At 39.8% G+C, this 112333-nt stretch overlaps 11 protein-coding genes and 2 long non-coding RNA genes across 16 annotated transcripts; 8 read left to right on the top strand and 5 right to left on the bottom strand.

Annotated features, from left to right (window-relative positions):
* The first annotated feature begins 7449 nt into the window (after positions 1–7449).
* LOC145548713 (uncharacterized) lies at positions 7450–10695 on the top strand. The gene is made up of 6 exons (XM_081599635.1): positions 7450–7637; positions 8114–8192; positions 8267–8347; positions 8482–8577; positions 8662–8698; positions 9094–10695. The coding sequence occupies exons 1-6, from the start codon at positions 7623–7625 to the stop codon at positions 9242–9244; spliced, it is 459 nt and encodes a 152-aa protein (XP_081455761.1). The 5' UTR covers positions 7450–7622; the 3' UTR covers positions 9245–10695.
* A 4041-nt stretch (positions 10696–14736) lies between these two features.
* Positions 14737–20645, bottom strand: LOC103480859 (myelin-oligodendrocyte glycoprotein-like). 3 transcript variants are annotated; one of them, XM_017310502.2, is made up of 5 exons: positions 20455–20643; positions 16694–17056; positions 16523–16612; positions 16326–16429; positions 14745–15463 (listed from the first exon to the last, which is right to left on the bottom strand). In XM_017310502.2, the coding sequence occupies exons 1-5, from the start codon at positions 20504–20506 to the stop codon at positions 15461–15463; spliced, it is 612 nt and encodes a 203-aa protein (XP_017165991.1). In that variant the 5' UTR covers positions 20507–20643; the 3' UTR covers positions 14745–15460. The 3 variants fall into 3 exon arrangements, with proteins under 3 accessions (XP_008434285.1, XP_017165991.1, XP_017165990.1); XM_017310501.2 differs by having other exon boundaries at positions 14746–15432; positions 20455–20644; XM_008436063.3 differs by having other exon boundaries at positions 14737–16429; positions 20455–20645.
* A 1903-nt stretch (positions 20646–22548) lies between these two features.
* Positions 22549–24883, bottom strand: LOC145548735 (tripartite motif-containing protein 16-like). Its single transcript, XM_081599665.1, has one exon. It carries the CDS (start codon positions 24845–24847, stop codon positions 23180–23182), a length of 1668 nt encoding a protein of 555 aa, XP_081455791.1. The 5' UTR covers positions 24848–24883; the 3' UTR covers positions 22549–23179.
* Positions 24884–30232: 5349 nt separating this feature from the next.
* On the top strand, positions 30233–31290 carry LOC145548734 (ATP-binding cassette sub-family E member 1-like). Its single transcript, XM_081599664.1, has 3 exons — positions 30233–30373; positions 30459–30569; positions 31093–31290. The coding sequence occupies exons 1-3, from the start codon at positions 30248–30250 to the stop codon at positions 31237–31239; spliced, it is 384 nt and encodes a 127-aa protein (XP_081455790.1). The 5' UTR covers positions 30233–30247; the 3' UTR covers positions 31240–31290.
* A 6338-nt stretch (positions 31291–37628) lies between these two features.
* On the bottom strand, positions 37629–53427 carry LOC103480860 (myelin-oligodendrocyte glycoprotein-like). Its single transcript, XM_081599662.1, has 6 exons — positions 53236–53427; positions 50484–50846; positions 50313–50402; positions 50103–50214; positions 49837–50020; positions 37629–38101 (listed from the first exon to the last, which is right to left on the bottom strand). Exons 1-5 carry the CDS (start codon positions 53339–53341, stop codon positions 49879–49881), a joined length of 813 nt encoding a protein of 270 aa, XP_081455788.1. The 5' UTR covers positions 53342–53427; the 3' UTR covers positions 37629–38101; positions 49837–49878.
* On the bottom strand, positions 38108–40441 carry LOC108165633 (myelin-oligodendrocyte glycoprotein-like). The gene is made up of 5 exons (XM_017310338.2): positions 40290–40441; positions 38875–39237; positions 38704–38793; positions 38502–38613; positions 38108–38419 (listed from the first exon to the last, which is right to left on the bottom strand). The coding sequence occupies exons 1-5, from the start codon at positions 40378–40380 to the stop codon at positions 38251–38253; spliced, it is 825 nt and encodes a 274-aa protein (XP_017165827.2). The 5' UTR covers positions 40381–40441; the 3' UTR covers positions 38108–38250.
* Positions 41835–43807, bottom strand: LOC145548733 (tripartite motif-containing protein 16-like). Its single transcript, XM_081599661.1, has one exon. It carries the CDS (start codon positions 43687–43689, stop codon positions 42190–42192), a length of 1500 nt encoding a protein of 499 aa, XP_081455787.1. The 5' UTR covers positions 43690–43807; the 3' UTR covers positions 41835–42189.
* Positions 53428–54849: 1422 nt separating the features above from the next.
* LOC103480863 (Fc receptor-like protein 5) lies at positions 54850–67458 on the top strand. 2 transcript variants are annotated; one of them, XR_014084739.1, is made up of 8 exons: positions 54850–54948; positions 57650–57821; positions 58248–58505; positions 59704–59949; positions 60453–60566; positions 63043–63114; positions 64976–65300; positions 66952–67458. XR_014084739.1 is itself a non-coding variant. In XM_081599660.1 (7 exons), exons 2-7 carry the CDS (start codon positions 57791–57793, stop codon positions 67008–67010), a joined length of 780 nt encoding a protein of 259 aa, XP_081455786.1. In that variant the 5' UTR covers positions 54850–54948; positions 57650–57790; the 3' UTR covers positions 67011–67458. The 2 variants fall into 2 exon arrangements, 1 of the variants encoding a protein (XP_081455786.1); XM_081599660.1 differs by lacking the exon at positions 64976–65300.
* LOC108165624 (E3 ubiquitin/ISG15 ligase TRIM25-like) lies at positions 67028–78245 on the top strand. The gene is made up of 2 exons (XM_017310557.2): positions 67028–67115; positions 76018–78245. Exon 2 carries the CDS (start codon positions 76276–76278, stop codon positions 77887–77889), a length of 1614 nt encoding a protein of 537 aa, XP_017166046.2. The 5' UTR covers positions 67028–67115; positions 76018–76275; the 3' UTR covers positions 77890–78245.
* A 4608-nt stretch (positions 78246–82853) lies between these two features.
* LOC103480862 (uncharacterized) lies at positions 82854–91481 on the top strand. The gene is made up of 6 exons (XM_008436064.3): positions 82854–83085; positions 89854–90216; positions 90547–90624; positions 90731–90833; positions 90916–91099; positions 91201–91481. The coding sequence occupies exons 1-4, from the start codon at positions 82869–82871 to the stop codon at positions 90808–90810; spliced, it is 738 nt and encodes a 245-aa protein (XP_008434286.2). The 5' UTR covers positions 82854–82868; the 3' UTR covers positions 90811–90833; positions 90916–91099; positions 91201–91481.
* LOC103480861 (uncharacterized) lies at positions 84889–86765 on the top strand. Its single transcript, XR_014084734.1, has 2 exons — positions 84889–84936; positions 85416–86765. It is a non-coding gene; the product is annotated as an uncharacterized LOC103480861 (long non-coding RNA).
* A 1138-nt stretch (positions 91482–92619) lies between the features above and the next one.
* On the top strand, positions 92620–93335 carry LOC145548730 (uncharacterized). Its single transcript, XR_014084735.1, has 2 exons — positions 92620–92686; positions 92772–93335. It is a non-coding gene; the product is annotated as an uncharacterized LOC145548730 (long non-coding RNA).
* Positions 93336–105079: 11744 nt separating this feature from the next.
* LOC103480865 (tripartite motif-containing protein 16-like) lies at positions 105080–107359 on the top strand. The gene has a single exon (XM_008436066.3). The coding sequence runs from the start codon at positions 105361–105363 to the stop codon at positions 107011–107013; it is 1653 nt and encodes a 550-aa protein (XP_008434288.2). The 5' UTR covers positions 105080–105360; the 3' UTR covers positions 107014–107359.
* The last annotated feature ends 4974 nt before the right edge of the window (positions 107360–112333 follow it).

Below are 112333 nucleotides of genomic sequence, written 5' to 3'. Positions count from 1 at the left end.
GTAATGCAGATGTTGTTGATTTAAAATAAAAAGTCATTTATTTATATTCTTCTTTTTCCAGTGGCTATTATCGTCTTCGTTATGTGTAAATAAGTAGCCATGTTTGGATTTGCTATGTAATTAACTAATTATACTTCGCATAATATTGCTATTTTTTTCATGTTTCTTTCCTTCTGTATTTATTCTAAGCATTACCTCAAATAAATTCATCGTTTTAGAATAGCAAATAAAATCTCGGACTACTTCTAAGATATTGTTTAAGTGTTTTTTTTTTTTTCATCACGGACCTACTGATATTGTTTATGTTTATTTTGTTTCATTTTAAACCGACCTCTGGTCTTTAATTTTTTTTTTTTTTTTTTTTTACAAAAAAACATTTTAAAATTCTTTAAAAAAAAAAAAAAAAAAAAAAAATAATATATATATATATTTCTGTAAACATACAGGAGTGCTTTCTTTCGAACATAGACGATCTTTGGCAGGGAGTGAGCCGAACCGTTCTCTGTCACGTGAACACGCCGCCCTCAAGCATCCACGCGCCGCCCTGCAGAGCGCGAGACGTTTACCTTTGATGTGGGGATCTTAGACTTTTGGCTGTGACGTCACCATAACGATCAAAGCAGCCGTTTGTGGAAAACAAACGGTTAAAATAAGGAGAGAAGAAGAAGAAGAAGAGGAGCTGAGTTTAGTGTTTCAGCACCATGGACAGCTCAACAGGGGGTCTCATGGTGCGTTTAAATACGGCTGGGAAATTAGAGCATCGATAAGAGAAACATGAATAAATCAATAGAATTCGTGGAAAAAAAAACTCACAGTGAATAAATCATTAAATATAATAAAAATAACACCAACAACTCATTCAAAATGAATTAATTGTAGATATCTTTGAATAAACTGCCGTAAAGTCGATAATTTATTGATTTATTTGCTGATAAAAATATATTTCTGTCTTTAATTTAAACATGAACTCAAGATTTTGAGTTCATGTGATGCTTTCTAAAAATTTCTTTATTTTACCTATTAATCCTTTTGTTTTCGATCCGGGTCTGTCAAAGAGAATAATCTGAACTCCCATTTCCTCTGAATAATCCGACCTGGAAGCAGGCAGAGGGCCTCTGCTGCCACCTTGCGGTGGGTTTTAATATCGCACCTCCAGCCGTGCTTCATTAGCATATTTTATAAATAAAAAAAAGTGTTTAAAAACACGATTCTGTTTAATTCAACGCAATTATTTGATCTACTTAGATAAAAAACTATAGAATAGCAAAGTAATAAAACATAAATAAAACAAACATCCATCCATTTTATATATATATATATATATATATATATATATATATTAATTATTATTATTATTAATTACATAGCCAATCCAAACATGGCTACTTATTTACACAAAACGAAGAGGATAGCCCCTGGAAAAAGAAGAATATAAATAAATGACTTTTTATTTTAAATCAACAACATCTGCATTATTATTATTATTATTATTATTATTATTATTATTATTATTATTATTATTATTATTATTATTATTATTACATGATAAAATATTCTATTTTTAAACAATGTTTACTTTTTTTGTTTAAAAATAGAAGATTACAAGATTAATTATATATATATATATATATATATATATATATATATATATATATATATATATATATATATATATATATATATATATATATATATCAGTTCAAAAGAGTAAGATTACAATGTTAATCTTTAATCTTTATCAAAATAATTTAGTAATTGCCAAGTTATTTTGCTCTTAAACTTATCTATAGATGTAACTTATACAAAATAGAAATAAAACTCCTTTATAACGGAATTCATTTCAAATTAAATGTTAAACGTTTTGACGTTTTAGGTAGTTTTGGTGTTTTAAATATTTACCCGAATTTCATTTGTTTCTCTTCGTTGCTGTTTTAAATGTACAAAATATGTTTATACTGACAATGAATAGAATAGAAACATCTTTCATTGACCTTCAGAGGGGAAATTCAGGCGAGACTTTTCTACTGGTGTTATGTTTATTATTGTTAAATTGTGGTTTACTAATACATTCGGGAAAATCTTTACATTTTTCTTCCACCACCAGAGGGCGGAACTTCCCATCATTCTCAGCGAGGAGTTCCTCTAAGCACTTCCTCTCTTCTCCTGTGTAACAAAAACTATTTCCTAAAGGTGAAAACTTATTACAGATTTCAAAAGAAAATAAAAATGGGAGTTCGGGGATAATACAGGAAATAGCGCCCCCTTCATCTCCGGAGTGCAATTGTCCTATTTCCAAATAGGGTCTGAGAAAGACATGAGGTCTGTCTGCTTGCTGCAGCGAGGTCCTTCTCATCAGTTCTGGTTTCCAGCTTCTTGTCCTTTATTCTGCCGCCGTTTTGTTTCCTGCTAGTTCATCATGTTTCCATAAAGCAGCCAGAGCAGACTGGAGCTGAAAGGTTCTGGTTCTGGTTCAGTAACTGGGCCTGGTGTCTGCATTAACAGATTAACTTAATCCTTTCTCTGCTGCTGCTTTTGCTGAATGATTACCCTCTACTTTGTGTTGGTGGTTTCTCGGGGATCAGTGAAGCCAAACAGAACCGGACTGGACCTTGGTTCTGGTCTGGGAGCATCTCGGGATTCCCCAGAGGAGCTGGGGTTATGGTTGGATGGTTGGATGATGAATGGATGACGGATGGATGATGGGTGATCTTGTGTCACTCCGTTAGCTGTTAACCTCGCTCGGTGTTTTATGAGCAGCAGTCAGACCTGAAGCTGCATCAGGCAGCCATGTTGCTGTCACCTGGCCAGGTGAGCTGTGACGGTGGACTGACCTGAACCTTGTCATCCAGTCAGACATTACCTGGACTTCTAGTCCTGCTCCACCCAGGTGCTGATGTTCCTCCTCAGTTCCTCCTTTAAGGTGGAGGAGCCTTAAAGGCATAAAACAACAGAACGACTCTGTGTGCTTCCTTGTAGTGCCGTTACCATGGCAACAGCATCTTCCAGGTTCACCTGCACAGCTCCTGTATGCTCAGACTCACCTCTGGAGTATTTTCAGCTGCAGGCAAACCTGCTTGATCCGATGGCCTTACGGATGAGAGGCAGCCAATCACTTTGCAAAGACTCAATTCAGAGACTCACTATAGAGAATCAGTTCAGTAACTTGGTACAGTGACACAGTTCAGTGAGTCAGTTCAGTGAGTCAGTTCAGTAAGTCAGTTCAGTGAGTCAGTTCAGTGACACAGTTCAGTGACTCAGTTCAGAGGTTTAACTCTTTAGCTGCCATGGTTCTAGTGAACCCTGTGACTCACTAAGAACTTCCTGGACTGGGAGACCTCCAGTCCAGGAAGTCCTCTCAGGTCTGCCCTTCCAGTCCTCCACCAACAGGAAGTCCTCTCAGGTCTGCCCCTCCAGTCCTCCACCAACAGGAAGTCCTCTCAGGTCTGCCCCTCCAGTCCTCCACCAACAGGAAGTCCTCTCAGGTCTGCCCTTCCAGTCCTCCACCAACAGGAAGTCCTCTCATGTCTGCCCCTCCAGTCCTCCACCAACAGGAAGTCCTCTCAGGTCTGCCCCTCCAGTCCTCCACCAACAGGAAGTCCTCTCAGGTCTGCCCCTCCAGTCCTCCACCAACAGGAAGTCCTCTCAGGTCTGCCCTTCCAGTCCTCCACCAACAGGAAGTCCTCTCATGTCTGCTCCTCCAGTCCTCCACGAACAGGAAGTCCTCTCATCTCTGTCCCTCCAGTCCTCCACCAACAGGAAGTCCTCTCAGGTCTGCCCCTCCAGTCCTCCACCAACAGGAAGTCCTCTCAGGTCTGCCCTTCCAGTCCTCCACCAACAGGAAGTCCTCTCATGTCTGCCCCTCCAGTCCTCCACCAACAGGAAGTCCTCTCATGTCTGCCCCCTCCAGTCCTCCACCAACAGGAAGTCCTCTCATGTCTGCTCCTCCAGTCCTCCACGAACAGGAAGTCCTCTCATCTCTGTCCCTCCAGTCCTTCATCAACAGGAAGTCCTCTCATGTCTGCCCCTCCAGTCCTGCACCAACAGGAAGTCCTCTCATGTCTGCTCCTCCAGTCCTCCACGAACAGGAAGTCCTCTCATCTCTGTCCCTCCAGTCCTTCATCAACAGGAAGTCCTCTCATGTCTGCCCCTCCAGTCCTGCACCAACAGGAAGTCCTCTCAGGTCTGCCCCTCCGGTCCTCCACCAACAGGAAGTCCTCTCATGTCTGCCCCTCCGGTCCTCCACCAACAGGAAGTCCTCTCAGGTCTGCCCCCTCCAGTCCTCCACCAACAGGAAGTCCTCTCATGTCTGCCCCTCCAGTCCTCCACCAACAGGAAGTCCTCTCAGGTCTGCCCCTCCAGTCCTCCACCAACAGGAAGTCCTCTCAGGTCTGCCCCTCCAGTCCTCCACCAACAGGAAGTCCTCTCATGTCTGCCCCCTCCAGTCCTCCACCAACAGGAAGTCCTCTCAGGTCTGCCCCTCCAGTCCTCCACCAACAGGAAGTCCTCTCAGGTCTGCCCTTCCAGTCCTCCACCAACAGGAAGTCCTCTCATGTCTGCTCCTCCAGTCCTCCACGAACAGGAAGTCCTCTCATCTCTGTCCCTCCAGTCCTCCACCAACAGGAAGTCCTCTCATGTCTGCCCCCTCCAGTCCTCCACCAACAGGAAGTCCTCTCAGGTCTGCCCTTCCAGTCCTCCACCAACAGGAAGTCCTCTCATGTCTGCCCCTCCAGTCCTCCACCAACAGGAAGTCCTCTCATGTCTGCCCCCTCCAGTCCTCCACCAACAGGAAGTCCTCTCATGTCTGCTCCTCCAGTCCTCCACGAACAGGAAGTCCTCTCATCTCTGTCCCTCCAGTCCTTCATCAACAGGAAGTCCTCTCATGTCTGCCCCTCCAGTCCTGCACCAACAGGAAGTCCTCTCATGTCTGCTCCTCCAGTCCTCCACGAACAGGAAGTCCTCTCATCTCTGTCCCTCCAGTCCTTCATCAACAGGAAGTCCTCTCATGTCTGCCCCTCCAGTCCTGCACCAACAGGAAGTCCTCTCAGGTCTGCCCCTCCGGTCCTCCACCAACAGGAAGTCCTCTCATGTCTGCCCTTCCAGTCCTCCACCAACAAGAAGTCCTCTCATGTCTGCCCCTCCAGTCCTGCACCAACAGGAAGTCCTCTCAGGTCTGCCCCTCCAGTCCTCCACCAACAGGAAGTCCTCTCAGGTCTGCCCCTCCAGTCCTCCACCAACAGGAAGTCCTCTCAGGTCTGCCCCCTCCAGTCCTCCACCAACAGGAAGTCCTCTCATGTCTGCCCCTCCAGTCCTCCACCAACAGGAAGTCCTCTCATGTCTGCCCCTCCAGTCCTCCACCAACAGGAAGTCCTCTCAGGTCTGCCCCTCCCATGCTGTTTCCCGGCCCCCCAAGGAGTCGTCTGTCTGGTCTGCTTTCTGTTGCTTTGATTGGGCGCCTTGGTGCTGAACTCGTTGACCTCCAGCTCGGCCTCCTGACCTTTAGACTCTTTCAGCCGACCTCAGGCAGGTTGGGTCCGATTCTAACTTGGAAACTCTGGATTCTGGAAACATTTTGGAGGTTGATGCGGTCAGAGGACTGCAGTCCTCCAGATTCTGCTCCAGCGCAGCTGAATGAACGGACCGTTACCCGACCTGACTGCTGAAGAGACGATTCAGTCACCTGAACTGGTCAGAACGGGACGATACGGGACAGAATCGGACTACCCCGTCCACCTGTCCGGTCAGGAAGTCGTCACGATGGTGTCCAGAGGAACAGGAAGTCCTGAGGTCGATCCTGGAGTCACTCTCAGAGCAGCTCTGGACCCGCCTGGTTCCGGAGGGACCCGGTTCTGACCCAGAGCAGGAGGAAGGTACTGATGACCCAGCCTGGTTCTGATGGTGCTGCCCAACAAGTTCAGCTGAGGTCCGGTTCTGCCCCGGTTCTGATTGGTCCAACTGTGGTCTGGTTCTGCGGCAGGAAGTTCTGTCTGTTGATCCATAATAGACGTTTTATTGGTTTATTATGGATCAGATGTTCTGAAGGTTCTTTTCGCTCCGTCTCTGAGTGCTGCCGGGTCGGTTCCGGATTAATCTTTAGCTAAATGGATCTCTAAATCTCTTCTCTAACAAAAAGAAAAGGTTCTGGAGGAACCGCGGACCGGGTTGATCAGAGAACTAGACTTCCTGTCAACGATTAACGTTACGGATCAGAACCCGACCAGGGCCTGCATGGAGACAGATGATTGGACGTCTCAGAGGTTGGACCATGGTAGTCCAGAGGGACAGAGAGGACATGTCCAGAAAACCAGTGTTGTATAAAGCACTGAAATCTCAGAGTCAAGTAAACCTACAGGTACCTCTCAAAAATATGACTTTGGTAAAAGTCCAAGTCACCGACTGAAATGTTACTTGAGTTAAAGTCTTAAAGTATCTGAAGCTTCTTGTGCTTAAGTAGGAAAATTACTGTAAAAATGGACGAACTCAAGTAATGTAATGAAAAGTAAAAGATAAAACAAGGCAGATGCAGTTTGAATTACATTTTTTATATTTTGGTGAACTTGTCAAATACACGGGGCTGCACAGTGGTGCAGTTGGTAGAGCTGTTGCCTTGCAGCAAGAAGGTTCTGGGTTCGATTCCCGGCCTCGGTCTTTCTGCATGGAGTTTGAATGTTCTCCCTGTGCATGGTGGGTTTTCTCCAGGTACTCCGGTTTCCTCCCACAGTCCAAAAACATGACTGTCAGGTTAATTGGTCTCTCTAAATTGCCCCTAGGTGTGAGTGTGAGTGTGTGTGTGCATGGTTGTGTGTCCTGTGTGTCTCTGTGTTGCCCTGCGACAGACTGGCGACCTGTCCAGGTGACCCCGCCTCTCGCCCGGTACGCTAGCTGGAGAGGCACCAGCAACCCTCCCGACCCCACTGAGGGACAAGGATGTAAGAGGATGGATGGATGGATGTCAAATACACTTAAAATAATGTACACAACCAAGTGCAGGCAAAATTAAACCTGCTAATAGATACACCTGGTGCTTTACCTTTACCACAAGGTTAACTTAACCTGCTTTACAACTGAACCAGCTTCTGGCTGCATATGTGGTTCATGTTGTATGGGGCTCCATTTGTGTCCGACTTTGTTGCAGTCAATCAGTAGGTGGGGTCAAAACACGAGCATTTCTCTCTCGCTCGCTTTTTTGTAACGAGTAACTAAACCACACATTGAAAATGTATCGGAGTAAAAGTATGCAATTAAGTTCGGAAATATAGTGAAGTAAAAGTGAAAGTTATCAAAAATTTTCATACTCGAGGAAACTATGAAGTACTCCAAAATATACTTAAGTAAAGCAGTGAAGTGTTTTTTACTATACAACACTGCAGAAAACAAACACAACCTGGACAGGTGAGTTTCAGCAGAAACGGCCGATACAAGACACGACACACCTTACCGCCCTTATACGGCTTTTCCGGGGGCGTGGTCACGTCAGCAGGGGGCGTGGTCACGTGGCCATGGTTTATCTATGGAGCCTGGAGGCTGCCTCCTTCACTGCTGTTTCCTGGAGTCTCTCTGTCCTCCGTCTCTGATCCTCTGTCTCTCGGTTCTCTAAGCTCCGGTTCTGATTCTGAACCAACAGGATGGGCAAACTGCAGGTAAGACACAAAGCAGTACCAGCAGCTCGGAACCGGTCCAGAACCAGAACCGCTCAGTTATTAGGCTCAGTGAAGAGAGCTGCAGGTCTGCAGCCTTTAGCTGCCTGTGAGGTCCAGACTCTGGTCCAGGACCAGAGGACAGGAGGACAGGTGGACAGGTGGAGATTAGGACAGGTGGACATTAGGACAGGAGGACAGGTGAACAGGTGGAGGTCTGGACCTTAGGTTCGTTCTTTTTCTGGTCCAGTTCTGCTGATCTTACTCTTCTCCGGTGTTTATGGGTTCATGCCGAGTCAGAGAGGGCGGGGCTTCCCCAGGTATGCAGGTAGCTGCCTCCGGTTGCTAGGCAACGGAAAACTGCAGAGGCTCTAAAGGTTACAGATAAAAACACAGAGAGAGTCCGACTTTCAGGCTGGTTCTGGTTCTCACTGGTTCTAGTTCTGATCGGTTCTGATTGGTTCTGGTTCTGCTTCCAGGTTGGTGTGGTTCTGCTAATGATGTTGGACCCGAGTTCTGCTCAGTTACTGAGAATGACCTGTCAGCCATGTCAAGAAGGTAAAGCACAGATGATGATGATGATGATGATGATGATGATGATGACGACGCAGTGTTCTGGTTCTGACCCATAGGTTACTATGTGACCAGGAACTGCACGACCCGGGACGGAATCGGATACGCTACCAAATGTTCTCCCTGCACTGACTGTTCAGGTGAGACGAGCTGCTGCTGACCCATTGGTCCTGGTTCTGGTCCTGGTTCTGGTCCTGGTCCTGGTTCTGCTGCTGAACCTGCTAATGGTTCTGGTCCTGGTTCTGACTTGGTTCTGTCTCCCTGTGTCCTCCAGAGTCTCTCCAGGAGACCATGGTTCCGTGTTCTGCCTACACCGACTCTGTTTGCATGAACAGAACCACACCGGAACCAGCACTGGCCCAGACGGCGGGTAAGATCAGTGTTGTCAGGAAGGTGCTGACTGATCACCTCTGACCTCCTGTGACCTCTGACCTCCTGCTTGTCATGTCCTCAGGTTCTCCTGTCTCCCTCTGGATCGGGCTCGGTGCTGCGTAAGTATCGCTCATGTTAGCGGTTCTGAAACCGTCCGGTTCTGGTCCATTAGCAGCTCACACCCAACAGCTATCTGATCATCAAGCCTCAATCTCACAACCTGGATCAGTGGATCAGAACCAGAACTTTAGAGAAGAACTTGACACTGACCCTGGTTCTGGTTCTGCTTTGGTTCAGGATTGTTTCCACCAATCAGGTGGTTGATGGTTCAGCTCTGTTCTCTGATTGACCGGCTTGTTGCGGTGCTGATCCATCCAGATGTTCTGGATCAGAACACACCAGCTTGGTTCTGATTGGCAGCATCGATCTGGCTTCTCATTTTTGATAACTTTTGATTACTGTGGGGGTTGCCATGATGGGGTTGCCATGTTGCTAACGACTCCTCTGCCTGCAGGTGTTCAACGTTGCTTGCGGTCGTTCTCCTCCTGGTTCTGCTCGTCACCTGGACGACCTGCAGGACCAAGGGCTTCGTGAAGCTCCTCCCCCTGAACACCAGCTCACCTGAGCAGAAGGCCCCGCCCCCTCACCAGGCCGACCCAGTCTGACCAGAACGGCAAACAGCAAAGTTCCTCTCAGCTCAGACGCTGCTGCAGCTACCTGCTGTGGCCCCGCCCCCTCAGAGCCCAGGTGTGGCTGTAGATAGGGTCAGGTAGAGTTAGGACACGGTTAGGTTAGGGTTAGCCAGGTACGTGTCAGGTTAGCCAATCAGAAGTCACAACAGCTGTGACATCACTTCCTGGCGGTCAGGTGTGATTTGAGAAAAGATCAGATGTTACTCTTCTGGCTCTGACCCGGTTGGGCCCGGTCCACAACTCGGAGAGAGTTCTAGGGTCCAGACCAAACAGGAAGTGGCGACTGAAACAGGAAGTGGTCACAAACAGGAAGTGAACCTTCAGAGGACATCATCACAAGATGACATCATCACAGGATGACATCATCACTGGATAGATAGATAGATAGATAGATAGATAGATAGATAGATAGATAGATAGATAGATAGATAGATAGATAGATAGATAGATAGATAGATAGATAGATAGATAGATAGATAGATAGATAGATAGATAGATCAGGCTTGGTAGAACGTCTCCTACAGACAGACCCTGACCCATTTCCTGCCTGAACCTGGCTGGTTCTGGTTCTGGTTCCTCAGCAGCCTGAAGAACCCGAGCGAACCTCTTCCTCTCCAGGCTGGTGGTCTCTGTAGGAGGTCAAAGGTCAAACTGGGATTACCTGTTTTACATGCTGAGTCTCTATCATCAGTGTAGATGACCTTTGACCCTGTTAGCCTCAGGCTGGAGGTTCAGTTCATGTTAATCAGTAACAGCAGTTGTTCCTGATGGGGTCAAAGGTCAACATCCAGCTGTAAACACAGTTAGTTGAGCATTTAATCCTCGTAAACTTTCAACCAAACTACAGTAAAAGTAATCTGATTACTTTAGCTTGACGTTAAAGTATTCGAGAGAAAGTGAAAGACCAGGATGTGAAGCGTTTATAAACGTAAAAATAATAAGTTCATAGAGCAGCAGACGCTGTGGAGCCTACATTTCCCATGATGCACCTGCAGCATCAGGCTGAGGAGGAACTAGAGAAAGACAGACCCTGACCCATTTCCTGCTGGTGAGCTGTAACCATGGTAACGCCAGTCAGCTGTCACAGGCTGGACGTTTGGATGGCGATGGCGCTGATGGTCAGGGTTTGCTGGGTTTACTGGGTTTACTGGTTCTGTTCTGGAACCCACTTATATTTATTATGTGTTTCTGCTTGTATTTTACTGTTTTATTTAATATTTAATTATTTTTATTTATTGTGAAAAAACATTTGAATGAACTGAAGAACTGAGAAACTGAAGCCACGCCCACTCTGTCCTGGATCTGCTCTCTGATTGGCTCAACGTGTCACATGACCAGAACCATCCAGCAGAACCGATTTCATTTCTAAGACTGTAGTAATTATTTTTATTGTTGATAAAACTGAAACTACCTGAATGTTTCTGATCAATAAAAACATTAAAAGTTTAATTTTTCCTTGTTTTCTTTATCAAATCAAGTAAATTAAAGTTTCATCAAAATAGTCTGAAGTATTCAGACAGAAATTTATCCTGGTTTTCTGTTTTAAACTATTATAAATCTAAAATAATCTAACCAAATCAAGGTGTCGGAGTGGCCTAGTCAAAGTCTAATGCTGCAGCCTGAAAGAGTCACAAAAACTCTGATGGAGTTGACAAAAAGCCAAACTACCTCAATTTAGATGATGTTATTCTGAAGGAGGCCATATTGTAGCTCATCAGGTCCATGAAATCTTTACATTTTACCAAAATGAAGCTTTTATTTCACAAAACTTCATCAAAGTTTTGTAAATTATCAGTTATGGTGTTGACACATCATGGTTGTGACAAACAACTTAGGAATAAAAAGAGGAAAAAACTAAAGAATAACATAAGCTAACCAGAGCTAACTAGCCCTGTTAGCAAAGGAAGAGACAGGAAGTGGTCATGGGGTCCTCAGAAGTTCTGGTCCCCCCCAATAATGCCTGATTTTTTTAACCTTCTTGCCTTTACCTTTTTTAATTACCTTTAATTGTTTTAAACTATTTTTAAACTTTTATAATATGTTGAGTTCTGCTCCGGGACAAGAGATTTTACAGACACCATCCACCTGCTACAAGGTTTAAAATAAAAATATATTCAGCAAATACCAGAAAACCATACATTGTTGTGCTCACATGACCCAGGTTAGCTTAGTCAGATATTTGAAAAAATTATATTTTGTGTATATTTTATTCAAATGTTGTGTTTTATCCTTAGGACCCGTTTTGTCCCTTTTCTCAAGAATCGCTGATAAACTAATTTATTTATCATAACTCAAATTGTTGGGATGTGAAAACTTTTCCACAGGCCTGAACAGAAAAAAACTGCAAAAACATTTTCAGTCAGAAATTATAGGAACCAAAATAAATCTTAAATGTTAGAGAGAGAGGAGCTCCACGCCCAGAACCAGCTGGAGTTCCTCAAGGCTCCATCCTGGGACTCCTCCAGCTAACAGCATGTAGCTAACAGCAGCATGTAGCTAACAGGATGTAGCTAACAACATGTAGCTAACAGCAGCATGCAGCTAACAGGATGTAGCTAACAACATGTAGCTAGCAGCAGCATGCAGCTAACAGCATGTAGCTAACAACATGTAGCTAACAGCAGCATGCAGCTAACAGGATGTAGCTAACAACATGTAGCTAACAGCATGTAGCTAGCAGAATGTAACTAGCAGCATGTAGCTAGCAGCATGTAGCTAACAACATGTAGCTAACAGCAGCATGCAGCTAACAGCATGTAGCTAACAACATGTAGCTAACAGCAGCATGCAGCTAACAGGATGTAGCTAACAACATGTAGCTCACAACATGTAGCTAGCAGAATGTAGCTAGCAGCATGTAGCTAACAGCATGTAACTAACAACATGTAGCTAGCAGAATGTAGCTAGCAGCATGTAGCTAACAGCATTTAGCTAGCAGAATGTAGCTAGGAGAATGTGTCTAGCAGCATGTAGCTAACAGCATGTAGCTAACAGCTTGTAGCAGGTTCTGGTTCCAGAACCAGAAGCGTGCTGGATGCAGAACCGGAACCAAACATGTAGAAGCAGCATTCAGCTTCTATTCACCACGGATCTGGAACAAACACCGAGCTCCTTTAATCCAGACAAACCCACCTGGTTTTGACCCAGAATAACCGGATCATCATAAAATCTGGTCTGGATTTCAACCCGTCTCTGCTTCTGTCTGCAGCGAAACATTTTGTTGGTGGTTTGAACTTTGCCTCTCCTGGTTTTCATGTGAGGCTCTTTGAGCAGCTGATAAACTGCCTCACTGAGGGACAATCAGCCCAGAACAACGATACACAGTGTTAATCTGAGTTAATCTGAGTTAATCTGAGTTAACTTGCTGATTTATTGTCCCTCATTCCGGTTGTCCAGTCGGTCTCCAGACTCACAACAGATCCAGAAACAACAGCAACCTGCAGCAGAAGGGGGCGGGGCCAGGCACACCTTACCAGGTTACCATGGAGACAAACAGGAAGCAACACAAGCCGTTGCCGTGGTGACAGTGTTGTTTTCACTGACTGATCAATGTCTAAACAAAAACCGGAGACCCGGTTCTGTTCTGACCCGATACCAGCTCTGGTTTCAGCGGGCAGCGCCTCACCTGCTGCTCCAGTCCTGGTCTGGTTCCTGGACTCTGGACCAGAACCGACTGAATGGACAGGAGGACGGCCTCTGGTGGACTCTGCTGCAGGGGGACATGTCTGGGTCTGGTTCTGATCAGGTTCTACAGTCCACTGCAGGAGGTCCTTCCTGTCGTCTCTATCAAACTCTTTAATTTACAACATTTAATTTCAGTTTGGGTTCAATAAATTATTGTCCAAAAATGTTCTTTTTGATTGGCCCGAAACCTGGGAGTAGTGATGACCTCTGACCTGAACCTTCAGAGCCACATTAAGACAGTCACAAAGTCGGCCTTCTATCACCTGAAGAACATCTCTAGGATTAGAGGACTGATGTCTCAGCGAGATCTAGAGAAACTCATCCATGTGTTCATCTTTAGCCGCATTGATTACTGCAACAGCGTCTTCACAGGTCTGACTAACAAATCAATCAAACAGCTGCAGCTGATCCAGAAGCTGCTGCTGCTGTTCTCACTAAAACCAGGAAGATAGAGACATAACACCAGTTTTAAAGTCCCTACACTGGCTCCCTGTAGCTCAGAGAATAGACTTTAAAATACTGATGTTAGTTTATAAATCACTGAACGGTTTAGCACCACAATACCTTAAAGATCTGTTATTACTGTACCAACCGTCTAGACCCCTCAGATCTTCTGGTTCTGGTTCTGCTCTGCATCCCCAGAACCAGAACCAAACGAGGAGAAGCAGCATTCAGTTTCTATGCACCACAAATTTGAAACAAACTTCCAGAAAACTGTAAAACAGCTGAAACACTGAGAGCCTTTAAGTCTCAACTTAAAACCCACCTGGTTTGAGCTGCTTATTTTTTATGTTTTTATCTTTACTGTTAATTTCTTTTTCTCACTGTTTCCTTTTTAATACTTTCTTAAAATCTCTTTCTCTTCCTCATTGTTTATTCTATGTCACATGATGTTTTTATTTTTATTTTAATTATGTGAAGCACTTTGAAATGCCTTGCTGCTGAAAAGTGCCATACAAATAAAATTTGATTGATTGATTGATTGATTGGACCTGATCAGAACCGACGGGCTGATTCTGTCCTCACTCCGGTTCCTCGAAGAGAAACAAATGAAGCAAAACCAGCTTTGATGCTTCAAGAAAGGTAATAATAATAATAAATTATGGAATAAACAAAACTAATTATTTTATGTTTAATTGCTTTATTAATTCTGATAATTAACAGAAATGCGTGTAGATTAGTTTACTGCATCAATAACGGAAAAACACGATACTAATTTTTAAAACCTGCTTCAAGGTTCTTGATCTTAAAATGTGACGTTAATCTGCCAGATTACTGAATATTAACGTTACGTTATCTACGTGCTGTTAACCTTTGTTAAACAATGCCATCTAGCGGCCAAACCTGGTAGTTATCAAAAAGCAGCCGCCACACGGCGCTTCCTCAGCCCTGCTTGTTGTTTTCCTGCCCGCTAAAGCATCATCTGTGTTATAAAGTAGAATTAACCACATACAGGAATAGTTAGACACCTTGAATGTAGAGAAATTATGTGTTTTTATGTCGTAGTAAACTCGGCCTGTTGTCAGTAAATTCTGTTATCTACGAGTCTGTGGAGTTTCTGAATTTATTCTGTTCAGCTGTTTGGATAGTTGGTATCATCTGGCTGGCGAGGCCGAGATACAAATGTAGTTAAATCTGTAAAACAAGTCGAGTTAAATGCAGGCTGGATTACTGAGGATGAGCCGAGTCAGTTCTCCATCAGAACTGGGTCAGCTGAGGTTCTGCTGGGTCCAGTTTAACTCACAGAACCAAATAGTGAAGATCAAAGCTAAAAACAACAAAACATAAATCACTGAAATATTTTATTTTATTAACATCAGCATCAAATAGTTAAATAAATAAAAATCCTGGGATAATACAGATTTTTTCTGACTTAAAATCTCAGAAATTGAACATTTATTATCAAGTTGAAGCAGTAAAACATTCAAAGAGGTCGGAAATATAAAGTCGGCTGCTGACATTGAATAAAAACGGCGTTTGGTTTTTATTTTCAGTGTGAGGCGTGGCTCTGATGCCGGTCATATCTGAGGCGCTGCAGCTTCAGCCGCTGCTCCATTCACTTATTTTATCAGATTTAACACTGAAAATGTTTTCAAACCCTGAACTTTCACACAGAGAAACACAAACAGGTTCAGGTTTCTAAACAAAACCCGATGTTACATTAAAAAACGTATTTATTCCCTTTAATAACTTCAGTTATTCCTTTCATTAAAGATTTTATTCACAGTAATAATAAACGACTTAAACTCCCAGGTCTTTAAATCTACTTGCTGCTTTTTCTGTGTCTTTTAACAATACAATGAACATCAGATGATTGGAGAACCTGATCCTGTCCCGTCAAATGAGGCTCCAGATGAAGCCGCGGTGATGATGAGGTCGACCTGCTGACCTCTACAGGAAGGAAGTTCCTGCCATCAGCATCAACACATGGCCGACTTGTGACCGAGTGACCAACCTGGTGATCAGCAGGCTGTTGACTGTGCAAGACAGGAAGTACTGAGGCCTTTACTTGTGAAATAATAAAAGGAGTTAACATTAAAATAAAACATTTCTCATAAACTCTGCAGCTAAAATATGAGGCTCCATTAAAGGAAAACAGGATTTCTAAGAGTTGACATTTTATTGCCAAGAGGATCGTAAATAATCAACCAAAGGCAAAAGTTTTGTCTTTTACAGTTTCCTGATCTGATGTTTGGTGCTTAAAGCTGCAGAATGTAACTTTTAACATGAATATTTATATATTTTTTACATATTTGTTAAAAGTGTCACCATGTCATGAAAGTACGAGACAGATAATCTGTGAAAAGATCGGCCTCCTCCTCCCTGAGCTTCTATTGCTGTCTGAAGAAATGCACCAGAAACAACCAATCAGATCAGGAGGCGGGTCTTAACGCTGTCAGTCAATCTTATGTACTCGCTGCTAAATGTGCTAATGGCGGAGAAACGACTTCCTGTTACAGAAAAACCGTTTATCCACCGTCAGCGGTGGCCATGCTAACTAGCATTAGCATGCACTACGAGCTATGTATGTATTTCTACAGTGTGGCAGATAGCAAGAAGGGTGATTGACAGCGCTAAGACCCGCCTCCTAACAATGATTGGTTGTTTCTAGTTAGCACTGGGAGCTTTTTTCTTTTTCTTTTTTTACAGATTACGTCTCATAGCACATAGTGACAGTTTTAAAAATATGTAAAATATTTTAATAAAAGTTACAGACTGCAGATTTAATAGGAGGAAGTCTGTGTGGTAAAAAGATAAAGTGTCTACATTTGATACTTAAAGTGACGACGTGTCCACGGATCACATTACAAGTGATTATAAAAGGAGTTTGTAAGTTTCACTGAGAAAATAAACAAGAAATTTGACTCACTTTCTGTATTTGTTGCCATTTTCTAATGACGCAAACGGAAACTAGACCCAGACAAATGATGAAGAAGGAAAAAACAACTAGGCAAAGATGGAATCTGACCCAACCTGAAACAGGAACAGAAACAAGTCCAAATTAGTTAACAGTGAACATTCAGGTAAACAAGTGATTCTGAAAGGTTCTGGTTCCCACAGACTCACCGCTCCTGCTGGTTTCCTCCTGTGGCGTCGGAATGATGAAGTTTCTGCCAGGAACCGTTTCTGTCGTCGTCGTTGAAACAAAGTTTGGATCTGAAACAGCAACAATAAGGACTGATGAGAAAAAGTCCAACAGATCCGGATCAGAACCTGCAGTTTGGACCCGTTCCTCACCAACGACAAGCAGAAGTTCTGCTTCTATCCCGAGGCGAGGGATGAAGCATCGGAACCTGCCCTGGTCCTGCAGGCTGACGTTCCTGATGGTCAGAGACACGTCTCCTCGCCTCAGGCCGTCCTGGGACAGAGACGTCCTCTGGATGTACGTGTCCATCATCATGTCTCGGTCCGTCTTCCTGAAGCGGTACACGAACACGTACTCCACACGCTTCTGAGGGCCGGACGGCCTCAGGTCCGGTCGGGACCACTCCACCGTCTTCCCCACGGCGTTCCACTCAGGATCCATCCGACACGGCAGGATGACGTCATCTCCAGGAGCAGCTACGATTGGCTGAGAGGAACCAATCAGATGGAGGCCACCTGGAGACGCAGAGAAGATTTTAAAACATTTCTGATCACGAAACTAAAGTAAAACCTGAAACTTCTCAGTGTTTGGGTGACAAATTTCCCCAAGAGTGGAAATCCCCACAGACAGAAACACAATCCACCTGTGGAGGTTTGGGTTTCCACCAGGTTTCCTCCAGGAAGTTTGTATCATGAGCAGCTGTTTGGGAAACTTGCCAGAATGTCACATTTATCATTTCACCCAAACAAAAGTGGAGAAAATAAAACATTACTGTGTGGTTTCTGACGGCCATCAGGAATGTCAGGAATCATTAAGCTGTATTTGCTCTCACCTGAATCAACAACTGATGATTTTAATTATTTTATCATTTAAATCAGGAGGTTGATTTTAACTATTTTATCCATCCATTTCCCCACTTTGTCCCCCACTAAGGGGACAAAGTGGGGATCTTTGTCCCTTAGTGGGTCAGGAGGTGCTGCTGCCTCTCCAGCTAACGTTTCGGGCGAGAGGTGGGGTCACCCTGGACAGGTCGCCAGTCTGTCGCAGGGCAACACAGAGACACACAACCATGACCACACACTCACACCTAGGGACAATTTAGAGAGGCCAGTTAACCTGACGGTCATGTTTTTGGACTGTGGGAGGAAACCGGAGTACCCGGAGAAAACCCACCATGCACAGGGAGAACATGGAGACTCCATGCAGAAAGACAGAGGCTGGAAATCGAACCCAGAACCTTCTTGCTGCAAAGTAACAGCTCTACCAACTGCGCCACTGTGCATGTGCAGCCTAACTACTTTGTCATTTAAATCAGTGGTCCCCAACCCCCGCTCCGTGGACCGGTACCGGTCCGTGGACCAATATTTCTGGGCCGCACAAGAAATCATTTAATATTTCCGTTTTGTGTATTATTTGAATCTGGAGGATTTTTTCTTTTGAAAATCCTTTAACCGGATTCTCTCTGTTACTTGCGCACCAACACTGAGGCCACAAGCAGCAAAATGAGTAAGAAACAGATCAGATGTCTTTGGAAAGTTTCTTTGCGAAGGGGAAAAGGAGACAGGAGAATGGATTTATCCCGGACCGGTAGGTGAGTCCCACATTACAAGCCGCTCTGCGTAACATGAGGCGACCGGCTGCTAATGAGGCAATGAAGCTTCAAGCTGCTTCGCCACAGACCAAGCAGGCTGTGGATATAAGCAACACTTCGGGTGTTATTGTCTCCCATCACTCCCAGATCGGACCGTCTCATTGCAGAGAAACAAGCTCAGTGCTCCCGTTAGTCAGCATCGTGAGTTAAAATTTTCACAAAAGTAAAATGTTCGCTTTTGTGGCACATCTGTATCTTATTTTGAAGGGATATATAAACGTTCCCATAGCGACCAGAGTCGAAGCGTTTGGGCTGCGGTAGAGAGGAGATGAGTAGAGCTTGTGAGTCTTAAGTTTGGTTTAGACGGAAAGATTTAAGAATGTCGGCCAATTCTCCAAACCTCTGTGACCACAGAGCTGATAAAAGTCCAACAGGTTCGATCGGTTCGTGTGTCCAAGGCAGGAGCAACACGAACCGATTCCAGTCACGAACATCCCGATTCCAGAGGATAATCCAGTAAAACCCCCAACATAGCGGGAATTTGGAATAACCAAACACGGATGACGATGTAGAAGCAATAGTGATAGTTTGTGGAGTCATTTTAAGAGATAAAAGATGTAACAAAAAGAAAAGGCGGTGGATAAAAGGCAACGGGAGCAGCTGCTCTATTTGCTGCGCTATGATTTGGAGGTGAAAATGTTTTTTCATAGTTAACATTTTTAACTGAATAAACATAATAATGACATTTAGACTTAATAATAAACATTTCCACATATGATTCTAAGCTAGGTTGGTGGAATCAACATTCACACTGTTTGGTTACCTAGCAACCCACTCACTCTTTGGTTACCTAGCAACCTAACTCTGAACCTACTTAGTATTTCTTTTTATTTTTTGCATTTATTACCCATAACCCTTTTCTCAATTTAATAAAATATACAGTATCACTTACTGACCTGGTAGTTATCAGAAATTTGTAATTAAAACCATGTGTTAATGTTTATGTGCCTGTTAAATACACTGTGCTAAAGATCCAACAAATAAATTATATTATAAACAAAATAATTGCAAACTGACTCTAATAAAGCAAGAAAATCTATGGATAATAATAATAATAATAGTAATGATAACGGTAAAGATCAGGTAGTGTTTGGTGGACAGCTCTCTCTTCACCCGAGTGTCCAAGACCGTTAGCCGCAGATCAGATTGTCCAGGAGCCAAGAGGACATGCAGACACCCTGATGCCTGAACATGGTGTTCGTTATATGAGCATTTCATGATGCAAACACAAGTTCATTGCTTCCAAAGAATGAGGATGAATTTCCCGTCCAGATAATCAATGAGTCACTAGAGTTAAATTCCTCCTCAGTGAATCCACGGAGACCACAGTCCTGTCCAAACGGCTGAATAACTTCTCCATGACTCGGTCCAACAGCCCTGAATGTGATAATAGATCTTGTGTTGTTAGAACAGTGAGGTTAAAATATGACTGTTTCCTTTTGGTTTCTGTAAATAACACATCATCCTATCAGCTCCACTTAGGGGCTCAGGAGACGATTTCAGGAGGATTTGATTTGCTTCTGATTCCTGATTCAGTCTTTGATATGGTGAGATCAGATTGATCAGCAGCAAATTTGTCATCAGATTATCTGTAATTTATACGATACTGGTAATTTCCGAACATATATTTTTTATGTTGAGTCATAAATCACATGTCACTCAAACACAAAACGTGAGGACATCATGCAAGACATTTAAAAAACATGTTTTTGTGGTCAAACTCATCATCAGTCACAGTAAAAACATCAACAACTTCAACAAAGAAAGAAAGAAAAACAAACAAACACTAAATGTCTCAGCGGTTTTCCCCAAAGCTTTGTTGCTCTGTAAAGTACCTAACAGCATCATCATAGTACAAGTGAAACTGCTGAAATCAAATTAAAATGTTAAAATGTTGAACAATGAAACAAATATTAATATTTAACATGAGACAGGATTTTATTCTAATTTAAATCACCGTTTGGAACCAAACTTAAAGCTCTATAGAAATGTGAGACTTACACTAGTGAAATATGACATCAGCTTTTAATGGAAACTGCTGATTTACTGCTGGATAAAACTGTAAAATCCTATTAATGTGAAAAACACAAGAGTTATTAAACTATAAAAACATATAATTCAGCTACACTTAAAAACTATTTTCTAAACTCAGTCTTCTGAACTTGACGTTTATCACCGCAGAAACAGTTATTATTATTATTATTATTATTATTATTATTATTGTTGTTGTTGAGCTCAGACTGAGCAGCAGCAGAAACTCACCGTGAACCAGAGTCCAGCACAGACAGAAGGTAAAAATCCACGAAGAAAACATCAGCGAACAGGAAGATGTCCAGACGAGACTGGATCATCTCACAGCGTGAGTCAGGAAGAAAACTAAAGCTGGAGTTACTCATCCTCACACGTGCAGCACGGAAATTACGTCACCTTGTAAGCTTCTTCTTCTTCTTTTATTTTTTATTTTTATTTTTTTTGACACTCCGCCATGCAGGGGCACGCTTTGAGTTTTATTTATTTTATTTTTTTCTTCTTCTTCTTGTTCTTCTTCTTCTTCTGCTCCTCCTCCTCCTCCTCCTCTTCTTCTTCCTTTCATGAATAAAAGAACTGTTGATATTAAAAGCTATTTTGGTGAATCATTTCTCCATGATATCTGTTCATTTGGAATTCAGAGGCAAAAACCAACAATAATTGCAGATTTAAATGCGTTTTAAATTTACCTAAATCACCTGATTTACCTTTCAACATATCTTAACAATACCACCTTATTAATTTAAGTTGTAATCATAATAACTTCATATCTAATTTATGTAATTTGTTCAGTGAAAAATGGTTAAAGGAAGTGTAACAGGTGGCGCCACCACCTGGTCGGGGTCTGGGGGCCAAGTGTCAGTTTCCTGGGTGAGACCAGGTGTATTTTGGCCCCACGCCGCCTATTGTTTGCTGGATGTGGTAGATTTGGAGGAAAACTGTTTTAAACTGATCCCTTTTATAACACAGTGACTGTTAATACAGTGTTTTTATACAGGATCACTGTTAGTGACTGTTATCCAGGCTTGTGGCTGTGAATTTGTCTTTTTAATCAGATTGGATTGTATGTTTTTTATATTGTTTTTCATTTGGTAGGGCTGCACCAGATCCTCCAAGTTGACTGCAGGTTTGCAGTGGTTTTAATGTTTTAGCTTGATGTAATTAATAAGCATTTAGTAATTTTTTTATTTTTGTTTTTGCAGTTCTATCACTGCTTCCTGTACAGTTTGATTTTTCTTTCTTTTGTGTTAGTCTGCCCAGCTTTTGATTGATTGTCTCCCCTTATCTGAGGGCAGGCGAACGATTTTCCATTTATTTTGTGTTTGTTTGTCCCTTTTCTTATCTTTGGGTCACTTCCCTGAAATGTCACTGTTAATTTTAAATACCTGAGATAAATACCTTAAATACCTTTTAAATACCCGAGTTTGGAGTGCATGTAATGATTCTGCAGTGAACCGAGTTCAGTTTGCAGTGATCATTTGTAGTGGCTTACGCAGGTTTGTCCGCCTGAAGTGGTGGTTGAATGAAGTTAACGGGAAATCACCTTATATAACAAATTAACTTATCGCTCCTCGGCTTGACGGAGTACAGAAGGTAAATGTGAAATTCTTTAATCTTGATTTTTGGATCTAAATTATTTACTTCTACTTGAGATTAAAAATAGCTCATTTATCTGGCAACAGGGTTTTGTTTTTAGTACTTCACTAGATTGCTTGCTGGTAGTTAAAAAAGGAGGTTAATTATGTAATCCAGCTGTAAAGTTGGATTATTTTACTAATAAATTCTCAGTCATTCCTTGCCGTGTCTGAATTCGTTGATTCATGAGAGACTGAGTTTGGCCCACGACTCCAGAGATGCTAGAATTTCTGCCCCGATTCAACTAAAGAACTTTAAATAAATAAAATTATATAAGCTAAACATAGTTATGAATTCTGGTTCTCAACATTTTCGATGTCATATCAAAATGCAGTGTGAAATAGTTTCTTCCTCTGCAGTACCTCGAAGTGGACACTAGGTGTCACGCTTCATCTGTCACATGATTCAGAGATGTGCGTCATGGATCACGTGCTGTAAACTTGTCCAGACATGCGTCGATGAACTTGGACACATAAACACATCTCTGAATCATCTGTCGGACTTAAACCGTGTTGGAAGATTTTAGATTTGACTTTCAGAGCCAGAAATCAGATTTGAACAGTTTGATCTGTTCAAATCTGATTGTATTTCATTTGTATATTCTTGAATCTTGTAGATGTTTACATTGATATGTAAAGAGTAGCAATGCACTGATCCGTTGTATAGAAATAAAACTCACATTTTTCCCTCTGATCAGTTATTGACAGGTTTATGCTGAAATGAATGGACTGGTCACCGTAAAGAGATTATAGAAAAGCGGAAAATCTACCAGGAAATGCCTGATGCGATCTGAAATGACATGTAGAGGGTTAAAGTCGACATTAAAATAAATCAGAGCATTTTGTCTGCATTTACAAACGGAAAAAATAAGAAAAACAGTAAATCAATATCATGATTATGATGCTTTCAACTATCCACACTTAGCAGTTTGTTACATATTCAGACTAAAAGCTTAACAGTAAGAAGTGCAGGGAGATTCTGGAGGTACAAAAACAATTAACTGAAAGCAGAGGAAAAAAACTAATGCCGCAGATATAACATTACTAGTTAATTTGTTTTAAAAATAATCAGAAACTCGAGCAGATTCTGGTGACATCTTGTGAAACAGAAATGACAAATGTGATAATGATCAATTGTAAATTTTAAAAATGTATCAGGTTTTACAAGAAAATTAAGAAATTATATTCTCACCGTATCAAACATTAAAACAACAAAGATGACAGAGTAGCTCCACTAAGACAGCTGATCTCTCAGCAACAATGATGGAGACAAATGGGACTAAAATAAACACATTTTAACCAACTGGACCTCAGATCACTGCTGACTATTTCAGTTTAATGAACTCAGCAGAGGAGGCACCAGAACAGGAAAGTGAGAAGTAAAGACCAACTCCAGCATGTAGCAGCTGAGTGAATCTGGTCTGGACTCTGTGGATCAGAGTCATGGTTTCAGAGACGCTGTAGAAACACAGAATACCTGCTCTGTGGTCCAGATACACTCCTAGTCTGGAGGAAACTGGACCTGATACTGGAGTTTCAGTGTTGTTGTGATAAAATGTGTAACTGTCTGTGTAACCATATAAAGACCAAGATTTGTCATTGAATCCAAAAGCTTCTGTTCTGTTGATGTTCTGGTATGAAACGGCTACATAAACTCCTCCGCTCCAGTTCACCTCCCAGTAATAACGTCCAGTCAGTCTCTCTCTACTCAGGACCTGATAAACACCAGTGAATCTGTCTGGATGATCTGGATAATCTTGTTGCTGGTTCATTAATGCTACTTTTCTGTTCTGCTCAGATAACAACAGATTCATGTTTGCCGTGTTTGGATCCAGAGTGATGTCTTGTGAATATTTTAAGAATCCCTTTCTGGTCTTTGGTTCTGGTTTTGACAGTAAATAATCCACTTTAGTTATTGCCAGTTTGATGTTTCTCAATCTGTCTCTCAGGACTTTCTGTAGTTTGTCTCTGAGCTCTGACACAGCTGCTGTCACATCCACAAAGTATATCAGAGGACGGATCTTGACCCTGGATGAGTGTTTAGACTTACTCGGTGCTGGCAGTGAGGGGTAGTTGAGGAGAAACTGGGTGTGATCCTCTGTGTGTGAGAGCTGCTCCAGCTCAGCGTCTTTCCTCTTCAGCTCACTGATCTCCTGCTCCAGCTTCTCCTGAACATCTTTGACTCGACTCACTTCAGTTTCCTGCTGGGATCTGATCTGCTGCTTCACCTCAGAGCTTCTTTCCTGGAGGAGACGGATCAGCTCAGTGAAGATCTCCTCACTGTCCTCCACTGCTTTATCAGCAGAGACATTGATGGCCTCCACCTCCTGTTGAAGCAGCTTCACATCTTTCTCTTGGTCCTGGATTCTCTGATGGATTTGTTGTCGACTCTCCTGGAGCTTATTCTGTTTCTCAGTCCATTCTGTTGAAGCTGGGACTGTTTCATGGCCTTTATGTTCTTTCATTAAGCAGAGATTGCAAATACACTGCTGATCAGTACGACAGAAGATCTTCATCACCTCACCATGACGAGAGCAGATGTTCTCCTCAAGGTTCTTGGAGGGATTCACCAGTTTGTGTTTCTTCAGTCCAGGGACTACAAAGTGAGGTTGGAGGTGATTTTTGCAATAAGAAACCAAACAAACCAGACAGGACTTGACAGCTTTCATCTTCCTCCCAGTGCAGACATCACAGGCCACATCTTCAGGTCCAGCATAGCAGTGATCATCTGGAGCAGCTTGGAGTCCAGTCTTCTTCAGATCCTCCACTAAAGAAGCTAACATGACGTTTTTCTCCAGGACCGGCCTCGGTTTGAACTCTCTCCTGCACTGAGAGCAGCTGTGGATTCTCATCTGATTTTCTCCATCCCAGTAGCATTTAATGCAGTTCTTACAGTAGCTGTGTCCACAGGGAATCGTCACCGGATCCTTCAGTAGATCCAGACAAATTGAACAAGAAAAGTTACTTTGGTCTAGAACTATTCTCTGCTCCATTTCAGCTCTCAGTAACAATGACTCTGACCTAAACGTGTTGCTACAGTGAATGAGGCTTGAGGCTTGAACACATATCTCCGTTGGGAGTATTGGAGTATGGCAAGCCATTTTAACATACATTTGGTTTTGTCTGACTATCCGTGACTACGTTCTAGATATCTAAAAATGCTTTTTGACTCTCTTGAATACTAATTAGTTAGGGTTAGTTTTAACATAAATTATATTATTATAAATTATAAAGCCGTTTTATAAATTATAAAGCCGTTTTATCATACATTCGGTTTTACCGCCCTTACATTCCAGATATCTCAAATTGTTTTGTGACTAGACGTTTTAGCGATTTAAGATATCTCTAATTATATTTCGACTAGACAAAATAACTATTTGAGATATCTCTAATTACATTCTGACTAGTCGAGATGACGTCAGATTTACCATTGACTTGTATGGAGACTTCAATTCAAGATATCTAAAATGAATTACTGACTATCTGAAATACACATTTCAGATATCTACAATTAAATTATGACTAGTCATGAAGTAAATTCAAGATATCTCGATTTTAGTTTTGACTAGTCATGATTCTAATTAAAGATATTTCTAATGACTCCATAATTCAAGATATCTTAAATGTATTTTTGGATAGGAGAAATATAGTTTTGACTAGTGAAAACTAAATTACCTTAAAAGCAAATAATGACTAGACAAAACTAAGTTAAAGATATCTTGAATTGTAATTTTGACTAGTCAAAATGTGATTGAATATATCTTCAAGTGTTATTCTTACTAGTCAGAACATAAACACAGATATCTTTAATTATCATTCCGGTTAGTCCAAATGTAGTTTTGTCTAGTCAAAATTTATTCTTAGATATTTGGAATGTAATTACGGATAGTCAGACGAAACAGAATTTATGTTAAATCGGCTTGCCATAGCCCTAAGGAAAAGCTGTGAGGAATGTCTTCCACTCTCTTCCACTTTCTCAAGTTTCTATGTGAAGAATCACTGAGGGTTGCAACAGAAAACGGATTACTTATAACATTTTTAGAGCAGAGAAGAGATTTAAGCTTTTACCTGTTTATGGTTATTTTGGGAATTGTGACGGCTGAAGTAATGTTACTCTTTTAATTTTATCCAAATGCGTAAAAAATGAGGGTTGAACTTGATGAATTAAGACTGATGAATATGAGATTTAGTCAATAAAATGTCACATAATAAAATATTTCATGCTCACCTCATTGGCAGCAGTCGTTGGTTTTCTAAATATAGTATATATTTATGTATAATAGTAGGAGACTTGTTAGAAATCCATTGTAACAAAACATTCTTTCAAACACATAAAATGAGGACATTATACAACTTGCTCTTGTTTTGGATTTGTTTATTTGGTAGACCAAGGAGAAGAGACACTGGATTGAGATCAATATTAGTTTTGATAATTTTCCTCATCTCAGCCAGAATAGATTCCCAGTAGATCTGAAAGACAGTGTGTGAGGCTGCCTTCATGTGTTTTACATTTAGGACACAGTGAACAGGGCCCTGGTTTGGGGCCAAGGGGGCTCTATGCAGTCATTTATGTTGCAACGCCCAGGAACGATTACAAATGGAAATTTTTATGACAGAGTTCCAAATACTTCTCCACATTTCATCAGTGACCTCGGTATTCAGCTCTCCTCCCCAGGACCGGGCCAGAGTGGACAAGCTTATGACGTTTCAGTGTCTTGTAGCACAAACTAAGTGACACTTTATGAGTTCTGAAAAACAGTTTTTCAATGCCCGAAACCTCAGTGTCCCTGAGTAGAGCTGTTTCTTTTTTTAACAAAGAAGAAACAGAAGAGGGTATTTTTCCCTGCTCCAAAGGCTTCCACAGCTTGATTAAAAGACATGAAGACCCCTCCTTAAAAAGGCAACCCAGAGAGGAAATACCCTTAACCACCCATTCCCCAAAACATCCATCCATCCATCCATTTTCTTGCACCCTTTTTCCCTCAGTGGGGTCGGGAGGGTTGCTGGTGCCCATCTCCAGCCAACGTTTCGGGCGAGAGGCGGGGTCACCCTGGACAGGTCGCCAGTCTGTCACAGGGCAACACAGAGACACACAGGACACACAACCATGCACACACACACTCACACCTAGGGGCAATTTGGAGAGGCCAATTAACCTGACAGTCATGTTTTTGGACTGTGGGAGGAAACCGGAGTACCCGGAGAAAACCCACGCACGCACAGGGAGAACATGCAAACTCCATGCAGAAAGACCCCAGGCCGGGAATCGAACCCAGAACCTTCTTGCTGCAAGGCAACAGCTCTACCAACTGCGCCACTGTGCAGCCCTTCCCCAAAACATGCATCTAACATACCTGGAAGAAAGTTTGGGTTGTAAATGGGGATGTTTTCATGGTTCTTCCCTCCATGTGGTTGGAGTAGAAAGTATATTCCTTTCCAGCAGGATGGAGTTTTCTCCATACATCCGCCTCCTCAAAAAGATCAAAAAACCTGTTTTGATTTCCCTGAAATGGGAAGAGGGCTAATGGGGAGCAGTGGTGGGAAGTAACGAAGTACAACTACCTCGTTACTGTACTTAAGTGCAATTTTCGTGTATCTGTACTTTACTTAAGTAGATTTAATAATGGATACTTTCTACTTTTACTCCACTACATTTTACAGTAAGTATCTGTACTTTATACTTCACTACATTTCTATACAGCGTTTCGTTACTCGTTACATCCAAGACGCATTTCGGTTTTTTGATTTGCTCGTTAGTTTGAAAGTATCCAATGGCGAGAGCGGAATCAGTCCACTCAACCAATCCAAAGCAAGGAAATAACCATTAGGCCCTCCCTCAAGAAGAGCAACGCAGGACCTGCGGAATCATTAACTCCCAGAATGGAGTCCAAGGATAGTCATCCTCCAGAAGACCTGCCCCACCCATGGCCTTATTTAAAAGATTTCTTTGAAATAATCGGGTCGAAAAACGATTCCTGGAGATTTCAATGCCGCCTTTGTCTTCCCCGAAAGCATGAAATTCTAGCTTTCAAAAATTCACCATCAAATTTGAAAAAACATATCGAGGTAAGTTAAGTTGCTAAACGCTATCTGGTGTTAAATTAATTTATGTTAGTGAAGTTTTATGTAATCTCATCAAGCTTTTTGTTGAACTCGACTGCAGTAAATAAATAAATACGACATATTGTTATAAGCTAGCATGAACTTGCAAGTAACAGTGATTACTGCGGTCGTGATCACGTCTCCCGCCATGAATGTTACATATAAGTTAATGCTAAACTCCTTCACGTCCTGGTTATTGAATAAATGTTAGCGCCATTAAAATAATCTCCATGTAACAGTTACAGTCATATTCAATAAATTGGAATATGGGTTCCAATGAAACTCAATTGTCGCAAGTCCGGCGACATTGGCGGACATTCCCGCCCACAGAGTCAGCCGTAACCCCCTGACCTGGAAGGTGTTTTTACCTTAGACCAGTGGTTCTTAACCTTTTTTCAGGTACCGAACCCTCCAGTTTCATATGCGCATTCATTGAACCCTTCTGTAGTGATAAATAAAATATGATTCCCCCCCAAATTCAAGACATTGGGGTGACCCAACTAGAGTCCAGTTGGGTCACCCCAAAATCACTAAGTCTTCTTAAAGGTAGAGTCTCTGAGATCAGTTCTTCAAAATATAGTCAGTGTTTTCAGCAAAGTTGATCTGATTGTCCAGGAACGACCCAAGGTATTTAAAATTTGTCACAGTTTCAACAGGTTGGCCATCGAGGGAAACTGGAACCACTTTAAGGTCTTTAGGTCATTTAATTAGCTCTACATTCTTAAGAGAAAGAAAAACCAATAATAAATAATAAAGACCTTGTGGTATTCTGATTTAGTAATGTAATTTTATTAGCTGTGTTACCACCCCCACGCCACTAGAGGCAGTAGCAGGACCGAAAAGATGCGACTAAGGAGCAGATTTAGAAGTTCACTGAAAGCTACAGAATGTGGTAAAAACTGTGAGCTTTGCTGACGTAATTAAAGACACAAGTTCAAATCCCTGCTGAGTGGAGCTCCTTCAATCAGGGCTCCTCCGCAGCTCTGATTGGCTCAGCAATGTAACGTGATCCTCTGATTGGCTAAGCAATGTAACGTGATCTTCTGCAGCAAGTGATGGCAAAGCGGGGCGTCATCACGACTTTACACAAGTGTGTCTTTACCTCCGTGGTAGAGGCTCCGCCGAACCCCTGAGACCGACTCACCGAACCCCTGGGGTTCAATCGAACCCAGGTTAAGAACCACTGCCTTAGAATGGCCAACTCTCTGTTGTTGCTATATCAATTTGATACAGTTAGAGGCTTCCGCACTTCCCATATCTGTGCTTTCTGGCCGACCCACAGTCCGGTAACCTGGTGCTGTCTGTCTGTCTGCAGGCACAGGGAAGACGACCTTCATCAGGATGTTGGCTGGAGGACTCAAACCTGACGGAGGAGGTGAGTTTCCCTCCTCATCACTGAGAAATGACCTCTACCGACTCGTGTTTGACCTTCCGGCGTCTTTCAGGCGAAGTTCCCATCCTGAACGTCAGCTACAAGCCTCAGACCATCAGCCCCAAGTTCAAGGTGAAGCATTCTGCAGCTGAAAATGGAAACTGGGACGAGTTAATTGGCCTCTCCAAATTGGCCCTAGTTGTGTGTGTGTGTGTAGGCTGCACAGTGGCACAGTTGCCCTGCAGCAAGAAGGTTCTGGGTTCGATTCACGGCCATAGTCTTTCTGCATGTTCTCCCTGTGCATGGTGGGTTTTCTCCGGGTACTCCGGTTTCCTCCCAGTCCAAAAACATGACTATCAGGTTAATTGGCTTCTCCAAATTGTCCCTAGCTGTGAGTGTGTGTGCATGGTTGTTTGTCTCTGTGTTGCCAGACTGGCGACCTGTCCAGGGTGACTCTGCCTCTCGCCCAAACGTTAGCTGGAGATCGGCACCAGCAACCCTCCTGACCCACTAAGGGACGAAGGGTGTTAGAAAATGGATGGATGGATGGATAACCAAAATTTATTGATGGTTTTAAGTAGTTGAGGGATTGAGGACTTCAGATTAGACAACATTAAAATATTGTCATCTGCAAATATTCCAATTTTAGATTCAATACTTTTTATTCTGACACCCTGTATGTTTTGATTGTTCCTTATGGCAAAAGCCAATGGTTCAATTGCCAGAATAAAGAGGGGGGGTGAGAAGGGACACGCTTGTCGTGTTCCCCTAGCTAGATTAAATGAATCAGATATAATATTATTCGTTAAAACTGAGGCTCTGGGTTTATTATAACTTATTTTAATCCAGGTTATGAAATAACTACCCAAGCCAAATTGAGATAAAACATCGTATAGATAATTATGTTCCACTCTATCGAATGCTTTTTCTGCATCAAGTAAAAGTAAAGCTGTATCGGGATGTTCATATAGTAGTCCGACTTTCAGGCGAAGTTCCCATCCTGAACGTCAGCTACAAGCCTCAGACCATCAGCCCCAAGTTCAAGGTGAAGCATTCTGCAGCTGAAAATGGAAACTGGGACGAGTTTGTTGTCTTTAAACAGGCTAAATGTTGCACGTTTGTGGCTGCAGGGCAGCGTCAGAGCTCTGCTGCACGAGAAAATCAGAGACGCTTACACGCACCCGCAGTTCATCACCGACGTCATGAAGCCGCTGCAGATCGAGAGCATCATCGACCAGGACGTAAGAACCGCAGATGAAACGCCACACCGTCAGCGAACGTAACGAATGGTTCATCTTTCTCTAGTTGTTATGGAGAAATTCAGCTGCAAAGAGGAGGAGCCATTTTGAATAATTGTCATTTAAATATAGAAAACTGGGCTGAATAATGCAAACGTTTGAGTTTTTAAAATTCGGACCAGGCTACAATAGATTACAAGGTGAAATTATCAACAGGTCGTACAAAAACAGACATGCTAGCACTAGCTTAGCGCTAAAACAAACAGGAACAACAATCTGAGTCAAAAAGCTGCTTGTTAAGGCATTACTACTTTAGATCACGTCTTTTCAGAATAGTATAGATTTATTTCAATATGATCAACAAGTGATATAAAAACAGACATGCTAGCATCATTAGCTTAGCGCTAAAACAAACAGGAACAAGAAGCTGCTTGTCTCACTGCTCCGGTCCTCAGAACCTAAAATAAACGTTACATCTTAAAGTAACTCTTTACCCTTCCTCCTCCTCCTCCTCCTCGCTCTCCAGGTGCAAAACCTATCTGGTAGTGAGCTGCAGAGAGTCGCCCTCACGCTGTGTTTGGGCAAACCGGCCGACGTTTACCTGATCGACGAGCCGTCTGCCTACCTGGACTCTGAGCAGAGGCTGATGGCCGCCAGGGTCATCAAGAGGTGAAGCTCTAACTGGTTCACGTTTCTGTCAGAAACTGGGTTTAAACACACATTTAGTTTATTATATAATACAGTGGTTCTGAGGTACCAAACCCACCAGATTCATATGCGCTGAACCCTTCTTTAGTGATAAATAAAATATGATTTTTATCCCCCAAATTCAAGACATAGGGGTGACTAACTAGTCTCTAATTGGGTCACCCCAAGATCACTAAGTCTTCTTAAAAGGAAGAGTCTTTGAGAACGGTTCTTCAAAATATAGTCAGTGTTTTCAGCAAAGTTGATCTGACTGTCCAGGAACAACCCAAAGTATTTAACATTTGCCAGTTTCAACAGGCCATCGAGAGATGCTAACATGTAAAATTATTAAACCAAAAGTATGTCTTTGTAGCTCTTGTCCAAGCAGGCACAATTTCTTGTCGCAATTTACAACAACAGCAGCAGCAGCAAATGTTTGTAAGTTACATTTAATTTGACTTTTAAGATATTTTTAAGTCAAGTATGATTCAGAATTTTAAACCTGATAGAATGATGAAAAATCCTTCTTAATGGTTTAAATATATCATTGTCAATCCAAACTTAATATTTAAAGATTAAAATCCCTGTTTTAATCCCAAGCCTCCTGAAATATACCGTTCTGAAGTCCGTCATGGCGTCTCGAGTGATTCAGTGATGCAGTTGCAAAGGGTTAATAGTTTGAGTCATGCAGAACTGATTTGACCGTTTCCATAGCAACCATCAGAAGCAAGACATTCCCCCAGAACTACAGTGAGCTCATTGTCTATGACCTCATCATCTATGACATAGATCAAAGAACATCTGAGGTTATGAATGCTTGGGTCTCAGAACAGGAGCTTATATCCAAGCATCTCTTCGGCCCACAGCTTTGTGTTTATTAGTGATTTTAGGAATGGCACAGATTGTAGCCACTGTGTTTTTCCCAGTAACGTTTGGTGCTGGATATTTGATCACGACCGGAGTTAGGAAGATCTTTAATAAGATTCTTCCTAGCGTGACGTTTGATATTAGCAGTCACAGGGACGATTCCATCGAGTACGACGAGTTCGATGCGTACCTCTTCAACCCTTCCCCGACTGCCAAACAAACTTCCCCGGCTGGGGAAGTTTGCAGAGCAGAGGTTGTTGGACCTAAATCCTCAACCTCTGCTGTGACAGAAGCAACGTTGGAAGGCCGGTCCCAAGACAGGGCAGTCGTAGGGGAAACGTCCTCGGCTGAGGACGTTTGTCCTAGAAAGAGACCGGACTATGAGACGTTAACTTCTGTGTTGGCCAAAAGGGGGAAGGATGAAGATATTTATGGCGCTCGAACTCTAACCACATCGAAATACGCCGCATGCCCAACGTGTGAGGACAGAGCTAAGTACAACCCACACCTTTTAGATAGAGAAGATTGCTGTTCAGTTTCTTGACTCAGTAACTTGAGCAAGATTTAGTCCACCAGATTTAAATTTGACCTTAAATTTAGTCCCTTGTTAAATTTGAGGTGGACTGATTTAAAATAGGGTTTAGCTTCGGGGCTGCACAGTGGCACAGTTAGTAGAACTGTTGCCTTGCAGAAAGAAGGTTCTGGGTTCGATTCACGGCCACAGTCTTTCTGCATGTTCTCCCTGTGCATGGTGGGTTTTCTCCGGGTACTCCGGTTTCCTCCCAGTCTAAAAACATGACTATCAGGTTAATTGGCCTCTCCAAATTGTCCCTAGTTGTGTGTGTGTAGGCTGCACAGTGGCACAGTTGCCCTGCAGCAAGAAGGTTGTGGGTTTGATTCACGGCTCCGGTGTTTCTCCATGTTCTCCCTGTGCATGCGTGTGTTTCCTATGGGTACTCTGGTTTCCTCCCAGTCCAAAAACATGACTGTCCGGTTAATTGGCCTCTCCAAATTGTCCCTAGTTGTGTGTGTAGGCTGCACAGTGGCACAGTTGGTAGAGCTGTTGCCCTGCAGCAAGAAGGTTCTGGGTTCGATTCACGGCCATAGTTTTTCTGCATGTTCTCCCTGTGCATGGTGGGTTTTCTCCGGGTACTCCGGTTTCTCCCACAGTCCAAAAAAAATGACTGTCAGGTTAATTGGCCTCTCCAAATTGTCCCTAGTTGTGTGTGTGTGTGTGTAGGCTGCACAGTGGCACAGTTGGTAGAGCTGTTGCCCTGCAGCAAGAAGGTTGTGGGTTCAAGTCACGGCTCCGGTCTTTCCGCATGTTCTCCCTGTGCGTAGTGGGTTTTCTCCGGGTACTCCGGTTTCCTCCCAGTCCAAAAACATGACTATCAGGTTAATTGGCTTCTCCAAATTGTCCCTAGCTGTGAGTGTGTGTACATGGTTGTTTGTCTCTGTGTTGCCAGACTGGCGACCTGTCCAGGGTGACTCTGCCTCTCGCCCAAACGTTAGCTGGAGATCGGCACCAGCAACCCTCCTGACCCACTAAGGGACGAAGGGTGTTAGAAAATGGATGGATGGATGGATAACCAAAATTCATTGACGGTTTTAAGTAGTTGAGGGATTGAGGACTTCAGATTAGACAACATTAAAATATTGTCATCTGCAAATAGTTCAATTTTAGATTCAACACTTTTTATTCTGACACCCTGTATGTTTTGATTGTTCCTTATGGCAAAAGCCAATGGTTCAATTGCCAGAATAAAGAGGGGGGGATGAGAAGGGACACGCTTGTCGTGTTCCCCTAGCTAGATTAAATGAATCAGATATAATATTATTCGTTAAAACTGAGGCTCTGGGTTTATTATAACTTATTTTAATCCAGGTTATGAAATAACTACCCAAGCCAAATTGAGATAAAACATCGTATAGATAATTATGTTCCACTCTGTCGAAAGCTTTTTCTGCATCAAGTGAAAGTAAAGCTGTATCGGGATGTTCATATTTAGCTGGCCGCCCCTTTATGAATCCGTTCTGATCTGGTTCAGAAAGAGATGGTCAACATTTCTCAAGCCCAAGTGCTACTACTTTAGATATTATGTTAGAATTTATAAGAGAGATTGGTACTTTAGATATTATGTTAGAATTTATAAGAGAGATTGGTACTTTAGATATTATGTCAGAATTTATAAGAGAGATTGGTACTTTAGATATTATGTTAGAATTTATAAGAGAGATTGGTCGAAAAGATTGGCATCTGGTGGGAGGTTTTCCAGGTTTAGGTAGTACTGTTATGATTGCATTTCGTAGAGAAGGAGGTAATTCTTTAAGGGTTTAACTTTCTGCAAGCATATGATAGAGGGGCTGTAGTAGTCTGTTTTTAAATAGTTTATAAAGGTCCAAAGGGATCCCGTCCGGACCGGGTGTTTTCCCTGATTTAAATTTATCTACTGCATTTGAAAGTTCATCTATAGATATCGGGATATTCAGCTCTGATTTAACCGTTTCACTAAGTGTGGGGATATTTATAGAGTTAAAAAATGAATCAAGTGGTATTTGTGATATGTGTCCTTTAGATGTATATAATTTTGAGTAATAATCTTTAAAGAGACTTTTTAGAGGATCAGAAGTATTTTCATTTTCAGTTGTAATTTCATGTATTGCCCTTTCATTCTGCAGAGCTCTAATGCGCCAGGCGAGAAGCTTTCCTGCCTTTTCTCCTTGATCGTAGTCGGATTGTTTCAGCTTGAATCTCTGATGAAGCTTTGGTAGTAGATAGTTTGTTATATTTTGCCCTTAATATTAGCAGTTTTTGTTGCTTTTCTTTACAATCCTTTACATTTATCTCGAGCTCAGTCTCTTTAATTTGTTCTTCAAGTTTTACCATCTCCATGAAGTTTCTATTCGTCTTATTTCTGGTGTAACTTATCATCTGACCCCGTATAAAAGCCGTGAAGGCTTCCCATCTAATAGATGCTGTAGCCTCAGATTCATTAAGGTTGAAATGATCATCAATATTTTCCTCAATATATTTCAGAAAGTTGGGCATTTGCAGCCAATGGGGTTTTAATCGCCACATAAATGTAAGCAAGCATAGCGAGTGATCGGAGATCAATATGCTTTCATAAGTACAACCTTTAATTCTGGCAACCGAAGGATTTGAGATTAGGAAGTAATCTATACGGCTATAGCTATTATAGGTAGTTGAGTGACAAGAATATGCTTTCTTTGTTGGATTCTGAATTCTCCAAATATCTTATAAATTTAGTTCAGACATAAAATGTTGTATAACCCGTCTACTTTTAGAGTGGGATGAATCTAATCCTGATGATCAGTCAAGATTAGGATCTAAAGTACACTGTAAAAATGCCAGTGTTGAATTTACACCCTAAAGTGTCTATATGTGTCCAAGTCAGCAGGTGTTAAAGTAACACTTTTGAAGTGTTAAAAGAGTGACGCCCATTTTTTATGTTAAATTAACATTGGTCTATAATACTGAAATGGGTTTAAGAAAAGTTTAACTTTCCATTTCTGTGTATTGTTTCGAATATTTTCCACTGGATTTGATTGATATTGGCACCTTGTGGGTCAATTATTTACTAGTTTTAACACCATATTATGTTTTGTGATCAACACTACACTGGTGTTACTTGTAATATATTTTAACACCAGCACCGTTGTAAATGTTAATGTGACTCTGTATTGTTGAATTCTACACCTGCTGACTTGGACACATATAGACACTTTTGGGTGTTAAATCAACACTGGTATTTTTACTGTGTACAGTTAAAGTCTCCACCAAAGATAACATCACCATGGAAAGAAACAGATTATTGTAAAATTCAGGGTAGTTTATATTGGGACCGTACAGGTTAACCAAAATAAAGTTTTGCTTCATCAGTGAGGTGTGGATTATTATGAATCTCCCAACAGGATCAGTATTAACTTTTTTTATACAGATAGGCAAAGATTTATGAATCCAAAATCGTCACCCCCCCTAGCATGTGGAGAAAATTAGCCTGAAAATACTTGACCTGGCCATCTTTTTCTTAGTCTTGTAATTTCATTTGTGTTTCTTGAATAAAAAACACTTTTGCCTGGTTTTGTTTAAGTCTATTCATTACTTTCTTGAGTTGGATCCATTTTCTAAGACCTCTTACATTCCAGGAGATCTCATCAATGATGGCCTCGGGACTCATTCGCTCCATATCTTTAGTTTTTTTGTCTTGCATTTTGCACCTTGAGAACACTAAACATTTACAAACATAAAAAACTTTCTTGAGATTCCCCACCAGTGGACATCTCCGACTCCACTTCCCCTCTATTCTGTGCCTTGGTTATGCTACTGATGCTAGAGAAACAGCAGGAGCAGAGAAAACGTCCACTTAGTCAACTCGCACCACCATTTTAAACTATGAACCCCGATGATGCTATTAAGAAATTACGCCCCACCGCTGTGATAGGGAAACTTAGTCGAGATGTTCATTATCCAGAAACACCGATCAAATTTAGTGTTAATCATTATCAAACCTTGCTAACGCCATTTAGCGTGTTAGTGTGGTTACCCGCCAGTTTGTCCTATTTTCCGTATAAATTCCTCCATCGGAGTGAAAGAGGAAACGATTCCCACGGTGGAAGATCCTCATCTTTGCTGGGAATATAAGTCCAAAGTTTATATTCAGCTAACGGTTTCACTATTGTTTCGGTTGCTTTACCACCTCCGCGGACAGATCAGGGAAGAACGTCACATGGCAGCTATTGAACATCACCTTTCCTTTCAGACGGGCTGCTGTCATCACTCATCTTGTCTTGGTAGTTTAGGGATGTTATGATGATCACTCGAGCAACCGTTGCTCCGCCCATAAAAAAACAAACAGAACGACTGTTGCCATAGTAACTAGCTGACGCCATAGGCGCTGTTTCTTCTTTCTGATGAAAATTTAAGTTATAATCATGGAAACTAAACTTTTCAAATTTGATCAATTAGCTCAACATTAGATATTTTTATTTCTTCTGTTCATTATGTGTATAGTTGTGAAGAGTTAAGACTATATATATATATATATATATATATATATAAAACCCTAATATATATAGAAAGAGAAAGAGGTTAATTACAGAAAAATAAATATTCAAGTCAGAAACATTTATGGTTTCATGTTTAATTTATTAACTTGATAAGGTTTTTTTCAGCCAATACTGAGAATCATTTAATATCAAAGTGTTTTAAGTAACAAAATAAGTTTAATTTTTTTTAATCCACATAATCCAGTTTAACAGCATTTCTCTAAAAACGTCACTTCTCCAGGAACGACGTGAAAATAAACTACAGTCCATCATGTGACCACAGCAGGTCAACAAGGAAAACAACTCAGACTTTCATCTTTTCACATTGATGGATTTGTTTTAGTGTTTAGTGCAGATGTTAAAATACAGACGACAAAAGAAGTGCAAATAATATGTTACTGCATTAATGAAAAAAGTTCTACATCACACTTGTTTTCTCCACACACACATTTAAAACATTTCCTAACATTTCACAGCCTGATCTGCTCTGCAGGTCTCCTGTAACAAATGTTCAAGGTTCATGTTTCAAAGAGGCAACATTTGCTCAGACAGCAGGATCCAAAATAAATTAAACACATCAAACGGATGATACCAGATCAAACATGGTGACGTTAAACAGAAATAAAGTGCAATAAATTAAATGAATCTTATAAAATGAGCTTCAGTTCACAGTATAAAGTCGAGCTTCTCTTCTCGTCTGAAATCACATATTTTTTTACTTCCTGGTGAAAAGTCCCTGTGATGGACTGGTGACCTGGTCAGGGTGACCCGCCTCTCACCATCAGCACCACTGCTGACCCCAGTGGATAAGAGTGTAAGAAAATGGATGGATGGAGAAAATCCAGATCATTTTCTCATGTTTATCTGAAAGTCAGTGGGATCCTGCAGAGCCTGTGAGCTGCTTTATGAAGAACCTTCAGGAGAACAAAAGAAAAAGTCCAGAGTCAAACAAAGAGCCTTTTATTAGAGCATCACCTGCTGCCTCTACTATCAGATGACATCATCATGATATGACATCATCATGTGATCACTGATGAGACTCACCAGGTTTCATCGATACACCTCAGACTGATTGATTCAACCCGCTCAGCCTCCACGCACGGTTTCCATGACGCTGAGGTTGATCAGGAATCAGAGTCTGGATGGAGTTCTGGTCCACATCAACACAGCTCTGCTCTGGAGCAAAGCATCCAAACTGAGAGGCCGAGGCTCTCAGGAGGTTCTGATGAAATCTGTAAGGTTTATTATTATTTATTAATCTGATGGTGATTATGAGAAAGAAGCTATGATGTATTTTAATTATTTATGACTTACTTTGTGTTTTTGGAGCATTTTGTTAAGCTGAAGATGATTAAGATGAAAAGTAAACTCAGCGAAATGATGACGAGAATAATGGGGAAAAGAAGAAACATTCTGGACCGATGACCTGAAATAAAAAGAAAAATGTCAGAAAATCTGAGAACAAAGTAAAACTTATCAGAACCTGAAGCTTCAGAGTTTGGACCTGCAGACTCACCGTTGCTCCTGGTTTCCTCCTGTGGCGTCGGAATGATGAAGTTTCTGCCAGGAACCGTTTCTGTCGTCGTTGTTGAAACAAAGTTTGGATCTGAAACAGCAACAATAAGGACTGATGAGAAAAAGTCCAACAGATCCGGATCAGAACCTGCAGTTTGGACCCGTTCCTCACCAACAACAAGCAGAAGTTCTGCTTCTATCCCGAGGCGAGGGATGAAGCATCGGAACCTGCCCTGGTCCTGCAGGCTGACGTTCCTGATGGTCAGAGACACGTCTCCTCGCCTCAGGCCGTCCTGGGACAGAGACGTCCTCTGGATGTACGTGTCCATCATCATGTCTCGGTCCGTCTTCCTGAAGCGGTACACGAACACGTACTCCACACGCTTCTGAGGGCCGGACGGCCTCAGGTCCGGTCGGGACCACTCCACCGTCTTCCCCACGGCGTTCCACTCAGGATCCACCCGACACGGCAGGATGACGTCATCTCCAGGAGCAGCTACGATTGGCTGAGAGGAACCAATCAGATGGAGGCCACCTGGAAGAACAGGGAAGATCTATTGTTTCCATTCGAAAAACTACAAATGATGCTTTAAAGTTTTCACAATTTATGAACGTCAATTTCTACACATTTTTGGTGAATTGTATCAAGAAGTGGAAGCAAAACAATACGTGGTTTTCTGAACGATGTGGAGTGATTATTTGTAAATAACCTTGAATTAAGTTCTTTATTTATTTGTATCACTTTCTGGTACTTTAATTAGTTTTATCTATTAACTTTCGGTTTGATGCTTTTATTTTGAAGTGACATTTTCTGTTTTGTGTGTTTACGAACAGCGGCTTAACAACAAAAGTCTGAAGAATTTGTAAAGGAGTTCAAATGTCTCATTATATCTCTTACGATGGAACTAAAGATTTATTACAATTAAACACCTTTACAATGTGTAAAGCCTCATCCTTCATTCTGTGGGTTACGCTACATTGTTTTATTCATGTAAAGTCAGAAAGAGAGATGATGGAGTGATGCTATGCTAACCTGCTTCTTCCTTTGTAAAGCCAAAAACCCAAACAAAAACACGTTGTTGCCATGGTTACACATCCTAGCAACTGTCCAAAAGCAAACGTGTGAACGCAAAAATCAGCTGCACGTGCAACAGTTCGACCACAAAATTATGAACAAAACTCCAGAAAAAGACCAAATCAAAACCATGTAGCAACTCAGATTGACACAAAATCGTTTCTGAAATGTTTCACTTTACTGATTTTTAAAAATATGTTTTAACTGTTTTAAACAAAGCTAAATATACTCACCAGACTGTCAGTTAATTAAAACCAAGTTAATTATTTCAACAGCTGGGTTTACTTATCTTAAAGTCAAACAAACGTTTATCACTTGTTAAAGATGAACTAATGTGTTTATATTAATACATATTCTGTCACATTTTAGAACTTGTACGTTTCAGTTGAAGTTCTCAGATAATTAATTAATATTTACCGAAGGAAAATAATACCCTGCGGTGTTTAGTTTGAGCGAATCTGAGCTCAGTTCGGACAGACAGTCCTCACGGTGAAGGTAAAGCTGCGGTTTACCTTGAACATGAGTCCAGGACAGAGACAGGCAGAGGGTGGAGGTCCAGAACGAAAACCCGTGGAGAGACTTCCAGAGACCCGCTCTAGACATGTCCTTCTTCTTCTACTCTGTGTTTGCTGTTGCTGCAGCCGTTGACGTCCGGCGTTATAACGTTTAGAATGTGACGCAATGGCGGAGCAACGCAAAGTTGCTCCGCCCATAGAAAAACAAACAGAACGACTGTTGCCATAGTAACTAGCTGACGGCATAGGCGCTGTTTCTTCTTTCTGATGAAAATTAAAGTTATATAATCATGGAAACTAAACTTTTCAAATTTGATCAATTAGCTCAACAACATGAAATATGTTTATTTCTTCTGTTCGTTATGTGTATAGTTGTTGTGAAGAGTTAAAACTATCATCAGCCATCAGCCCCAGTGTCTCTGGAGTCATAAGTCAAACTCAGTCTCTCATGAATGAATTGAGACCAGAAAGAGGAGGAAACTCCTTACACAAGGAATGATCACTTATATAATTTATAATCAAAATATTGCAACTTTACAGCTGTATTATTCTGTAATTAACCTCTTTCTCTTACCACTGCAATACTGCAATCTAGCTTCTAATAGCAAGGCAAAAGGGAATATATATATATATATATATATATATATATATATATATATATATATATATATATATATATATATATATATCAGAGAAAGAGGTTCATTAGTTGTGTGAGGAGTTTCCTCCTCTTTCTGGTCTCAATTCATTCATGAGAGACTGAGTTTGACTTATGACTCCAGAGATACTGGGGCTGATGGCCGATTCAACCAAAGAAGTTCAAATAAATTATTAAGTACAATTATTAATAATTATATAAGCCAAGCATAGTTGCGAATTCTGATTCTCTGATGCCTGTGTGAGTTGTTTTCCTTTCTGCAGTATCTAGAAGTGGACACTAGGTGTCACTGTTCTTCTGTGTCAAAGCTGTGCGTCATGGATCACGTGCTGTAAACTTGTCTCGACATGCATCTATGATGAACTTTCTGACACATAATGACGTTTCTTTCTTTCTTTTTTTTCCCCAAAGAACTTTATTTAAATGAAATTAGTATACATCAAAACAACATAATGAAGTATACAACACAACACAACAGCCAAGAACATGCAAAGACGTACATATTGAAATTGTCCTTAGAGCCTTTTCATTTGTAGAGACTTGTTTGCTGACTTCTTCCGCTAGTGCCTCACAGATATAAAACCCTGTAGATTCAGAGTCTGCTGTGTCTTTTTAGGATCATCCTGGACTCCTGCCATCAGGAGAGAGAAAGCAAATCTCAACCTGAAGCAACAAAAACTCTGATTACTCACTTTGTTCTCATCTGAGAACCACGACTGATTCTGGTATTTGGAAATGTTTCAAAATGACTTTTAAAGAATAACTTTTATTACTGACACATGATAATAAAATGTAATAAAACAAAAAATTACAGACGTGTCATTATATATTCAAACAGTGAATCAACTTGATCAATGTGCAAAAACAAACACAGAACTACAGTCTGAGTCACAAAACAACTTTATTGACACAGTTTGATCATAATCTGATATTTGTCGAATAAAATAATGACTTATTGATAATGCTAATAATTAGTTTACATCAATCAATCAGTACAGTCAGTTGATTTAGCAAATTTCGTCATTAATTTATGAACATTTTCTTAAAACACTTTCTATACATTATGTTCAATAAACAGATGTTATTATTTTAGGTGAAGCAGTGACTGCCTCCATGACTAAACAGAAGCAGCACCCAAACAAACTCCAACATCAACAAAACAAACAAGATGAAAAATTTCTCAACAGTGAAGAAATGAAAACAATGATGGAAACAAAAGAAACTGAAACCAGCTGAACCTCAAGTCATCACTGACTGCTGAGGTTTAATCAGCTCAGCAGAGGATCCATTATAAACACAGATCCCAGCATGTAGAGGCTGAGTGAATCTGGTCTGGACTCTGTGGAGGAGAGTCATGGTTTCAGAGACGCCGTAGAAACACAGAATACCTGCTCTGTGGTCCAGATAGACTCCTATTCTGGAGGAAACTGGACCTGGTACTGGAGTTTCAAAGTCATCAAGAAAAAACGTGTTACCGTCTTTGGTGCAATATAAAGACCAAGACTTGTCATTGAATCCAAACCCTTCTGATCTTCTGATGTTCTTGTATGAAACTGCTACTCCAACTCCTCTCCCAGTCCACTCCACCTCCCAGTAACAATGTCCAGTCAGACTCTCTCTGCTCAGGACCTGCTTATAATCAGTGAATCTGTCTGGGTTGTCTGGATAAATCTGCTGTTGCATCATTCTTATTACTTTTCGGTTCCCCTCAGATAGAAACAGATTCCTGTTTGCTGTGTTTGGATCCAGAGTGATCTCTTTTGAATTATGTAAGAGTCCATCTCTGATCTTTGGTTCTGCCAGTAGAACATCCACCCCAGTGACCATCAGTTCAATGTTTGTCCATGAGTCTCTCAGGACGTCCTGTAGTTTGTCCCTGAGCTCTGACACAGCTGCTGTCATGTCCTCAAAGTGTCTCAGAGGACGGATGTTGATGCTGGATGAGTGTGTCGACTCCCTGAGTGCTGGCAGTGAGGGGTAGTTGTGGAGAAACTGGTTGTGATCCTCTGTGTGTGAGAGCTGCTCCAGCTCAGCGTCTTTCCTCTTCAGCTCACTGATCTCCTGCTCCAGCTTCTTCTGAACATCTTTGACTCGACTCACTTCAGTTTCCTGCTGGGATCTGATCTGCTGCTTCACCTCAGAGCTTCTTTCCTGGAGGAGACGGATCAGCTCAGTGAAGATCTCCTCACTGTCCTCCACTGCTTTATCAGCAGAGACATTGATGGCCTCCACCTCCTGTTGAAGCAGATTCACATCTTTCTCTTGGTCCTGGATTCTCTGATGGATTTGTTGTCGACTCTCCTGAAGCTCCTTCTGCTTCTCAGCTCTTTCTGCTGCAGCTGTTACTGTTTCATGGCCTTTATGTTCATTCATTAAGCAGAGATAACAGATACACTGCTGATCAGTGCGACAGAAGATCTTCATCACCTCATCATGACGAGAGCAGTGTTCAGCTTGGAGTCCAGTCTTCTTCAGATCCTCCACTAAAGCAGCAAACATGAAGTTCTTCTCCAGTTCAGGCCTCGGTATGAACTCCTTCCTGCACTGAGGGCAGCTGTGGATTCTCCTCTGATCTTTTCCATCCCAGTAGCATTTAATACAGTTCATACAGTAACTGTGTCCACAGGGAATCGTCACCGGATCCTTCAGTAGATCCAAACAGATCGAACAGGAGAAGTTACTTCGGTTTAACTGAAGTCCTCTGTGCTCCATTTTAGCTCTCAGTAACAACGACTGCATGAGTTTCAATGTAACTGCTGAGGAGGAGGGAACAGAGACGTGTTTACAGGATACAGTGGAGGACAAAACGTCACACCTCAGTTACCAGGAAGGGCTGTGAGGTTTATCTTAGATGTGCCTAAACCTGCTTGTTTTCCCAGGATGTGGAGAATTACTGAGGGCTACAACAGAAATCAGATAATGACTCTGTTACGGAACCAACAAAAGAGAACAGGCTTAACGTTTTAGTTGTTTTTGGTTGTTTTATATGCTTGATTTCATTCACAGACCAAAAATAACTTTGACTTACTGTATGTGTGATTTAGCCAATAAAATATCAGCTAATTAAATAATTGATGCTTGTGCTAAACTACGGTAACCATTGATGCTAAAAATAGATCCCTATGTCCATTTGACTGTGGGGTTGAGCAGTCGTCTTGTAACTGGAAGGTTGTAGGTTCGATTTCAGGTTCCTCCTGGCACATGTTGATGTGCCCCTGGGCAAGGCACTGAACCCCACTCTGCCTACTGATCGGTGTATAAATGTGTGTGTGTTTGGGGGTGAATGTGACTTTAAAGTGCTTTGAGTGGCCAAAATGACTGGAAAAGTGCTACATGAGTTCAGTGTATTTACCATTCAGTGGTCAGCCTTAGCAAATCACTGGTGCTCATAAATTAATAGCATTGTTATTTAAGGTGGTTACAGTAGATATCAGACTTAAAATAGATTATTACTACATCCCTAACTAGCTTATATATGTCCTTTTACACCCCAATATTGGTATTCCAGAGTGGTGATACCAATATTGCCAGTAGATAAAGAATCAGTTTCACTTAAGATCATTGATTTCTAATTCATCAAATTATGAAATATTACTTTCTCAGAATAATGATTCGTCTTCATTTATGCTTTGCGTTGTGAACTCGTTGTTTGGAGCCAAATGTTCATGAACTTGTTCTTTGCAAAACATCCACATCTGTTTGACCATAGATGAAGGTAAAAACTGCTATTTAACGTTAAGTTTCTTCACTAAGACCGACCAGTACATCCCTGCTAATGTCGCTCCAATCCACATATTGATCTCCTGCTCTGTTTTTTCATCATCTGTGAACAAGAACCCAAGAAACATAAACTGTGCTACTTGGGACTGGACCTCATTCCTGCTGTGCTGTTGAAGTGTAGAGTTATCTAATAATACTTGACGTAATTACTTTAACCAAAATAGTAACTTGGATCAATATACTGTCCAGGCATTATATCAAATGGAAATGCAGAGAGCAGAACAGGTTTTCAGTTAGCGACTTTAATGCTGCAGTCATTAGCTTTGGCGGCTAACAGCTAGCAGTTTGTTGCCGTAAACAGACTGGGAGTTCTTGTTTCCTGTAAAAACAGATGCAGTCAGGATCTCCTTCTCATCCCAGGTCATCAGCATATTTCTGGCATAATTAAAAATGAGGCGGCTCAGCAGTAGTAAAGCTGTTTCTCAGCTCTGAAATGGGTATCTGCTGCTCGGTGGGGCGGCATTCTGCGCTCTGGGGGAACCTGTAACTACGAGGCTCTTTCTACAGAATTCTGAACAAACCTTCATCGGAACATTCAGCTTATTGCTTGATTCATATTTGTTGATGTTATTACGATGTAAAGCTCTTGGATCTGCCTTGTCAAAAAGTACAATATGAATAAAAGTGTCTTGACTTGACTCAGACCAAATGAGACGTTGTGTTTTCAGAGCTTTGGCTGAGGCGTTGCGCTAATTGTGCAAAGTGTTATGATAGACTGGGCCTTGTTTTCTTATTCAGTTAGTAATCCTCTGGATGTCTGGATGCCTTCAGTTCTACCACACAATGCTGTTTCCTCATGATGTCATTTCTTGGGACGTTTTCCGGCGAATATCACCAGCTGCAGAAGAGCTATTGTGTCCATTTTCATGAGGGGACTGTTGTTCACCATGAAGGTTTGTGTGTCTGACTCCATGTTTAACAGCCACATGGGGGATACTTGTGTCAAAGGCTGAGCTGCAATCAGTGAAAAGTATCTTGGGATGAGTTTGCTTATCCACAATGTTTCACTTGTAAAATGATATTATCTATGTGGCGTATTCAAACTGATAAAGGTCTTCAGAATATTGGCAATTATGCCACAAAAAGGTCTAAATGCACAATTTAGGCCTTTTCTGGCATAATTACTAATTACTAAATGATGGCCTATGGGTGTTATTAGGACCAAAGCCTGATCTTATTATGGTGGAGCCTTTTGTTTGGGTTTAGAAATAAGGTTTGAATTTCTTTTTCATAAAGTTTAGGGTTGGGAAATATACTAGTAATGGTCAGGATAAGGGTAAAGTTTAGGCTGTAGAAATAAGTGGAAGTCAATGGAAAGTCCCCACAAAGATGCAAACGTATGTGTGTGTGTGTGTCTGCGTGTGTGTGTGTGTGTGTGTGTGTGTGTGTGTGTGTCTCCTAACAAAATGCAGCCAAGTCTAATCCCGGATGTCTAAATTAAACTTTGGTGAGAAGGGAAGTGAAGGGAATGGAGATGATGTAAAACTGCAGCAGGAGTGAAACAGAAAGTTCACTAGATGGCAGTAAAAGCTGCTGTAATCTGACATTTACGTAGAATTTGCCTCAAACAAAGCAGCTAAAGTCTATATTAAAACAAATTCTGAAGGTATAAAAAAATAAACAGAGAGAAAGTGAAACTATTGATGATGCAATAATTTAATCATTAGTTCATTTGTTTTTAAAAGTGATCTGGAAACTCAGGGGGATTCTGGACACGTAATGTGAAACTGACATTATAAATCTGATAGCCTTCATCACCTCATTTCTATGTTTGGATGTTAAAATTTACTCAGTTTTATGAGAAAATCAATTATTCAGATTTAAGTTGATAAAAGATTACAGAATAAATTCTGACAGCTCATTAAATCCTAATGAAACTTTAGTCAGAAACGACTCATTTATAATGACTTGGTATGAAGATTTCACCCCTCAGGGTGTTTTGGGAATTTACAACCAATTGTTTTGTTATTACTGGTTTTAACTTGTCACAACGGCGCTGATGGGATTTTAATTTTATTTTTCTAAAATCTACTAAGGTTTTCCCCTTTTTTTAGATTCCCCCTTTGGGTTTTATTTCAGAAACAGAAAGTAAAAGAAGAAGCTGTTTGAATCTGGAGATAAGAAGCTGAAACCCATCTTGAACATGATCAGGTCTGTTTTCTCAGGTGATTCCCATCAGGTAACTGATCCACTGGGATCTGTTTCTACCTGCAGCCTGAAGGTTTGATCTCATCTGAGACAAAGGAGAAGGTGGAAGGGTTCAAAGTTCACCTGGAATTTAAAACCACAGTGAAGTTTCCAGATAAAACATTTAGATTCAGTGGATTTCAAAGTAAAATGAAACAAAGATCATTCAGGTCAACGTTGCTTTGCAAAAGTATTCACACCCCTTAAAACTTTTCACTTTTTATCACATTATAAACATAAACCAACAGAAAAAGTTCTTATTTGTTTATCTCAGTCTCCCTTTTTAAATGGCCTAGTTAAAGTCCAGACCTTAATCCAACAGGAACCTTCAGAAAGTCATGAAAACTGTAGATCATGAAATCTTTCAATGTTTGGATCACAGGAAGGAAACATGTTTATGTTGTGATCAGAGGTCAAAGGTCAGCTCTACTTAAAATCCTTGAACAGAATTCAGAGCAGCAGCAGACAGAAGAAACACAAATATATTTAAAGAAATCTGAAATGTGGTACTTCAGAGATCATTTTATTGCAAAAATATTCAGCAGTAGAAAAATAATAAATATTCAAGTCAGAAACTTTTATGGCTTTATGTTTAATTTATTAACCTGATAAGGTTTTTTTTCAGCCAATACTGAGAATCATTTAATATCAAATTGTTTTAAGTGTCTAAGTAACAAAATAAATTATATTTTTTTAATCCACATAATCCAGGGGGATTAAAATCCCCAGAGTTTAACAGCATTTCTCTAAAAACGTCACTTCTCCAGGAACGACGTGGAAATAAACTACAGTCCATCATGTGACCACAGCAGGTCAACAAGGAAAACAACTCAGACTTTCATCTTTTCACATTGATGGATTTGTTTTAGTGTTTAGTGCAGACATTAAAATACAGACGACAAAAGAAGTGCAAATAATATGTTACTGCATTAATGAAAAAAGTTCTACATCACACTTGTTTTCTCCACACACACATTTAAAACATTTCCTAACATTTCACAGCCTGATCTGCTCTGCAGGTCTCCTGTAACAAATGTTTAAGGTCCATCTTTCAAAGAGGCAACATTTGCTCAGACAGCAGGATCCAAAATAAATTAAACACATCAAACTGATGATACCAGATCAAACATGGTGACGTTAAACAGAAGTACAATAAGTTAAAACAATCCTAGAAAATTCAAAAAATACTTTATCAATCCCAAAGGAAAAAGAAATGTTGTAGCTCATTAATTCTACAGAGTTATTGTAGATGATGATGGCTGTTGGCAGGAAAGATCCCTTGCAGCAGTCTGTACTGCACTGAACATGAAGAAGCCTCTGACTGAAGATACTCTGCCTTCCCAACACAGTCTGATGAAGAGGATGTGATGAAGAGGATGGTCAGGGTTGGACATAATTTTCTTCAGAACAACCAGAACAACACCAGGCTTCTTCATCAGGCTGTTGAGCCTTTTCAGGACCCTGGTTCTGATGCTGCTGCCCCAACAGATGACGGCAGAAGAGACGACGCTCTCAGCAACAGAACCATTTATTCTGTCAGCCCCCCCACGGATCATGTTGTTTTTTCACACCCTCCCCCCACCACACACAAGCGTCCCTCCCTCTCCAGAATTGAAATACTTTTGCACATTTGTTCATATTTAATAATTTATCCGTACAAACAACTGGCTCCAGCACTGGACCCACCTTATTATCAAAACTGCTGTTTTATTGTTCTAAGTCTCAAAATAATTTTCAAAATCCGTCACATTTAATCAAGACTCAGTTTGAAAAAAAAAGTGCAAATGATTAACTGGGATGTGCATTTTTAGACTTAAAACAATAAAACTTTTTACAAGTATAAGCATTGGGGACTTGTAAGCTTTTTTAGTTTTTCACAAAGTAGATAATTATTATGAAAAGATTTGCAGCAATATTGTTTATATTTCAGCTTGTCAGATGAAAAGTGCATAACATTATACATTAACAGTAAAAATAGGTTTTGTCTCATTTCCTGGCCTTTTTCTGCGAGCTGCTGTTTGTTTATGATGGAGTTAAAGGGCCAGGCTCTGAGGTTTTGATTTGGGTTTTAAATACGAGTAAAGTTGGACGAGAATAAAGTCGTAATTTTATGATAACTTTTAACCACCACCTTTGCGGAATACTGAGATTAAAGGTGGCACTGGTTTAACAAATGAGTAAATACTAAATGTTTCAGCACATCAGAAGCTAAATTTCAGCCCCAGGACTTTGAAATTATTGTTTAAACAACTTTTTATTTAACAGAAAGAACCAGACTTGCCGAGCAGGTCACGTTTCATATCACTCCATCAAAGCTTTTTAATTTAACGACTTTCTTCCGGCAATATTGCGTCTTCACTCTGCCAATATTTAAACTATTCTGCTAATACGACTTGGTTCTCGTAGTTTTATGACTGCATTCTTGTATTTGAAAGTAAAACTCTCTTAGTCTGGCCATAAAGCGCCGTCATACTTTCTGAGGCATCTATATTCCTCAACCACCTCCACTTCTTCACCTATAATGGTAACTGGCTTCTCAACAACAATCATCTCCTTTGTTTTGTTACATTTAAGATGATTTGATTGTTCCCTCCATAACACAAAGCGGTCCACCAGCTCTCTGTACTCGACCTCTTGTCCATTTCTGATTCACCCAACAGCTGCACACTCATCTGAGCATTTCTGTGGATGACAGATGTTGGACTTGTGCTGGAAGTCTGAAGTGTACAGAGTGAAAAGGAATGGTGAGAGTACAGAGCCCTGTGGTGCTCCCCGCCTGGTTGGACACACAGTCAATCGGTCTCTCAAACTGTGGTCTGTTATCAGGTAGTCATAGATCCAGGTGATTGTTGAGACCTCCACTTCTGTCTTCTGGAGTTTATCACAGATCAGATCAGGCTGAATTATGTTAAACCTCACCAGGTTTCATTGATACGTCTCAGACTGATTGACTCAACCCGCTCATCCTCCACGGTTTCCATGACGCTGAGGTTGATGAGGAATCAGAGTCTGGATGGAGTTCTGGTCCACATCAACACAGCTCTGCTCTGCAGCAAAGCATCCAAACTGAGAGGCCGAGGCTCCCAGGAGGTTCTGATGAAATCTGTAAGGTTTATTATTATTTATTAATCTGATGGTGATTATGAGAAAGAAGCTCTGATGTATTTTAATTATTTATGACTTACTTTGTGTTTTTGGAGCATTTTGTTAAGCTGAAGATGATTAAGATGAAAAGTAAACTCAGAGAAATGATGAAGAGAATAACGGGGAAAAGAAGAAACATCCTGGACCGACGACCTGAAATAAAAAGAAAAATGTCAGAAAACCTTAAAACAAAATAAAACTTGGTTTATTATCAGAACCTGAAGCTTCAGAGTTTGGACCTGCAGACTCACCGTTGCTCCTGGTTTCCTTCTGTGGCGTCGGAGTCATGAAGTTTCTGCCAGGAACCGTTTCTGTCGTCGTCGTTGAAACAAAGTTTGGATCTGAAACAGCAACAATAAGGACTGATGAGAAAAAGTCCAACAGATCCGGATCAGAACCTGCAGTTTGGACCCGTTCCTCACCAACAACAAGCAGAAGTTCTGCTTCTATCCCGAGGCGAGGGATGAAGCATCGGAACCTGCCCTGGTCCTGCAGGCTGACGTTCCTGATGGTCAGAGACACGTCTCCTCGCCTCAGGCCGTCCTGGGACAGAGACGTCCTCTGGATGTACGTGTCCATCATCATGTCTCGGTCCGTCTTCCTGAAGCGGTACACGAACACGTACTCCACACGCTTCTGAGGGCCGGACGGCCTCAGGTCCGGTCGGGACCACTCCACCGTCTTCCCCACGGCGTTCCACTCAGGATCCATCCGACACGGCAGGATGACGTCATCTCCAGGAGCAGCTACGATTGGCTGAGAGGAACCAATCAGATGGAGGCCACCTGGAGAGACAGAGAAGATTTTAAAACATTTCTGATCACGAAACTAAAGTAAAACCTGAAACTTCTCAGTGTTTGGGTGACAAATTTCCCCAAGAGTGGAAATCCCCACAGACAGAAACACAATCCACCTGTGGAGGTTTGGGTTTCCACCAGGTTTCCTCCAGGAAGTTTGTATCATGAGCAGCTGTTTGGGAAACTTGCCAGAATGTCACATTTATCATTTCACCCAAACAAAAGTGGAGAAAATAAAATATTACTGTGTGGTTTCTGACGGCCATCAGGGAAGTCAGGAATCATTAAGCTCTATTTACTCTCACCTGAATCAACAACTGATGATTTTAATTATTTTGTCATTTAAATCAGGAGGTTGATTTTAACTCTGTCCTCCATTAGCTTCCCCTCTAGAGCTTCGCTTTAAATTTGGACATTTTTTCTGAGCCAAAATCCCAAGTTTTCTACACATTTGATCAATTTAGAAAGTGATTGAGTTTTTGACATTTACATTTCTGTAAAATCTGGATTTTTTTTCTCCAAACGTTTCCATTGTTCAGTGTGACGTCAGCACAACCAGAACTGTTGTATAGCTTTTTTATTCTTTTTTACAAGAATGAAAAAACACTTTATTGATCCCAAGGGAAAACTAAATGTTGTAAATAATTAATTGAATTTCTTGAAGGAGTTATTAAAGATTGTGATGGATCCTGGAAGGAAAGATTTCTTGTTACGATTAATATTACAGTAAATCTGAAGAAGCCATAATGTAAAAAAAAATAAATAAATAAATACAGTTGTCAAAATACGAGAATAAAGTCACATGACAATAAAGTCGAAATAATAAAATGAAGTCTTAATATTACCAAAATAAAATGGTAATATTTTATTAGAACTCCCAACAAGACGTTCTGGTAAAACTTGCATTGTAATTCTGCTAATATTAAATCTATATTCTCATAATTAGAGAATAATTCTTGTAACCAGACTCTAACACTTTGTGGTGCAACTCATGATGGATGATTGGAATAAAAGCCACTTGCTGAAAATATTTTCTGTCATTTGCAATTTCTTAAAAAAAAGAAGAAGAGAGAGAGAGCAAGAAAAATGTTAATATTGAATCTGGTATGAACAAAAAAATAGATATTTCATTTGATTTTTTATTTAAGATATGATGTCACGCCTACTTTTCATCATGACTAAGCTCTATATCCATCTGTTATTGCTGATTAATGTCACATTTCGGTCATGTGAGTTAATGAGTCATTGTGGTGGGAACCTGCTGACTCACCGTGTGTCAAATATCAAGAGTAAACATTTAATAGAAAGCATCACTTACAAATAAAATAATAATTATTATCGGAGGGCTGCGCCGTGGGGGGGCTGGTAGCCGAGTTGATTGACATCCATATAGTCTGATTTGAAGAAGGTGGGGGGCTGGTTGACCTTGGATGACCTCTAGAAACATTTCTTTATATCTCTAAAATGATAGCGGCACAAACGAACATTTTTGCTGCATTTAGCATAGCTACCAATGATGGCAGATAAACAGTTTTCCTGTAACAATAAGTTGTTTCTCCGCCATTAGTACATTTAGGGGCCGCACGGTGGCGCAGTTGGTAGAGCTGTTGCCTTGCAGCAAGAAGGTTCTGGGTTCAATTCCCGGCCCCGGTCCTTCTGCATGGAGTCTCCATGTTCTCCCTGTGCATGGTGGGTTTTCTCCAGGTACTCCGGTTTCCTCCCACAGTCCAAAAACATGACTGTTAGGTTAATTGGTCTCTCTAAATTGTCCCTAGGTGTGAGTGTGTGTGTGCATGGTTGTGTGTCTCTATGTTGCCCTGCGACAGACTGGTGACCTGTCCAGGGTGACCCCGCCTCTCGCCCGGAACGTTAGCTGGAGAGGCACCAGCACCTCCTGACCCCACTGAGCGACAAGGGTGCAAGAAAATGGATGGATGGATGGATTATTATCGGACAACCAGCAGATACGTTTTAATATCAATGAACAGCTTTTTTCCCCCTTTCTTTAGTCTTTTTAATCTCTTTAATCCCTGTTTAATAATTTAGATTCAGATTTGAAGACTATTTTATTCAACCAACGTGAAACAATTTGAATTGTCCCAGGAAGCAGCGGTGCATGACGGTCGACGAACACTGTACGTTTGATTTACGTCTAATAATATAAGTACAAACAGCAGAATGAGGTCAGAGGAAAACAAAGACACAAATAAGTTACTTAAGAATAAAACAGAGACGGACAGACAGTTTTCATCGTTCCCTGTTTAAAGAAACAATGAATGACTTCACCAGCTGTTTCATTCAAAGTTTGAATGAAAACGCTTCCTGGTTGCTTAGTAACAGTTTAACGTCAGTTGAGGAGAAAAGCAGCAGCGCTTACCTTTAACAGGCGTCCAGAACAAAAACAAGAAGAAGATAAAAGTCCAAAATCCTGGACGGCTGAAGAAAATCTCACAGAGACCAACTGCTGACATTACTAGAGACATGTTGTCACCGCCTGTTTGGTACGGAACGTGTCCTGAACTGCGACGGAACCAACTGTGCGTTATGTTTTGAGTTTAGAGGGGCGGAGCCACTGACATGGGCGGAGCCACAGACATGTGTGGGAGCTACGGACATGACGTAAGACGTCTGTTCCATGACGTCTTACGTCATGGAACAGCGCATGGAGGACACACCTTGGAGACCATAGACATAGACATAATATAGTTGTATTATTATATTATGTCTATGTTGGAGACAAACTAAATATTATTGAATCCATTTAAAAAGAAATAATCGCTTCCAGAATAAATTAATCACAAAGTACGTCAGACCTCACACATAATTAATAAGGCAAACATTTAATCTGTCCCAATTTTATAATCACATCCTTCAACTATCCTCTGCTCAAAGATTTATTATTTTCACGTGAATAATTAGCAATACCAAGAATCCTGATTTCATTTTATTCATATCAACATTTGAAACCTTATAACAAATTGAATTCATATCTGTTTAAACAACCAGGTAAAATGAAAAATGAAAGCCAATAATATTTATTAAAACATCATTTGTTTTAAAAAACATTTGTGGAGGCAAGATAAATACTGATTTACCAGAATGGAGCTGAAATAAGTATATTTAAATGAGTAAAGTTCAGCTTTCCTAATTAAATGAACAGACTGCTTACCTGTCCTGTTTCCTCCCTCTTAACTTCTTAACTCTGGTATAGTATGGAAGCCTGGAAGTTTTTAGTTTTGAAACATTAAACAATTCATTCATTGACAATTATATTATTTTCTCTATTATGCGTAAGAACATGGATATAAAGAGCATTTTTCATCCAACTTCTTCTGTTTCTTGGAAAGTTTAACCTTCACAAAGTAAGATGGATAAATACAGCCAATCATATAGCAGCAGCCAATCACAGCCTGGATATTCCGGGACTTCCTGATGTAGCAGCACAAACAGGAGAACTGAGAGCGAAACTGAGTTTTTATTAGATTCAGGTTGTTCAAGAAGCTCAGTGAAGCTTTTCTGCTGCACAGCTGTCTGTAAGTAAACAACATTTAAGAGTTTAATATTATTTAGCAGGTTATTATTACTAAAGCAAAGTTCAATTGTTTCCAGCTAATTTATTACATGATGTTGCAGGTTTACATGTGGAAAGAAGATAATGTTAGGTTTATGAAGATCTTTATCTTAGGTAATTGTATTGTTCATTTTCCTACCTATTGTGGGTTGAACTGTTTCTACACTGTTACATTTTTGTCTGATGTTTTTTCCTCTATTCCCTTTAGAAATTCTTTATAAATGTCTTTTTAAACTTTAATAGAGGTTTGGGGGGAAAACAAGAAAAAACCCAAAAGCAAAGAAACAAAGAAACACAACATATTGCTAATCTTTTTTTAGCATGGAAACCGTAACCAAAACTTTAGATAAAAACTTAAGATAATATCTTAAGTCTGGGTAAAAAAAAAACAAAAAAAAACACACTGGTATTAGCCAATCAAAACAGAGTGACGTCACAGAAGCGTTTCCCTGTTGCTGCCGGGAGAGACCTACTTCCTTATCTGTGGCTTCAGTCGGTGTGTTAAGGCGTTAAGAAAAGGTGAGATCTGATCAATTGTTTCTAGAATATTGTTCGGGGCTTCCAGACAGATTCAGGAGGAAAGTTTGATCATTTTAATTAACAACAGACCTGAGCTGTTTTTATTTGTTTATTATGACTTTAAGAACGTAAAGTTTTACTCTTCTTCCCGTGAAGGCGATTTAAATGTCACCTAAAGTGCAAAAACCAGATCATGTCAGACAGGAGTCAAGGTGAATGTTGATGTTTTAGTGGCTAATCCAGCCATAAACAGAGAAATACGGAGACAGAGCAGCAGAGTGATAATGTTTATGTGATGTTTCCGGGGAAACCAAGCCACTGCCTGGTAGTCATGGTATTTCCCAGTCTGTGACGTCACATGGGGATTCCCTGTAGTTTCTAAGGAAGTGAAAGTTTCCACGTGTTTTCATAACATGTTTGTCGTAATAAGTCACCTGCACACGTAGGAAAAATAACAGCTTCTCTCCAATATATGAGGATTTATTAACAAAATACTTCAGTCAACAAACCTTTTAACCAGGTAAACAAAAACTAAGCTGCTGAAAAGTAGGGAGGAGAATAATACAAACTAATAAACCATGAAAAAAAATCATAAAAACAAAGAAACCAAGGTTTGTTGTGAGAGTTGGTAATGAGGCCATGCTAGTTTTAAAGCTAGGAAAGTACAAGTGGTTGGTGTTTAAACATCCAGTTCACAAAGCAGAACAGAAAATAAACAGTTTTTTAATAAAATAATGTTTCAGAAATAATTTGCTGAATAAGAAACATTGAATTACCGTTTCGGACGAGTGATTAATAATGTTGTGTTAGCCGGTCAGTAGCTGATTGATCGGAGTGACGGACTACCAAGATGGCGGCGCTGCCATCAGTTTAAAGTCAGTCCAGATATATTTTTGGGCTGATTATTGATAAAATGAAGGAAAACCAGAAATAAAACAAAACAAGCTCACATTACTGAACCATCACTTTTAAACCACTGATTGAAAATTAAGTTTAAAATAAAACCCAAAACAAATTCAGCAGAATTTCGGCCCGGCGGCCTAATTCAGTCTCACACTCTGGTATCTGGTTGAAGCATCTGGTTGGACTGGTACACGTGTCAGACACAGAGCTGTGGTTTCAACGCTGCGCTCCTCAAGCCAGCAGAAGGAAAACCACTTCATGATCAGTCGGCCCCTCGTCTCTTAGAGCCTTTAACTCAGATCGTATCAGCAGCAGCTCAGGCAGCTGCTGGTTTCAGGCCGTTAGCCTGATGGATGGATGGATGGATGGATCCACGAACAGCAGAGCAACCGTTACCATGGAGACAGAGTTTCTCCAGAGATTCACTCTTTTACTCATCCAGGTCAAGATGTTCACCTGCTAAACGCAGCCTGAGGAGAGCAGCAGGAGAAGAAGAGCTGGTTTCATCGCTATGATGTCATTTCAGCTGTGACAACAACGAGAAAACAGATTAATAAAGTTAACAGATTATTAAAGTTAACAGATTATTACTGTTTTATTCAGCCCGTGTTTCATCCCATGACTCGGCTCAATGTTAGCAAACATGAAAATAACTTTAAACTCTATGCTTGTTGCTAACTGGTTAGCATTGCAGGATAAACTGAAACTCCAGCAAGTTTATCAACGCTCTTGAACCTTTTAGTGTTTTTTTAAACTTTTTTTTATATTTTCTTGAATATTTACTGCTTGAGGTCAGTTAGAATTGTGAAAACTATTGATGTCTGCAAAATGATTATAACTATGCAGATAATCTTTTCATATTTTTATTTCTATTTCAAAACATGTCATCCTGTTTGGTCTTTAAAGTCTTTACCCTTTTATAATATTACCTCTATCCAGATCTCTTGTAAAAGTTATTAAAGGTCAGAGGTCAATCCTGGGCCTGTTCTGTATTAATTGTAAGTTTTGCTGCTGGGACTCAAACGTCATGTTTATTCTATGCTGATGACGTATGGATCTATCATTCCTGTTCACTGATTTGACATCCAAACTTGGTTGATTTATATTTATTGGTCTAAAATTAGGAAATAAGTATTTCATGATGATCCAAAATGCACCATTTAAATTCTTATAAGATTCTTCTGCGTTGATATTTCATTTCTTGTCTTAATATTTTCGTGTTTCTTGATGTTTTCCACCCTTAAGCTCCAGTTAATGTGGTTTTATAAATAATTTAATGCTTTCCTCAAATCCTCAGCAGAATTAAAAGCTGTATGTAAATTTATATTTGTATTTAATTACAGCAGTGAATTAACTTTCATGTTACTTCATAATTTATTGTCTGGACCAGAGTCAGCTTGATGTTCTGCTGGTCAGCAGTCGGGTCCAGTCAGAGTCCAGCAGATCGCTGTGCAGTACGTCTGGATCTGTTCGCTCTGTTAAAGAAGGATTGGAGAAATAAAAGCTGCGCTGCATAGAAATTAATCACTGAAAATGTTTTGAAATGGATTTAAAAATGTTTAAAATCATGAAAATGATCATCAGAGGTAAAATTTCACATCATATTCAACCTGTAAAGCAGTTTTAGTTTAAATGTTTGGGTCAGCGCCGCCTCTAGAGGACGTTTGTTCACCTCAGCTGTAAACTGCATCAGAGGTCGCAGTGACCTTCACTCTCTGCCACTTCCTGCAGACGCTGGTGGACCAAAATGTTTGACCTTTTCTGAACTTCTGATGGTTTCTCTCTTCTTTTTTCACAGCTCTTGCACAAACAACATGTTGTCAGGTTTGAACCTGGAGACGATTGCGTTAGCAGGAAGCTGTGGCGTGTTTGACACAATCATCAGAGGTGTGATGATGAAACCCCCCGATGGCGAGGCGCCTCAGTGCAGCAGCTCAGGATGGAGGTAGCGGCTCTCTGCGCTGTTGTTGGTGAGTAAAAAACATTTTTAATGCAGTTTAAAGTCTCTTATTTCTGATTCATCTTCTCCTCCATCGATTCTAAAACTCACTTTTTAGATTTTGATTTTAGTTTTTACCCAGAAGTAATTCCAGAAAACTTTTCTCTGATGTTAAGATCTGATTTATTTTGCTGCCACTGAAACGAAATGCAACTAAAATGGGAAACATCTTCAGCTAAATGATGACTTTATTCATCAGAGATCAAAGAGTTTCCTGCTTTGGTGTTTCTCTTTGATCAAATCGATTACATCGGCTGCGTCAACTCGGCTTCGGTAGTCGAGTCTGTCATGAATGTGAAAAAATAAAGCAGCAGGATTTTATCGTTTTTCTGTTCCTGAATCGATCAGAAACATTTTGAAAAGTTTTCCTCTCTGAAGGTTTTTCTCCTCTTTGCAGCTTGTCTGAGGCTCTTTCCCAGCAGATCCCAGTTCTTCAAGTATGAATCTGTCACTCTGAGCTGTGCGGGAAACTCGACAGAGTGGAGAATCAGGAGAAATACATCAAAACAAATAAATGGACTCTGTCCCTCATATTCCACTCACATAAATGACACTGAATGCATCTTAAGTGACCTGTATGATCACGACTCTGGAGTTTACTGGTGTGAATCTGCAGCAGGCGAACGCAGTGATTCTGTCAACATCATCATAACAGGTGGGTTCAGACCAGCAGAGGCTGATCTGGTTTAATTGTTCGCTCTAACTGGCCTGTTTGTGGTCTGGCAGAGAGAAAAGTCCTCCAGACAGGATGTAGATAAATTCACACAAAAAGCTTCAGTTTGAGGTTTGGTTTCTCAAACGCCTCTCAGATTACAGCCACATTTATCTCATGATAAAAACCAGTAGAGTTCAGATCCGATTTGATGCTTTCAGACGAGTTCAGTTGATTCTCCTGTAATCAGAGCAAAACTGACAGCTGAAATATCGGAAAAGTGTTTACAGAGTAAAATCCTGAATCTGAAATGCAGAAACAAAGATATAATTGTGGAAATTAGAATTCTGGTAAAAATTATCTTAATAAAAGCCGGCGCTTTAAAAAAACAAACAAGTTTTCTTTTAAAATGTTTTTGCGTCAGGTTGATCTAGTTTTTCGTCCGCATCGAAATTCGTACATTTCGTAAAGCTGCAACGGAAAAACAACCAGATGTTCCTATTGGTGGGAAAGACGAAGAAGAAAACAGGAAGTGGTACGGCTATGATGGTTATGATATTACTGTGTGAACAAGCTTATTCAGGTGTGATTATATTCGCGTTTTTTATTTAATGTAAATACTGTAATTGCAAAATCAAGTATTTCTATTTTTCTTTCTCTCTTTTTACACTAATTAGTTGAATATCTACAGTTTTGTGCACATTTGTAGCAGAAATGCATCTCATGAAGCTGCTGCTGAACATGCAGATCCCCTTCAGTGACAAACAGCTGCATCCAAGGTGCACAAAGCAGCGTTAACAAAGATCCTTCCTCCCAAACTCAAACTCGTTTACATACATATTTGCACAGTTTTATTGCCACTAAATGTCACTAAACAGCTGGTTTTCAATGCATTTTATACATTTTTCAAAAGAATATTCTACTCACTTGCCCATCCCTTTGAATCAACAGAATTTTGCTATTTTTTATAACCGCACAGAATGTTATTATTAGTGTTATATTATATTTATCTTTGGGTGAATCTACAGTTTCTGTTCTGTTCTATTGATCAGTCCTTTGCTGTTTTATGACACTTTAAGAGGTTTTTCAGTGACACGGCTCAGTCCTTGTTATGTTTCTTCCTGTATACAGGAGATAAAAATGCTCATACATTTTTTCTGACGCATTTAAAACTCGTTTTCTTCCACATTTTGTTTCTCAGGTGGATCATTGATCCTGGACAGTCCTGCACACCCAGTTAGTGAAGGAGAAAACCTGACCCTTCACTGCAGAGTGAAGCCGGCGTCTTCCTCCAATCTGACTGGTTTCTATAGAAACGGGGTTCTGGTCGGGAGCAGCTCTACGGGACGCTTCACCATCCGGAGCGTTTCCAAATCTGATGAGGGATTTTATAAATGTAACGCCTCTGGAGTGGGAGAATCAGCAGAAACCTGGCTGGGTGTAACAGGTGAGAGATGCTTTATTTAAATGACGCCTGCAGTTTTATGGAATGACAGTAGTGCCAAAAAACAATCTGTGTTTTATTTTTATGTGCTAAATTACAGTCTCTAGTGAACGTCCATTTTTCATTTCTTATTCTTTTTCTGAAATGTGTTGATTAATTCTAATGAATAAATTGCTTTAATATAATTGTTAGTAGATTTAATTAGTCTGCTCTGAGTCCACTTGATATGAATTGAATTTGGAGCAAATTAAATTCTATGCAGCTTTTTAAAGCCTTAAAGATCCTTGAAATGACTCATAATTAGCATTTAGAAGCTGAATTACCAGATTATTAATCCCCAGCAGCATCATTACATATGGTTTAACAGAAATAAATTAGATTTTTTAATCGACAAAGGTAAAAAGGACGTGTTCTCTTGTGGGTTTTATCTGCCGCCCTCGTTTGTGTCGAGATGCTCGTATTGTTTGTATGTAGGCCAGCTAACCTGCCCTCTCTGTGTTTGAAAGGGCGCAGGCCTCAGACGCCTACGGCTCCGCTCGCTCTCATACTACTTCCTGTTGTGGCCGGCCTTTTGTTGCTGATTGCGCTGATGTTGCTCTGCCACTGGAGAAACCACAAAGGTCAGTGTGTTTTCAAGTAAACACTCAGAAATTTCACATCCTGCTGCGTCTGTGTGTTCAGGTGTCAGAAGGAGGGAGGGGAATAAACGGAGGAGTTTACGTGAAAACGAGGAGCTCTGTGACCTGCAGCCAGGATTATTCAGACTGATTTAGCTTTAAAGGAAACTTAAAGTTAACGTTTCGTAGCGGTTCAACCAGAATCCTGGTCAAAATTCTTGGTTAAATTACATTTTATAAACCTAAATCTGGCAGAGATGTGACTCATTCCGGGTTTATCTGTTAACACTGCAGTGGGTTTGAGTGTTTAAAAACTGAGGTTTTTAATGTTGACACAGAAAACAAATGGAAAAAATCCTCCTTTTTACTTTTTCTTTTGGTTCATGAAAGCATCATCGCTCTAAGCAGCACTGCAGAAAGTTTGAGGTTAGAGATTTTAAAACTTAAATTTAGCCATGTGTTAATTCACTAAATCAAAAACTGATGTAAAGATTTCATCCTCAAAGTCTGAAGACATTTTTTAAATACATTTTCTTCATGTCCATGGAACTAAGAGACAATGTCTAAATATTAAACACTAAAAGACAAACTGAACATTTTAAATTATGTTGTTTAGTTTTTGTTTTAGTCGCTTTTAGTTCCCTCCACATGACATTTACTGTGCATAAAACTGAAAGGGAAAAATCATTAAACAGTCAAATCAAACCACATATTTAACGTTTGCACCGACTGATTTATTCTAGAAACGTTATTTCCTCACTGAGGAAATGAAAACAGGAGGAGTGAGGTCTCATCCTACGTTACATTTAATTACTGATTAATGAACAGAGCAGCACAAAGTGACTGAAGTCAGAGTTCATGTTCCAGCCTGTTTCTCATGTTTTTGTCTTAGTTCAGGTTTTTCTTCTGTTTTTTTTTCCCAGTCTGTGTCGTGAGAACAGCAGCTTAATCTGTTTATGGCACAATAAATAAATGTCACGTTTTTTCTTATGTAGGTGAAAGTATGAAGGGAGTTAAATGTCAAACATGAAATGAGATAATCTTTGACACAGGAGTCATCGTTTCACTGCGTGGGTTTGAATATTTTCACACTAATAGCTTTGCTGATGACATCAAAGGTTATTTTTAGCTGTTGCTCCACCTCACAGTTATGTCTGACATGTAAAACTAAACATATTTCGGTATTCTTACCCATCCTATTATGAAGAATTTTGATTCCTTTAGTCGTCACTGTCTGATGGATTTCTGTAAAAGGAATTTTATCTGTGCTAAAGGTGAACTCTGAGTTCACAGCTAGAAGCAATTTAGAGACCAAGGTCATGATGACGCTGGATTCCTCATACTTTGAATAATTGGAGTACCTGATAACTTTCTAGATGTCAGAAAATAATGCTGATGTCATGCTTCATTTTTAACCCCCAGCTTGTCATGTTAAAATAATTTACGTTTTCAGTCACAGCTGAAAATGTGTTTTTTTTTCTACACTGCAAAAACACCAAATCTTATCAAGCAGTTTTGTCTGTTTCTGGTGCAAATATCTTAAAACACTTGAAATTAGACAAAACTAACATACAAGTACATTTTCACCAAGTTACCAGAGCTTTTTTTTTTACCCAATAATTTCTTAACATTGATAAAAAACATTTCATTTGAAATATGGGAAAAATGTTTTATTATAAAAAAAAACTGCCAGTGGAACTAGAACTTTATAAAAAGTCAATATTAAGGAATTATTGACTTAAAACAAACATTAAATTTAATGAGCTAGCCAGAAGTTATGCTGTGTGGGTGAATAAATAGAATAAATGTAACTTTTTAAATCAATATTAAGGATTTATTGTCTTACATAAAGCTCAGATATCTTGTTGACAATTTAAGACATGAGTTAGTTTTGTCTTATTTCAGATTTACTAACATATTCACACTAGAAACCAGACAGAAATACTTGATGATTAGGATTTTTGTGTTTTTGCCGTGTCAGCAGTTTTGTCAGCTGAGACTGACTCAAACTGTGACTCACTAAAAACCTGGAAGGTTTCTCTGTGTAAGGGTTGAGTGACATCATGCAAGCTTTAGATCTACTGTGAAAAAAATATCAGCTGCGAAGTATTTTAATAAAATATGTGAGATTTACCTATTAAAGCAAGAAATAAACTACTTCAAACTTTATTTTCTGCACTTTTCAGCTTTCATCACAGAAATAACAGCTCAGTTTAAGAGACAAATGTTTCTGACGAGGCAATAAAATCATGTGACGGCAGCAGATCCTGGTTCAGTGACTCTATCAGTTTTTATTAGTTTAAATCAATTAAGTTTTAATTCTGTTTCCACTTTGATACCAAATATGAGACACAAGAAAACATTCAGATGAACTTTGACCTGTAATCTTATTACAGCATAACAGCTTCGTTGCACAGCTAAGGCAAAGGGTAAATGTTGAACTTTGACCCCGTCCACCATGATTGTTTGGTCTGTGCAGGTGGAGTGAAGCGTTCTGTGTCCTACACCGAAGTCATCGTCTCACAGGACAGGAAACCTGAGAGAATCACTGGTGAGACGACAGTCACTCTGAGTCCATCTGAGTTTATGAAGAGATCTGTGGAAACCCACTGATATGAACAAACGGTCCCTGAACGCATCATGTCTTTAGAGCAGGTCACATCTGGAAACCCACCGATATGAGCAAACGGTCTCTGAACGCATCATGGCTTTAGAGCAGGTCACGTCTGGAAACCCACTGATATGAACAAACGGTCCCTGAACGCATCATGCCTTTAGAGCAGGTCACATCTGGAAACCCACTGATATGAACAAACGGTCCCTGAACGCATCATGTCTTTAGAGCAGGTCACGTCTGGAAACCCACTGATATGAGCAAACGGTCCCTGAACGCATCATGCCTTTAGAGCAGGTCACGTCTGGAAACCCACTGATATGAACAAACGGTCCCTGAACGCATCATGGCTTTAGAGCAGGTCACATCTGGAAACCCACTGATATTAACAAACGGTCCCTGAACGCATCATGGCTTTAGAGCAGGTCACATCTGGAAACACACTGATATGAACAAACGGTCCCTGAACGCATCATGGCTTTAGAGCAGGTCACATCTGGAAACACACTGATATGAACAAACGGTCCCTGAACGCATCATGCCTTTAGAGCAGGTCACGTCTGGAAACCCACTGATATAAACAAACGGTCCCTGAACGCATCATGCCTTTAGAGCAGGTCACGTCTGGAAACCCACTGATATGAACAAACGGTCCCTGAACGCATCATGCCTTTAGAGCAGGTCACGTCTGGAAACCCACTGATATAAACAAACGGTCCCTGAACGCATCATGGCTTTAGAGCAGGTCACGTCTGGAAACCCACTGATATGAGCAAACGGTCCCTGAACGCATCATGCCTTTAGAGCAGGTCACGTCTGGAAACCCACTGATATAAACAAACGGTCCCTGAACGCATCATGCCTTTAGAGCAGGTCTCGTCTGGAAACCCACTGATATGAGCAAACGGTCCCTGAACGCATCATGCCTTTAGAGCAGGTCACGTCTGGAAACCCACTGATATGAGCAAACGGTCCCTGAACGCATCATGCCTTTAGAGCAGGTCACGTCTGGAAACCCACTGATATAAACAAACGGTCCCTGAACGCATCATGCCTTTAGAGCAGGTCACGTCTGGAAACCCACTGATATGAACAAACGGTCCCTGAACGCGTCATGGCTTTAGAGCAGGTCACGTCTGGAAACACACTGATATGAACAAACGGTCCCTGAACGCATCATGCCTTTAGAGCAGGTCTCGTCTGGAAACCCAATGATATGAACAAACGGTCCCTGAACGCATCATGCCTTTAGAGCAGGTCACGTCTGGAAACCCACTGATATGAACAAACGGTCCCTGAATGCATCATGGCTTTAGAGCAGGTCACGTCTGGAAACACACTGATATGAACAAACGGTCCCTGAACGCATCATGGCTTTAGAGCAGGTCACGTCTGGAAACCCACTGATATGAACAAACGGTCCCTGAATGCATCATGGCTTTAGAGCAGGTCACGTCTGGAAACACACTGATATGAACAAACGGTCCCTGAACGCATCATGGCTTTAGAGCAGGTCACGTCTGGAAACCCACTGATATGAACAAACGGTCCCTGAACGCATCATGGCTTTAGAGCAGGTCACATCTGGATATGAACAAATGGTCCCTGAATGCATCATGGCTTCAGAGCAGGTCACATCTGGATATGAACAAACGGTCCCTGAACGCATCATGGCTTTAGAGCAGGTCACATCTGGAAACCCACTGATATGAACAAAAGGTCCCTGAACGCATCATGGCTTTAGAGCAGGTCATGTCTGGATATGAACAAATGGTCCATGAATGCGTCATGCCTTTAGAGCAGGTCATGTCTGGAATCCCAGTGATGTAAACAAACGGTCCCTGAATGCATCATGGCTTTAGAGCAGGTCACGTCTGGAATCCCAGTGATGTAAACAAACGGTCCCTGAATGCATCATGGCTTTAGAGCAGGTCATGTCTGGAATCCCAGTGATGTAAACAAACGGTCCCTGAATGCATCATGGCTTTAGAGCAGGTCACGTCTGGAATCCCAGTGATGTAAACAAACGGTCCCTGAATGCATCATGGCTTTAGAGCAGGTCAAGTCTGGAATCCCAGTGATGTAAACAAACGGTCCCTGAATGCATCATGGCTTTAGAGCAGGTCAAGTCTGACGTGGTTTAGAAGATATTTGGACCAAAGTTCAGTTTCCTTCATTCTATTGTGTAATAAACACGCAGACAGCACGGCTTTGGTGGCATTGATGGCATTGATGGCATTCGTGAAACGGGAAGAACAGGACTATGTTGACAACAGAGGCGTGTCCATCACCATGGTAACAGCTCCTACAACAAGCAGCATGAAGCGTAACAACAAATAAAGCAGGTCAAATGATGATTATTTACTACTAATTATTTTCCTTTTCTCAACAGGATTTGAAATAAACCTTTAGAGAAATGTATGGATTAGAAGTGATTAACCTGAGTGTAAGCGTCTGATCTTAAGAGTGATCATGTGATCTAAATGGACTGTGACATACAGTACGGACCCTGTGGATGTTATAGTTTAGATCCAGAAATTTTGTGCTGGAGGGCAAAAAGACGATTCTTTTCCTCTCCATCTGTAGCCGCGCTGCCGCAGGAGAACAGCTCCGTTAGCTACAGGAAACCTGGAGACGTAGATATTATTATTAATTTACTGCAGTTTGCCACAGCAAAGGGAAAAACTAATGCAGAAAAGCCTTTAAAGAATAAATCTAAACCACTTTTTTTTCCCTCAGTGTCAGCTACGCTGCTTGTTGCCATAGCAACTGACCACAACATCACTTTATGTTTCAGGATTCAGCACCAAAAAAACACTCAAACGTTTCCCACACAAAGAACAGAACATTCTGTCCGCTACAGTTTTATGTGTTTAGGCTTGATGTTTGTTTTGCGAATATTAGTAAGTGATGCTGTGATAGATTAGCTATCGCTGCTATTAAGCTAAGCTAACACTGCGGTGGCTGATTAGCTAATTTAAACACCTGAGCCCCTGATGATCTGTCAGAGAGTTGGTGTTTAGGTCTGTTTATTGATAGTTGGTGTTTAGGTCACCTTTTATTTTGTAACTGAACCAAAACACATTGAATTCCTCAGCACATCTACATGTTAAAGTTGTCATAGTCAAGCTAGCATAACTGACCTACTTCCCTCACTATTTATTTTTTGATTAAAACTTTTTTCGACCTTGCTATCTAGTTGTCGTAATGTTGACAATTAGTAGCAAATTGCTGTGTTCCTTTGTCTTATATATACATATATATATGTCGTATATTTAAGTTTTAGTGCTTTAAAATGACAACTTAGCAGCTAAAATCAATGCTAATCATTGTCAGCCAGCAGCTTTTTGCCCTCCAGCAGGAAGATGGGGGCGGGGTCTCGTGCTCACGACATCAGGCAGCACAGAGTCCATCTATTTATATATACTGTAGAATAATTACTGGTGATTAAGGAGTTAATGCTTTTTGCTACAAGGAGGATTGTCAGTTTTCTCCCGCTGTTGCATCCAGAGTGAAGGACCTTTGACCTCCTGTTATTAAAACCTGGTTCAGGTTGTTCACGTTCTCCTGCTTCAACACTCGGTAGAACCTCTGTGTTGCCTTAATATCAGAGCAATATGTGGAAAAACTGGCCAAACTCTCTGCACTTCCTCATGAGATTCACAATTAGAATATGTTATTAATAAAACTGCACATCTGCCCCGACTGCAGAACAGAAACTGGACCGTTTCTATTTCTATTTGTTGTAAATATTCTCTCTTTACTTTTCCCCAGATGTCGGTTCTGTCCCGACCTTATATTCGGTTCTGTCCCGACCTTATATTCAGGAATGAATCCAGACAGTTGCTGATAACGTGAGAACCAGCTTCATGGAGCGTCATGGCTGACCGGGCTCTCTTCTGGTGCGTCCAGAAACACAAAACATTCATAAAAATGGGGTGTGTATATTTTTGAATGGTCATTAAATGTTAAAAATGTTGAACATTTGCAGATGACGGAGTTCTGTTGATGCTTAGAAGTTCAGTCAAAATCTAAATATAAATCCTGATTAATTTTTCTGGAGCTTTTTTTTTTTGGCCAGTTTGTGATTTTATGTAATATATTAAAGCCTAACTGTCCTTTTGGTTGTTTAGCATCTTTTTGTTATCACTTTGTATTATGTAGAAACTGGTGCTATGAAAATATTTCACTTTTTTACTGAATTGCTTTGCTGTGTTGCTTTACGTTTGAATCTATTATGTTTTGTGAGTCTTAATTTCATCATAAATGTTTATTATTGTTTTTATGAGTGTCCTGCATCTTATTGGTTATGTTGCCTTTGGTTGATTTTCACTTCAAAACCGTATTGAACCAACATATGTCTCCTTTATATCCATTCTCACTCATGATACAGGAATGAAATCTTCCTTTGACTCTCAAACACAGTTTTAGAGAAACGACCAGGTGGAGTTTCTTGTCTCAGTTTCTGTATTTTTTTTTTTGTTTAGATGTGATTGCAGTGTGGTTTGCTAGTTTGCCTGACCAGGTCAGTTTTGTCAAACAAACCCCTCAGTAGTGTTGGAGTTGGAGTTGTGTGTGATGAAGCCGTAGAGCAGGGGGCCGGATACACACCCTGGTGGAACTCCGGTGTTAACGACATCACCTCTGAAATACTGTTTAAGAATAAATCACTTTTTATTCCACTTTCTGGTAACATTTTTACCACACACTATATAAAACTGGCAACTGTCCAAAGATGTGTTCAAACGCCTTAAAAACTAATGGTTGCTATAGAAACATGGTGACCCCGATTGCTCTGTGTGTTGCTGTTACTTTAACAGAGTAATCCTTCCTTACCAGCCTGTACATTGAGGTATTTAAATGTTTCTCTGTTCCTGTAGACGTGGTGAGTTTAGATGTTTTCTTTTACTCGTACCTTGAGGCCAGTGGCGGTTTTGATGTGGCAGTTGCCCAGGGCGGCACTAGAACACATGGGAGGTAATTGTTGCGCAGTCACCAGATACAATAACATGCTGATCTGTCTTTTGTGATTCGAAAACCAGGCTGGTGGCTGGAAATATGGAAACTATTTCACATTCTTTGTGCAGCATTGAACTACATTTATAATTAGCCCCAGAACTGAAAATGTTTCCTGTAGTTTGATTGGTTAGGAGGCAGAATGACAGGATTACCCAGGAGGGCGTTGATGTAATTACTACCATTTAGTGGCTTGTTGTCTTTCCCATTTTGCACAGTGGCTAAGTGAAGTGGGCCTTTGCATTCATGAATTAATATAATCAACTTGATTTTTTTATAAGTGTATTTTTTTATTGCCAGTGGTGACACTGAAGAAATTTTGTTAACTTTGTTTTCTAACCAATTTTAGGTGAGAGATTAAAAATATATTTATTTAAATATTTTTTTGCACATCTCTACCTGTGAAGCCAGTAACTGTGGAGGGTTTTAATATATTTTTTATCTTCACAGTTAAGCAAAGGGAAACTTCTGCCTGAGCCTGTTTATCTGCTGTCACACATTAATGACTAAAAATATCCAAACAGAGACTCTGAAGGGACTGTTTCAGCATCTGAATCAGTTTCTGTTCAGATGCTTCAACTTATCCAGAAAACCAAAGGTTTCTCAGAAGTTTCAGGGTTTAAATTTATCTGAGTAAAAACAGATTGAAGATGAGAGATTTCGTTAAAACATACGTTTCCTGGTGGAGAGTCTCTGTCATCAGACATGATGAGCCTGAGAGCTTCAGCAGAAAACACAGAAACGGAGACAAGCAGCTGCAGAACCTCAAACCAGAACTGATTTGTCTTCTGTGTTTGTGTTTCACGTCATTTAAATACAGAAACGGCTGCAGATGCACCACAGGAGGCTCAGTTTCACCCACAGCATGCAGAGGAAAAGGAAAGCAGAGGAAACCGAACAGTTTCAGAATAGTTTCTAAAATTTACCGAAACTCTGATGCACCATCTGTTATCGGAAAAGAAGAAATACCATGAGAGAGAAGTTTAAACTCATTATTATTCAGTGGTCATTTACCAAATTATTACTGTTAATGCAATGGTTTTATTAGGTCTTAGAAGGAAAACGTCAATGCAACCATTAAATATATTAGCATTTTATTTATCCTTTAGCGGTTTGGAAGACGACGTGTTTTATGATTCTGTAACAAGAACAAATGCTAAACCAGCGACTTTATAGTTCTGATATTTCTCCATCAGGATCACAACATATATATTGTTTTATGATCAAACAGGCTGGAAATGACTGACAGAGGGAGGCATTTAAAAACTGTGTCATGGTTTTGTTTAGACTTCTGACCCACATATGAGATGATTGTCAGGAGATGGAAGTAAAAGATTAACCGGAATAGGGATACAAAAATGGTTTTCCTCCAAAATGATGGGAAATTAACATAAAACACATGAAAACAGAGTAATGGTAAATAAGAGAGCAAGTTAATAAACTAAACTGACATGGATTTCCTTGGTAATTTCCCAGAGTGTCAAACTTTGGAGTGAATTTCCTGGAATCTTCACTGGTGGAAAGTTTGACATCCACCTTAAAATCTTCCTGTTTTCTGTTCTTTCACTGTAAAGAGGAGATTGTTGAGTATTGAATCTATTTAAAGAAACTGAAAATCTGAATATGTAAATCAGAACAGGAAATGGTAGTTTCAGCATTTTTCCAGTTTCATTTACTTTGAGTTTCAGTCTTTTTTACCCGCATCTTATTTTAGCTTTACTTTTTAAGGAGCTTCTTACTTCTCTTCATTTTGTATAAATATTAATGATCTCACTCCGTTTTTTCTCGTTATGCTAAATAATGATGGTTTCCCATTGAAGAAGTGATTTTCTGTTTGTTATTAAATAAAAACATGATTGGATAGTTTAATTTCACATTAAATTTAGTTTCACACCGTTTTTATTTCAAAGCTCAGATGAAGATATTAATCCCACAGAGCAGATTTAGATCCACAGTGAAGCTTTTTGTTCGTTGTTATTTTCTTCCCGTAACAGAAACTTTTTTCTGATATATTCAGAGATAATATAGTTTCTTTGCTTTCCAGTTTCAAAACAAAGATCCTCATTGTCTCCTCATCAAAGCAGCTTCGTTTCCACTAAGTAATGAGAGACGGTTATTTTTAGCAGCTGAGCTACGTCTACAATAAACCATTAGTAGTTTGTTTTTATTGGCTCACTCAGGTATTTATCACATGCAGATTTACGAGTGTCACTTGAAGACGTTTAGTTTATGTAGCTGAAGCTGAAATTCCTCCTCTGAGGGCAGAAAAAAACAAAACAAACAAACCGTCATGAAAGAAAATATTCAATGTCTAAACAAGTTATTTGTGATCACATTGTTCCCTCTCATATAAAACATTATCGTCTGACATTTTACACACATGAGCCGCACGGTGGCGCAGTTGGTAGAGCTGTTGCCTTGCAGCAAGAAGGTTCTGGGTTCGATTCCCGGCCCCGGTCTTTCTGCATGGAGTCTCCATGTTCTCCCTGTGCATGGTGGGTTTTCTCCAGGTACTCCGGTTTCCTCCCACAGTCCAAAAACATGACTGTCAGGTTAATTGGTCTGTCTAAATTGTCCCTAGGTGTGAGTGTGTGTGTGCATTGTTGTTTGTCCTGTGTGTCTCTGTGTTGCCCTGCGACAGACTGGCGACCTGTCCAGGGTGACCCTGCCTCTCACCCGGAACGTTAGCTGGAGAGGCAGCAGCACCTCCTGACCCCACTGAGGGACAAGGGTGAAAGAAAATGGATGGATGGATGGATTTTACACACATTTCACTCCTTTCATCTATGAATAAAACCATTATTTATCACCCTGCCTGACATTAAACTGGAGTAAAGCTGAACCTGCTGCTGACTGAGATGTGAAATCCAGGAGTTTTGACCTTCTGAGGAAATAATTTGTGGAGGAAAAGTGAAGGATGAACCATGACTGGACAAATCTTACAGCTGAGTGGGTCAGAGGTTAAGATGGTGAAGGTTGAGATGAACACAAACCAACAGGATGGAGTCAAATATCCGCCTCCAGAAACTAAATCAACATTTTGTAAACTTTTTAGAAAATGTTACAAAACGATCTGTGTTACAAAACGATCAACTGATTTTAATAATTGAGGGAGTTTTTATAACATTTTTATTTCATTTTATTAACAAAACATCAACCACCAGAGAGAGGCACCGATCCCTCTCATTCATTCACTCATTCATTTATTCATTCATTCATAGATGGAACAAAACATCTAAAAAGTGTCAAAACTCTTATTACCTGTGAAATATTTCAAAAATTCATTTCTTGTAATTTTTATGATAATTACTGACCAGATTTCAGTGCCTCAGATGGTTAAATATTATGAAAACATTAAATATTAGGAATAAATGCCATGTTTTCATTTGCTGTGAGCAGAAAATCATCATAATTACCTGAAATAAAGACTTGAAAACATCAGTCTGTCATTAATATAAGTCACATGTTTCACTGAGTGAACTGGACTCCTGACATTAACTAACTTTACTGAATACGACTGTATAAATTTATAGGAAAATATTTTTAAAAATCTCTTTTTTAATCTGCCATCAAATTTCATGTATATTTAAAACACTTTTAAAGTGAAAGAAAAGTGGAATGGAAGTTTGTACGGGAACATCTGTCCAATAAAGCAGATTATATATAATATTAATATGATTATTGTTATTATTACTATTGTTATTACTATTATTATGTTATTACATCGTTATTCATGCCATAAAACACGTCTATTGTTGTCCGATTGGGGCTGCACAGTGGCGCAGCCCCAATCGGTAGAGCTGTTGCCTTGCAGCAAGAAGGTTCTGGGTTCGATTCCCGGCCCCGGTCTTTCTGCATGGAGTTTCCATGTTCTCCCTGTGCATGGTGGGTTTTCTCCAGGTACTCCGGTTTCCTCCCACAGTCCAAAAACATGACTGTCAGGTTAATTGGCCTCTCTAAATTGCCCCTAGGTGTGAGTGTGTGTGTGCATGGTTGTGTGTCTCTGTGTTGCCCTGCGACAGACTGGCGACCTGTCCAGGGTGACCCCGCCTCTCGCCCGAAACGTTAGCTGGAGATGGGCACCAGCAACCCTCCTGACCCACTGAGGGACAAGGGTGAAAGAAAATGGATGGATGGATGGATGTTGTCCGATTGTCCCCAGGAAGTGGAGGAACGCAGTTTGAACCAGGAATCTCTGAGTCTGAAGTCAAACATGAAGATTTAAAATAATCAGAAACGTAATGATGGAAACAGACGAGACTGAATGTATGACGGCTTCTTTTCCAGATGGAGCGATTAACCGTCAGGTGATTTATTCACAACCAGGAAGGATTTTCTTCTGTAATCTTGTTCCTGGAGCAAACGACAGGAGTGACAGTGGAAAATATTTAAACATTTTCCCAAAAGTTTCCTGCTGCAAACAAGTCAGTTTACTTTGAGATCAATGAGGAAATACCAAGTTAAAACCAGTTAGGAATCTTTTATTGGTTATTAATTACATTTACAAGTTGTAAATAAAGAGTCAGTGACAGTAAATGATCCACGTGTTTGATTATTAACACTGAAAGAATGCAGATCTCTTTGAAGATGTAGTAAGAGTCGAGATTGTTTACTACTTTGAAGCCATCCAGGAAACACCTGCAGTTATTTTTAGCTCCTTGACAATAGATGACCTCACCAGGTTACTTCTGTTTATAAATCTTACAGTCACACAGAGAAACGAGACCTTTAGAGCTTTACTGCTTCAGGAAACAATGAGCAGAAAAACATGATATCATTAAGTATCATAGTGGGAGGACCAGTAAAAAATGAGTTAAAGGAAAATAATAAGAATTAATGCTGATGGACAAGGAAGTAAAATACATAAATACATGGAGATAAAGTGTAAGAGGAAGAGGAGGGAGATTAGAGAGCAGCACAGGAAGCAGAGGGGCTAATCAGAGGTAAGTAGACGCAGCTGGAGGAAGAAAGAAACAAAGCTGAGAAAAATAAAACTAATATAATCTGTAAAAAGAAACAAACAGTGATCCAAGGAAACGAGTCCAAAGAATAAACAATGAGAAAGAACCAGAGGAATAAACTAAAATGTCAGGATGTGAGAAAATAAACAATAAAGCAACAAAGAAAACAGAAACGAATAAAAAGTTATAACGTCTCTGATCGCAGCACATTTATCCTTTAAAACACGTTTAGTGGATTTATTGAACTCAACTTATTTAAAATCTGATGAAGCACCAAAAACAGAGAATAAATAATAAAATTAATGTTTTGTAACATTTTGTAAACTTTTTAGAAAATGTTACAAAACGATCAACTGATTTTAATAATTGAGGGAGTTTTTATAACATTTTTATTTCATTTTATTAACAAAACATCAACCACCAGAGAGAGGCACCGATCCCTCTCATTCATTCACTCATTCATTTATTCATTCATTCATTCATTCATTCATTCATTCATTCATTCATTCATTCATTCATTCATTATGTGATAACAATGTTGGAGATGAACTTGGATTAAAGTAAATCTTCAGAATAAGTTCAAGACATTTAAATTTAGGTGGATAAATATTAGTGAGGATGTTTGTTTTTAATATTGTCCGTCGGTTTTAGACAGAAATTTATTTATTTTGTTCATTTGGAAGCTTTATAAATATAAAAAACAACTTATTCCAATTCAGTTTTTCATTTTGTTGTTTTGGTTCATTATTGTTACTTTTAAACATCAATAATGAGGATTTTTTAAACTCAAAAACAGAGAAATGTAATAATAACCAATAAAAAACAATACAATGGTCATTTTATGGTGTAATAAATCAGCATGATTTACGTGTTATTACCTGAAATAAATGTATAATTTCTTGTAATGATATCAAAGTGTTTGTCCTTTTAGCAGTGACTCTCATGAATAAAGGCTCATATAAACAGTTCAGCAGGTGAAAGCAGGTCATTACGATCATCACCAGCTGAAAATAGAAACTACCGGAGGAACCAGTTTGTAGAGCGACTGACGGAAAATCAGCTGAAGGAAAATCTGATGAATGAAACCAGAAACACATGATGAGTTTAAAAACACAAGCGTCAGCGAAACAAGCAGCTTTGACTTTCGGAGCTGATTTAGTTTCTGGAGGCGGATATTTGACTCCATCCTGTTGGTTTGTGTTCATCTCAACCTTCACCATCTTAACCTCTGACCCACTCAGCTGTAAGATTTGTCCAGTCATGGTTCATCCTTCACTTTTCCTCCACAAATTATTTCCTCAGAAGGTCAAAACTCCTGGATTTCACATCTCAGTCAGCAGCAGGTTCAGCTTTACTCCAGTTTAATGTCAGGCAGGGTGATAAATAATGGTTTTATTCATAGATGAAAGGAGTGAAATGTGTGTAAAATCCATCCATCCATCCATTTTCTTTCACCCTTGTCCCTCAGTGGGGTCAGGAGGTGCTGGTGCCTCTCCAGCTAACGTTCCGGGTGAGAGGCAGGGTCACCCTGGACAGGTCGCCAGTCTGTCACTGGGCAACACAGAGACACACAGGACAAACAATCATGCACACACTCACACCTAGGGACAATTTAGACAGACCAATTAATGTTAATTTTATTATTTATTCTCTGTTTTTGGTGCTTCATCAGATTTTAAATGCTTTGAAAACTAAAACAACTTTTTTTTCCATCAGGCATCAAATTTTAACTCTTCAAAAAAATTTTCCTGCTAACTTTTCTGTTTTTCTAGAATCTCATTATAATTTGTGCATTAATTACAATATCAGCCTGTCAGTAATCAATCAGAACCGATAGAGAGAAAAACCATCTGATTTCCATCTCTGGAAGATTGATATACTTTAATGTAAATATCTACAAAATTCAAATAAAATAAAAAGGTTACATTTGTGGAGATGAAAGATGAAACTGTTTCAATCTGTTTCCTGCTCTGAAATCCTCCAACATGGCCGAAGACCGATGATCAGAAAAGTGATGATGTGTCAGAAAGTTCATCATCAATAGTTCACAATCGATGAGTCAAAGCTTTGAGTCCTGAGTCAGAGAGGAACAGTGACATCTAGTGGCCACCTGTCGGTACTGCAGCATAAAACCAAATAAACCAGGACGCTTCAGTGTCCAGAAAAGAGAAACTTCCTCCTGATTAAACATCATCTGCTCTTATTCAGCTACAGGATTATTTTAAACTTACAGGCAGAAGAATAAAAATACAAAGTTCAGTGTTTATGTCGGGCAGGAAACCATAGAAACACCAACAGAGTCCGCTCCGTACGGATAAGGAACCAAGATGAGAGCAAACGAACATAGCAGAACTCGTCTGTTTCTGATTGATAAATAGTTTTAAAAAGCCTCATAATGTCTGTGAATCACATACCCAGCTGTTTTCATATGATACAGATGGAAACTTTCACTCTGTGTCATTTAAAATCGACCTTTTATGAACATTATGCGTCAATAAAACTCTACATGTGCAGACAGTAGGCAAACGCTGCTCTATTAGCTCCTGGGTTTTAGGTTAATACTTAACTTGAGGGAAAACATAATTAACCAAACAGTCTGAATACTGTGGTCTTCAGTTTCTGCTTCTCTGTCAGTCTTGAAAGTAGTTTTCAGATGATTCATTAAGGGAGAAAAGCTGTTAAACCAATCTGGAACTGTGTAAAAAAGTAATTATACTCACATTCATAAGTCTAAATTATTCAAATCCAAAACCTTGTTTTTTTATTTCCGTGAATGAAATTAAGCAACATTAAACATCCTCTCTGTTTCATAAACAAACCGTTCTCTGGTTTCTGTTGCTGCTGTCTGTAATTCTCCACATAGAAACTTTGGAAAACAGGCGGACTGAGACCCCAGTGGAGGACACGCCTCCAGGCTCTTCCTGGAAACGGAGGCCTGATAACTCCTCCTAGGCTGCATCCTGCCATCACGTCTCTGCTCCCTCCTCTTCAGATCTGGACGTTTCCTGCTCAGGCCAACAGCTTCCAGGCCTCATTCACTGCAGCAACACATGATGTTTAGATCAGTGCTCAGAGCTGCTGGTCTACAGAGGAGGAAACTACGCAGTTACTGAGAGCTGAAATGGCGCAGGGAGGAGTTCAACTAGACGAAGAAAACTTCTCCTGTTCCATCTGTTTGGATCTACTGAAGGATCCGGTGACGATTCCCTGTGGACACAGCTACTGCATGAACTGTATTAAAGACCACTGGGATGGAGATCAGAGGAGAAACAGCAGCTGCCCTCAGTGCAGGAAAGAGTTCAAACCGAGGCCTGGACTGGAGAAAAGTGTCGTGTTAGCTGCTTTAGTGGAGGATCTGAAGAAGACTGAACTCCAAGATGCTCCTGCTGATCACAGCTATGCTGGACCTGAAGATGTGGCCTGTGATGTCTGTACTGAGAAGAAGATGAAAGCTGTCAAAACCTGTCTGGTTTGTTTGATTTCTTACTGTGAGAATCATCTTCAGCCTCATTATGAATCTCCTGCTTTTAAAAAACACAATCTGGTGAATCCGTCCAAAACTCTCATGGAGAGCATCTGCTCTTGTCATGATGAGGTGATGAAGACGTTGATGGATGGTTATGAAACCGTCTCTGCAGAAGCAAAAAGAGCTGAGAAGCAGAAGAAGCTCCAGGAGAGTCGCCAACAAATCCATCAGAGAATCCAGGACCAAGAGAAAGATGTGAAGCTGCTTCAACAGGAGGTGGAGGCCATCAATGTCTCTGCTGATAAAGCAGTGGAGGACAGTGAGGAGATCTTCACTGAGCTGATCCGTCTCCTCCAGGAAAGAAGCTCTGAGGTGAAGCAGCAGATCAGATCCCAGCAGGAAACTGAAGTGAGTCGAGTCAAAGATGTTCAGGAGAAGCTGGAGCAGGAGATCAGTGAGCTGAAGAGGAAAGACGCTGAGCTGGAGCAGCTCTCACACACAGAGGATCACAACCAGTTTCTCCTCAACTACCCCTCACTGCCAGCACTCAGGGAGTCGACACACTCATCCAGCATCAACATCCGTCCTCTGAGACACTTTGAGGACGTGACAGCAGCTGTGTCAGAGCTCAGAGACATAATACAATATGTCCTGAGAGACTCATGGAGAAACATCAAACTGAAAGTCACTAATGTGGATGTTTTACTTTCAGGACCAGAACCAGAACCAAAGACCAGATGTGAATTCCTACGATATTACCTAGAACTTAGTCTGGATCCAAACACAGCACATCTGAAGCTTTCATTATCTAAAAAGAACAGAAAAACTAAATGTGTAAGACAGCAGCAGTCTTATCCTGATCATCCAGACAGATTCTCTGTTCATAAACAGGTTCTGAGCGTCCAGAGTCTGACTGGACGTTGTTACTGGGAGGTGGAGCGAACTGGGAGAATAGTTGGTGTCGGAGTTTCATACAAGGACGTGAGCAGAACAGAAGAATTTGGACAAAATGACAAATCTTGGTGTTTATATTGTGACCTCGTCTGTAACGTATTTTACCACAACAACGTTGTAACCCAACTACCAGGTTCTGATTTCTCCAGAATAGGAGTGTACCTGGACCACAGAGCAGGTGTTCTGTGTTTCTACAACGTCTCTGGACCCATGACTCTGATCCACCGAGTCCAGACCAGGTTCACTCAGCCTCTGTATGCTGGAGTTACGCCTCTGTGGTTTGGAGACACGGCCGAGTTCATTAAACCGAAATAATCAGCAGTGATCTGAGTCCAGTTGGTTTAAATGTTTATTTTAGTTCCAGTTCATTGTTTTTCTTCACTGCTCAGAGACCAGATCTTTATGGAGCTACTTTATCATCTTGTTTGTTTTGTGGATGTTGGATTTGTGTGGGTGCTGCCCCTGCCTGTTTCTGACCTAAGGATTTTTATTCACCACCTGATTATATCTATTTATTTGCTCTGTCCGACCAAATGCTGTTGATCAAATCCACTTATAGATGAGTGATAGAAATATGATGTAAAAACATCCTGATTGTTTTTTTTAATGCTTGTCGGTGCTGAATTGTGATTTGCTGCATTTCTGTTAATAACATTTTATTATTATTATTATCCAGAGTTTTGAAGTTGTTTTTCAGTATCCAATTCCTTTCATTATAATGTATTAGTTGATTATATTTAGATTTTATCAATCAATCAATCAATCAATCAATCAATCAATCAATCAATCAATCACATTTTATTTGTATAGCACATTTCAGCAGCAAGGCATTTCAAAGTGCTTTACATAATTAAAATAAAAACAGAAATAAACAGTGAGAAAGAGAAAGAGATAAAAAAAAAAAAAAACATTAAAACCCATACCCCTTTAGGACTTCAGTTAAACATCGTTTAACTGGGATTCCCAGTTACTGGTTATGAAGTATGTTTTTATGAAATACTCTCTTATTAAATAAGCCATAATATCAGTCAACCTCCACATCCACTCAGCTTTAAAAAGCAAAATAGCTCAGAGGAGTTTTCTACATGTTTTTCTATCTTAGAACCTCAAAAGTTAATGATATTCATGAGATCTGGTACTTTGATTACTGCAGGTCTGCCTAAAACGTCAGACAGCTGCAGCTGCTGGGGTTCTCACTAAAACCAGGAAATTAGAGCACATCACCCAGTTCTAATCTTAATTACTAACTTTGTTAATAATTGCCTTTTGCACTCATCAACAGTCATTTTATCTAAACTGAGCCTATTTTGCACTTCACCAATGTGACCACGAAACACTGACACATCAAATAGACATTCTGACTGCATTATTTGTTACATTTCTGCTGCAGTGGTTTTGGTTGAAATGTATCTTATGAAAACAAAGGATGTGGAGACTCTCACTTCCTCAGAATCTCTAAAGCAGCGTTTCTTAACCCCAGACCTCAAGGCACACTGTCCTGCATGTTTTAGATGTTTCAAGTAATGGCTGATTAACAAGCTTTTGCTCAACTGCAATCATCTGAGTCGAGGCTGTTAAACCAGGGAAACATCTAAAACCTGCAGGGCAGTGTGCCTTGAGGAACAGTTTTGGGGAAACACTGCTCTAGGGAATCAGATGTGATGTCACTGACTGATTGCTTGACAAACTGAGTATGGCTTGGTTTCCTCTGAAACATCAAGTAAATATTCCACCTTATATCTCAGTGTCACACCTTTATCCCATCCACCAATCCATCCATCCTCCTCCGCTTATCTGGGGTCAGGGGTAGCAAGAAGGCCCAGGTTGGATAAATTTATACGTTTCATACAGAAATATGGACCCAATGAAAATGATCTCCATCAGAATGTGTTCAATGTTTGGCTGTGGCTCCTTTTCATAACTTCCTGCTTCATTACAAAGTGACATGGCAGCTTTTAACTCTGCTCAGGTTTTTGAGGAAACCGTCAAATTATTTATAAAACTGTCAAATTAACTGGACAAGAAAGGTGGAAAACATTAAGAAACACAAAAATATTAAGACAAGAAATAAAACACCAAGCAGAAGAAATCTTATAATAAGCAAAGAGTAAGAAAAATGTTACAATTAAGTCATTCCAAATAAAATACGTTTTTCCTCATTCTAAGCCAAAACCCACGGGATGAAACACGGGCTGAATAAAACAGTAATAATCTGTTAATTTTAATAATCTGTTAATTTTATTAATCTGTTAACTTTAATAATCTGTTTTCTCGTTGTTGTCACAGCTGGAATCACTATGACATCATAGCGATGAAACCAGCTCTTCTTCTCCTGCTGCTCTCCTCAGGCTGCGTTTAGCAGGTGAACATCTTGACCTGGATGAGTAAAAGAGTGAATCTCTGGAGAAACTCTGTCTCCATGGTAACGGTTGCTCTGCTGTTCGTGGATCCATCCATCCATCCATCCATCCATCCATCCATCCATCCATCCATCCATCCATCCATCCATCCATCCATCCATCCATCCATCCATCCATCCATCCATCCATCCATCCATCCATCCATCCATCCATCCATCCATCCATCCATCCATCCATCCATCCATCCATCCATCCATCCATCCATCCATCCATCCATCCATCCATCCATCCATCCATCCATCCATCCATCCATCCATCCATCAGGCTAACGGCCTGAAACCAGCAGCTGCCTGAGCTGCTGCTGATACGATCTGAGTTAAAGGCTCTAAGAGACGAGGGGCCGACTGATCATGAAGTGGTTTTCCTTCTGCTGGCTTGAGGAGCGCAGCGTTGAAACCACAGCTCTGTGTCTGACACGTGTACCAGTCCAACCAGATGTTTCAACCAGACACCAGAGTGTGAGACTGAATTAGGCCGCCGGGCCGAAATTCTGCTGAATTTGTTTTGGGTTTTACTTTAAACTTCGTTTTCAATCAGTGGTTTAAAAGTGATGGTTCAGTAATGTGAGCTTGTTTTGTTTTATTTCTGGTTTTCCTTCATTTTATCAATAATCAGCCCAAAAATATATCTGGACTGACTTTAAACTGATGGCAGCGCCGCCATCTTGGTAGTCCGTCACTCCGATCAATCAGCTACTGACCGGCTAACACAACATTATTAATCACCTGTCCGAAATGGTAGTTCAATGTTTCTTATTCAGCAAATTATTTCTGAATCATTATTTTATTAAAAAACTGTTGATTTTCTGTTCTGCTTTGTGAACTGGATGTTTAAACACCAACCACTTGTTCTTTCCTAGCTTTAAAACTAGCATGGCCTCATTACCAACTCTCAAAACAAACCTTGGTTTCTTTGTTTTTATGATTTTTTTTCATGGTTTATTACTTTTTATTATTCTCCTCCCTACTTTTCAGTAGCTTAGATTTTGTTTGCCTGATTAAAAGGTTTGTTGACTGAAGTATTTTGTTAATAAATCCTCATATATTGGAGAGAAAGTTATTTTTCATACGTGTGCAGGTGACTTATTACGACTCACCTTGACTCCTGTCTGACATGATCTGGTTTTTGCACTTTAAATGACATTTAAATCGCCTTCACGGGAAGAAGAGTAAAACTTTACGTTCTTAAAGTCATAATAAACAAATAAAAACAGCTCAGGTCTGTTGTTAATTAAAATTGATAAAAACTTTCCTCCTGAATCTGTCTGGAAGCCCCGAACAATATTCTAGAAACAATTGATCAGATCTCACCTTTTCTTAACGCTTTAACACACCGACTGAAGCCACAGATAAGGAAGTAGGTCTCTCCCTGCAGCAACAGGGAAACGCCTCTGTGACGTCACTCTGTTTTGATTGGCTAATACCAACCAAAACAGAGAATAGTGTGTTTAGTTATTTTCACTAAAACTTAAGATATTATTCTAAGTTTTTATCTAAAGTTTTGGTTACGGTTTCCATGCTAAAAAAAGATTAGCAATATGTTGTGTTTCTTTGTTTCTTTGCTTTTGGGTTTTTTCTTGTTTTCCCCCCAAACCTCTATTAAAGTTTAAAAAGACATTTATAAAGAATTTCTAAAGGGAATAGAGGAAAAAACATCAGACAAAAATGTAACAGTGTAGAAACAGTTCAACCCACAATAGGTAGGAAAATGAACAATACAATTACCTAAGATAAAGATCTTCATAAACCTAACATTATCTTCTTTCCACATGTAAACCTGCAACATCATGTAATAAATTAACTGATACAATTGAACTTTGCTTTAGCAATAATAACCTGCTAAATAATATTAAACTCTACAGACAGCTGTGCAGCAGAAAAGCTTCACTGAGCTTCTTGAACAACCTGAATCTAATAAAAACTCAGTTTCGCTCTCAGTTCTGTTCGGTGCTGCTACATCAGGAAGTCCCGGAATATCCAGGCTGTGATTGGCTGCTGCTATATGATTGGCTTCTTGGCCAGCCAATGGCGATCCAGCCTTCGTCTTTGTGTTTGTGATAATATTTTGTTTTCATGTCTTGTTCTCCAGTCCAGCTGCGTTACATCAGTTTATAGGAAACTAAACGGTTCATGGTTGTATTTATCCATCTTACTTTGTGGTAAGAAACAGAAGAAGTTGGATGAAAAATGCTCTTTATATCCATGTTCTTACGCATAATAGAGAAAATAATATAATTGTCAATGAATGAATTGTTTAATGTTTCAAAACTAAAAACTTCCAGGCTTCCATACTATACCAGAGTTAAGAAGTTAAGAGGGAGGAAACAGGACAGGTAAGCAGTCTGTTCATTTAATTAGGAAAGCTGAACTTTACTCATTTAAATATACTTATTTCAGCTCCATTCTGGTAAATCAGTATTTATCTTGCCTCCACAAATGTTTTTTAAAACAAATGATGTTTTAATAAATATTATTGGCTTTCATTTTTCATTTTACCTGGTTGTTTCAACAGATATGAATTCAATTTGTTATAAGGTTTCAAATGTTGATATGAATAAAATGAAATCAGGATTCTTGGTATTGCTAATTATTCACGTGAAAATAATGAATCTTTGAGCAGAGGATAGTTGAAGGATGTGATTATAAAATTGGGACAGATTAAATGTTTGCCTTATTAATTATGTGTGAGGTCTGACGTACTTTGTGATTAATTTATTCTGGAAGCGATTATTTCTTTTTAAATGGATTCAATAATATTTAGTTTGTCTCCAACATAGACATAATACAATAATACAACTATATTATGTCTATGTCTATGGTCTCCAAGGTGTGTCCTCCATGCGCTGTTCCATGACGTAAGACGTAGCTCCCACACATGTCTGTGGCTCCGCCCATGTCTGTGGCTCCGCCCATGTGTGGCTCATATATAACACACAGTTGGTTCCGTCGCAGTTCAGGACACGTTCCGTACCAAACAGGCGGTGACAACATGTCTCTAGTAATGTCAGCAGTTGGTCTCTGTGAGATTTTCTTCAGCCGTCCAGGATTTTGGACTTTTATCTTCTTGTTTTTGTTCTGGACGCCTGTTAAAGGTAAGCGCTGCTGCTTTTCTCCTCAACTGACGTTAAACTGTTACTAAGCAACCAGGAAGCGTTTTCATTCAAACTTTGAATGAAACAGCTGGTGAAGTCATTCATTGTTTCTTTAAACAGGGAACGATGAAAACTGTCTGTCCGTCTCTGTTTTATTCTTAAGTAACTTATTTGTGTCTTTGTTTTCCTCTGACCTCATTCTGCTGTTTGTACTTATATTATTAGACGTAAATCAAACGTACAGTGTTCGTCGACCGTCATGCACCGCTGCTTCCTGGGACAATTCAAATTGTTTCACGTTGGTTGAATAAAATAGTCTTCAAATCTGAATCTAAATTATTAAACTTTGTTAAATAGATTAAAAAGACATTAAAAAGGGGGGGAAAAAAGCTGTTCATTGATATTAAAACGTATCTGCTGGTTGTCCGATAATAATCCATCCATTTTGTTTCACCCTTGTCCCTCAGTGGGGTCAGGAGGGTTGCTGGTGCCTCTCCAGCTAACGTTCCGGGTGAGAGGCATTTGTCACCTGGACAGGTCGCCCGTTTGTCGCAGGGCAACACAGAGACACACAACCATGCACACACACACTCAGACCAAGGGACAATTTAGAGAGACCAATTAACCTGACAGTCATGTTTTTGGACTGTGGGAGGAAACCGGAGTACCTGGAGAAAACCCACCATGCACAGGGAGAACATGCAAACTCCATGCAGAAAGACCGGGGCCGGGAATCGAACCCAGAACCTTCTTGCTGCAAGGCAACAGCTCTACCAACTGCGCCACTGTGCAGCCCTCCGATAATAATTATTATTTTATTTGTAAGTGATGCTTTCTATTAAATGTTTACTCTTGATATTTGACACACGGTGAGTCAGCAGGTTCCCACCACATTGACTCATTAACTCACATGACCGAAATGTGACATCAGCAATAACAGATGGATATAGAGCTTAGTCATGATGAAAAGTAGGCGTGACATCATATCTTAAATAAAAAATAAAATGAAATATCTATTTTTTTGTTCATACCAGATTCAATATTAACATTTTTCTTGCTCTCTCTCTCTTTTCTTTTTTTTTTTTAAGGAATTGAAAATGACAGAAAATATTTTCAGCAAGTGGCTTTTATTCCAATCATCCATCATGAGTTGCACCACAAAGTGTTAGAGTCTGGTTACAAGAATTATTCTCTAATTATGAGAATATAGATTTAATATTAGCAGAATTACAATGCAAGTTTTACCAGAACGTCTTGTTGGGAGTTCTAATAAAATATTACCATTTTATTTTGGTAATATTAAGACTTCATTTTATTATTTCGACTTTATTGTCATGTGACTTTATTCTCGTATTTTGACAACTGTATTTATTTTTTTATTTTTTTTACATTATGGCTTCTTCAGATTTACTGTAATATAAATCGTAACAAGAAATCTTTCCTTCCAGGATCCATCACAATCTTTAATAACTCCTTCAAGAAATTCAATTAATTATTTACAACATTTAGTTTTCCCTTGGGATCAATAAAGTGTTTTTTAATTATTTCTTCATTCTTGTAAAAAAGAATAAAAAAGCTATACAACAGTTCTGGTTGTGCTGACGTCACACTGAACAATGGAAACGTTTGGAGAAAAAAAATCCAGATTTTACAGAAATGTAAATGTCAAAAACTCAATCACTTTCTAAATTGATCAAATGTGTAGAAAACTTGGGATTTTGGCTCAGAAAAAATGTCCAAATTTAAAGCGAAGCTCTAGAGGGGAAGCTAATGGAGAACAGAGTTAAAATCTGTCCTTATCTGTCATTATTTAAATGATAAAATAATTAAAATCATCAGTTGTTGATTCAGGTGAGAGTAAATAGAGCTTAATGATTCCTGATGGCCGTCAGAAACCACACAGTAATATTTTATTTTCTCCACTTGTTTGCTTTCGTTTGGGTGAAATGATAAATGTGACATTCTGGCAAGTTTCCCAAACAGCTGCTCATGATACAAACTTCCTGGTGGAAACCCAAACCTCCACAGGTGGATTGTGTTTCTGTCTGTGGGGATTTCCACTCTTGGGGAAATTTGTCACCCAAACACTGAGAAGTTTCAGGTTTTACTTTAGTTTCGTGATCAGAAATGTTTTAAAATCTTCTCTGTGTCTCCAGGTGGCCTCCATCTGGACAATGGAAACGTTTGGGGAAAAAAAAATCCAGATTTTACAGAAATGTAAATGTCAAAAACTCAATCACTTTCTAAATTGATCAAATGTGTAGAAAACTTGGGATTTTGGCTCAGAAAAAATGTCCAAATTTAAAGCGAAGCTTTAGTTGTTGATTCAGGTGAGAGCAAATGGAGCTTAATGATTCCTGACTTCATCCAGTCTCGTCTGGACATCTTCCTGTTCGCTGATGTTTTCTTCGTGGATTTTTACCTTCTGTCTGTGCTGGACTCTGGTTCACGGTGAGTTTCTGCTGCTGCTCAGTCTGAGCTCAACAACAACAATAATAATAATAATAATAATAATAATAATAACTGTTTCTGCGGTGATAAACGTCAAGTTCAGAAGACTGAGTTTAGAAAATAAATAAATTGTTTGTAAGTGTAGCTGAATTATATGTTTTTATAGTTTAATAACTCTTGTGTTTTTCACATTAATAGGATTTTAGTTTTATCCAGCAGTAAATCAGCAGTTTCCATTAAAAGCTGATGTCATATTTCACTAGTGTAAGTCTCACATTTCTATAGAGCTTTAAGTTTGGTTCCAAACGGTGATTTAAATTAGAATAAAATCCCGTCTCATGTTAAATATTAATATTGGTTTCATTGTTCAACATTTTAACATTTTAATTTGATTTCAGCAGTTTCACTTGTACTATGATGATGCCTTCAGGTACTTTATAAATAATAAAATGATAAATGTGACATTCTGGCAGAAACCTGGTGGAAACCCAACCCTCCACAGATGGATTGTGTTTCTGTCTGTGGGTTTTTTCCTCCACTGAAGTTTGCCACCCAGCCATGATGAAATATTCTTCAATTTTTCTTCTTTTTTTTTTTTAAAGAATATGTGAATGACAGTGGTCTCTTCAGTTGTCTCCAGGTGGCCTCCATCTAATTGGTTCCTCTCAGCCAATCGTAGCTGCTCCTGGAGATGATGTCATCCTCCCGTGTCGGGTGGATCCTGAGTGGAACGCCGTGGGGAAGACGGTGGAGTGGTCCCGACCGGACCTGAGGCCGTCCGGCCCTCAGAAGCGTGTGGAGTACGTGTTTTCTACAGGAAGAGGAAAATATGTGATTTTAGACGAGAAGAGAAGCTCGACTTTGTACTGTGAACTGAAGCTAATTTTCTAAGATTGATTTTAATTTATTGCACTTTATTTCTGTTTAACGTCTCCATGTTTGATCTGGTATCATCATTTTGATGTATTTAATTTATTTTGGATCCTGCTGTCTGAGCAAATGTTGCATCTTTGAAACATGAACCTTGAATATTTGTTACAGGAGACCTGCAGAGCAGATCAGGCTGTGAAATGTTAGGAAATGTTTTAAATGTGTGTGTGGAGAAAACAAGTGTGATGTAGAACTTTTTTCATTAATGCAGTAACATATTATTTGCACTTCTTTTGTCGTCTGTATTTTAATGTCTGCACTAAACACTAAAACAAATCCATCAATGTGAAAAGATGAAAGTCTGAGTTGTTTTCCTTGTTGACCTGCTGTGGTCACATGATGGACTGTAGTTTATTTTCACGTCGTTCCTGGAGAAGTGACGTTTTTAGAGAAATGCTGTTAAACTCTGGGGATTTTAATCCCCCTGGATTATGTGGATTTTTAAAAAATGAAACTTATTTTGTTACTTAGACACTTAAAACACTTTGATATTAAATGATTCTCAGTATTGGCTGAAAAAAACCTTATTAATAAATTAAACATGAAGCCATAAACGTTTCTGACTTGAATATTTATTTTTTCTACTGCTGAATATTTTTTGCAATAAAATGATCTCTGAAGTACCACATTTCTTTAAATATATTTGTGTTATAAATATATAACACAAATAAATATATCCCCCCCCCCCTTTGTCTCAAATGAGATCAAACCTTCAGGCGACAGGTAGAAACAGTCGCCTGAACAGTCCGCCAGCGGTTCTGGTGAACTTTGAACCCCCCGCTGACCCCCTCCTCGGAGCTGGAGGAAACGAATAGTAATAATAATAATAATAAATAATAGTAATGATAAATATATGTCACATATATTATAATTATTATAAATGTATATATATATATAAACAGGGCAATGCATTTTAATGCTCAATATTACCCATCAGATACCGTTCCCCCACTGTAAAACAAGGGGAACTGTATCTGATGGGGAAACGCGGATTGACGTAACACCAGCCCGAGCTCCGCAAAGTAACCGACATTTAGCTCAAGGTTGATCCGACGGGAGCGGTGGAGAACAGCTGGCCCATATTAGGGTTCATAAATCGGATCAAACTTGAGCTAAACGCAGCTTACTCCGCGGAGCTCGAATATCCAACTTGAAACTAACTTCACTGCGGTCACAAACCTTCATTGACTCGCATGACTGTGACATTAATCAGCAATAATAGCAGAAATAGCGCTGAGTCATTGTGGGGGGAAGTATGGAAGGACATATGGCTTAAAAATGAAATAAAATCTGATTTTTTTCCTCCTCAATTTACGTTAATCTGTTACTAAGCAACCAGGAAGCGTTTTCATTTAAACTTTAAATGAAACAGTTGGTGAACTCGTGAATGAGTTCATTCATTAACTGAATGAATGAGTTCAGTTAATCAGCGAACGATTAACTGAACTCAGCTGTTTTTAGACTTTCTGGCAAGTCTTGTGCGATATTCTGTTCCTCTGTGAAAATCTGTTCCCCCTGTGTCGGGAGCGCGCATCGCACACAGCTAGAGAGATGAGATGGTGTTATGCCCAGAAACGCACGCCTGCCTAAATTTGCATCCCCTGTCGCGGGAGCGCGCATCGCTCTAAGCTCTCGCATATTGACGAGAAAACGGACAAAAATATGACCGATAAGGAAAATTTAAAGATATTTGTAACATTATCACGTTTCTTAACCATGTAATCCCTAATACGGTGGGTTTTATTTCGCAAATTACTAGAAATAAATACGGGTTTTATATCATGCTTCACTTCTAGTCTGTTAATGTAGGAGGAAATGCAACTTAATTTATGAGCCTGAAAATATTTGCATCCGTCTTGTTGATATGAAACTTATAGCATTAGCTCAGAGAACAAGTGTCATTACGTAGAAGAGATTAAATCCTTTCAGCTCTTTATTTCCCCCAATTAGCACAGGGATGCATGTTTTGGCAATATAGATTTTGAGCCTGCCACAATATGCATCCCCTCTCTATACCCCTCAAATATTATCCTATCGATATAAAACGTATACCAGCAGTTTTTGGAGCTACGCTTATTGTGTAGAAAAAGTTATTTCACCCGTAACACTTTAATTCTTCAAATTATCACAGGGATGCATTTTTGGGCAAAATTTCCTGCCTGCCAAAATATGCATCCCCTCTCTATTCCCTTCAAATATTATTGTAGTGATTTAAAACTTATAACAACCTTTCATGGAACTACTCAGATTATGTAGGAAAAGTTATTTAACTCTTAACTCTATTTCTCCAAGTTAGCACAGGGATGCGTTTTTGGGCAATATGAATTTCCAGCCTGCCAAAATATGCATCCCCTCTCTATTCTCCTTAAATATTATTGTAGTTAAGAGTGAAATAACTTTTCCTACATAATCTGAGTAGTTCCATGAACTGCTGGTATAAGTTTTATATCAATAAGATAATATTTGAGGGGAATAGAGAGGGAGGGGATGCATATTTTGGCAGGCTGGAAATATTGCCCAAAAATGCATCCCTGTGATAATTTGAAGAATTAAAGTGTTAAGGGTGAAATAACTTTTTCTACACAATAAGCGTAGCTCCAAGAACTGCCGGTATAAGTTTTATATCAATAGGATAATATTTGAGGGGAATAGAGAGGGGATGCATATTTTGGCAGGCTGGAAATATTGCCCAAAAATGCATCCCTCTGCTAATTTGAAGAATTAAAGAGTTAATGGCGAAATAACTTTTCCTACATAATCTGAGTAGCTCCAAGAACTGCTGGTCTAAGTTTTAAATCAATAGGATAATATTTGAGGGGAATAGAGAGGGGATGCATATTTTGGCAGGCTGGAAATCCATATTGCCCAAAAACACATCCCTGTGCTAACTTTGAGAAATAGAGTTAAGAGTGAAATAACTTTTTCTACATAATCATAGCAGTTCCAAGAACTGCTGGTATAAGTTTTAAATCGATAGGATAATATTTGAGGGGAATGGAGAGGGGATGCATATTGTGGCAGGCTGGAAATCTATATTGCCAAAACATGCATCCCTGTGCTAATTTTGGGAAATAAAGAGCTGAAAGGGATTTCACCTTTTCTATGTAATGACACTTGTTTTCTGAGCTAATGCTATAAGTTTAATATCAACAAGACGAATGCAACTATTTTCAGGCTCATAAATTAAGTTGCATTTCCTCCTACATTAACAGACTAGAAGTGAAGCATGATATAAAATGTTCTACATAATGGGTCTCTGTTGTAATGCTTTTGAGCTATTATGGTATCAAAAGACAAAGCAGAGAATTTCAAACCATTTGCGGAGAACGTTTACAACACACGGTGTCTCAGTGTGTCTGATCCTCTCTTTCCTCTCTGTCTCCTCAGCAGCAACATTTGTAGTGAATGTGACCCAGAGCAGATATGAGGCAGAGGAGAACCAGAACATCACTCTGGAGTGGACCTTCACCACCAGGACTCAGGGATCCTACAGGGAACTGTTCATCTACTGCAGCTTGTTGGTTCCTCATAAAGAACTAGTTCTCTATCGGGTCCATGAAGGTGTTGAGATTCCAGAGTCTCAGGATGATCAGTTTTCAGGACGAGTCCAGATTGACAAAGACGTCCTCAGAGAAGGACGAATCAGACTCCATGTGTCCAGACTGAGGACTGAAGACTCTGGTCTGTATCGATGTGAAGTGAAAACTGGAGATGGATTTGGGTCTGCAGAATGTCGACTCAACGTCTCTGGTGAGTTTCTGCTCCGTTTCTGAAGTCTAAATGCTGTAAAAGTGAAATAAAACTGGAAAGATAACCAGGCTGATGACGCACTCAATATGATTGGATTTTTAAAATATGTTTAGTTTTTTTAAGACGTCTATATATGTTTTTTGTTTTAAGCTGTTTGCGTATCAAAAAATCAGTAAGTTGATTTGAAGACAATTCATACATGATGATTCAGCTCCAGCTGACTGGACTTCAGTTAAACCATTTTAGCTACTAACTAAAACAATTAGTTGTTGGTCAGTAAATGGTCCAAACTTCAGGTTTTAATTGTTTTTCTTTCTGTTTCTGTTTCAGGTCCAAACTTTGCTATAATGACGGTTCGTCACAGAAACCTCATCAGTCCGACGCCACAGAAGGAAACCAGGAGGAGCGGTGAGTCTGCAGGTCCAAACTCTGATGCTTCAGGTTCTGATAATAAACCAGGTTTTAACTTGTTGTTGGGATTTATGTGTTTTCTGATGTTTTTCTTTTATTTCAGGTCGTCGGTCCAGGATGTTTCTTTTTTTCCCCGTTATTCTCTTCATCATTTCTCTGAGTTTACTTTTCATCTTGAGCTGAACAAAATGCTCCACAAACACAAAGTAAGTCATAAATAATTAAAATACATCAGAGCTTCTTTCTCATAATCACCATCAGATTAATAAATAATAATAAACCTTACAGATTTTATCAGAACCTCCTGAGAGCCTCGGCCTCTCAGTTTGGATGCTTTGCTGCAGAGCAGAGCTGTGTTGATGTGGACCAGAACTCCATCCAGACTCTGATTCCTGATCAACCTCAGCGTCATGGAAACCGTGGAGACGAAGGGAGTTTAGTCAATCAGTCTGAGGCGAATCGATGAAACCTGGTGAGTCTGACTGATCAGTGATCATATGGTGATGCAGCAGGTGATGCTCTGATAAAAGGCTCTTTGTTTGACTCTGGACTTTTTCTTTTGTTCTCCTGAAGGTTCTTCATGAAGAAGCTCACAGGCTCTGCAGGATCCCACTGACTGACTGATAAACATGAGATTCCTCTTCCTGGATTTTCCTCCAGTTAGAGAATAAAGCCTAAGGAAACGCTCTTCTTCTTTCTGTGTCTTATGAAGATGAGTTTGAAGTTGAGTGAAGTGTTGCTGGTTCTGATCCTCATGGAGACGTTTGAACGTTCAGCATCGTTTGCTGCTCCGCTGGATGTTCTGCTGCTGACTAAAACGCTCTCTGTTCACAATGACTGAAAACATTACATTGATGTTTATCTGCACAAAATCATGTTTTGTACTTGAATATTTATTTTTCTGCTGCTATTTATTAGAATAAAGTGAAGTTTGAAATGTTTCAGATTTCTTTGTTTCATGTTGTCTCTTGTTTGCTGCTCTTCTCTTACAATAACAAGTCATGACTCAGTCGGTCGAATGCAGCTGGAGAAACCAGTTTTATAAACTTTAAACAGTGTCATTACTGTGCAGCACATTATGAGCTACTGCAGATATTTGTTTTGTGTAAAACTATAACACCTTTTTTCTTTTTTAATGGTAGAAACTCTTAGATCTTTCCACCTCTTAAGTTCAAACCATCCACAGGTATTGACATGTTAGAATGTTTAAAAGGAGAGAGAAACAGAGACATAAATTATGCTTAAGAGAATATATTTCCACATTCACTTTAATACACCTTGTATTAAAGTGTATTAAATGTGTGTTACCATGGTGATGGACACGCCTCTGCATTGAACGCAGCCATGTTCTTCCTGTTTAACCAGGCGGACCGCAGCATTACTTTGTTTGGAAGACCTGACTTTGGACACAGCTAATGTCAAAAGAATGCTGTCTGCCTGGTTCATGATGAGCTAGAATGAAGGCAACTGAACTTTGGTTAAAAATGTCTTCTATGAAGAAAATCGAACTTCAGTCTGAATCTAAACCACGTCAGATGTGACCTGCTCTAAAGCCATGATGCATTCAGGGACCGTTTGTTTACATCACTGGGATTCCAGACGTGACCTGCTCTAAAGCCATGATGCATTCAGGGACCGTTTGTTCATATCAGTGGGTTTCCAGATGTGACCTGCTCTAAAGCCATGATGCATTCAGGGACCGTTTGTTCATATCAGTGGGTTTCCAGATGTGACCTGCTCTAAAGCCATGATGCATTCAGGGACCGTTTGTTCATATCAGTGGGTTTCCAGATGTGACCTGCTCTAAAGCCATGATGCATTCAGGGACCGTTTGTTCATATCAGTGGGTTTCCAGATGTGACCTGCTCTAAAGCCATGATGCATTCAGGGACCGTTTGTTCATATCAGTGGGTTTCCAGATGTGACCTGCTCTAAAGCCATGATGCATTCAGGGACCGTTTGTTCATATCACTGGGTTTCCAGATGTGACCTGCGTCATGAAAACCGTGGAGACGGAGCGGGTTGAGTCAATCAGTCTGAGACGTATCAATGAAACCTGGTGAGTCTCAGGATGTTACCACACTATGGTGATGCTCTGATAAAATGCTCTTTGACTCTGAACTTTTTCTTTTGTTCTCCTGAAGGTTCTTCATGAAGCAGCTCACAGGCTCTGCAGGATCTCACTGACTGACTGATAAACATGAGAAAACGATCTGGATTTTCTCCAGGAAGAGGAAACGCCTGAAGAGAAGCTCTTCTTTTTCCTTTGTCTCATGAAGTTGAGTCTGAAAACAGATCAAGGTCTGACTGAACTTCACAAAAACTGAAGAAATGAGAACAGATCAAACCTTCAGCCTCTCCAGATGAAAGGACAGTGAGAGGAGAGACACCAGTAACGATCTCAGCTGGTCTAGAATCACTGCAGCAGGGATCAAACCGACCCAGTTTGGCCTGATCCAGTGAAGAGTTTCTGGTTCTGATCCTCATGGAGACGTTTGAACGTTCAGCATCGTTTGCTGCTCCGCTGGATGTTCTGCTGCTGACTAAAACGCTCTCTGTTCACAATGACTGAAAACATTACATTAATGTTTTCCACTACAGAAATTGTTTTGTAGAGCTGCAAAAAATGATGTTTTGTTCTTGAGTATTTATTATTTTCCTACTGTTGACCATAAATTGCCATGAAGGGAAGTTTGAAATGTTTCAGATTTCTTTGTTCATGTTGTTCCTTGTCTGCTGCTTTTCTCTTGCTATAATGTGGTGATGGACACGTCTCTGTTTTGAACATTGTCATGTTCTTCCTGTTTTACGAATGTCAACCAAATGCTGTCTGACTGGTTATGTGATGGAATGAAGGGAACTGAACTTTGGTTAAAAAATGCCTTCTAAGCCACATCAGACGTGACCTGCTCTAAAGGCGTGATGCGTTCAGGGACCGTTTGTTTACATCACTGGGATTCCAGACATGACCTGCTCTAAAGGCATGATGCATTCAGGGACCGTTTGTTTACATCACTGGGATTCCAGACGTGACCTGCTCTAAAGGCGTGATGCATTCAGGGACCGTTTGTTTACATCAGTGGGATTCCAGACGTGACCTGCTCTAAAGGCGTGATGCATTCAGGGACCGTTTGTTTACATCACTGGGATTCCAGACGTGACCTGCTCTAAAGGCGTGATGCATTCAGGGACCGTTTGTTTACATCACTGGGATTCCAGACGTGACCTGCTCTAAAGGCGTGATGCATTCAGGGACCGTTTGTTTACATCACTGGGATTCCAGACGTGACCTGCTCTAAAGGCGTGATGCATTCAGGGACCGTTTGTTTACATCACTGGGATTCCAGACGTGACCTGCTCTAAAGGCGTGATGCATTCAGGGACCGTTTGTTTACATCACTGGGATTCCAGACGTGACCTGCTCTAAAGGCGTGATGCATTCAGGGACCGTTTGTTTATATCAGTGGGATTCCAGACGTGACCTGCTCTAAAGGCATGATGCATTCAGGGACCGTTTGTTTATATCAGTGGGTTTCCACAGATCTCTTCATAAACTCAGATGGACTCAGAGTGACTGTCGTCTCACCAGTGATTCTCTCAGGTTTCCTGTTTCTGGTATCAAAGTTCAAATCCAACTGAATTCATTCAAACAAAGTGGAATATGAACTGAACCAGAATCTCTTCCAGTAACATGATGTATTACGTTGTCAGTGATATTTTTCAAATCAACTAGCAGTTAGCTGTCCTCTGTTGGTAAAAGTGTAGAAACTAACATTTAAAGCAGTTTAATTGCAGCAGATCTAAACATGTATGATGTCACACGAGCCTTTCAGATCTGTAGTGAGTCCAGAGCTGATCAAAGTGATTACACTGCAAAACACAAAAATACCAACAAATACTTTTGGACTAGTTTCTCTTGCTAATATCTTGGTACACACGAAATAAAAGATATAAGATTTTTAATCAATTAAACAAACTACTGTCTGGTTTTTACTTCATTTTCTCAGCTTTGTTTCAACTTTTGCACTAAGGCCGTTGAGAAATCTCAATTTATTTTGTCATAAAACTGAATAAATTTTAACATAAAAACTTAATAGTATTGATCTGCATCATTATTATGACATCCACAATGTCAGTTTTACATTATGTCTTTATTCTAGAAATTATAATTTCTAGATCACTTTTCAAAACAAATGAACAAACGATTAAATACTTGCATCATCAATAGTTTTACTTTCTCTGTTTATTTTTTTATATCTTCAGAATCTCCCTGGATTTCTTACAGGAACCACAAACAAACCGTTAAGTTGGGGATGTGAATAACATAAAGATGACACTGATTTATTGTTTTCCTCATTTTTAAAATTTTTTATTTGTAAATGCAGCTCAAAACAAAATGCAATGATTTGTTTTAATATTGACTTTTGCTGCTTTGTTTGAAGCAAATTCTAGTCTAGTGAACCTTTTGCAGTTATACATCTTCTCCCTTCGCTTCATTTTCCCTCTCACCCACTTAGTGATTTTAATATAAATTACTAGTTCCAGTAAAAATGGACCTAATCAATTATTATTTATAGCCAAAACTTTACTCCTACTGGCCCAACAGTTGAACTCATTTCAACCAGCCAACATCACTGAGTCCATCCATGAGGGAGCAGCGCCACCTGCTGCTTCAATTTCTCAACTGCACAATCACCTTCACAACATAACAGTGAGAAACTTGCAGAGCTTTATTGTAATGTTTATGCATATTAGTGAAAATGTTGGATTCTAGATGCAGATACGTTGGTTCCCAGTCGTCTCATTCCAGTCTGGATCTTTCCTCATCATTCTCTATATGATCGGTTCAAATCGATAGTTTTTATACTTCGTTCCGCAGTGAAATCCAACGTAGAGTCAGAAGCTGCGTTTCCATTATAAATGTTGATTTTTGATGATTTGATAGTTGAAAAAAATCCAATTTCATAATTAAGGTGTTTTCATTAAAGATTAATATAAGTTAAATGAGAAATGCAATTAAAATCACATAAATCAGCTTCTTCACACAGTAAGTCATTTTGTTTCTCTCCTGTTAACCGTTTGTCCGATAGACACGCCTGTCACACACATATCAACACTAATGATAACAATAATGACCAAAATATAACACAGGAAATATTAAGGTCAGCTAAATTGTTGTGGTAGGAGCTAAAGGACCCCAGAACGCTACGGACCGACGCTGTTGTCACGGTTGCCTAGAGACGGACACTACGCAGCCGCGGTGAGCTGCTGTCAACCCACATTTTTTTAAAACGTCCTCGACCCGATTCCACGTCCTTAGAACCAAAACCTCTACAGCGTCTCTGAAACCATGACTCTGATCCAGAGTCCAGACCAGATTCACTCAGCCACTACATGCTGGAGTTCGACTCCTCTGTGGTCAGGACTATGTGGAGTTCATTAAACTGTAATCTCAGGTTCAGGTGGTTAAAATGTCTATTCTAGTTTCAGTTGTTTTAGACTTCATCATTGTTGTGATTGTGTCACTTCTCATAAATCAGCTGTATCTATGGAACTACTTTGTCATCTAGTTTGTTGTTTAGTTGATGAAGGAGTTTGTTGGGTGCTGCCCCCTCCTGTTTCTGTTCAGCCACAGAGGCTGAACAGAAAGTATTTTTATTCACCTAAACTAATATCATTTAGATTTATTGCTTTGTCAGTCAGACCAAATGCTGTTGTTGTTCAAATCCTGGAAACTGTGATTATCATCATCAATCAGGATATCAGTTATTTTATCGGACAAAGATCTGATTCTGGATCAAACTGGGAGAATAAAGCCGTATTGTGACTCGGATTAAAACTATGTTTGTATTTGGACAATGATTTTAAAGAGAGGACTCACTGTTTCACTATAAAAAGGGTGTGAGTTGTGCTGTACTTCATTGGGTTTTATCATAACATTTCTATATTGTGTTTTATATTTAAAAGATAATCCATCAACATTTCTAAATATAAGTCCATATCAGAAACGATTGTTTTTAAATGAAAACAGTGAATAATCAGTGTTTTTCATCACTGAAAACAAGTAGATATTTGGAGTTCAGGACGTCCTGTGGTCCTAAAAAGACACACACTGACTCTTCAGGGCTTTTATGTCGCTTCTTAAAAGACGAAGCTGAGACAGAAGTGTGTAGAAACTGAAATATGACCACCAGATGGCGCCAAACACAACATTCATTAAACTCTGAACTGAACAAAGATCGGCACAAAATCAGCTTCACTCTTCCTGGAAAACTCGGTGTAGTAAATTAAACGAATGCAATAATTAGTTTAGACTAAAAGTGCAATCTTTTCTGTTATTTGTTTTTCTAATAACCTGATTCACCCAACAGATAAACATCAACACCAGCCGTCCAAATACATGGGAGCCTAATTTAAAAAAGACCAATCAGAGTAACCTCTTTTTTTAATGCAGACATATCAAAATCAACCAATCAAATCTTATTTGTATAGCACGTTTCAGCTGCAAGGCATTTCAAGGTGCTTAAGTATTGAATTACAAATTTGATAACTCTACACCATACAACACACTTAAACACACCAATAGCTTCACAAGGTTGGTCAAAAACAGCTTTCATTTGTTCAGTCAGTGCATTGAGTGAGATAGGAGCCAATGTAAAATCAATAATAAAGAAAGTGAAACTGCGAAAACAAGAGGTTCACTACGTTGGTCAAGCATGTAAAAATAAACGGCAGCAAACATTCATTCAAATGATCTAGAAAGTGCAATTAGGAATTCTAAATATAATGTAAAATAAATAATAAAACATTGTCCACACTGCAAAGCATAGAATTAGGCTGAGTAGATCTGCCTTGTCACCAATATCGTCTAGAATTTTTATCAATATTGGGATTGATACAGATAGGTCTGTCCCGATAAGCAATAAATCAATTAGTCACATAAAACTAACTCATTCATTTCTATTAGCATAATTTATTGTCATCCTCTTTTTCTCTCTTTCTAACAAAAACTGTTCAATCCAGTTTAAATTTTATTGGCTTTCTAGAACGTGTTATTGAATTAATATGCCATTATCAGTACTTTAATTGAAAATTAGGTCTTTCTGCATGAAATTTATATATATATTTTTTCAAAAGCCTGGATCTCCACTCAAGCCAGAGTCGGAGTGTACCTGGACCACAGAGCAGGTATTCTGTGTTTCTACAGCGTCTCTGAAACTATGACTCTGATCCACAGAGTCCAGACCTCATTCACTCAGCCTCTGTATGCTGGGATTAGACTTTACTTCTCATGGTTTCTTCCTGTTGGTTGTTGTTCAAATCCATGATGAACTGATGGGAAATGTTATCATCATAAATCAGGATTTCACAAAGATCTGATTCTGGATCAAACTGTGTGAATAAAGTAATCATGTAACTCAAACTGGTTTGCTGAATAGAAATAAGTGTATGTGTTGTAACAAAACAAAGAGAATTGAGTCTATGCAGGTTAAAAACTGCTCCATGCTTCTATTAGCAGTTCCAGAGGCTTTGAAAAGGTCAACTTTGTGATTTAGTTCAGGTTGTTTACGGAGTTCACCTGAGCCGTTTCTGGGACTGGGGATGTAACCAACAGCTGATTAACATATCAGGCCTTATTGGCTATTCACACACTTTTGTTTTTGTTTTCAGCCAATAAGTTGCAAGTTTGAAGTAAACACAGGGTTCATAAACATACCAACACATCACTCAACACACAATGGTAACAGACTATTAGAAAAAAAGATGCTTCAAGATGTCAACATCCACCATAAAGACACCTGAGGAAGAAAACAACACCAGAGGCATTCATGTTTACAGGAATATTATTCTGTTTATTGGGGTGAGTTGCAGAGTTTTTATTGTTTTTAAAACACTATTACAGTACATAGCATGCCACTGTGTGCCTCATCTGGGGCTGTTCTGCTGCAGCTGTGGTAATCATGACAGTTAAGCAGCGCTGCGCCCCACGCTGACTAACTGCATCTAGAAGCTGTAATATTGTAAATAATTATTGACATTATTTTATTTGGGTCTAATTAACATAGGCCCAAATATTAATTTGGCCTATGTTTATATAGGAACAGTTCCTGCTTCATTTAAAATTGCTGCCATATCCCCTATCTTAAAAAAACCTGGTGCTGATCACTATAATCTGAATAATTTCCGTCCTATCTCCAACTTGCCTTTCATCTCCAAAATTCTTGAGAAGATAGTAGCATCCCAACTTCACACTTATTTATCCAACAATAACCTGTATGAACTGTTTCAGTCTGGTTTTCGTCCCCTCCACAGTACAGAAACAGCTCTCATAAAAATCACCAATGACCTCCTTATGGCAGCTGACTCCGGCTTGCTGTCCATTCTCATCCTACTTGATTTGAGTGCAGCGTTTGACACTATCTGCCATACCACCCTACTCAACAGACTTTCCTCTATTGGTATCACTCAGACTCCTCTAAACTGGTTTAAATCATATCTCTCTGGCCGCACTCAGTTCATTCGGATCAAAACCTTCTCTTCCCAGCCTTCCTCTGTCACATCAGGAGTTCCACAGGGATCTGTCTTAGGGCCCCTTCTCTTCATTATTTATCTCCTTCCCCTTGGCAATATTTTTCGCAAGTATGGCATTGATTTCCACTGTTATGCGGATGACACCCAGCTCTATGTTTCCAGTAAGCCCGCCTCCAACCTCCCACCGTCTTCGCTTACTGACTGCTTGACTGAAATAAAATCCTGGTTCTCCTCAAATCTGCTTCAGCTTAACAGTGATAAAACAGAGGTTCTTCTCATTGGTACCAAATCTACTCTGGCCAAAATCAAAAGCTTCAGTCTTGTAATTGATAACTGTCCCGTTTCTCCCTCCCCTCAGGTAAAGAGTCTGGGTGTCATCCTTGACAGCACTCTGTCTTTCCAGTCTCATATTAATAACATTACCCGCTCGGCTTATTTTCACCTACGCAACATCAACCGCCTCCGCCCCTCCCTTACTCCCCATTCCACTGCCATCCTTGTTCACTGTCTTGTGACATCACGCCTGGACTATTGCAACTCCCTTCTGTTTGGTCTCACCCAGAAATCTCTTCATAAGCTCCAACTGGTCCAGAATTCAGCTGCCCGTATCATTACCAAAACCCCATCCATGCACCACATCACTCCTGTCCTGCAAAGACTCCACTGGCTGCCCACCAAGTTCCGCATAGATTACAAAATTCTTCTGTACACTTTCAAGGCCCTTTACAATCTCTCCCCACCATATCTTTCAAATCTTATTCATATTGCCATTCCCTCTCGCTCCCTCAGATCATCCTCCTCAATCCATTTCACTGTCCCCTCTGCCCGTCTCACCACCATGGGGAGCAGAGCTTTCAGTCGCTCTGCTCCCCAACTCTGGAACTCATTACCACCATACCTTAGAAACATAAAGTCATTATCAAATTTTAAAACCGAACTCAAAACACACCTTTTTAGATCTGCCTTTTCCACATGACACAATTGGTTTGCCTGATTTTACATAGTTTTTATATAGATACATTGTTTTGTTTTATTTATTTTTATCTACTTTTACTTGTTACATTTTATTTGTTTCTGTCACAGTTTTTTACTATTGTACGGTGTCCTTGAGTGCCAGAAAGGCGCCTTTGAAATAAAATGTATTATTATTATTATTATTATTATATTTATAATATAAATAAACACGTTATATTTATTATTCAATGGGGGAATCCCAAGGAGGTTGGAGGTTGTATATTATGAAGTTTTTTTGATTTACTGGTTACTGCAGCCTGAATCAGATATGGATCAGATCGTCACCTCTAGCTGCCGACCAGCTCAGTCCTGATTCTCCTTCAGAAGGATGTTTGTAGAAAAGTTTCTCTGCTGTAAGACTGACCTCCTCTGGATCTCTGTCCCCATGAAAATATCATCTTTCTAGAAATGAGCAGAGAAATCTGACATGGACTCATCATGATAGTTTTCTTTGTAGAAACAACAAAGCGTAATGTTTTCTCCCTCCTCAACAGGGTCACAGCTTTGGTTCAAATGTACATTAATCACCATGATAGGGAAATATATGCTCTATGACAATCACAAATTTAGTGCTTAATAAGTATTAAGGCTGCAGACCGACTGGTAAGTGAAGATTTATGGGAAGTTGAGTGAAATAAGAGCTTCAGTGGATTCATTCTGAAGTATGGAGCTACTAATAATCAGGAACTGATGATTTCTGTTTGGTTTCCATTGTTAGAACAATTTAGTTTGGACTACTTGAATGACATCTGTGCTAATTATTGTGCAAAAGAGTGAGCAAAATATGTCAAACAACAAGAAAGAGTTGATAGATTTAGAAGATGACTTTTCTGCTCTCCGCTGAGTGGATCCTTCCTTTAAATAGGGCAAAGCAATTGAGAAAAAGGGTTTTAATGAGGTTTTTTATGATTATATGACAATATAGTTATATAACTAAAGTGATTCCATCATTTGTCGAATTAAACACATTAGATGGAATGATTTATGGTTAATGACTTGTAATTTGAAAAGGATATAAACTGTTTTGGTGTCAGATCACCTGATCTGACCTCATTTCATATAATATGTAAAAACGTGTTGCAATGCGGATTATGTTTTATCATGTGACTGAGCAAACAATGAGGCAGGAAATAGAAAAGGGAACTAATCTGTGAGGGTTTTGGGAAGCAAGGGGATTTAGAGTTAGAGTTTATTTGTGATGCTCATTTTAGCTTTAGGGCAGTAAGAGCTCTGCATCATAAAAAACATCAACAGTAACCAATTTGAAAATAACCAAACATTACATTTTATCAAATGCCATGATCAAAGTCATCAACTATGCTGATAAATGCTCCATTTAATCAAAGGCAACACTGAACAGGTGGGTTTTTGTCTTGATTTAAAGGAACTCACTGCTGCAGCCGTTTTGCAATTTGCAGTTTTATGTTGAAGCTTCTCCATGTTTGGTTCTGGTTCTGGGGATGCAGAACCCACTAGAACTTAGCAGTTTATCAATATTGTCATCAACCAAAACCAACTTCACCCAACATCTCCATCCTGGCTGACAGCAAACAACAGAGATGAGTTTTTATGTCAGAAGGAGTTTTTGGAGTTTGATCCAAGAGTCACAGCTTTGAATCCCGTGACTCAGATGAACAGGGACATCTAGTGGCCACCTCTGGGTACTGCAGAGGAAAATTAAATCATTTTTAGGGTTTGATGTTAAGTAATAAGTAAGGGAAAACAAATAGAGCAATTAGTAACCAGCTAATGATACCATTTAAAAAGGACAAGACACATCTCGAATAAATATTATGTGAGAGAGTTTCTCTTCTTTTAAAATTTTATTTATTTAACCAGGTAGACCCCGTTGAGATCTAGATCTCATTTTCAAGAGGGACCTGGGCAGAAATCTGCAATACAAGCTAAAAGGTGGAAATGTTCAACATAGGAAATGACTGCAAGAATGTTTGGGTTGTATAGTTAAAGGTTAATGTTAGTAATTACTTAAAATGAAACTTAAAATAAAAAGTCATTGTTCTATACCTCTGTTAAGGTATCTATGCTTTATGTTAAATAATTATGCATAATAACAAACATGTGTATGTGTATGGTAAACTTTTTGTCCGTACACCAGGCATAGTGGCTGGTGGAGAACATTTTTAACTTCCATCTCAGGTCCAGTTGATTAAAACATTTATTTCTGGTTTTTTAGTCATCAATGATACCAACAGCTCATTGTTGTGTCATTTGCAAATTAGTGTTATCAACTTCTTTTGCTGTTTTAGTTTGTTCAACATTTTGCTTTATTATTATTATTTTTTTTGTTCATTCAAATAATTGTTGGTTTTATTTGACTGGATTCTATGTTTTATTCTGAAGCTTTAACTTGAAGAAATAATTAACGATTTCTCATGACTCAGAATAAAATCTTGACCAACTTCATGAATCCAAACCTCAAACGTCCCCAGGTTTCCTTAACCTCATGATATGATTTTAAGTTTCCTTCAGTAATATCCTAAATGCTGTTTTAGCCTCTTGAAATATATTAAAAGTAATACATATCCTTCAGAATACAGAGTAAAACGTTCTTTCTTTTTTATAGTTGAAATAAATAATAAATCCAGTTCAGTTAGCTGTTAATACGATCAGTTTAAGTTGATAAAACTCCTGATCTGTATTTGTCCATCCAGAATCACATTCCAGAAACACTGAAGGTCATAAAGGTGGACGTCTTGAGATAAGATCATTTGTCTTATCTGAGCTTCAGCTGTGTCATATTTGACCTGAGTTTCAGAGATCTCTACATGTTTATGTGCTGTGCTTCCAGGTTTCCCATCTTTGTTTGGTGACATTCCATCCAGAATTTGCATGATTGAACATGACATTGATGTGAATACCGCAGTTTCGGCGAAGCATCTTATCTCTCTAGACAAACTGGACCAGACAAACTAAGACGTTGGTTATCTGTTGTCCATGGAGTCCATGGAAAAACCAGTCTCAGTCCATGGAGTCCTCCGTTTGCCAACTGCTGAGCCTGATGGTATCCAGTGACTTTGTACTGACTTCCCTAAGTCAAATGCTGTTTTGGTGCCTGACTCGCTCCCTCTGCCTCACATGGAAGACTGTATCAACAGTATTGGTCCAGCTGCATTTATATCATCAGGCCAATACAGAGCCAGTAGAGTATTATAGCACATGGAGCAGACAGACTGAGGGAGGCAGAAACCTTCGGGGTGATGGTCAGCGACCCTTTTTCTTTGTCCAGTTGCTGTCAGCCACCCTGGCTGGACTAACTAGTTCCAGCCTTATCTTTGAGTATTGGGGCCCCACATCTCAGCTTTTGGCAGAGTCCCAATTTAGAACCACAGTCTTTGGGAATTCTTGCCGTGATTTCCTGATGCTCGAAGCTGCCCTCTGTTTTCCTGCAGCTCTTGGATCCTCCTCACCTTGTTACAAGGCCTCTTTGTGCATCCAGTTGTAAGTGAGTTGACTGCTTGGAAGGAAAGCCTGAAGTTCCTCTTCTCTGCAGTCGACTTTATGAGCTCCTCCTGACACCCACAGCCTCATTGATCACAGCCCCACAAAAGAAAAACAGAAGTTAGCTGCATCTTTGATTAGCTGTAATTAACTTGCTTTAGATGGAGTTCTCTGCTCTGCTTGAGGGAGTCTTGACTTGAGATGGCTTAAAGGTCACTTTCCCATCTCAGTTCCTTCTTTGGACCAACCATGTGCTTCCCGATCAGCACTCTCCTTTCCTCGGTTCCTCCTTTGCCTGGGTTTGTGCGTATCGTGCTCAGGCTGACCACCTTTGTTCTTTCAGTTCATCTATTTCCTTTAATGTCTACTTGTGATGCATCTCACCTCTATAAGTTGCAACCTCCATTAAACTCTAATCAACTTTGACTAAAGTTGCATGCTATTTCTGCAACTTTAGTCATGATTATTTAAGCAATAATCATGTTTAAATATATTAAACATGATTATTGCTGATTATAAACACATTAAACAGAATTAAACAGGGATCCCTGACCACTTTCTTCAGCATGTTGTCATGGCTTGGACAGGTGGAGACTAAGGTGGACACAATGCTTGCACATGATTTGAAACGTTTTCTACGACTAGCTGGTCACTACCGTTGTAGAGGATAGAGGATTCTCTCATTACCACTTTGTGCAGCCCTGCAGTTCCTTTGTGTGGACCAGTGAATGTAAACAGGTTTTCAATGCAGCTAAATCTCTTGTCTGCAGAGCTGCTCCTGATGTCACTCGGCCTTCCAGAGTGGATGCCTGTGATAAAGGTGCTGGTGCAGTGCTATTCCAAGATGGCGAGGATGGAGTGTGACATCCTGAGAGTTACTGTTCTGCCAAGTTTAAAACTCACCAGATGAACTATTCCACCATTGAAAAAGAAACTCTCATACCTGGCAAGTTTTGGACTTTTGAATATGGGAAAAGTCGCTACAGTTAGAGCATAATATGGGACATTTATGGGAAGATACTAGTACAGGAACACGGCAGGAAAGGGGGGCAAAAACCTGCAGCCAACAGTCAAAACTGGAGACCTGACAGGTATGAAGTCTTGTGATGCTCTTTGCCCTGCAGCATTTTGAGGTGCATGTTGGCTCCTCATCAACTACAGTGACTGTGCTTACTGACCACAACCCTATTGTCTACTTCTCTCAGGTGTGTAACCAAAACCACAGGCTGATGACAAAAACCACAACTGCAGGTGAGCACAAATTTTTGATTTAGCAGACATGTGCGGTTATTGGCTAAACCTTGTATCCATAAGTCTAAAATCTTCAAAAACCTTACTTTTATGTCTGTGAATGAAATCAATCAGTGTATCAGCAGGAGTTTGAATTCCCAAAACAACCTAATAGCTAAAAAGTTCAGCCTCCCCTTTGTGTTCATTGTCTGCTTTCAGTTTCAACCACCTGTAACTCTACACCAAAACCTGGGAAAACAAGCAGGCTTAGTCACGCCAGGACAATGGCCTCAAACCTTTTCCTGCATAACTCCTCCTACACTGGATCCTGTCAACACATCGCTGTTCCCTCCTCTTCAGATCTAGAGGTTTATTGCTGAGTGCAACAGCTGCAAAGCCTCATTCGCTGCAGAAACGAAAGGTGTGGAGATCAGAGATCAGAGCTGTTGCTGCACTGCAGAAGACAAACGAACACAGTTGTCGATACTGAGAGCTGAAATGGCGGAGAGCGATCAACCGGACCGAGATAAGTTGTTTTGTTCCATCTGTTCAGATTTACTGAAGGATCCGGTGACCATTCCCTGTGGACACAGTTACTGTAGGAACTGTATTAAAGACCGCTGGGATGGAGAAGATCAGTGTGGAACACACATCTGTCCCCAGTGCAGAGAGACGTTTGAACAGAGACCTGGGTTAAGGAGAAACACCATGATAGAAGAGTTGATTAAATATCTGAAGAAGATGGGAGTTGCTCTCGCTGACCACTGCTATGCTGGACCTGAAGATGTGGCCTGTGATGTCTGCACCGGAAGAAAGATGAAAGCTGTCAAGTCCTGTTTAACCTGTTTAGCTTCTTATTGTAAGAATCATCTCCAGCCTCACTATGATGCTGCACCATTAAAGAAACACAAGCTGGTGAATCCCTCCAAGAACCTCCAGGAGAGCAAATGCTCTCGTCATGATAGGGAGTTGGAGATTTTCTGTCGTCTTGATCAGCAGTGTATCTGTTATCTCTGCACTATGGAAGAACATAAAGACCACGAAACGGTAACAGCTGCAGCAGAAAGAGCTGAGAAGCAGAAGGAGCTCCAGGAGAGTCAACAACAAATCCAGCAGAGAATCCAGGACAGAGACAAAGATGTGAAGCTGCTTCAACAGGAGGTGGAGGCCATCAATGTCTCTGCTGATAAAGCAGTGGAGGACAGTGAGGAGATCTTCACTGAGCTGATCCGTCTCCTCCAGGAAAGAAGCTCTGAGGTGAAGCAGCAGATCAGATCCCAGCAGGAAACTGAAGTGAGTCGAGTCAAAGATGTTCAGGAGAAGCTGGAGCAGGAGATCAGTGAGCTGAAGAGGAAAGACGCTGAGCTGGAGCAGCTCTCACACACAGAGGATCACACCCAGTTTCTCCTCAACTACCCCTCACTGTCAGCACTCAGTGAGTCGACATACTCATCCAGCATCAACATCCGTCCTCTGAGACACTTTGAAGACGTGACAGCAGCTGTGTCAGAGCTCAGAGACAAACTACAGGACGTCCTGAGAGAATCATGGACAAACATCAAACAGGTAATACCTGAAGTTGATGTTCTACTGTCAGAACCAGAACCAAAGACCAGAAATGGATTCTTAAAATACTCTCAAGAAATCACTCTGGATCCTAACACAGCTCACAATAAGCTGTTATTATCTGTGGGAAACAGAAAAGTAACATCAACTGACCAGCAACAGTCTTATGCTGATCATCCGGACAGATTCAGTGTTTATAATCAAGTCCTGAGCAAAGAGAGTCTGACTGAACGTTGTTACTGGGAGGTGGCAATGAAAGGAGGAGCTGGAGTTGGAGTAGCAGTTTCATACCAGAACATCAACAAGGCAGAACCATTTGGATTCAATGACAAATCTTGGTCATTAAATTGTACTGCAGACGGTTACATATTTCATCACAACAAAGTTAAAACTCCAGTACCAGGTCCAGTTTCCTCCAGAGTCGGAGTGTACCTGGACCACAGAGCAGGTATTCTGTCTTTCTACAGCGTCTCTGAAACCATGACTCTGATCCACAGAGTCCAGACCAGATTCACTCAGCCGCTACATGCTGGGATTAGACCGCTCTTTAGTAAGGACTCTGTGGAGTTTGTTAAACTGAGATAGTCAGCAGTGATCTGAGGTCCAGTTGGTTCAAATGTGTATTTTTGTTTCAGTTGTTTTAGTCTAAATCATTGTTTTCATTTCTTCACTGTCCAGATCAGCTGTGTTTATGGAGCTACTTTGCCGCCTTGTTTGTTTTGTAGATGTTGGAGTTTGTTTGGGTGCTGCCCCTTCCTGTTTCTGTTCAGCCACAGAACCTATCGCTGCTAAGGAGGATTTTTATTCACCTAATCTAATTTCATTTAGATTTATTGCTTTGTCAGACCAAAGGTTGTTGTTCAAATAACTGTACAGATGAGAAGATCAGATTATGAATCTATATGTGTCAATAAATTCAACTTGTGACTCAGATTGTATCTCGGTTTATTTTTTAGTTTTGTTTCATTACATTTTATTATCATATCAGTAATAAAAGTCATGTGTTAAATATTTAAAAACTTCCTCATATCAGAGTTTAACACAGAAACAATTGCACCTTATAACAAGGTGAGTAATTAGTCATTTTGCTGCTTTAGGTTTAGGACATTTGTTTTTAATTTCCAGAGTTTAAAGAGTTCAGAACCTCCTGTGGTCCTAGAAAGACACAAACACTGAGGGGCTTTTTTTCAGTCTGTGACGATTCAAATATTCTACTCTGAATTGGCATCAAGTTAAACGAACTGAAGTCTAAAGTGTTGGGTTGCCTGAACTGAATGTATTTGTTTTTACTTAAATGATTATGTTGAAAGTAAATGTGTAATACTCTTTAGGTTTAATTAACTAGCTTTAGTGGAACCAGTTGACATAACTTGGTTGAGTAAATTAAAAACTTAATTTCTCAGAGTGTGGATGTGGAATTAAAGCATCACAATATGACAGTCTGAACAGCACAGGTCGGGTTCTTTTCGAATGTGACCCATATCCGATACATATCAGATTCAAATGCGACCCAACGTTCAGGTCGTATTCATCCGAACTGAACGTCACTGATTCTCAACAAATCTCACTATTCTGCGTCTTGATACGCGGGAAGAAAAACAACAATTATGACGGATTATATGAGGATTAAGTTGTTAATATGCTGCTTCGGCTGGACAACAACTTCAAATGTGTAAGCTATGCTCCACCGTTAGCCTCCATGTTTACTTCCGTAAACACTGAGCTCTTCTTCTTCTTCTTCTTTTTATGGCGATTGGCAGAACACTGAGAACGATGACGCTATTGCGCCCTCTAGTGCGCATGCGGGACACTGCAGGTCGTTTGCCCGTTCAGACTGCAGAACACAGACAGGTCGCATTTACTGGCAGTGTGAACGGCCCCAGCAAAAATTAAATAAATCGGAATTGGGTCACTTCAGGCTGCAGTGTGAACGCAGCCTAAGTTTATAAATAAGGGAAGTTATTTTTAAATCTGTTCCACCGGAACAAGCTTCTTAAAGTCTGATAGGCTGACTTGTGTTGGCACTGATAATGTTTACATTCCTATGCATCTAATTCCTATAAATGAAAAGACAAAAACAAATTAAATAAAAAAAAAAAAAAAAAACCAAAAAGAAAAACAATGTTTTTACCAACCTTGTCTATGTGATGCAATCCCTTTGAGTGTAATTTCAGATAGAAATTGCATTTCAGTGGGCAGAAAATGGGCCTTAATCACTTCTTGGCAGAAATAAATAAATAAAATGTTGGCATTTTTTTCATTGTGCCTTAATGTGACCTTTCTGAATTTAACTAATCCATCCATTTTCTTTCACCCTTGTCCCTCAGTGGGGTCAGGAGGTGCTGGTGCCTCTCCAGCTAATGTTCCGGGCGAGAGGCGGGGTCACCTGGACAGGTCGCCAGTTTGTCGCAGGGCAACACAGAGACACACAGGACAAACAACCATGCACACACACACTCATACCTAGGGGCAATTTAGAGAGGCCAATTAACCTGACAGTCATGTTTTTGGACTGTGGGAGGAAACCGGAGTACCTGGAGAAAACCCACCATGCACAGGGAGAACATGGAGACTCCATGCAGAAAGACCGGGGCCGGGAATTGAACCCAGAACCTTCTTGCTGCAAGGCAACAGCTCTACCAACTGCACCACTATGCAGCCCAATTTAACTAATCAAATACAGTAAAAAAATGAAACAAATATTTTATTTAGCCACATCTGTCACAGGACAGTGATCACACAGATTACCATTACAAATAACACTGTTACTGCAAATATAGCAAGTCTTGCCAGGCAGTGCACTGCTCTCCTATGCATTGCTATTCAAGGCCCCAATCACTTAACAGCACATCATACGTTTTGTAAATTGTATCTAATTATCTCATTTATTTCTCCACAATGGTTAAATGTGCTTTGAATCATGTTTGTGTTTGTGTTAAATTTGTTTTTTAGGGAATTTTATGTCAAATGTTCCTGTTCTTCATGTCACAACAGGTGATTTGAGTAAAACCATTTTAATCAGATCTTAAATTACTTTGTCCTGCGCTGAACGAGTTCTGGGGAGAGGAAATAGGACTAAAGGTAAAAGTAGGTCAGTCTAACTTGGGCTCACTGGAAAAACAAACACAATGAGTGTATAAACACACCTGTGTACAGGTATCTGCCTGAGGGCATGTGAACATTAACTGGAGACGTTTCAGGCTTTATTACAGTAGGTGAGGTTTACTGTCACTTTTATAATGTTGCTAAACTCTGAGTTTTTAAGATCTAACACTTTCAGAAACATGAATAAGACGAATCCATGCTGCATCAGTTTGTTCTGACTAAAGTGAAAGTATTTGCAGAACAGCAAGTTATATTTTACCTGTCAAAGCGGCAACAGGTTGGACCGGTTTGAGAGAGAGAGAGAGAGAGAGAGAGAGAGAGAGAGAGAGAGAGAGAGAGAGAGAGAGAGAGAGAGAGAGAGAGAGAGAGAGAGAGAGAGAGATTTTTTTTTTATTTTTAAAAACTTATTTATTCACACAGTAGCGATCCAGAAAAATATTCAATACAATTTTAAATTAACACATCCATAAATGAAAGTTCAGAATTATGTATATTAAATAAAACACCTTCATAGTCCCAAATATTCTGAAAAATATCTAGTCCATCCATTTTTAGATAATATTTTAATTCTAACATAACTCTTGCTCTAACCATACCCTTAAAGAGCTTTACACAACCAGTATTCTGTCCATTATTGATTTTAAATTTTCTACTCAAATAAATTGCAAGCTTTGCTTGACCAAGAAAAAAAAATTGAACAATCGTCCAATTTTCTTCTTTCCTTATAAAAAACCAAAAATAAAGGACTGTTCTGTAAAATTTTCTCCAAATAATTTCCAAATATCTCTTAGTAAAGTAAATAAATCCATTATTCTGAAACACTGTATGAAAGATAGTTTCTCTTAATAAACAAAAGGGACATTTATCTGAAACACCAGGATTAATAATAGAAACAAAAGCATTAACTGCAATAACACAATGCAAGATTCTCCATTGTAAATAACCAACATTTGTAGTCAATGGTGGCTTATAAAGTAACCCGAAAACAGGTTTCACCTCAAGCCTGACTTAAAAAAAAACTCTCCAAGGAGTATCTTTTTTAACTTTTAGCTTTACTTTGTTCAAAGCCTTAACACATTTCATATATATTACCTTTCCACTCGCAGAATCAAAAAGTTTCCATCCATTTTTTTCTTTCTCTAAAAAAAGTCCAGGACATTCAAAGTCTTTCAATTGTGCTTTAAAACACAGCTTAAAGAAAGGATCAGCTTCATCCGGTGTTAGAAGTCCATCAAACCCTTTATGAGTCTTTTATCTTCTTCTGATAACATTCGCTTAAACATTGACAGCATCATTCCTACAGTTCTTAAGGAGTGAATCTCTAATCTTCAGGCCAACGAAACATCATCATCCATTTCAGTTCCAACAAGTTTCAGCAGATGTTTCAATGTGACCACCCCTTTTCTCATCAACAGTTCAGAGATCATGGCCATGTTGTCCCAGGCTGAACCCAAACGAGATCCTGGAGGACAGGTTCCAATAATAACCAGTTTAAAGATGTGGATGTTCCAACTCTCATCGTTTCCATGAGGGTCCAAGATTTTAGCACACTAACATAAAAAGATGATAAACACTTTACACTATATTTTGAAATATCAACAATAAAAGTTTTACCTAAACCTAAATTACCAACTTTTGAAAAACGCCATTTTGTAACATGTTTCCACAAAACATTTTGTTCACCATACAAAAAACTCTGTACAAACTGTAGTCTGAAGGCTGCCTTCCTACTTTCTAAATGAATCAAACCTTGCCCTCCTTCTTCCTTTGGTAAAAACAAAACACTCTGAGAGACCCAATGTAATCTGTCCCAAAAGAAATTTTAAATGATAGTCTGTAGTTTTATCAAAAACCTGGTGGAGGTTCCAAAACAGATAAACGATGCCACAAAGTTGAAGCAACCAGATTATTAATAATTAGTGTACGGCCCCTGTAAGACAATCGTTTCAAATGCCAGTGCCATTTCTTTAACCTACCTTCCATCAGTTCATTAAAACCTTCCCAATGTTTCATTACCTCTATTTGATGCCCCAAGTAAACACCCAAATATTTAAAACCATTTTTCAGCCACTTTAATTCACCAGGAAATTTAGGTTCTTAAATTGTCAACTTACCAACTAACAAAGCTTTGCTTTTGCTCCAATTAAATTTGGATGAAGAAATGTTGGCAAAACACTCAGTAATTAGTTAAAATAAAAACATCTGACTCTTCTATGAGTGCCACAATAATATCGTCTGCATATGCAGAAAGTTGAAAAGGTAAAGAAACTTCATTTAACTTTACCCCCTGCAACCTTTTCCTGATTTGACACAACAAAGGTTCAATACTCAACGAATACAACATTCCTGACATTGCACAACCTTGGCGAATACCTCGCTTTACATTAAAAGCTGCACTTAAACCACCATTGACTTTCAATACACTTTCAATGTCACAATAGAGGGTTTTAATCATGGCAATGAAACTAGAGGAGAAACCAAAAGCTCTCAAACTATTCCATAAATATTGGTGCTCCACTCGATCAAATGCCTTTTCTTGGTCAATAGAAATCAGACCAAAGTTTAAACCCAATAAATTAGACGTCCAAATAGTCTCGAATTAATGTTATATTATCTCTGATTGATCTGCCAGGGATGCAGTAGGACGGATCGACATGTATAACTTGATCGATCACTTTTCTCAGTCTGGACGCCAACACTTTTGAGAAGATCTTGTAATCAGTACACAATAGACCAGTGGTTCTTAACCTTTTTTGAGGTACCGAACCCCCCAGTTTCATATGCGCATTCACCGAACCCT

Source organism: Poecilia reticulata, chromosome 18 (genome assembly GCF_904066995.2).
Source record: "Poecilia reticulata chromosome 18, P_reticulata-male-v2, whole genome shotgun sequence".
In the NCBI taxonomy this organism is placed as follows: Eukaryota; Metazoa; Chordata; class Actinopteri; order Cyprinodontiformes; family Poeciliidae; genus Poecilia; species Poecilia reticulata.
Note: the sequence above shows the minus strand (reverse complement) of the source record. Positions and strands in the feature narration are given on the sequence as shown.

Bases quoted from the DNA above. Each gene is read 5' to 3' on its own strand.
- LOC145548713 (XM_081599635.1), top strand. The intron at 8,578-8,661 runs GTAAGATCAGTG...TCATGTCCTCAG, and splicing joins AGCACTGGCCCAGACGGCGG to GTTCTCCTGTCTCCCTCTGG. The intron at 8,699-9,093 runs GTAAGTATCGCT...CTCTGCCTGCAG, and splicing joins TGGATCGGGCTCGGTGCTGC to GTGTTCAACGTTGCTTGCGG.
- LOC103480859 (XM_008436063.3), bottom strand. From the start codon at position 20,506: ATGTTTTCTTCGTGGATTTTTACCTTCTGTCTGTGCTGGACTCTGGTT. The intron at 17,057-20,454 runs GTGAGTTTCTGC...CTGCGTCTCCAG, and splicing joins GTGCTGGACTCTGGTTCACG to GTGGCCTCCATCTGATTGGT. The intron at 16,613-16,693 runs GTGAGGAACGGG...TTGCTGTTTCAG, and splicing joins AGAACTTCTGCTTGTCGTTG to ATCCAAACTTTGTTTCAACG.
- LOC145548735 (XM_081599665.1), bottom strand. From the start codon at position 24,847: ATGGAGCAGAGAATAGTTCTAGACCAAAGTAACTTTTCTTGTTCAATT.
- LOC145548734 (XM_081599664.1), top strand. From the start codon at position 30,248: ATGCTTTTTCTGCATCAAGTAAAAGTAAAGCTGTATCGGGATGTTCAT. The intron at 30,374-30,458 runs GTGAAGCATTCT...TTGTGGCTGCAG, and splicing joins CCATCAGCCCCAAGTTCAAG to GGCAGCGTCAGAGCTCTGCT. The intron at 30,570-31,092 runs GTAAGAACCGCA...CTCGCTCTCCAG, and splicing joins AGAGCATCATCGACCAGGAC to GTGCAAAACCTATCTGGTAG.
- LOC108165633 (XM_017310338.2), bottom strand. From the start codon at position 40,380: ATGTCTAGAGCGGGTCTCTGGAAGTCTCTCCACGGGTTTTCGTTCTGG. The intron at 39,238-40,289 runs GTAAACCGCAGC...CTGTTCTTCCAG, and splicing joins GTCCTGGACTCATGTTCAAG to GTGGCCTCCATCTGATTGGT. The intron at 38,794-38,874 runs GTGAGGAACGGG...TTGCTGTTTCAG, and splicing joins AGAACTTCTGCTTGTTGTTG to ATCCAAACTTTGTTTCAACA.
- LOC145548733 (XM_081599661.1), bottom strand. From the start codon at position 43,689: ATGCAGTCGTTGTTACTGAGAGCTAAAATGGAGCACAGAGGACTTCAG.
- LOC103480860 (XM_081599662.1), bottom strand. From the start codon at position 53,341: ATGTCTCTAGTAATGTCAGCAGTTGGTCTCTGTGAGATTTTCTTCAGC. The intron at 50,847-53,235 runs GTAAGCGCTGCT...CTGTCTCTCCAG, and splicing joins GTTCTGGACGCCTGTTAAAG to GTGGCCTCCATCTGATTGGT. The intron at 50,403-50,483 runs GTGAGGAACGGG...TTGCTGTTTCAG, and splicing joins AGAACTTCTGCTTGTTGTTG to ATCCAAACTTTGTTTCAACG.
- LOC103480863 (XM_081599660.1), top strand. From the start codon at position 57,791: ATGGAGGTAGCGGCTCTCTGCGCTGTTGTTG. The intron at 57,822-58,247 runs GTGAGTAAAAAA...TCCTCTTTGCAG, and splicing joins GGCTCTCTGCGCTGTTGTTG to CTTGTCTGAGGCTCTTTCCC. The intron at 59,950-60,452 runs GTGAGAGATGCT...TGTGTTTGAAAG, and splicing joins AACCTGGCTGGGTGTAACAG to GGCGCAGGCCTCAGACGCCT.
- LOC108165624 (XM_017310557.2), top strand. From the start codon at position 76,276: ATGGCGCAGGGAGGAGTTCAACTAGACGAAGAAAACTTCTCCTGTTCC.
- LOC103480862 (XM_008436064.3), top strand. From the start codon at position 82,869: ATGTCTGTGGCTCCGCCCATGTCTGTGGCTCCGCCCATGTGTGGCTCA. The intron at 83,086-89,853 runs GTAAGCGCTGCT...CTGTCTCCTCAG, and splicing joins GTTCTGGACGCCTGTTAAAG to CAGCAACATTTGTAGTGAAT. The intron at 90,217-90,546 runs GTGAGTTTCTGC...TTTCTGTTTCAG, and splicing joins ATGTCGACTCAACGTCTCTG to GTCCAAACTTTGCTATAATG.
- LOC103480865 (XM_008436066.3), top strand. From the start codon at position 105,361: ATGGCGGAGAGCGATCAACCGGACCGAGATAAGTTGTTTTGTTCCATC.